Here is a 144179-nt window from a genome sequence, read left to right as displayed (position 1 = left end):
ATAAATTTCCCAAATTTGTTCATGGCCTTTAACAAAAACTAGACCGAAATACAACAGCTGTGTGTGAAAAATTAAGTACACCCTTACTCCTTCCATAAAAATGAAGACAGTCAGTAGCAGCCATGTGCTGCTGATCAAATGGTCTTAAATTATCTATAAAAGCAGACATTTTGCCAGGTTGCTGGTCTGGGGCATTCAGGCGTGTGTTAACACAATGCCAAGGAGGAAAGTTATCAGCAATGACTGTTGCTACCCATCAATCTGGGAAGGGCCATAAGGCCTTTTCCAAACGATTTGAAGTCCATCATTTTACAGTGAGAAAGATTATTCACAAGAACAACACATTCATGACAGCTGACAATCTTCCCATGAGTGGAGGTCCCAGCAAATTCACCCCAAGATCAGTGCAATGCTCAGAGGAACTACATCAAAGACTCTTTATGCCTCAGTTAGCTTTTTAAAAGTTTGTTTATGAAAGTGCAATGAGAATAAGACTGAACAAATGTCTTGTTCCGAGGGGTTACCAGGATATAGCCTCTTCTTTCTAGAAAGAACATGGCAGCCCAGCTTTATGAACACCTCACACCAGATTTTTTTTCAATACCTTATAATGTAATCCGCCTTTAGCAGATGCCATTGTGCTATTTGTTTTTTAACTGGCCACCCTGTTGTGCCACAATGCCCCCCGCTCTGTTCTGGTGCCTAATAAGCTAATCGGTAGCAAAGGTACAGGGAGGAAGAGACCTCTGCTCTCCTCAGTGGGCATCTTCTCCCTGTCTGTGACACTTTCCAAGCACTGCGGACCACTTCACTGCAAGGGACAAGATGAGCTGTTCTTGCCAGATTTGGAAAATCTCTTGAGAACAGGATGTATGTAAGCAAGTACTTATATAGTACCTCATGAGAACAGCTCATCTTCTCCCTGGCTGCGATGCGGTATGCAGCAATTGGACAGTGTCACAGACAGGTAGAGGAAGACACCCATTGAGGAGAGCAGATGTTTTCTCCTCCCTTTACCTTTGCTACTGATTAACATATTAGGCACCAGAACAGAGTAGGTGGCATTGTGGAGCAATGGAGGGACCAATTAAAAAATAAAATAAATATATACAGTATATATAATACTACAAGAAAATTTTGACTAGCACATTCATATACATAGTCACAGGTGCATATCCATCAAGCAAACATACACATACAAACAATAGAGCTGAGAAATGGGGATCATTCTAAATTAAAGTGGTATTATACCTACTATAAATGGAAAAATGGAAGCTCTTAGCGCACATTTTTGATCAAACGTGTGTCGGGCCCATCTACCAGGCGTCAAGGTGGCTTCCGCAGATGGGTACCTAACACTAATATACCGCCTCACTTACCTAAGCCTACATTTTCAGGGTGGTGGAGGAACCAGCTACATTTGTACTTTGCTCAGAAGCACCAGGCAGATGGGCGTTGCTCAGTCTAAAAGAGGTGCTACCCTCAATATATACTACAAAAAATTTAGCACAATATATAATATATATATATATATATATATATAAAAAAGAAAAAAAGAGATGGCAGCACCGTCACAATAGAAGAAATGGATGAAGGGTGCACAGGCCCAGTATGGATATAAGCCAATCCAGTAAAATATAAGCGATGAAAAAGGGCAGCACTCCAATAGATAAAAATAAAAATAACTTTATTTACCCATAAGGCTGTAGCGACGTTTCGGCTCTTACACAGGAGCCTTCCTCAAGCAGTGTGTATAGATCAAGCTCTATATATATATAGTGTTACAACCAATCATAACCAATTACATATCAAGTGGACATAATTAATAAAAAATCAAAATACATGATACATTATAAATATACAAACAGACAAAACCAACCATGTAGCATTATCGAATCGTGATACACATAATTATAAAATATTTCCGTGAATATGAAGTATAATACATTTTTTATACAGATCAAGCATTAAGAATATTATACGTGCCAGCTGTGGACAATTAAATAAAGTGCTAAGTGCTTACTCATACAGGTGATATGTGTAACAGATGCAGGAGGGAGGACGGCTGTCATCCATGTTGACATGTGCGATCCGGCGTACCTGAATCGCCAATGCGCATGCCCCTATATCCGCGATACTAGCAATTTTTTGCTTAAACGGCAAGAGATTGATCTGGTTGATGTATCTGATGTGATATTAGCATCATTTGATGTGACTTCACTTTATACATCAATAGATCATCAAAAGGGATTAGCGGCGGTCTCTTTAATGATGGAGAAATCCACATTCACTGATGGCTCCCAACACTTTATATTATCTTTGTTGGAAATTATACTCAGACAGAATTATTTCCTATTTCAGGACTCATACTACGTGCAAGAACAGGGTGTGGCGATGGGGTCCAACGTGGCCCCAACTTACGCCAATATTTTTATGCGTCAGTTTGAGGAAGATGTCATCTATGGAAGCCACCACTTCCAACATGTCAGGGCGTGGTGGCGGTACATAGACGACATCTTCCTCATCTGGACAGGCGATGTTCAACAACTCTTTGATTTCCATGGTTTTCTAAATGGAATTGATAAGGCATTGCAATTTACTTTGGTGCACTCCCTTGTGGAAATGCAATTTCTAGACACTCGCGTGATCCTGTCGGCGGGTAAAATGCAGACAGAGTTGTTTGCTAAGCCAACCGACAGGAACACGCTACTGACTTATAACAGTAATCACCCCAGATCCATGGTAAAATCTCTTCCATACTCTCAGTTTCTGAGAGTTAAGCGCATAGTCTTAGATCCCGTGACATCCAATAACACGTTAGATACAATGCTGCACAAATTTGAGCAACGGGGTTACCCAACCAAATTGTTATATGAGAAAAAGAAAATGGTTGGTCAACTCAATAGGGATGATATTCTAAAAAGAAAAGTACAACAAGTGCAAACCACTAGGATTCCCTTCATCTCTACTCATTGTGAGCAGAGCGTCGATATTAACAACATTATTCGACGTCACTGGAGCATACTGGGCGGTTGCCTTAACACTGTTAAGGAATTCCATTCTCCTCCCATCATGTCCTACCGTAGATCTAAGAGTCTCAAGGACCAATTGGTAAGGGCAGACGTAGGAACTTTGAAAACGGCAAGACAACGGACATTGACAGGCGCCAGTGTCGGCTGTTTTCCCTGTTTGTCCTGCGTAAATTGTAAATACATCATTAAAGGCAGGTCCTTTTTACATCCACAAACTGGAGTTTCATATCAGATAAGGCATTATCTGACTTGTGACTCCAACCATGTCGTGTACATGATTGTTTGTCCATGTAATTTGCCATACGTTGGAGAAACAACTGATTTCAAGACACGGTTTAATAACCATCGACTTAGTGTCAGGAAAAAACGACTGGATCTACCAGTATCTAAACACTTTGCCAATCATAAACACACTGAGAAAGACCTGAAGTGTTACATCATTGACCATATACCATAAAATGGATCTACACGCTCAATTCCCTACAACCACACGGTCTCAATGTGGATTACAAGGTTGGGGTTGGCTAGCTGCGTGGTTTGCCCTCTCTTTTTGCATTCTAAATGTCGACTGCCCTACTGTAAATTATGTGACTTGTGTGTATAAAACATAAATTCCTGTTTACTCCGAAAGTTCTTTTTTCAAAAAATGTTTATTTTTGATTTTTTCATTTAACATATTTATTCATTTTTCTTTTACTTTTTAGATGGTTTTTTACCGGGTCTGGGATGAGGAGAAGCGGTGTGGCATTCATGTGGGCTGTGCGATCACGACATCTGGACACCATTGTTCATGCAGAATACGGCTTTTATACTTCTGTATTTCCTTAAATATATGCTTTTGTTCTTTTTTATTGTCCGATACAAGCATGGCGGGGTGTTATGAGGAGAACCCTCAGAGTGAGGTGGTGATAGGTGGATTTTGATCGTTGTAGCGGTGCGACTCTGTATTTACATGCAGATGCGCAGCCGCTCCATGATCACGGCAGACGGCTCCACTTTAATTTGTAGGTGTGGCCTTCTCCCGAGTCCACTTGGCCACTGTGACACTCGGGCATCTTTGTATGTAATTGTCACCCTGAGCCTGCAGTGTACCGGCTGTAATAGTTATTGTGAGCGGTAGCGTAATCTAGTGGGCTCTTTGCCCCTATCCAAAATGGCCGTTTCAGTGTTGCAGCTCAAGAGCGCATGCGTCATGTGACGAGGTTAGTGTAAGACAGAAGCACACATTATGCGTCATAGGGGCATGCGCATTAGCGATTCAGGTACGCCGGATCGCACATGTCAACATGGATGACAGCCGTCCTCCCTCCTGCATCTGTTACACATATAACCTGTATGAGTAAGCACTTAGCACTTTATTTAATTGTCCACAGCTGGCACTTATAATATTATTAATTCTTGATCTGTATAAAAAAATGTATTATACTTCATATTCACAGAAATATTTTATAATTATGTGTATCACGATTCGATAATGCTACATGGTTGGTTTTGTCTGTTTGTATATTTATAATGTATCATGTATTTTGATTTTTTATTAATTATGTCCACTTGATATGTAATTGGTTATGATTGGTTGTAACACTATATATATATAGAGTTTGATCTATACACACTGCTTGAGGAAGGCTCCTGTGTAAGAGCCGAAACGTCGCTACAGCCTTATGGGTAAATAAAGTTATTTTTATTTTTATCTATTGGAGTGCTGCCCTTTTTCATCGCTTATATATATATATATATATATATATATATATATATGGAAAGATGGACAGCACTCCAAAACTATAAAATATAAGAAAATGTATTCACCCATGTGGAACAAAATAGCAGCAGCGACGTTTCGGCTCATCCATAGAGCCCTTCTCAAGCTTTAGGAAGGCTCTATGGATGAGCCGAAACGTCGCTGCTGCTATTTTGTTCCACATGGGTGAATACATTTTCTTATATTTTATAGTTTTGGAGTGCTGTCCATCTTTCCATTTATATATTTTGCCCTAGGACATAGCACCCGTCCAGTTTTCATTTTTTTATTTTTCGATGCTGCCAACTTTTTCTTTATATATATATATATATATATATATACAGTACAGACCAAAAGTTTGGACACACCTTCTCATTCAAAGAGTTTTCTTTATTTTCATGACTATGAAGGCATCAAAACTATGAATTAACACATGTGGAATTATATACACTGCTCAAAAAAATAAAGGGAACACCAAAATAACACATCCTAGATTTGAGTTAATTAAATATTCTACTGAAATACTTTGTTCTTTACATAGTTGAATGTGCTGACAACAAAATCACACAGAAATTAAAAAATGGAAATCAAATTTTTCAACCCATGGAGGTCTGGATTTGGAGTCACACTCAAAATTAAAGTGGAAAAACACACTACAGGCTGATCCAACTTTGATGTAATGTCCTTAAAACAAGTCAAAATGAGGCTCAGTAGTGTGTGTGGCCTCCACGTGCCTGTATGACCTCCCTACAATGCCTGTGCATGCTCCTGATGAGGTGGCGGACGGTCTCCTGAGGGATCTCCTCTCAGACCTGGACTAAAGCATCTGCCAACTCCTGGACAGTCTGTGGTGCAACGTGACGTTGGTGGATAGAGCGAGACATGATGTCCCAGATGTGCTCAATTGGATTCAGGTCTGGGGAACGGGCGGGCCAGTCCATAGCATCAATGCCTTCGTCTTGCAGGAACTGCTGACACACTCCAGCCACATGAGGTCTAGCATTGTCTTGCATTAGGAGGAACCCAGGGCAAACCGCACCAGCATATGGTCTCACAAGGGTTCTGAGGATCTCATCTCGGTACCTAATGGCAGTCAGGCTACCTCTGGCGAGCACATGGAGGGCTGTGCGGCCCTCCAAAGAAATGCCACCCCACATCATTACTGACCCAATGCCAAACCGGTCATGCTGGAGGATGTTGCAGGCAGCAGAACGTTCTCCACGGCGTCTCCAGACTCTGTCACGTCTGTCACATGTGCTCAGTGTGAACCTGCTTTCATCTGTGAAGAGCACAGGGCGCCAGTGGCGAATTTGCCAATCTTGGTGTTCTCTGGCAAATGCCAAACGTCCTGCACGGTGTTGGGCTGTAAGCACAACCCCCACCTGTGGACGTCGGGCCCTCATATCACCCTCATGGAGTCTGTTTCTGACCGTTTGAGCAGACACATGCACATTTGTGGCCTGCTGGAGGTCATTTTGCAGGGCTCTGGCAGTGCTCCTCCTGTTCCTCCTTGCACAAAGGCGGAGGTAGCGGTCCTGCTGCTGGTTTGCTGCCCTCCTACGGCCTCCCCCACGTCTCCTGATGTACTGGCCTGTCTCCTGGTAGCACCTCCATGCTCTGGACACTACGCTGACAGACACAGCAAACCTTCTTGCCACAGCTCGCATTGATATGCCATCCTGGATAAGCTGCACTACCTGAGCCACTTTTGTGGGTTGTAGACTCCGTCTCATGCTACCACTAGAGTGAAAGCACCACCAGCATTCAAAAGTGACCAAAACATCAGCCAGGAAGCATAGGAACTGAGAAGTAATCTGTGGTCACCACCTGCAGAACCACTCCTTTATTGGGAGTGTCTTGCTAATTGCCTATAATTTCCACCTGTTGTCTATCCCATTTTCACAACAGCATGTGAAATTGATTGTCACTCAGTGTTGCTTCCTAAGTGGACAGTTTGATTTCACAGAAGTGTGATTGACTTGGAGTTACATTGTGTTGTTTAAATGTTCCCTTTATTTTTTCGAGCAGTGTACATAACAAACAAGTGTGAAACAACTGAAAATATGTCATATTCTAGGTTCTTCAAAGTATCCACCTTTTGCTTTGATTACTGCTTTGCACACTCTTGGCATTCTCTTGATGAGCTTCAAGAGGTAGTCCCCTGAAATGGTTTTCCAACAGTCTTGAAGGAGTTCCCAGAGATGCTTAGCACTTGTTGGCCCTTTTGCCTTCACTCTGCGGTCCAGCTCACCCCAAACCATCTCGATTGGGTTCAGGTCCGGTGACTGTGGAGGCCAGGTCATCTGGCGCAGCACCCCATCACTCTCCTTCATGGTCAAATAGCCCTTACTTTCAAAGTTTTCCCATTTTTTCGGCTGACTGACTGACCTTCATTTCTTAAAGTAATGATGGCCACTCGTTTTTCTTTACTTAGCTGCTTTTTTCTTGCCATAATACAAATTCTAACAGTCTATTCAGTAGGACTATCAGCTGTGTATCCACCTGACTTCTCCTCAACGCAACTGATGGTCCCAACCCCATTTATAAGGCAAGAAATCCCACTTATTAAACCTGACAGGGCACACCTGTGAAGTGAAAACCATTTCAGAGGACTACCTCTTGAAGCTCATCAAGAGAATGCCAAGAGTGTGCAAAGCAGTAATCAAAGCAAAAGGTGGCTACTTTGAAGAACCTAGAATATGACATATTTTCAGTTGTTTCACACTTGTTTGCTATGCATATAATTCCACATGTGTTAATTCATAGTTTTGATGCCTTCAGTGTGAATCTACAATTTTCATAGTCATGAAAATAAAGAAAACTCTTTGAATGAGAAGGTGTGTCCAAACTTTTGGTCTGTACTGTATATATTATTATTATTATTGTTAATAATTATATATATATATTTATATATAAATATATATATATATATATATATATATATATATATATTACGGTATATATATCACAATGGCATCTACTAAAGGCAGACTAAAGTATTGATTTTAGAAAAAAATAAAATCTGGTGATAGAGCAGTTTGCAAAGTTTTATTTGAACAAACCAAAACACTTCTGGAACAATTTTCTTTGGACAGACAAGAACAAAATGAAGATGTTTGGCCATAATAAACAGATCAAAACACAGCATACCTCTTACCAACTGCCAAACATGGTGGTGGACGGGGTGATGATTTGGGCTTGTTTTGAAGCCACAGAACAAGGGCGCCTTGCATTTAGTTGACCAACTCCTATGTACAGTATATGAAAGTATTCTGAAATAAATGTGAGGCCATCTATCTAACAGCTAAAGCTTGGGTCATGCAACAGGATGAGTCCAAGCACATCAACAAATCTACAACAGAATGGCTGAAAAAGAAAAGAATCAAGGTGTTGCAAGGGCACAAAGTCAAGAACTTAACCCAACTGAAATGCTGAGGCAGGACCTTAAGAGAACTGTGTATAAATGAATGTCCACAGCATCAATGAACTGAAGCAACGTTGTAGAATGTCTAGAATGATGTGAGAGGCTGATTACTTCAGGTTTGTGCTGCTAAAGTTGGTTCTACAAGCTATACAGATTCATGGGGGTTTTTCACACATGGCTTTTCCATTTTTGTTGAATAAATAAATATTGAAATAGTAGAATCTATTGTGCGTTGTTGTTTATCTAATTTTAAGACATTCTAAGGACTAGATGTTATTTTATTATGTCCAGAGATGTAAAACCATAGAATTCAAAGAGGGTGTATTTTGTTTTTCTCATGACTGTATATATTATGTGGACAAAAGTATTGAGACACATACACATTGCACCTAAAGGAACTTTTATCACATCCAGTTTATAAATCCGTAGGCAGTAATATTGGAGTTGATCCCCTGTCCCGGCTACAGCAGTTTCCACTCTTCATGGAAGACTTTCTACAAGCTTTTGGAGTGTGGCTGTGGGACTTTTTGCCCATTCATTCAGAAGGACATTTGTTAGGTCAGACATCAATGTTGTATGAGAGTGAAAGGTCAACTATGGAGGTCACTGTACAGAACCACAGACCACAAACTCAAAACAGTTACTAACCCTCTGGTTAAAAAGAATCTAAGGGCACCAGGGACTCAGGTTACATCTGCAGAGTAAGGCAACAGAAAATGGGTGCGAACTTACTCAGATGACCAAATGGGAAACAGTATAGTATCTGTATGCAAAGTCTCTGTTAATATAGTGTATAAGTTGGAATTAATCCCTTTAGCTTCTTTAATTTGTTAAGAGGAATCCAAACTTTCACTGTAGATGTGTCTTCCACCATGTCAGAACTGGAATTTAAGGAAAGTTGGTCTTTATTATCTGTGCTAGATTTTTGACTTTCAATGGTGTTCATGTTGGATCCGTCATGGAAATATAAGACATAATACAACCGGATCAGTTCATGACAGATGCATGCGGTTGTATTGTTGTAATGGAAGCGTTTTCGCAGATCCATGATGGATCCGCAAAAAATGCTAGTGTGAAAGTAGCCTTAGCTAAAACCTCAAAAACGGTACAGTCCAGTATTTACATGTATTCATCTAGTTAGGATTTAATTTTTAAGATTTATGCTAGTTTCACACCAGCATTACTGGCTTCCCACAGGCTGTTCCAGCAAAGGAAAACCCTGTCAGACCTCTCTAGATCGGGAATGTTGGATGTTACCGCAATGCGTGCCGGCATCATTGACTATATTAGGATCCTGTAGCTATCCAGCAGGATTCGGTTGGACAAGAAACATTGCATGAAATGCAATGCGGAATACAGAGAGCTCCAGTAGGCTGTTCTCAGCCATAACAGGCTGCTGGAGACCAGTAATGGTAATGTGAAAGAACCCTTATAAGTCTCCAACATAGCAATATACCTTGGGTTTTCTGCTTTTAGGCTTTACTTCCCTCAATTCAGGAATTATTAATGTCTCAAAAACTCTCAAGAAAATGTAGAGAAAAAAAAAAAAAAAAAAGAATCACAAACAGGACCAAAGAGTTCCTAATTAGGAATCTAGATGGTTTAGTCTTAACACACAATAGAGCAGTGTAATAGCAAACTATAGTCAGTTATATCTGTAAAGAATAAATCAAGGCAACTGGACTTACTGTAGATTTCTTGAAAACGTTTCACTCGTTCTTCCAACGAGCTTTCTCAATTCTGAGTGACTGTACACATCTATTGTCTGCCACATACAATGCTGTCTTGACACCTTTTTCTGGAAGGTCATTATCACCTACTGACTCCAATTTGGATAATGGAATCAACACCTTTGACCCCATGCTGGGTATAATGACCTCTGACCCCATGCTGGGTATAATTACCAGATGTTGATTCAGTTACATATTTATTCCCAGAGAATTCTTGTACAGTCACTCAGAATTGAGAAAGCTTGTTGGAAGAACGAGTGAAACGTTTTCAAGAAATCTACTGTAAGTCCAGTTGCCTTGATTTATTCTTTACAAGATATACCATGACCTGGATAAATGAGAACCTTCACAGACATATAGTCAGTTATATTGCTGTTTTTCAATGTTACTCAGGTAATACAGCTTTAAGAAATATACAGTTGTATACAGTTAGTACTTCCAGCTTGGATTTCTGCTCCAGTGGTCCGCTTTACCACACTCAAAATCAGGTGAGGTACCCTAAATGGCATACTTACAATAAGAGGGGGAGAGGTATACATTTGTTAACCCTAGATGTCATGCCTTATCAGATTCCACATGGTGTCAAACAGAAAAACCACCTGAGAGTCAGGCCTTCTCAGGGTCATACCAACACCCAAACTGATGGCAGCGACCCAGATGGGAGCCAGGAAGTATCAAGCAGAAGCCTTAGGTGGTCTCTGGCATCTGAGAATACAGGAAATTATGTTCGATGACTCCATCTTCAGAAGGCAGCGGAAGTTTCAAAATGTACCACTGTGCCAGAATAGCAGTCTAAAAAGTCCTTTTCAGCACTGGGCATTAGGTCAGGTATCTAATTAATAGGCAGAGGAGGCTGCACAGTAACAGGACTAAACAGCTAGTGACAGGCAGAACACGTGTGTCAGGTGAGGATGGAGAAGGGGGTGCTCACATCATAGCGCTAGCGTGCGCATCACATGATCTCCGTGTTCATTTTAGCCATTATGACGATACTTTTTGAGATGGGGAAACTTCTTTAAGCCCTTAGTTAAACTCAGAGACTAGTCTGACATTTGTTTACAAATTATCATCCCTGAAAAAAGCAGTCACATTTGTTAGACATTCCCAGAAGATAGCTAGAGCGTGAAACTGCAGTGAAAAAAAAAAAAAAACTTTGGTGGCTAGGAACTAGCTATGAATTAGTGGCATTATTTCTGTGAAATATAACACATAGTCCTATTCTTCACAAATGCCCCATAATATCTGACGAATCAACCAATCTCAGTGTGGGTTTATTTTTTTTCCTATTTTACAATTTTCTATCGTTTTTGATTCGCTCAGAAGTTATTTTTTCCATTTTCTTTTACTGTTCTGTGAAAACAAACCATCAGGTTTCTCAGCATTTGTCTGTTACTAAAGGTTATCTTCAATAAAAACTATGAACTAGTTTAGGGTGATGCTGAGAGGTTGAGAATAATAAGATCAGGAATAGTTCCTTGTAGCTGCTCTTCTGAAAGTTGAAGAAAACCTAAGGGGTTCTTTCAAAAGCCAACAATTAAAAAACACAGAGTAAAACTTTATGATCTGAGAATTTCAGAAACTCTCCTAGCAGTAGTAATGGCAAGCAAGAAAGCCATCTTTAGGCCCCTTGCAGACGACAGTATGGCTTTTTCTGTATTTTGCGGTCTGTTTTTCACGGATCCGTTGTTCCGTTTCCGTAAAAACATCTCCGTGTGCGATCTGTTTATTGCGGATCGTAAACGGAAAGAGGAACTTTGAAATTAACATTTTTGGACACATCCCCTTTTTCACTCACCCTATTTAATAAGTTGGTCATGTGATTGTCGTGACTCCATTTTATGCAGCTTGCTGCAGCATTGAGACCTTAGTTGGAATCCTGTGTTTGGCAGACATTGTTTTCTGGCTATAATTTTCTGTTGTATCATGGCTGACGATTCGGAGGAAATAGTTCTCTTGTGCTGGCTGCTTTCTCGGGAACAGGAACAGCAGCCAACTATGCTAAAAGTGGAACCGAGGAGGAGGAGGCATTGGGTTCACCCAATTCTCTCTTAGCGGCGCAGGAGGGGTCATTTTGACACGCTGTACATGGATCTGCGACAGCATCCTGATAAATTGAATTGATATTTTCGTATGTCTGTGAACAGCTTTGACTTGTTGTTAGCGTCTCTGCGCCCAGGCCTCACATACCAGGACACAAATATGAGGTGCTGCGTTTCTCCTGAGGAACGGCTCATCGTAACGTTGAGGTTGGTATTTTATACATTATTTTATATTTGTAGAATGTGCAAAGTATTATTATTTTGTCTATTTGTAATATGTGCCATAATGTAGCTAAAATGTGATAATGTGTATATGTATATTTGGTGTATTTATTGGGTGTGATAGTATATCTGTGTTGCATTATTTTTTTTTCTATTTGTTTTCCAGATTTTTGGCAACTGGGAATTCATTTTCTTCTCTGCATTTTGAGTTCCTGCTGGGAGTCTCAACGATTTCTCAGATCGTTCGTCAAACCTGTGACTTGATTTGGCAGCGACTCTGGGACACGGTGATGCCAGAGCCCAAGGCTGAGTATTGGATCCGAATTGCTGAGGGTTTTTATGCTGATGCGCAGTTTCCAAACTGCATTGGGGCACTGGATGGCAAACACACACGTGTTTAGAAGCAGCCTCACTCAGGGTCCCGGTACTTCAATTATAAACAATATTTTTCTGTAGTGCTTTTGGCCTTCGCTGACAGTACGTACAAGTTTATAATTGTGGATATCGAGGCCTATGGGAGCACTGCAGATGCGCACATTTTCAGTTCTTCTAGAATGTGTGAAAGACTTCGAGCCAACCAGTTAGGCCTCCCAGAAGACTGCCAGGTTCTGCGGGACCACCGGCTCAATTTGTAATTGTGGCTAATGAAGGGTTTGCTTTGGCACCACATGTCATGCGCCCCTTCCCCAGATGCAACCTGGATGACAGAAGACGTATCTTCAACTATCGGCTGAGTAGAGCCCGTCGGTATGTTGAGTGTGCATTTGGAATACTCAAACACAAGTGGAGAGTATTACTGACATCCTTACAGATGGCACTGGAGAATACCACCCAGGTTATTCAAGCACATGTGATCCTGCATAACTTCGTCAAGATTCATGATGCTCCCTCAGAAATTGATTTATTAGAACCTGCTCCATCTGGAGGATTGGACCAGATCCTTCATGGATGACCTGGAACTGCAGGGCTTGCAGTTCGGGCGCTCTATGAACAATATTTTTCAAGTCCTGAGGGTGCAGTTCATGGCAGACTATGAAGTGATCTGGACTCTGGTCATCATAGTTTTTTGTTTTCTAGTTCGTTTTTTTATTTTGGTGGGGGGGTTATATGTAGATAGTGTAGGGACTCACAAGACAAAGAGGACCTTTGACGTGGGCTTGTGTTAAACTGTAGCCAAAAATTTAAAAAAATCTGTCTGTTTTAATTCATGTTTATTGTTGAAATGTGCAGGAGTATTTTTATTCTTTTGTCTACATAAACCCTCTAATACCTCTTTATAATTGTCTTTAAAGTATATGCACAGCCCTAGTTGTAATTAAGACAATAAATTAAGCTACCCTATGTGTATAATGTTTGTACGATTTGCATTTCAATAAAAAAAAGTAAATTATGTTATTTTTGTAATGTTATAACATATTGAATAAAAGGCCAGACATTTTCGTAACCATATTTCTTTATATGATAAAATAAAAGTAACACATAAAAGAATGGCTTTAAATTCAGGCTATATAAAAAAACAACACAACATAACTTAAACATTATATGTCCATAAGGTCTCTTAAGAAAAGTCCCGGCGCACGTGCACAAGGCTTAGCAACTTTACTTTGTGGTTGTGATGGCATTCTGGGCCCTTCATAATGAGCACGGGGGCCATGTTCATGCTCCTGGGAAAAGAGGGGCGGTGAATAATGAGAGCTGGACCCAGCATGTTGTGACCCCGAGCTGTACCCAGCATGTTGTGACCCCATGCTGGGCACATGATGTGCTTCTGTGGATAACCTTAAAGCGCGGTGCTTCAAGTTATTCACAGTCTGCACCAGCTCCAGTATATCCATGGGGCTATCCATTATGGTGGTCACAGAAACCATAATGGATAAAACTATGTCTTTTTTTCCCTCAGAATATTTTTGGATAAGGGGAGCCTCCCTTCACTCTTTCTCTGCCTCAAATAATCAAGCACCTAAGTATCAATCAGGGCTCGATTAGTTGTGGCAGAATCGAGAAGGTCTCTGGCCTCCCTTCTCCGTCGAGGCTGTCTCCTGTGTAGTTTGGGGCTTGATGGCCCTGCAGCACCTCCCTCTAAAGCAGATTCGTCCTCTCCTCTCTCCGGACACCCCTTCTGTGCCACATTTTTGGCCTCTTCAGCCACAGGACGAGGGGATTCCAAGGGACCAGCAGCTTGCACAGGGCGCAGAAACTGAAGCTGCCTTGTATAGAGATAGGGCTTCTTTCGAGGGCCCCCATCACCACTGTGTCCCTTTGCAATGACCAGTTCCCGCCGAAACTGATCTCGACATGATTGCCAGCGGGTCTTCACTCGCTGCACTGTAGAAATATAACATAACAACCATTCTAAATGTATATGTAAAAACACACGTATAAATGCACATGTGTAAAAATGTTAAACCAAAATGTATACATGGGAATACATTTATGTTGATACCATATACAGTAACCTGTATTTTACAAACATTGTGTTACTGCAGTACACATGTAAATTCAAAATGATTTCACCCCTATACATTACATGGGCCACTAAACACACATTTCTGTCTATTTGGATCAGATGGGGTTGTTTCACCTCTACAGATAGCATTTATTATTATGTTTTACACTTTCATAAAAACCAGTTTATAATCTACTTTTATTTAACAAATTTGTTACTACGCTGCCTGGCTATTTTTTTAAACAGTTCTTACACTTCTTGCTTTTAAATGGTTATGAACTCCATAAAATCCAGCTGCAGTGACCACGCTTGCACAGTACACGAAAAAAAAAAAAAGGACTATCCTAGCTTTAGTGGTCCCAGCCAACAGAGAAGGTGCCACTTTTTCCTATACTATGCAAGCATGGCCGCTGCTGCTGGATAGCAGGGTTGTTGTAACCAGGGAAATGTGCGACTGCTCAAACATTTGCCAAATGTCATATATTTCAAATACAGTTATACCCAATATGCGGCTCTACAGCTGTTAACTAACTACTACTCCAAACATGTGCAGTTTTATTAAAGAGATCAGCCTACAGCAGGCCATGTTGGGAATTGTAGTTTCAGTACAGCTGGAGATCCACGGGTGGCCATGGCTGATATAATATATCAATGTATAGTGCGGCGAAAGGTGACAAGCAATATAACTAGTTTGTAACATCCCCCTTTTTCACTACTTCCACCATATATAGGCCACTGCATCAAAGGTAGACATAAACAATAAACATTTTTAGAACTAAAAACATCCTCATGGGTTGGCTTACCTAATTTTCAACGTTTGGATGCTTTGGCCTTCTCCCACTCTCTGGCCAGAATCTCACCTGTGACCTCGTCCCATGACCTCTCCTTGGTCAGGCGGTCATGGTAGGGGTCGCAGCGGGTGTCCCAAAGCTGGGGACGCTCTTGGACAAGTAGGATCAGCTTCTCCACATCCATTTTCTGTGTGCTGTGGCTTGGCAGACACGCTGGGGCCTGTTTCAGCACCTTGCACATGTGCTCAGTTAATGTTTATAAACACCAAACACATGGGCAAAGTGGGATGGACCTAGTATTTGTAAATCACGGATCCGCAAAAAACGGATGACATACGAATGTGTTCCGTATGCGTTCCATATTTTTTGCGGACCCATTGACTTGAATGGAGCGACAGAACGTTATTTGCGGGCAATAATAGGTCAAGTTCTATCTTTCAGCAGAACGGATATATGGAAATACGGAAACGGAATGCATACTGAGTGCATTCCGTTTTTTTTGCGGAACCATTGAAATTAATGGTTCCGTATACGGACCGCAAACGAAATCCTCAAAAACGGAACGGAAACAAAAAACGTTTGCGTGCAAGAGGCCTATTAGTGTGAGAATTTTAATAGAGACCTCTTGAATAGGTTCAAAAAGGGACTGAGATAAGGCTGAGAGGAGAGTATTTAAATCCCAGGGGGGAGTTAATGGCCTCAAGGAAGGATGCAACCTGGAGGCAGCTGACAAACATTCTAACCCAAGCATGCTCAGCCAACATGGTGTCATAAAAGGAATTAAAGTCCACAATCTATACTTTCAAATTGGCTGATTTAAAGGAGTCGTGCAGGCAGTATGTATTAATAACCTAAGCTCAGGATAGGTCATCAATATCTGATCAGCGGAGGTCCAACATCCAGCACCCCGCAGATCAGCTGTTTTAAGAGGAGACAGCGCTCCATGCGAGTGCCACTTCCTCTACATTACACTCGCTTGAATGGATCGAGTACCTGTAATAACACTGCTCTGTAGCTACAAGGGAGAAGACGCACAGTGTAATCAAGAGGAAACAGGGCTCGCATGGAGCACTGCCTCCTTTTCAAACAGTTGATCGGCAGGGGTGCCGGGTGTTGGACCCCCACTGATTACATATTAATGACCTATCTGAAGACCCTACCCCTATCCACTCACAGTGATGAGCGAACTTGTTTGTCTTGCTTTGGACAAACCTGGTTTGTTCGTCTACATAACTCATATTCATAACAAATCCCTGGCTCCGTACATGCTCAAAATGTATTAACTCTGATGAGGCTCTTTCAAGATGTGGTGGTTAATGCGAGACTTAAGGAGTCTTGTGCATGCGCCATTATTTTAAGTAGAGGCGCATGCATTAATGTACTACATTACGAATTCGAACCCAGATTTGTTAATGAATGTGGTGCACATCTACAAATCCGGGTTCGGATTTGTAATGTAACACATTAATGTATGCGCCGCTACTTATAGTAATGGCACGAGACTACTGAAGTCTGGCTTTAATTGCTACCATCTTGAAAGAGCCTCATCAGGGGCAATACATTTTAGGTATGTATGGAGCTGGGGATCAAGCGTGAATGTAAGGTATATAGATGAACGAACTGGGTGCGTCAAAAGCAGGACGAACCGGTTACTCATAACTAGTCATCAATACATGCTGCCTGCAAAACCCTTTTAAGATCATGGTCTAATACAGCCTGCAGAAAATCTAGTCTCTGGAATAGAAGGTTCTTTCAATGGATCAGGGTCTCTACCTCCGTAAAAAAAAAAAAAAAGCTTTCCAAACTTTAAGATATTTCTTAGATGTTACTACTAACTCTCTCAGATCACCCTCTCAGCATTCAAACTGAAAGATGAGGATAAACAGGCCTGGGATGCAGCAAAGGCTCCTGAAACAGGAGATCCTCTCTCAATGGTAATACCCAGAGAGGCTCCCCCACTAAACTCTCCAGCCTTGTGTACCAGGATCTCTTCGGCCACTTTGGGTCCACTAGAATTACAGAAGCTTTCTTCTTTATCCTCTTCAGAACCCTGGGGAGGAGACAAATTAGGGAGGAAGGCATAACCTGACTTCAATTCTGCGCTACGACATCTATCTCTAGGGAAACATATTCAGGGAAAATTAATGCCCATCTTTCTGTTTGCTCTTGTGGCGAATAGATCTATAAAAAAGGTTGACCCCACATAGTCTCCTAAAAAATGGTCTTATTCAGGCACCATTCCCTTGGCCTGATCTTTGTTCTGCTGAGGAAAATCGCCTGCTATGTTGTCTTTCCATCTCAAGTGAGCAGCCGATAGCACCAACCTCCTCTCCGACTATCTGAAAAATCTCTCTGGTTAGCTGTATTAGAGAGTAGACTGGTTCTGCTCAGATGTTTCAAATAAGAAACTACTGTTGTGCTGTCTCAATAAAAAAAGTACACTTCTGTCCTTCTAAAGAGGACCTTTCACCGGTGCTGACATTATCATATAAATAGCTGGCTGTGTAGGGCATACTGAAGGCATGTTATATCGTTTACTATTTTCCCTATGTGCTGCTCTGTTTCCCTATTCTGGTTTCCCGCCTGGTATGTAAATTCATACCATCGGTACAGGGAGGAGGAGACGGCCCTGTTTCTCATGGGGCGTCTCCTTCTCCCTGGCTGTGAGCTGCCCAATCACAGCAGAGAGTGTCACAGCCAGGGAGAAGGTGAGTTTTTGTTGGCGATACTACCTACCCAAAGGGCAAATTTTATTGCATTTAGTTCTTTAAAATTGAAAAAAGCACTTCTTGTTGTCATATCTTAATATCCCTGACAAAACTTGGCCCACCCCCAGGTGATTGCATCTATCGTGATCACTAGAGGATACGGAGGTGACCAAAGGGGATCCTAAAGATAGTGACACAGTAAAATAGTTTATAAAGCTGAAAAAAAAAAAACTGTCTGATAAAGATTGGGGGTCTGAACTGAGGTCTGATTTTGATTGGGTGGTCTGATCTGAGGTCTAAAAAAGATTGAGGGTCTGATATGAGGTCTGATGAAAACAGTGTTTTTTTTTATTTTCCTCCTCTAAAACCTAGGTGCATCTTAGGATCAGGTGCATCTTGTAAAGCAGAAAATATGATCTGTCTATCCAATTCAGCCTACAAGGTTATCCTACAAAGTTGATCCAGAGGGAAAACAAAAAAATATATAAAATCTGAGGTAGAAGCTAATTTCCCTATTTTTTTTTTTATGGGGGGAAAGGGTTCCTTCCCGACTCCAATTAGGCAATCAGAATAACTCCCTGGATCAATAACCCTTCCCCAGAGTTCTAGTAACTTTAACCTATAATATTATTACACTCCAGAAATGCATTCAAGCCCCTCTTCAACTTTTTTAGCAAGTTCACCATCACCGTATCTTCTGGCAGAGTGTTCCATAGTCTCACTTCTCTTATAGTAAAATATCTCCTAAGTTTGTGTAGAGACTTTCTTTCCTCTAGATCAGCGGTGCTCAACCGGCGGCCCTCCAGCTGTTGGAAAACTACAACTCCCACCATACCCTGCAGTAGGCAGACAGCTGTAGGCTGTCTGGGCATGCTGGGAGTTGTAGTTTTTCAACAGCTGGAGGACCACAGGTTGGGCATCCCTGCTCTAGATGCAGAGGATGTCCTCTTGGCCCAGTCTTTGATATAAATAGATCATGGGAGAGATCTCTGTACTGACCCCCGATATATTTATACATGGCTATTAGGTCTCCCTTCAGTTGTCATTTTTCTAAACAAAGTAACCCTAATTTTGATAATCTTTCTCGGTACTGCAGTCCACCCATTCTAGTTACTACTTTAGTTGCCCTCTTCTGAACCCTCTGTAGCTCTGCTATGTCTTTTTTGTGCAGAGGAGCCCAGAACTGTACACAATTCTCCATGCTCCATGTGCAGTCTCACTAACGATTTGTGAAGTGGCAGAACTATGTTCATGCCATGTGCATCTGTGCCCTTTTTGATGCAACCCATAATCTTATTGTCCTTGACAAGGCCCACATGAAACTAGTTGATACAGTTAAGTTTACTGCCAAATAAAATTCCTAAGTTCTATTCCATGTCAGTGTCACCCAGGGTAGTCCTGTTTAATATGCATTGGTGATGAGTATTTTCCCTTCCCATGTATTAAACCTTAGTTTGCCACTTCTCTGCCTAAGCCTCCAATCTATCCAGATCCATCTGTAGCAGTATACTGTTGTTCTCTTTTGTGTTAATTACTTTACACAGTTTAATGTCATCTACAAAAATATCCCAAGACGTCATGGAGGATTTATGAAAAGGAAATTACTGGCAAGTGTAGTCCAGTTTTTAAATGTCATCCTCTATAATGACATTACCATGAGATATACCAGTATATATAAGTATTAGGGTGGGACTATAGCCTACAGCACCTTTCTGCCAAATGCTAGGTCCTGTCTGGCATTGACCTCCACTCTAATGAACGTGAGGCTACTTTACAGATTTCAGCCCAGGATGTTGAAACTGACCCGGTACAGTGAGCTTTAAGTAAATTGGGAGGTTCCTTCCCCAATACTCTACAGGCCTCAGAAATTGAAATTTATATCCATCTTGCCAGCTAGCTTTTCTTTGCCTTTAGACCCTTATTGGTTCCTTAAAATTGCACAAACAAATAGTATGATTTTCTAAAGGAGCTAGTGGCTTATAGATATTTAAGGATACAGCTCCTTATATCTAACTTGTGGAGTTTCTCTTCGCCTTCAGATTTTGGATTTTCACAGAAGGAAGGTATGACAATCTCTTCCTGTCTATAAAAAGTCTGACACCATTATCCTGAATCCAGCTGAACCCTGCCCTCACATTTAGTTGGCCTTTTAAACGGACTGTTGAGTGTTCTCAAATGATCCTCCACCCATTTTTTTTTTCCTGCCACTTTATTTAAAGACACACTTTGTGCCTCCCCGACGGTTCAGATATGCCACCACTGTTGTATTGTCTGACCTTAATTGGATGTATTTCCCCTCTATATGCGGAGAAAGGGCTCTGAATGTTTCCAAGACTGCCAGTTATTTCCTCAGATTCAAGGAGAACTTGGCTTGTACTGCTGACCCCTGTCCTTGGAAAGAGAGCTACGAGCAATGCGCTTCCCAGACCCATTGCCTTGCGTCCATAGTGACTATATTTCGATCCCTGAAGCCCCAGGGAACCCCTCTCTGAAGGGGATTCAGATTTTGCCACCAGTGTAGGAACTGAATTACTGACGGGGTAATGATTATTTTGTTCTCCAGCGTATTCCGATCTCTGTTCCAGTTCTCTAGTAACCACTGGTGAGTCACTCGAGAATAAAACTGGGCCTACCTGACTGCTGGGATACAGGCAGTCAGGGTACTTAAAAGCATCACAGCCTCCCGAACAGAACAAAAGGGATAGGCCAGAAAATCTGACACTTTGCTCGACACTTTAAAAAAAAAAAAAGAAATTGTGGGTAGAGAGGTTTTCTTCAGAATCGAGCCTAGAAGCACTCCTAGAAATGTTATTCTTTGGGAGGGCAAGGGGTTTGATTTTTCCCAGTTTATTACCCATACCACCCGATAAAGAATCTAACAAGTTCGAAAAATGAAGATTACTCTTACCGGTAATTGGATTTTCCTGAACCCACGACAGCACCACAAGAGAGAGAGGCTCCACCCCCATAGACAGGAAACCTGAAGTACAAAAAGGCGGAGGATCTCCTGCCACTTCAGTATGTCTTTCCAAGGATGAGAGGAACTCTGGCCACAGTTATTAGAAGCAAATCTTCAAATCCAGAATATATATTTTCCCTTTTTTTAATGCAACACCCGTGAAATGTGCACCAACCACCAACACAACAGGGATTTGAAAAAAGTGTGCTGTCGTGGGTTCAGGAAAATCCAATTACCGGTATCAGTAATCTTCATTTTTCCCCTCACCCACGACAGCACCACGAGAGTGAATAACCAAGGAGACACTTAGGGTGGGTTGACAGCCGAAAGCATCTTAGTAGCAAAGGTTAAATCAGAAGAAGAGTCTAACTGTAAACGGTAATGTTTGAAAAAGTAGCCGGAGAAGACCAGACTGCCGCCTAACAGATATCCTCAATAGAGACAGAAGCCCTCTCAACCCAAGAGGTGGAAATAGCCCTAGTAGAGTGGGCCTTAAGGCCTTCTGGAGGAGACTTCCCTGAAGATGAATAAGCCAACGACACTGCTGACGTAATCCATCTGGCCAAAGTATTTTTTGATGCTGCATGGCCCTTTCTTTTTCCCTGAAAGACAACAAACATAGAGGAAGATTTCCTCCAGTCTATGGTTCTGGACAAGTATTGTATCAAACACCTCCTAACATCAAGGCAATGATAAGACTCTTCCTCCTCCGTAGATGGTGACTCATAAAAGGTTGGAAGCACAATCACCTGAGACCTGTGAAACTTTGAAGCTACCTTAGGAAGGAAAGCTGGGTCAGGTTGGATGATCACCCTATCCTCTAATATGGTAGTATAAGGGGGATTAATAGAAATACAGTGGAGTTCACTAATCCTACAGGCCGAAGTTAGGGCTACCAATAAGCATAGCTTAAAGGGAACCTGTCACTGGGATTTTGTGTATAGAGCTGAGGACATGGGTTGCTAGATGGCCGCTAGCACATCCGCAATACCCAGTCCCCATAGCTCTGTGTGCTTTTATTGTGTAAATAAAAAAAAGATTTGATACATATGCAAATTAACCTGAGATGAGTCCTGTCCCTGACTCATCTCAGGGACAGGACTCATCTCAGGTTAATTTGCATACGTATCAAATCGTTTTTTTACACAATAAAAGCACAGAGCGCTATGGGGACTGGGTATTGCGGATGTGCAAGCGGCCATCTAGCCACCCATGTCCTAAGCTCTATACACAAAATCCTGGTGACAGGTTCCCTTTAAAAGATAAACATCTGATAGAAACCTCTTCAATAGGCTCAAAGGGAGGTTTTGTTAAAGCGTTCATTACCAAATTCCAATCCCAAGGAGCTACCCTGGGAGAAGAATTCAGGGAGGATCTGGAAATCAATATAAAAAATCTAGAAACCCATGGATCTGAAGACAGATTCTTATTAAACAGGGCTGAGAGCGCCAAAATCTGAACTTTCAAAGTGCTAGGTGACAATCCTAATTGTAAACCCTTCTGAAGAAATTCCAGAATCTGGCAGACCGGAGCCTGAGAGAGGATGTTCCTAAAATCCAAATCAGAAAAACTCAGGAATTTCTTCCAGACCCTGGCATAAATAGAAATCTGAACTTTCTTCTTACATTTTAAGAGGGTATTACCAAGTCTGAAGAAAACCCTTTCTTGGTTAGCAGGAACCTTTCGAATTCCATGCCGTCAGATGGAGGCCCTTTAACTGTGTATGAAAAATCGGCCCCTGAGACAGAAGGTCTTGGACTTCCGGAAGGACCCACTGATATCTTTCTTAGCCATGTGAACCACGTCCTTCTGGGCCAAAAGGGAGCTATCAGAATCACTCTTGCAAGATCCTCCCTTATTTTCTGCAACACCCTGGGAATCAAGGGAAATGGAGGGAAGGCATATCCCAGAGGAAAATTCCAACTGTGGAGGAAAGCATCCAGTCCACAGGGGAATCCCTCTGGGGATAGAGAAAAGAAATTCCTTACTTTCCTGTTTTGACTTGTTGCAAAAAGGTCTATTGAAGGGTCCCCCCAACTGTCTGTAATCCTTCTGAAAATGTTCTGGTTTAGACTCATAATAAGATGACGACTTAGAAAATCCGCCTGAATATTTTCTGTGCCTTTGATGTGAACCGCCGAAATGGAGCTGCAATTCTGTTCAGCTAACTGAAGAATCTCACCCGCCATCAGCATCAAACTCCTGCTCCTAGTACCTCCCTGTTTGTTTATGTAAGAAACTACAGTCCTGTTGTCTGACATGACTCTGAGATGTCTGTTTGATAGTAACGGGAGAATTTCTTACATTGCAAATTTCACCACCTTAAGTTCTTTCATATTTGAGGAGGCTGACTTCAGACTGCCCCTCCATAAACCCTAAATTGACTGGTCCAGAATATGAGCCCCCCCAACCCCAAGGGCTTGCATCTGTGGTCAAGCATAAAAGCTCCTTCTTTCTCCAAGGCGCCCCCTGGGTGGGGTTGTCCCTTATCAACCACCACCCTAGATCCTCTAGGGTCCGATATATTACCAAGCTTGTTTCTAAGGGTTTTTTAACCCCTTCCCAAGCTGTCAACAAGTCCCACTGCAGAAACCTGGAATGGAACTGGGCCCATACAATGGCGGGAATACAAGATGTTAGGCTTCCCAGAATCGACATACCCTTTCTCAAAGATATCCCTGGGTTTTAGGTGAAGTCCTGTATTTTTCTTCTTACTTTCCAAATCTTCTCTTCCATCAGAAAACACTTCTGTACCTCTGAATCCAGGAGTAACCCCAAAAAATGATGGCTCTGAGGGTTCTGGTCTCGATTTTTCTCTGTTCAGGATCAATCCCATCTTCTCCAGGATCTGAGACATTTCCTGTACTGCTTTCCTGCAGGACTCCCGTGTTTCTCCTACTATCAAAAAGTCGTCCAGATAAAAGATAAAAAGAATGTCCTTCTCTCTGATATGAGCCCCCCATTTCTGAAATCACCTTTGTGAATACTCTCGGTGCCATTGAAATCCCAAAGGGGAGGGCCTGAAACTGCAGATGTCTGACAATTCCCCCTACTTCTACCGCCACTCGGAGAAACTTTTGATAATCCTGATGAATAGGGACATAAAAATAGGCATCTTTTAAGTCCAGTACCGCCATGAAGCAATTTGGAAAGAGTAGATTTATAGCTGATTTTATTGTTTCCATTTTGAATTTTTTTAAGAGCAAGAAACCATTTAACTTTTTAAAATGTATAGTTGTTCTGTAGGAACCGTCTGTTTTTTTCACCAGAAAGAGAGGAGAATAAAAACCTTCTCCCTCTTGTCCCCCTGGAACTGGAATCAGAACTATTTTTAACAATTTCAAGACTTCCTGCTGTATAGCGCCGCTTCCTTCTCCAGTAGTCTTTGTGACCACAAACCTTACCGGAGGAAGAGAACGAAACTCTAGCTTCAAACCCTGACCTATAGTGTCTAAAATCCAGGAACTGTTGGAAACTTGTTGCCATGCAGGAAGAAAATTGGCTAGTCTTCCTCCTACACGCAACCTGGCTTCATTTTTGGTCGCTAGACTTTTTTTTATCACCCAAGGATTGACTGAAGAAAAAACCTCTTCCGCTTCTCCTTTGTAAGCTAAACCTAAATTCTCTGTCTTTTTTTTATCTCCTTCTCTACTACCCTGAAAGGAACAAAAGGAATTGTCAGCTCTCCCCCTAGCAGAAAACTTTTGGACTGGAAATGTTTTCTTTTTATCTGCCGCTTTTTCTAAAAGCTCATCTAGTCTTGAACCGAAAAGATACTCTCCCTCGCAGGGAATGGCACACAACCTTTTCTTAGAAAGCAAATCTCCACTCCAGCCCTTTAGCCATAAAGCCCTACGTGCAGAGTTAGCGAGAGCAGAAGATCTAGCCGCCAGCCTAACAGAATCTACCGAAGCATCTGCTAAAAATTCTGATGCCTTCTTAATGGTGGGAAGCCCTGCCTGGATTTCCTCCCTAGAGCATTTTTTTTTTTTAATCTGATCTTCTAGCTCAGATAGCCAAACAATTAAGGAACAGGCTGTACAAGTGGAGGCTCTAAAGGAGGATGTAGAAGCTTCCTAGGCACCTTTCAAAAAACCATCTGCTTTTTTTATCTAAGGGGTCCCTAAGAGAGCCCATCTCCTCAAATGGAAGACACGATCTCTTAGTCACTTTTGAAATAGCTACAGTGGGATGCGAAAGTTTGGGCAACCTTGTTAATCGTCATGATTTTCCTGTATAAATCGTTGGTTGTTACGATAAAAAATGTCAGTTAAATATATCATATAGGAGACACACACAGTGATATTTGAGAAGTGAAATGAAGTTTATTGGATTTACAGAAGGTGTGCTATAATTGTTTAAACAAAATTAGGCAGGTGCATACATTTGGGCACTGTTGTAATTTTATTGATTCCAAAACCTTTAGAACTAATTATTGGAACTCAAATTAGCTTGGTAAGCTTAGCGACCCCTGACCTACATACACAGGTGAATCCAATTATGAGAAAGAGTATTTAAGGGGGTCAATTGTAAGTTTCCCTCCTCTTTTAATTTTCTCTGCAGAGTAGCAACATGGGGGTCTCAAAACAACTCTCAAATGACCTGAAGACAAAGATTGTTCACCATCATGGTTTAGGGGAAGGATACAGAAAGCTGTCTTAGAGATTTCAGCTGTCTGTTTCCACAGTTAGGAACATATTGAGGAAATGGAAGACCACAGGCTCAGTTCAAGTTAAGGTTCGAAGTGGCAGACCAAGAAAAATCTCGGATAGACAGAAGCGACGAATGGTGAGAACAGTCAGAGTCAACCCACAGACCAGCAACAAAGACCTACAACATCATCTTGCTGCAGATGGAGTCACTGTGCATTGTTCAACCATTCGGCACACTTTACACAAGGAGATGCTGTATGCGAGAGTGATGCAGAGGAAGCCTTTTCTCCGCCCACAGCACAAAAAGTGCCACTTGAGGTGGGCTAAAGCACATTTGGACAAGCCAGCTTCATTTTGGAATAAGGTGCTGTGGACTGATTAAACTAAAATTGAGTTATTTGGCCATAACAAGGGGCGTTATGCATGGGGGAAAAAGAACACAGCATTCCAAGAAAAACACCTGCTATCTACAGTAAAATATGGTGGTGGTTCCATCATGCTGTGGGGCTGTGTGGCCAGTGCAGGGACTGGGAATCTTGTCAAAGTTGAGGGACGCATGGATTCCACTCAGTATCAGCAGATTCTGGAGACCAATGTCCAGGAATCAGTGACAAAGCTGAAGCTGCGCCGGGGCTGAATCTTTCAACAAGACAACGACCCTAAACACTGCTCAAAATCCACTAAGGCATTTGTGCAGAGGAACAAGTACAACGTTCTGGAATGGCCATCTCAGTCCCCAGACCTGAATATAATTAAAAATCTGTGGTGTGACTTAAAGAGAGCTGTCCATGCTCGGAAGCCATCAAACCTGAATGAACTAAAGATGTTTTGTAAGGAGAAATGGTCCAAAATACCTTCAACCAGAATCCAGACTCTCATTGGAACCTACAGGAAGCGTTTAGAGGCTGTAATTTCTGCAAAAGGAGGATCTACTAAATATTGATTTCATTTCTTTTTTGTGGTGCCCAAATTTATGCACCTGCCTAATTTTGTTTAACCCCTTAAGGACGCAGGGCGTACCGGTACGCCCTATTTCCCGAGTCCTTAAGGACTCAGGGCGTACCGGTACGTCCTAACTTTAAATCGTGATTCCGGCGCCGCGGGGGTTAATCGGAACGGGATGCCGGCCGAACGGGATGAAATCATTCAGCCGGAATCCTGTCACAACGCCAGGGGGGTCATGTGACCCCCCCGTATCGGCGATCGCCGCAAACCGCAGGTCAATTCCCATGGCAACAGGACGCCGTCTCAGGCATCCTGCTGTCCATGGTGCTGAACAGATCTGTGCTAAAGGCAGAGATCTGTTCAGACAAAGTGTAAGTAAAATACAGTACACAACACTATATAGTGTACTGTACTGTATTATACAGACATCAGGCCCACTGGATCTTCAAGAACCAAGTGGGTCTGGGTAAAAAAAAAAGTAAAAAAAAGTGAAAAAAAAGTAAAAATCAAAAAACACATTTATCACAGATTAAAAATGAAAAAAAGAAATTCCCTACACATATTTGATATTGCCGCGTCCGTAACGACCGGATCTATAAAACGGTCATGTTACTTTCCTCGCACGGTGAACGCCATAAAAATAAAAAAATAAAAACTATTAGGAAATTGAAATTTTGCACACCTTACTTCCCAAAAAAGGTAATAAAAGTGATCAAAAAAGTCACATGTACGCCAAAATAGTACCAATCAAACCATCATCTCATCCCGCAAAAATCATACCCTACCCAAGATCATCGCCCAAAAACTGAAAAAACTATGGCTCTTAGACTATGGAAACACTAAAACATGTTTTTTTTTTGTTTCAAAAATGAAATCATTGTGTAAAACTTAAAAAAAAAAAAAAAGTATACATATTAGGTATCGCCGCGTCCATATCGACCGGCTCTATAAAAATATCACATGACCTAACCCCTCAGGTGACCACCGTAAAATTTTTGAAATAAAAAGGGTGTAAAAAAAGACATTTTTTGTCATCTTACGTCACAAAAAGTGTAATAGCAAGCGATCAAAAAGTCATATGCACCCCAAAATAGTGTCAATCAAACCATAATCTCATCCCGCAAAAAATGAGACCCTACTTAAGATAATCGCCCAAAAACTGAAAAAACTATGGCTCTTAGACTATGGAGACACTAAAACATTTTTTTTGTTTTAAAAATGAAATCATTGTGTAAAACTTACATAAATAAAAAAAATTGTATACTTATTAGGTATCGCCGCGTCTGTGACAACCTGCTCTATAAAATTACCACATGATCTAACCTGTCAGATGAATGTTGTAAATAACAAAAAAAAAACGTGCCAAAAAATCTATTTCTTGTTACCTTGCCGCCCAAAAAAGTGTAATATAGAGCAACCAAAAATCATATGTACCCTAAACTAGTACCAAAAAAACTGCCACCCTATCCTGTAGTTTCTAAAATGGGGTCACTTTTTTGGAGTTTCTACTTTAGGGGTGCATCAGGGGGGCTTCCTTCGGCGCCCTGCCGTGTGCCCGTACAGCAGTTTACGACCACATATGGGGTGTTTCTGTAAACTACAGAATCAGGGCCATAAATAATGAGTTTTGTTTGGCTGTTAACCCTTGCTTTGTAACTGAAAAAAAAAATATTAAAATGGAAAATCTGCCAAAAAAGTGAAATTTTGAAATTGTATCTCTATTTTCCATTAAATCTTGTGCAACACCTAAAGGGTTAACAAAGTTTGTAAAAATCAGTTTTGAATACCTTGAGGGGTTTTGTTTGTTAGATGGGGTCACTTTTATGGAGTTTCTACTCTAGGGGTGCATCAGGGGGGCTTCAAATGGGACATGGTGTCAAAAAACCAGTCCAGCAAAATCTGGCTTCCAAAAACCAAACGGCGCACCTTTCCCTCTACGCCCTACTGTGTGCTCGTACAGTAGTTTACGGCCACATATGGGGTGTTTCTGTAAACGGCAGAGTCAGGGCAATAAAGATACAGTCTTGTTTGGCTGTTAACCCTTGTTAGTGGAAAAAATGGGTTAAAATGGACAATTAGGCAAAAAAATGAAATTCTCAAATTTCATCCCCATTTGCAAATAACTCTTGTGCAACACCTAAAGGGTTAACAAAGTTTGTAAAATCAGTTTTGAATACCTTGAGGGGTGTAGTTTATAGAATGGGGTCATTTTTGGGCGGTTTCTATTATGTAAGCCTCGCAAAGTGACATCAGACCTGTAGTGGTCCCTAAAAATTGGGTTTTTGGGAATTTCAGAAACATTTCAAGATTTGTTTCTAAACTTCTAAGCCTTGTAACATCCCCAAAAAATAAAATATCATTCCCAAAATGCTACAAACATGAAGTAGACATATGGGGAATGTAAAGTCATCACAATTTTTGGGGGTATTACTATGTATTACAGAAGTAGAGAAACTGAAACTTTGAAATTTGCAAATTTTTCTAATTTTTTGGTAATTATGGTATTTTTTAATGCAAAAAAAAATTACTTTTTTGACCCAATTTTAGCAATGTCATGAAGTACAATATGTGACGAAAAAATAATCTCAGAACGGCCTGGGTAAGTCAAAGCGTTTTAAAGTTATCAGCACTTAAAGTGACACTGGTCAGATTTGCAAGAAATGGCCAAGTCCTTAAGGTGAAATAGGGCTGAGTCCTTAAGGGGTTAAACAATTATAGCACACTTTCTGTAAATCCAATAAACTTCATTTCACTTCTCAAATATCACTGTGTGTGCCTCCTATATGATATATTAAACTGACATTTTTTATCGTAACAACCAACGATTTATACAGTAAAATCATGACGATTAACAAGGTTGCCCAAACTTTCGCATCCCACTGTATGTCTATTTTAGGTGCTTTGTTCCAGGGGGCACAATCTGCTTCCGAAAATGGGTGTTTTCTCTTTAAATTTTTGGAAATATAAACTCTCTTTTTGGGCTTATTCCACTCTCCCTTAATTAAAGACATTACATTCTCATGGACAGGATAACATCTCTGCTGCCTAATTTCAAGCCCACCAAACATCATATCCTGCACTGATTTAGGCTCCTTAGATTCCTCAATACCCATGGTTGATTTCACTGCTTTTAATAAACAGTCAATATCTTCTACTGGAAAAAAGGGCCTTCCTATTTATTTTTCTTCTTCTCCAGAAGAATAAGACGAGACGTCAGAACATGGGTCTGGAGTGGAAGGAGGATCGTCAGATCTATTACTAGATCCGGCGCTTGCATTCCAAGCCTCGCTTACAGATGCCTCTGCTCCTCCCCTGGGCCGCATCACAGATTGCCTAAGGTGCGCATCTACTCTACCAAGCAAACATGCCCCCCCCCCCCCAGCACTCCAGAGCCCTCCACAAGGCTACGGCACCTCTGCCAGCCCACCGGCGCATAAGGACATGCAGCCAATTCACAGTAACCGCAGGTAAAAGAGTGGGCACCCAAGGGAGAATCTGCATGGTACTCCAGGCTTCCCTCCAGAGACAGGAAACCATACTGAAGTGGGAGGAGAGCCTCCGCCGTTTTGTACTTCAGGTTTCCTGTCTATGGGGGCAGAGCCTCTCTCTTTCGTGGTGCTGTCGTAGGTGAGGGGAAAAACACTGTTCTCCAGGGATGACACTGAGCTTCCCACTACTATCAGGTCATCTAGATAGGGGATCATGATTATATTTATTTTCCTCAAATAAGCAACCACTTCTACCATGACCTTTGTAAAAACTCAATGCAGAAGTGACCCCAAAGAGGAGAACATGAAAACATGAACTGGAATTGGTGCAGGAGTCCTTTTAGATATACAGTACAACTATGCAAAGGTATTTCTAATTCCCATACCCCAGTGACCAGCGGCACAGAAACAGCAGCAAAAATTAAAGGGATTGTCCCAAGATCAACACTATTTACCTATCCATACTTGACCCAGGGAACACTAGAACATGGTAACCAAGGTGGGGCCCCCAGCGATCATGTACATGAAGGGGACATGTCTGTTTTAGTAACGACTTGCATTTCCCATGCAATAACAATTCTAGGGAGTCAATTGTTGTGACTCTATATTGTACCTTTCCTCTATTATTCCTTCTAGAACTTATGAACGAATTGCTAGTAGTCTGCAATAAAGGTCTAGCTGGGTGTTACCAGTTGACAGCACTGATTGAATAATGTCAGGCTGTGCAGGTAACACCCCCATCTGGACCTTCACTGCAAACTGCTAGCAAGTCATTCATAACTAACAGGAATAACAGAGGAATGGTGCAACATAAGGTCATAAGAATAGATGCTCCAGGATTGTTATTACACGGGGGGTGCAAGTAGTTACCAAAACAGACAAATCAGGAGAGGTGAGGGGTCCTCTTTAACGACAGGTGATAATATCAATCTTAGGACAAACCCTTTAAACCTCATAAAATCACTGCAACGGTGTCCTCAGTGTTACCGACCCCCTCAGAGCAACAGTGACCTCAGCTAAATTTAAAAATTGTCTAAATTTGCTATTTATGCATGGAAGACAGTTCTAGAGTACTAGTAATGATTCCCTGCATAAATAGAAACCCCTTAATGTTATGTAGGCCTTCGTATTAACTATTTGAATGACTGTAACTTTCGTACTCCTCATTGGCTAAAAATACTCCTCAAAAATGGTAAGAGGAATATTTTTAGTCCTCCTGCACACGAACGTGTGCTTCCCATGGCTGTATTGCGGACCACAATACACGGCGCCGTTCTGTCGCCATTCTGCATCACGGATGCGGACCCATTCACTTCAATGGGTCTGCAAATCCGGAGATGCGGAATGGTGCGGAACGGAAGCACGAAATGGAACCCTACAGGAGCACTACGGAGTGCTTCCGTGGGGTTTCGTCCCGTACTTCCGTTCCACAAAAAGATAGAACATGTCCTATCCTTTTGCGGAACGGCAGGATCGCGGACCCATCAAAGTGAATAGGTCCGCGATCCGCTTCGGCTGCCCCACGGACGGGGTCCGTGCATTGCGGCCCGCAGTTTGCGACCGCAGCACGACCACGGGGCGCACACGTTCCTGTGCAGGAGGTCTTACTCCTCCAGAAAAAATGTAGCGCGACCTCTGGTCCTCAGAGTACAAAGTTCTAAAATGCCTTCTTCCATTGTCTCGGCAGAAATTGGGATTTTTGAATGGGAGTACTCTTGAATACATTCGTGTGAGGGGGGTAGAGTCTTTTAAACCTTTTTTAAATTTGCAAAAGGGAAATTTTATTTTTCCTGTTCCACCTGGAAAGCACTTCTTGGAGTTGGAAGCCTTTTCCAGGATTTTTTCTTGGTCTTGTCCGAAAAATAAACCTCCATGAAAGGGAAGACTACACAATTTCATTTTAGAACTGACGTCACCAGTCCAAGACTTCAACCACAGCCTGACAGAGAAGGAGAAAGGAAGCTCAAAGTACCAAAAAAATAAATATTTTATTAAGTTATATCAAAACATAATTAAAAATACAAGTGATGCCATGGACAAGGTAGGTAGGAGCAGGGAAAAGGAGAGAACAGGCGCCACCCTGGGAGAACACACAGGTCACAAAGTACATAATACAAGTTAGTAAAGGTCATAGAGAAGTGCTAGATACAATGACCAGCCCATGGACCAAATATATCAAGGAGATGTAGAATAATATAGGATGAGGGGAAGGTCAGCTGGAATAACAACCACGCGCAATAATGCATAGTGTGCTGAACAAAAAAGTAAAGAATGGTGATGATAACCAGCAACTAGAGTAAAGAGCCAGGTGTGGGGTCTCAACACCGGCAACAATAAGCCATGGAGGTATGACTATGACCTAAGCTCACCTGAAATGACAATGTGTGGAAAACAACCCAGGATGGCGCTACCCCAACGCGCGTTTCGGCGTGCCTTCGTCACTGAATATGACTATTTTAGTCTTTTTTTCAGTGACCACTTTGTGAATCTGATGGGTGAAGCAAATGAACTTGTACGCCAACAGTTCATTGCTCAACACCCGGGCTCCTTTTTGGCTAGGTCGGTGGCTGGACTCAGGTCAGTGCAGCCGAGATGAGGACGTTTTGATGCTCGTGCTGCACATGGGCCTAGTCAAAAACAAACAGTGTCAGGCATTACTGGAGTGGGGCCGTTCCTCTACCAGACTCACTTTACATGTACAACCCCAATGACACATACCCGGTTAGAGGCCATTTGGAAATGCCTGTATTATGCAGATAATGCAGCATGTTCCCCCGAGGTGATCCTGCCTATGACCGCCAAATTTTGGAGGCCTACTGTACCTGGAATGGAGGTCGTGGTTGATGAATCTCTCATTGCTTTCAAGGGGAGACTTATTTTCCTCCAGTATGTTCCCTCTAAGCGGGCGAGGTATGGCGTTAAGCTGTACAAACTTTGTGAGAGTACCTCAGGGGACACTTACAAGTTTCGTGTGTACGAGGGCGAGATTCCCGTATTGAACCCCCAGAATGTCCCCCACTCTGGGTGTTTAGCGGGAAACTTGTGTGGGACCTTATGCACCCACTGCTAGATAAAGGTTACCACCTGTACGTGGATAACTTTTATACTAGTATCCCTTTGTTCCAGTCCGTCACCGCCAGATCCACGTCCGCTTGTGGGACCGTGTGGAAAAATCAACGCGGCCTCCCTATCCCCAGGGGTGAGACCCATACCCTTACCAGTGGAAACCTGTTGCTGGTCAGATATAAGGACAAGAGGGATGTCCTTGTACTGTCCACAATTCAAGGTAACGGCATCACCCCTGTCCCTGTGCGAGGTACCGCGGCAACAGTCCTCAAGCCCGATTGTATTGTCGACTACAATCGGTATATGGGAGGAGTTGATCTCTCTGATCAAGTCCTCAAGCCATATAACGCCATGCTCAAAACCCGGGCATGGTACAAAAAAGTTGCGGTCTACTTGGTACAGGTTGCCTTGAACCACTCTTTTGTGCTGTCCAGGAGCGCTGGCAACACAGGGAAATTCCTCCAGTTCTATGAGGCAGTACTCAAGGCCCTGATCTTTTCTGACCGGGAAAGAGCAGGTCAGAGAACCTCGGGAGCTGAAGACGCCCGGATCGTCCCTGGCCAACACTTTCCAGGTGTGGTCCCCCATACTGAAAAGAAGGGACGGTTCCAAAAAAAGTGCAGAGTGTGTCACAGGAGGGGGATACGGAAGAACACCGCCACTCAGTGTGACACGTGCCCCGATCATCCGGGCCTCTGCATTGACGGTTTGCTTCAGGGAAGTACCACACTTCCATGGGAGTACTAAATTTATAATCCCTTTTCCCCAATTTTTTTTTTCCATTTAGCCACTGACAATTGAAAAAAACTACGGTTCTCAGACTTGAGACACTAAAACAAACAAAAAAATTCTAAAATATTATTTTAGAAAAACTAAACTAATAAAAAAAATTGACATATTAGGTATCGCCGCGTCCGTAAGAATCTGCTCTATAAAAAATACCCCATGACCTAACCCCTCCGATGAACACGGTCAAAAAAATTAAATAAAAACGGTGCAAAAAAGGTATTTTTTTGTCACCTTACATTACAAAAAGTTATAATAGCAAGCGATCATAAAGTCATATGCCCCCCCAAAAATAGTGCCAATAAAACGTCCTCTCATCTGCAAAAATGGGCCCCTAAGATAATCGGCTAAAAAAAAAAAAAAACAGACTCTTAGACTATGGAGATACTAAAATGTTTTTTTTTTTTGTTTATAAAAGAATAATATAGTGTAAAAGCTAAATAAATAAAAAAAAGTAGACATACTAGGTATCGCCGCGTCCGTAAGAATCTGATCTATAAAAATACCCCATGACCTAAGTAGAAACTCCATAAAAGTGACCCCATCTAAGAAACTACACCCCTCAAGTTATTCAAAACTGATTTTACAAACTTTATTAACCCTTTTGGTGTTCCTCAACAGTTTATGGCAAATGGAGATGAAATTTTAGAATTTCTATTTTTGGTAACCATGCCTCACTAAAATGTAATATAGAGCAACCAAAAATCATATGTACCCTAAATAGTCCCAATGTAACGGGGGTGCGAAGGCGCACTCGGTCTCCCATCAGTCGCAGACCCTGCTGCTTAGCTAGGAGCGAGGATCTGTGTTTGACCTCGTTCCTAGGGCGGCTTTGCTAGCTGGGAGGCTCCCTGCTCCTAGGTCTGCCTTGAGCACCGAGCTGATCACTCGGTAAGACCTTCATCCTTAAAGGCCTTACAACGGTTCTTAGGTTTCGCCAATGACTATCGTAAAATTATTATGAATTTTTCTGTAATTGCTAAAACCGTTGACCGACCTACTAAGAAAGGAGCAGATTTGGAGAATCAGTCTACTGAGGCCATTTCTTCATTTGAAAAATAAAAAATGCATTCAGTAGCGCTCCCATTCTGATCCGGCCTGATCAGGGAGAGACCTTTTATTGTCCTTTCACAAGGTCCTGCTAGCCTCACTAACCTGAGACCATGTGCCTTCTTCTCCAGGAAATCTCTCCCATGGAGAGAAACTACGACATAGGGAATAGGGAGCTGCTGGCCATTAAATGGGCATTTGAGGACGTGGAGGCATTTTCTGGAGGGGGCAAGTCATTGTGTAAACTGTTGTCACTGACCATAAAAACCTTATGTTTCTCGAGTCTGCTAAGAGGTTGAATCCCCGTCAAGCCATATGGGCTCTGTTTTTTACTCGTTTAGATTTTCCATTATGTTCAGGCCGGAAGTAAAAATGTGAAGGCTGACTCATTATCTCGGAGCTTCCATGCTTTTCAACCTACTGAGGTACCACCTAAATCCATCCTACCAGCAAAAATCTTCATAGCAGCTCTAACCCAGGATATCTTGGCTCGCATTAGGTCTGAACAACATCTGGCACCGGTATCCACCCCAACAGATAAGTTGTTTGTTCCGTAAATTTCGTCCAGCAGTTGGGTGAGTGTCACGATTCTGCCTTTTGTGGACATCCGGGTGTTGAGGGCACTAAGGATCTGGTTTCTAGATCTTATTGGTGGCCCACTCTAACTAGGGATGTCAAGTACTACGTGTCAGCCTGTGAGGTTTGTGCCAGGTCCAAGACACCTAGGACTCACCCTGCTGGTAAACCTACGAGCCCTACCCATTCCCAGTAGACCCTGGTCCTATATCTCGATGGACTTTATAACTGACCTACCGCCGGCGGAGGGTAAGACTGTGAGTTTGGGTATAGGGTCGATAGGTTTAGCAGATGGTCCATTTCATTCCCCTGTCTAAACTCCCGAATGTCAAAAACCCTGGCGTCTATTTTGTGAAAGAAATTGTTTGATTGCATGGTATCCCGGAAAATATTGTTTCTGACACGGGTGTGCAGTTTGTGTCCAAATTCTGGAGGGCCTTCTGTCAAAAATGTAAAATTTCATTGTCTTTTTCCTCTGCCTACCACCTGAGAGTAATGGGCAGACTGAATGCCTTAATCAGTCTGTGGAACAATTCTTGAGGTTGTATGTTGCTGATGACAGCAATTATGGTTAAATTTCTTCCATTGGCTGAATTTGCTTTTAAATAACCGAGTCAATTCTTCTGCTGGGGTTTCACCTTTCTTTTGTAACCATGGTTTCCATCCCCGTTTTCATTCTGGGTCATCCGTCTGCTCCTCTAACCCTGAGGCGGATAGGCTCTCCTCTGAACTGTGCACAGTTTGGGCCCGGTTCATCGAACTTAGAAAAGTCTCAAAGTTTCAGAAACTCAAGGCCGATAGGAGACGTTCAAGGGGGGTGAATTTTCAGGTTGGGATAAGGTATGGTTGTCCTCCAAGAATCTCTCTTTTAAGGTAGATCCTAAAAGTTTGCTCCTCGTTTTATTGGACCATATAGATCACGGAGGTGATTAACCGGTATTATTTAGGTTTGGAGTTGCCCGAGTCATTCCACATTCATAAAGTGTTCCATAAATCTCTACTTAAAAAATATTTTGACCGAGTTACCATCGGAAAAGCCTCGCCTCTGCCGGTTCTTGTTAATGATGCTGTCGAGTATGTGGTGTCTAAAAGAGTGGATGTCAGGAGGTGCGTAATTCCTTGCAGTACCTGATTCACTGGAAGGGTATGGACCTGAAGAGAGATCTTGGGTACCTGCCAGGGAGGTTCATGCTCCTAGACTTGTTCGAAAATTTCATTTAGAACACCCCTGAAAGGCCATCGCCTAAAGTCTTGGGTCCGGTGGCCCCTCGTAAAAGGGGGGGTACTGTAACGGGGTGCCTGTAACGCACTCGGTCTCCCATCAGCCGCCAGACCTGCTGCTTAGCTTCGGGAGCGAGGATCTGTGTTTGACCTCGTTCCCAGGGCGGCTTTTGCTAGCTGGGAGGCTCCCTGATCCTAGGTCTGCCTTTGAGCGCCGAGCTGATCACTCGATGCTCGACTGTCAGTCTGTCGGTCATGTGATGCTGGCCACGTCACTTGACCCTCACTCCCCACTATAAATACAGCAGCCTGCTGGCCACAGGTTGCCTGTTAATTTAGGGTCCTGCCATTTGTTGGATACCTGTATACTTACCTGATCCTGTTCCCTGACGATCCTTTGCCTGCTCCTCCTGTACTGCGCATCCCTCCTGGTATTTTTACCTCGGCTTCCAACTGACTATTCTTTGCGGACTCCTTTGGTACTTCTCGACTCTCCTGGTATTTATGACGCCGGCTTCTCTGACCATTCTTTGCTTATCCCTCTGTACTGCGTTGTCCTCTAGGTTTGACCCGGTCCGTTCACTATCCGTTATTTGTCTTGTCTGTCCTTCCCGCACGTATCCTAAGTTAGGGGACTGCCATCCAGTTGTCCCCTGTTATCAGGACTCGTGAAGCAAGTAGGCAGGGCCAGAGCGCAATGGTCACTATCCTCCCCCCGTGTGTGTACGTGACCGTTACACCCAACAAAACTTGCACCTTATCCCGTAGTTTCCAAAATGGGGTGCATTAGGGGGGCTACAAATGGGACATGGTGTAAATAAACCAGTCCAGCAAAATCTGCTTTCCAAAAATCACACGGCGCTCCTTTCCCTCTACGCCCTACTGTGTGCCTGTACAGTAGTTTACGACCACATATGGGGTGTTTTTGCAAACTACAGAATCAGGGCAATAAATATTGAGTTTTATTTGGCTGTTAACCCTTGCTTTGTTACTGGAAAAAATGGATTAAAATTGAAAATTTGCCCAAAAATCTAAATTCTGAAATTTTATCTCCATTTGCCATTAACTCTTGTTGAACACCTAAAGTGTTAACAACATTTGTAAAATCAGTTTTGAATACCTTGAGGGGTGTAGTTTCTAGAATGGGGTCATTTTTGGGTGGTTTCAATTTATGTAAGCTCACAAAGTGACTTCAAACCTGAACTGGTCCTTAAAAAGTGGCTTTTTTGATTGCTTCTAAACTTCTAAGCCTTGTAACGTCCCCAAAAATAAAATGTCATTCCCAAAATGATGCAAACATGAAGTATAGTAGTATTATAGAAGTAGAAATTAAAACTTGGAAATTTGCTAATATTTCCAATTTTTGGTAAATTTTGTAATTTTTTTTCTACATGAAAATGATAATTTTTTTTACTCCATTTTACCAGTGTCATGAAGTACAATATGTTATGAAAAAAACAATCTCAGAATGGCTTGGATAAGTCCAAAGCGTTTTAAAGTTATAACTACATAAGTGACACTGGTCAGATCTGCAAAAAATGCCTGGTCCTAAGGTAAAATGAGCCTGGTCATAAGGGGTTAAACCAGCACCAGGATCTGAATAATTTTGTAATTGTATGTAATAAAAAAATTTGTTTAGCCAGTGAGCTATTCAATAAAATGTATCTGTATAGCGCCATCTGCATTTTTTTATTTTATTTCTTAGACCTGCTCACTGAGAAGGCCGCACATGCTCATTTTCATCCTTGAACTGCCTCCTGAGCTGTGATAGAGAGAGCATGAACACGCCCCCTTAGCTGCAGCAGAAAAGACACTCCCCTGAGATGTCAGCTTGATATAAATCTAGCAGAGCAATTAATGAGGAGATCTCTGGATCCATGTGAGGTGCAGAGCTGGTTCCAGCTTTGTTAGAAAGAGATTGTCATGTACTATATGATGTCTGATTTTCATTTTTTACATTAGTCATTGGATAATCCCTTTAAGTAAAGAGGAAGAATCTTTCAGAGCATAAGAGGTGTTCTCTTTTAGGAGAGATTTCAACTGCCCCAGTTATATCTTAAGGTTTGGCTTAAACAATGTTGCTGCATCCCCAAAAAATTTAAGGGATTTGCCTACCTTTTTTGTCCATGGGATCCTTTAAGGAGCCCATGTCCTCAAAAGAAAGTGCATTGGAGTTTTTAACAAGCTTGGCCAAGGATACAGTACATCTACTTTGGGGCATTCAGTTAACACTGTCTCATCCTCTCATTAAATGAAAGTCTAGTTTATTGTTCTAGGAATGAACAGTTCCCTATCTGGAACCTTCCATTCCCTTTTTATTAATGCATGTAAATTTTTATGAACAGGAAACTCTTCTTCTCTGTTCAACACACTGAATATTTCATCTCTGAACTCTGATCTCTGGACCTTCTCATCAGAAATATTCATAGTTGCTCTAACTACTTTTATTAACTCCTTAGTGTCCACTGATAATATCTTTTAAACTCAGGGTCCTGGAAAAATCAATTGAATCCCATGTTTCCACATCACAGTCTGAATCAGAGGAGGAAACATCCGAGCTGACAACTCTGGTTCCTCTACGTTTAAGGGAAGACGGACCAGGTTCAGACACAGAACCTTCCTGCAAAGTCGAATGCAACTCCTGTTTGATAACATCTCTTAGTTCTTCTTTTAGGCTCAATTCACACGTCCGCAAAATGGGTCCGCATCCGTTCCGCAATTTTGCGGAACGGGTGCGGACCCATTCATTCTCCATGGGGACGGAATGGATGCGGACAGCACACAGCCCCAATCTTTGGGTCCGCAGCTCCGCAAAAAGATAGAGCATGTCCTATTCTCGTCCGCAGCTTCCGGACAAGAATAGGCATTTCTATGGGGGTGCCGGGCGGGTGTGTTGCGGACCCGCAATTTGCGGGTCCGCAACACACCACGGACGTGTGAATGCAGCCCTAGGGTACTTTCACACTTGCGTTTTTCTTTTCCGGCATAGAGTTCCGTCCTAGGGGCTCTATACCGGAAAAGAACTGATCAGTTTTATCCCCATGCATTCTGAATAGAGAGCATTCCGTTCAGGATGCATCAGGATGTCTTCAGTTCAGTCTTTTTGACTGATCAGGAAAAAGAAAACAGCAGCATGCTACGGTTTTATCTCCGGCCAAAAAAACTGAAGACTTGCCTGAATGCCGGATCCGGCATTTTTTTCCATAGGAATGTATTAGTGCCGGATCCAGCATTAAAAATACTGGAATGCCGGAGCGTGCGCAGACCGAAAAAATTGTGATAAAAATAAATGTCGGACCCGGCATTTCAATGCATTTTTCTGACTGATCAGGCATTTTTCATACTGATCAGGATCCTGATTAGTCTTACAAATGCCATCAGTTGGCATACGTTTTGCCGGATTCAGCAGGCAGTTCCGGCGACGGAAATGCTTGCCGGATATCACTCTGCCGCAAGTGTGAAAGTAGCCTTTGAGTAGGAACTATGGGGGTAGACACGGAGTGCTGTCCGCATATTTTGCGGCCCCATTGAAGTGAATGGGTCCGCATCCGAGCCGCCAAAACTGTGGCTTGGATGCAGACCAAAACAACGGCTGTGTGCATGAGGTCTTACACTGACATAATGCTGTGGTGTAATACAATAGATTCTAGGGCTCTCAGGGTGACATATTAGAACGCTGTGTAAATACTGTCAGAGGAGCGGAGGTCAGAACTAGTGATAGGTCATTCACGACTGATCCGGTACAAAGAGCAGGCTCCTTTATCTAAATGAAGGGAGCCCGACTCCAAAGCGGAGAGTGAGACGAAAACACAGACAGTGCAGGCACAATGACAGTGTGCAGAGAATAATGAGCAGGAAAGGAAGGGTTTCGGGAGGCATCAGTGGTCCAGCCCTACTAGTCTTGTAATAATTAAAGGCAAAAAACATTAGACTACATTATACAAGAACTGGGGCATACCTCCCAACTTTTGAAAAACAGAAACAGGAACTGTGTGTGGCATCCATAGCGCGCCACACCATTTCTTTTTCAAACTAGGCCACGCCTCTAACTCCATCAAACATAACTATACACACCCAAATACCTTAATGCCCCCAAATAGCAATTATTCCCCATTTGTGCCAGCACACAGCAGTATTGCCCACACTGTGCCCCTCACAGAAGTTATGGCCAGATATGTGCCTCCTTCACAGGAAGTTAAAAAAACAAAACAAAAAAAAACTGTAAATACTTACCTGGTTCCTCTGATGATCACAGCTCAGCTGCCGGCGCTTCCCAACTACAGCAGGAAGGATGCACATCATGCTTGATATGTAGAAGGAGCAGAGGCCGGCCAGCCCTGCTACTCCTGCACAGAACAGCAGCGCCATATGTGGATATCGTGCTGCTTGCTACTGAGCACCGGCAGCTAAAATAGTGGAGTGGATGGCTCCCTGCTTCACATTACAATCAGCTTTCTCTGCGTCTTATGGATGCAGAGACAGCTAACCGCAGGAAATACCTCAGCTGTTTGTGGGACAGCCAATTGAAATCTGGGAGTGTCCCGTCTGATCCGAAACAGTTAGGAAGTATGCTGGAGGTGTGGACTATGATGTCATTATGGAGTCCTCCTCCTCCTCAGTCTTTCAAAGAGAATCTTAAAGGGGTTGTCCGGGTTCAGAGCTGAAACTCGGACATACCCATAATTTCACCACGGCAGTGCACCTGACTTGAGCATCAGAGCAGTTGTCCACATCCTTAGTTCCGTTGTGCGCCCCGCAAAAAGACAGAGCATGTCCTTGTCACGATCAGTGTGGGGGGGGAAACTCCACACTGAACACAGGAGGGAAGGGGACCAGCAACTGGGCCTGGAAAACTAGGGAAGAAACAAGGTCACCTCCTAGACAACCTAATTCGGGCCCTGACTATCTATCAATATGAATAGACCTTGAAGGTATGAATATTCATATGCAGGATACCTAGGCCCTGATTTCCCTATAAGGCCCTGGAATAGGTTTAGGACCAGAAACAACCCATTCCTCCCCAGATGGACGAAAAGAAGTCTCTGTCTCATGCCCAGATACAACAGGGAATATAACAAATACAAAACGCGACACTTAACTTCTGTAGAGATAGAAGAAACAGGAACACCAAAGACGACCTCACACCAGCTCAGTCAAACCAAATGAAGCTATCTACCACATAGGCAGAAGGGTGGGGTCAGACTATAAAGGGTAGAAGATGATGACCACTGAACAACAGCTGAGAAAAGGGAAGTTGTCATTAACCCTGTCAACACTGAATCGACAGAAATCAAGGAGGCCGTTAGATTCCTCCACGCTCAGCCAATCTCCTTGATTTCCTGACATCCGTCACTGAGGGACCGTGACAGTACCCCCCTTCTACGGGTGACCTCTGGGCACCCAGGACCGACCTTATCAGGATGGGCTTCTGTGAAAGGCCTTCACCAGACCATTTCACATTAACATTGGCCGCGGGAACCCACATCCTCTCTCTGGTCCGTAACCCATCCAGTGGACGAGATACTGGAGGATCTATGGAGAACTCGGGAGTCCACAATCCTGCTGAGTTGAAATTCTAAATTACCATCCACCATGTCAGGAGAGGGAGGCAGGAGGACGGCTCAACAGGTTCGACACATTTCTTCAACAATGACTTATGAAATACGTTATGAATTTTCAAAGCCTGAGAAAGTTCATGACGGAAAGCTACAGGGTTAACAATGGCAGTAATCTATATGACAATAAATCTTGGGTCTAACTTCCAAGAAGGTACCTTAAGCTTAATGTTTCTTGTGGACAGCCACACAGAATCACCCACTCTTAGGGCCGACCAGTCATACGTCTCCTATCACATGCTTATACCTGTTGCCCATCTTTTTCAGGTTATTTTTGAATTTTCCGCTAAATCGAAGACAAAGAAGAGGAAAAACGTTCCTCCTCAGGAATACCGGAAGTTTGAGAACCAGAAAATGTGCCAACATGGAATCCATATGCCCCCAAAAAAGTCGACTTATCAGTGGACTCCTGTCTACGGTTAATAATGGCAAACTCAGCTAACGACAAGAATGAAGAACACTCCTCCTGGTTCTCCGAAACAAAACATCTCAAGTAAGTCTCCAAATTCTGATTGGTGCGCTTCGTTTGTCCGTTCGACTGAGGATGAAAAGCCGAAGAAAAGGACAATTGTACCCCCAGTCGAGTACAGAACGCATTCCAGAATCTGGAAACAAAATGAGTCCCCCGATCACACACTACATTAGAGGGAATGCCATGTAGTTTCACGATGTTATCGACAAACACCTGTGCAAGAGTCTTGGCATTAGGTAGAGCATGCAATGCTATAAAATGCGCCATTTTGCTAAACTACCACCAGGATCTCGTTTTTTACAGAAGAATTCAGTAAGTCCGTTATAAAGTCCATGGACAAATGCGTCCAAAGTCTGGACGGGATGGGTAACGGAAGAAGAGATCCAGAAGGCAGAGTATGTGTCACTTTAGCACGAGCACAGGTACAACACATAGTCCTCAACACACTTACGTAGCCCCAGCCACCAAAATCTGCCCGAGATGAGATCGACAGTAGATCTACTCCCAGGGTGTCCAGCCAAGACAGTACAGTGATGTTCCTCAAATACCTTATGACGTACGTTTGAAGAAACAAACAATTTCCCTGGAGGGCAAGTGTAACAGGGTTCCGAAGGTGCACTCGGTCCCCCTTTGCCCGCAGAACTGTTGCTTAGCTTTGGGAATGAGGATCTGTGTTTGACCTCATTCCCAGGGCGGTTTTACTAGCTGGGTGGCTCCCTGCTCCTAGTCTGCCTTGAGCGCCGAGCTGATCACTCGGTGCTCGACTGGTTGCTCTGTCGGTCATTTGACGCTGGGCACGTCACATGACCCTCACTCCCCACTATAAATACAGGCAGCCTGCTGGCCACAGGTTGCCTGTTAATTTGGGTTCCACCTGTGATTTGGTCTTTCCTGGCGTACTTACCTCCTGCTGAATTCCTGACGATCCTCTGCCTGCTCCTTGTGCCAGGTCCAAGACACCTAGGATTCGCCCTGCTGGTAACCTACGACCCCTACCCATTCCCAGTAGACCCTGGTCCCATATCTCAATGGACTTTATAACTGACCTACCGCCGGCGGAGGGTAAGACTGTAGTTTGGGTAGTGGTCTATAGGTTTAGCAAGATGGTCCATTTCATTCCCCTGTCTAAACTCCCGAATGCCAAAACCCTGGCGTCTATTTTTGTGAAAGAAATTGTTCGATTGCATGGTATCCCGGAAAATATTGTTTCTGACAGGGGTTACCTTTCTTTTGTAACCATGGTTTCCATCCCCGTTTTCATTCTGGGTCATCCGTCTGCTCCTCTAACCCTGAGGCGGATAGGCTCTCCTCTGAACTGTGCACAGTTTGGGCCCGGGTTTAATCGAACTTAGAAAAGGCTCAAAGTTCTCAGAAACTCAAGGCCGATAGGAGACGTTCAAGGGGGGTGAATTTTCAGGTTGGGGATAAGGTATGGTTGTCCTCCAAGAATCTCTCTCTTAAGGTAGATTCTAAAAAGTTTGCTCCTCGTTTTATTGGACCATATAAGATCACGGAGGTGATTAACCCGGTATCTTTTAGGTTGGAGCTGCCCGAGTCATTCCACATTCATAATGTGTTCCATAAGTCTCTACTTAAAAAATATTTTGAACCGGTAGTACCATCAAAAGCCTCGCCTCTGCCGGTTCTTGTTAATGATGCTGTCGAGTATGTGGTGTCTAAAATAGTGGATGTCAGGAAGGTGCGTAATTCCTTGCAGTACCTGATTCACTGGAAAGGGTATGGACCTGAAGAGAGATCTTGGGTACCTGCCAGGGAGGTTCATGCTCCTAGACTTGTTCGAAAATTTCATTTAGAACACCCTGAAAAGCCATCGCCTGAAGTCTTGGGTCCGGTGGCCCCTCGTAAAAGGGGGGGTACTGTAACGAGGTTCCGAAGGTGCACTCGGTCCCCCATTGCCCGCAGAACTGTTGCTTAGCTTTGAGAATGAGGATCTGTGTTTGACCTCATTCCCAGGGCGGTTTTACTAGCTGGGTGGCTCCCTGCTCCTAGTCTGCCTTGAGCGCCGAGCTGATCACTCGGTGCTCGACTGGTTGGTCTGTCGGTCATGTGACGCTGGCCACGTCACACGACCCTCACTCCCCACTATAAATACAGGCAGCCTGCTGGCCACAGGTTGCCTGTTAATTTAGGTTCCACCTGTGATTTGGTCTTTCCTGGCGTACTTACCTCCTGCTGAATTCCTGACGATCCTCTGCCTGCTCCTTGTGTACTTTGCTGCTCTCCTGGTATTTGACCCCGGCCTCCTCCTGACGATCCTCTGCTGACTCCTTTGGTACTTCACGTCTCTCCTAGTATTTATGACCCCGGCTTCTTCTGACAATTCTCTGCTTGCTCCATTTGTACTTTGTAGCTTTCCTGGTATTGACTCGGTCCGTTCACGTCCTGTTGTTTGTCTGTCTGTCATCCCTGCACTTATTCCAAGTTAGGGATTGCCGTCCAGTTGTCCCCTGTCATTAGGACTCGCGAGGCAAGTAGGCAGGGCCAGGGGTAAGGGTGGAGCGCAGTGGTCACTTCCCTCCCCCCTGTGTGTGTGTGTACGCGACCGCTACAGCAAGAGTCCAGTGCATCCTCTTGGGCCTCCAACACCTTAGCCCTAAAGGGATTCTGTCATCTCTTTTTACCCTATAGAGATGCGGACATGCATGGCTAGATCGCCGCTAGCATGTCCGTAATATACCTGTCCCATATCTCTGAGTGGTTTTATTGAGTGTAAAAAATGATTTATATATATATATATATATATATATATATATGTAAATCAGCCTGGTAAGGAGCCCAAGGGGCTGCACTAACCGTTCTGGAGCCCAGCACCGCCTGTATCCAGGAATCTCCTCCTTGCTCACGAAGTCAGATCGTCGTAATCTTGCGGTGCGCGAGCTCGCAGTTCCTTCCCTGAGGCTGTGTTACGGTGGGGAGTGGGGGAAACCCCCCACCGTACAATGTAAAAGGGATAGGGGTAGCAGCTAGACCAGGCTGCCAAGAAAAGGGAGCTGGTCACCTCCTATAGCGTCCCTAAATCTGGCCCTGTTCTCCTAACTGTGTTAGCCGACCCTTAAGGTAGGAGGGCCCATACACTGGAACCTCAGAACCCTGAAATCCCTGAGGTTAGGAGACAGGGAATAGAGACAATCAGGTTCATCCAAGACACGGATGAACCAGAGTCTCCACAGGCCTAGCTGCAGGGAAACGTGGACAACTGAATACAGCAACAGAGTCGGCAGGTAAGAACACCAGAAACACACTTACCTGCCGCACCCACGACTGGAACCCGTGCAAAAGTACAGGTGCCCACACACCAAATAGGACACCATACAAACAACACCAAACACAGGTATCCAGCAAACCTGATACTGCCTGGACCCCATACAGTAAGGTGCACGGCAGCCCCAGGCAGCACTGCATCCAGACTTATGGTTCACCCCTCCGGGAAACCAGCCCCCTTCCGGAGGTATCGGGTGACGTATAGCATACATGCAGGGACCAACACCAACAACAGCCCAGACATGTAACAACCAACAAAACGCTTCACACACCCAGAACGTAAACCCACACCACACATACAAGTGAGGGTAAAGGTACATGGAGGGTACATAAGGGAGGACAATTTATGTTCCATAAGGAGGCCCTCAAGGACTGGGCAGAAACACCCAGGCAAGGAGCAAAGCTCCAACACCAAGCAAGGCTGTAGTACAACTGCACCCATCCAGCAAGCCACAGGTATTTATCAAGCCTGCGGCAACACCCAGGAAACACCTTAATCCTCACTAGCTAGAAGATTAACCCCTTGGTCACCAAACAGCAGGAAGGCAAACCTTAAAGGGGAAGTGCACATGCAAACTGCCAACACGTTGCCAACGGCAACCAGTCTGCATGGCAACTGCGTCACGGTCAAACACCAATATGACCGTGACAGGCTGATGCCAGCACAGGAGAGGAACACTGTGCTGGCACTGCGCATGCGCGAGCTCGCGCATTGCCAAATTACAGCGATCTGACTTTGTGAGCAAGAAGGAGATTCCTAGATACAGGCGGTGCTGGGCTCCTTCACAGGGGGGCGTGGCTGGGCTCCAGAACGGTTAGTGCAGCCCCTTGGGCTCCTTACCAGGCTGATTTACTTATATATTAAATAATTTTTTACAAGCAATAAAACCACTCAGAGATATGGGACAGGTATATTGCGGACATGCTAGCTGCAATCTAGCCGTGCATGTCCGCATTTCTATAGGGTAAAAAGAGGTGACAGAATCCCTTTAAGATCAGGATATAGAGCATATATGACTACCCCTTCAGACAAAATAGGACTAGGATCCTTAGAATCACCCCCCCCCCCCCCGCCAGGAAAGCTGCGCAACAAAGCATCCATCTTGACGTTCTTAACCCCAGGGTGGTAGGTGACAATGAAGTTAAATCTGGTGAAAGACAGCGACCATCTGGCCTGCCTTGGATTTAGTCGTTTAGCCGACTCAAGGTAAGCCAGATTTTTGTGATCAGTAATTACCGTAATAGGATGAGTTGCTCCTTCCAACCAATAGCGCCATACTTCAAAAGCCAACTTAATGGCCAGCAATTCCCTATTACCCACGTCATAATTTCTTTCAGCAGTCGAGAGTTTTTTTGAGAAAAAAAGCACATGGGCGCCATTTACTAGGTGAAGGACCTTGCGACAAAACTGCTCCCACCCCTACCTCGGATGCGTCAACCTCTACAATGAATAGCTGAGACACATCCGGTTGCACCAGAATAGGGGCTGAAGCAAAACATTCCTCACAGCAGAAAAGGCTTGTAATGCCGTCTCAGACCAAACAGAGAAATCGACCCCCTTCCTAGTCATGTCTGTTAAAGGTTTAACCACAGTTGAATAGTTCAAGATGAATTTACGGTAGTAGTTGGCGAATCCCAAAAACCGCATAAGCGCTTTCAGATTTTCGGGTCCATACCAGTCCATACGAAAACCTGAGGATGAGAGTAGGTAACCCAGGAAGTTCACTTCCTGAACAGCAAAAACACATTTTTCCATCTTCGCATACAATTTATTCTCTCTTAGGATCTGTAACACCTGTCTCACATGATCCTTATGAGTCTCCATGTCTGGAGAATAAATTAGTATGTCATCCAGATATACAACCACAAATCTCCCCACCAGATGATAAAATATGTAATTGATAAAGTGTTGAAAAACGCTGGAGCGTTGTTTAACCCAAAGGGCATGACCAGGTTTTCAAAATGACCCTCAGGGGTATTAAATGCGGTCTTCCACTCATCCCCCTCCCTGACCCTTACAAGATTATATACCCCCCTCAGATCCAATTTAGAGAACACCTTGGCACCGACAATCTGATTAAACTAATTCGGAATCAAAGGACGGGGGTAAGTATCACGGACGGAAATACGGTTGAGCTCCCGGAAGTCCAGACATGGTCTAAGGGTACCACTGGGGATTTGGATGGTCAGATATGACCCTTCGCCAAGCTCTCGGTGATATATAGTCTCGCACAGCCTTTTTTTTGGGCTCCGAAAGATTATACAACCGAGATTTGGACAGTTTAGCTCCAGGAATAAGATTGACAGGACATACTCCCGATGCGGGGGTAACTCCTGGTTATCACTCTCAGAAAACACATCAGAAAATTCGGAAATGAACAAGGGAAAAGTTTTAGTGGTGACCACAGAGAAAGACGCATTAAGACAGTTGTCCATGCAAAAAATCACTCCAATCGAGAATCTGCCTCGCTTGCCAGTCGATGGTAGGGTTATGTCCGCTAAACCATGGTAAGCCCAAAACCATCGGAGCAGGCAGACCCTCCAACACATAACAAGAGACAGATTCCTGATTGAAATCACCCACTCTTAAATGGCTGTTATTTACCACCTGTGACAGGCATTTTTGGGTAAGAGATGCAAAGACAGAAATGCTTCTCTCTAGTGCACTAGTAGTCAACCCATGAATACAAACAAACTGTCCATCAATCAGGTTAATCCCAGCCCCACTGTCGATAAATACCTCAATTTCCACAGTTTTGGACTCTATCGCCACCTCGGCAAACCGGAGAAATCGGGTACTACCAGTAAATGACAAAAGTAAGTTTTCTTGCTCCCCACCCACACCACCAATAGTAATTTGGGGATTAAGCGTTTTTTTTTTTTTTGTTTATACCTTGATGCTGAATGTACAGACAAATATTCACGAAATGTCCCTTCTTTCTACAACAAAAACAGACTCCCTTATTATAACCAGAGCTCTTACCAGCAGTAGCTCCCCCCAACTGCATAGGCTCCTTACAAGGCGTAACCACAGGTGTCTCTTTACCTTAAGTGTCAAAGGAAGCCGCCAACCTTATTTGACAGTGCGTCCTGAGGATGAGGACCCTTAGATCTCCCCCTTAGGCGTCTATCAAGACATACAGCAAGGGACATAGCTGCTTCCAATGACTCAGGTTTTTTATGAAAGGCCAATGCGTCCTGCAGCCTCTCAGATAGACCCTGACAGAACTGGCTACAGAGAGCAGGATCATTTCACTCCGTATCCGTAGCCCATCTCATAAATTCAGAGCAATAGATCTCAGTGGAGCGTTCTCCCTGCCGTAAACTACGTAACTTGGTCTCAGCCTGAGAGATACGATCCGGGTCATCGTAAATAAGACCCAAGGCTCTAAAAAATTCATCTATGACTGGAGGGATGGTGATCCGGTTGGCAAAGAAAAAGCCCAAGACTGTGCATTATCCTTAAGCAAAGAAATGATCATACCCACACGTTGACACTCATCCCCAGAAGAGTATGGACGCAGCTTAAAGTACAACTTACACGATTCCCTGAACCAAATGAAATTGCCACTACCTCCAGAAAATCTGTCCGGGAGGGCAACCTTAGGTTCAGGGCAGGCCTGGTACCCACCATTGGAACCAGCAGCCTGTAATAATAAAGCATGTGTCCCTCTTTGACAGTCCAAAAAGTTGGGAGGTATGTGTTTGTGTGCATGAGCCCTATATATGAGAGGTATATGTCAGCAGTATTCCCTAACACAGAGCACACAGGGCCATACATACCTCCCAACTGTCCCGGATTCCAGTGGCTGTCCCGGTACGGGGGAGCTATGTCCCGCTTTCTGGCAGCTGTCTCTGCTTCCATAGGACAGCTGCCTGTGTACCATGATTAGGGATGAGCGGATCGGCTTTGGATGAAACATCTGAAGTCGATTCGCATAAAACTTTGTTTCAATACTGTATGGAGCCAGCTCTCTGTACAGTATTAGAATGTATTGGCTCCGATGGTAAAAAAAAACATTTCCTGAACTCAGGTTCGGTTCCAAGGTAGCACTTGGAACCGAACCCGAGTTTGGGAAATAGTTTTTTACAGTAGAAATCAATTTATGAAGTTATTATTCAAAGTCTCATCGGAGCCAATAAATTCTAATACTGTATGAAGCGCTCGCTCTGTACAGTTTTGAAACAAAGTTTTATGCGAATCGACTTTGGATGTTCCATCCAAGGTTGATTCGCTCCTCCCTAATTATGACGAAGCAGAGAGCCGGCATTTGCTCCCTGCTTTATCATTCCTCCCCCTGCCGACTCTCCACACCTCTTGTCTGTGCGGGGGGCATGGCCGGCAGTCAGCCTTGGCTCCACCTCCTCCACAGACCAGAGCAGCTGATGTCCTGCTGCTAGGAACAAGGTAAGGCCACATGCACACGACAGTTTATTTTTGCGGTCCGCAAAATAGGGTTCTGCAAAAAAAAGGAATGTAAAAAAAAAAAAAAGGGAGATTTAAATATCCACACCAAGGATTTGGGTTCATCCGATTGTTTCCCAACGCTACCGGAAAGGACACTTTCATACCCTCTACCAAGATCTTCGGCAGCATCCTGAGACGTTTTTGGCGTTCTGTCGGATGTCAGTGTCTACATTTGATTGCTTGCTGTTGTCTCTACGTACTGTCCTTACCTTCATGGACACAAATATGAGGCGCAGCATTACTCCTGAGGAAAGGCTCATCATGACGTTGAGGTAAGCTATATCTTTTATTCATAGTTCAAACAGTAATGTGCATGGCTTATGTCATCAGTAACATGTTTCTGCAAATGGCTGGTGTTAGAAGTTTTCTTTCTTTTTCCATAATATGTTTGCCCAATTGTCAAATATATTTTTGGGGTTAAATCACTGACACATAACATGGCCAGATTAAAGGTAGTCATATAAAATGGTTAACTATTTGTGTTTGTTTGCCTGTTATCATCATGCAGAGTGTTCACATCATCCTTTAAGTCGCCCATACATTCTGCATGGAAATGGCGTAAACACAGTTGCTGTAGCATAGCTGGTTTGAGTAGTGCCCACACCCCAATTTCTGAAAGTATTTTGTTCAGTTGTACCCATATGTCTCATATCAAACATTAGACGAATGATGTATTGTTTGTTAACTTTTTTTAGGCTGCTTACTGATATTTTTTTTTTCTCTATTTTTCCAGATTCCTTGCAACTGGGAACCCATTTGCATCCCTGCATTTTGAGTTTCTTTTGGGAACCTCAACCATTGCTCGGATTGTGCGTCAAACATGCCATGTCATCTGGCACCAACTCCGAGAGACGCTGATGCCACTGCCCAAGACGGACAATTGGGTTCGTATCGCTGAGGGCTTCAATCTTTCAGCGCAGTTTCCCAACTGCATCGGGGCACTGGATGGCAAGCACATCCATGTGAAGAAGCCTCCTCACTCAGGGTCCCGATTCTTCAATTATAAGCAATATTTTTCGATACTGCTTATGGCTTTTGCTGACAGTAACTACCGGTTTATAATGGTTGATATGAAGCCTATGGAAGACAAGCAGATGCTCGCATCTTTAGTGCTTCTAGAATGGGTGTGCGGCTTCGTGCCAACCAGCTTGCCCTGCCCGAGTCCAGAAGACCTCCAGGATCTGCTGGTCCGCCGGCTCCATTTGTCATTGTAGCGGATGAAGGGTTTGCATTGACTCACCATGTTATGCGGCCCTTCCCAAAGCGTGGTTTGGATGTCAGGAGGCATATTTTCAAGTACCGGTTGACTCGTGCCCGTCGGTATGTTGAGTGCGCTTTTGGGATACTCTCTAGCAAGTGGAGGGTGTTTTTGTCATCTATACAGATGGATCCGGAGAATGCTACCCTGGTGATTCAAGCTTGTGTTGTTCTACACAACTTCACCAGGATTCACGAGGCTTCCTCTTCTGTTGACACAGAAGATTTTCCAACGTCACCAGGTTTGGGTAGGACCCTGCATAGACGACCTGGGACTGCAGACATTGCAGTTTGGGAACTCTATGCAGACTACTTTTTCAGCCCAGAGGGGTCCTTGCCATGGCAGAGGGATGCTATTTGTGGCAGTTTAATTTCTTCTGTGCTCGATAGTTTTTTTTTTTGTTTTCTAGATAGCTTGTGTAATTTATGTCATAGTTGAGTGTAGGGACTCGCAAGAGAATGAGAATCCTTGACGTGGGCTTGTGGGCTGAGGTTTTTGGAGCCTAAAATTATGAATAGTCAATATAATGAATAAAGATGCTTATGTTCGTCTACTTTTATAAACATCATGATTATATTTGCTATATGGTTCCAAAAACCTTCTAATACCTCAGTTAAAGATTATTCATTAACTAATTATGTGGAAAATAAAGTGATAGTACTTGAAGTATTGTGTATGTCTCTGTTATGTTAAAATGTGTAGTAGTGTTATAATTTGCCGCACAAGAAAGAACATAAGACAATTGACATTTTCAAGTAAACTTTTACTGTAACCAAAGGCCTCCCCCAAAAAAATAAACACAATTCCACAATATATGAAAAATGCTGATAAATTAACAAAAATTTAAAGAAAAATATAAAACATTTAGAGTTCAAATAACTCTCGAGTGAACGGGCCAGGGGTATACGAAGATACTGGGTGTACCTGTGCCAGATCTGGTGCCCCAGTAGAATAAATGCCCACATTACTGGACTGGGCAAGGGGGGGGGGGAGGTTGGGGTCTTGGGACCCGCGGAAAGTTTGTCCGGGCAAAGGTGGACCATGGGGTGGGTGTGTAGGCTGCTGGTAGCTGGTGGGCTGCTGAGAGGCAGACATCATGATTTGCTCTAGTAAATTATCAATTTGCAAATATATGTCTCCCTGGTAAGGTGTGGCATACATTTTTAATACTAGAGCAAGGGAGGCAACACAAAGATGATGCCTCTCGCTCGGGACATGCCTCATTAGTGGCGCAAGCCCCCTCAACATTGGTTTTTCTTGCCCATCAGTCCTCCTCTGAGCTAGGAACTCTATAACTCGGGCATCTATCATTTACCGAGTTACTAGCTCAGAGGAAGACTGGCGGACATTCCTCCTTCTGGGCTGCTTGAGCCCTCTCTTCGGCAACGACGCTAGTTGCCATGGCCGGTTCTGCGTAATCCACTGCTGGTGTTGGTTGTGGACTGGATTCTGGCAAAAATATGGCAGGAGTTTCTTCTCAACCCAAATCAGATTCCGCCGTGTCTTCAAGATTGTCCACAGTACTGCATTGCAAAAAGACATGATAACATATATTAATGTATTCCAAAATAACAAAACCAACAAACAGAATTATAATATAAAAAAAAGAGATGTCTACTATATAAGGTGAGGCAGCATATATCCCAAAAGGGTTCAAAATGTTTAAGTGTGAAACACAAAAATTAAGGACACACAGCATAAAATAACCATTGAAGGACTGTTGCTTTTTTACTGTGTGCAAATAGCATAACTTAAAAAAAAAAAAATGTCAGGGTGTTTGTAGCTATCCTGCACAAAAACATGTAGACACATTCAGGAGCTAACCAAGTGTTGATATTCTGTCCTTCTATATCTGGCCTGCTCAACCAACGGCCCTCCAGCTGTTGGAAAACTACAACTCCCAGCATGCCCTAATAGCTGTAAGCTATCCAGGCATGCTGAGAGTTGTAGTTCTCCAGCAGCTGGAGGGCCGCAGTTTGGACAGCTGGAGCAATGCAGGTTGAGCATCCCTGGTTTAGTTAAAAAAAAGGGAGATTGGCATTGTTTGCGAACAATTAAAAACAGACAATTAGTGTTTTTTTTTTTTACTTTGGTGGGTGTGAAGCAAACATTGAACATATGTAAAAGGGCAAAACAGTAATGGAATATATCCAAACCCCATAAATTGACAAAAACAATTAAAATCACATAAAAACACATGTCCAATTGAACTGTAGAAAATGGAAAGGTGTATTCCCATCTTATTAGACAATGGGGGCATATCGCTAGGATATGCCCCCATTGTCTGATAGGACCCGCACCTATATCGAGAACGGAGCAGGGAGTGCTGTGGCTGGAGGACCCCAGATTTCCCGGGGTCTATCCACCACCAAGCGATAATCCCCACCTCTCACATAGAAGTGAATGGGAGGGTGCCACGCATGCGTGGCCCATGCTCCCATTCATTTATATGGGGCAGACGGCAATAGCCAAGCCAGCGCTCAGCTATTTTATGCGGCCCCTTAGAAATGAATGGAGGGAGGCTGCACATGCGCACTCCTTCACTTTCAGGGCTACGTTTGCGATATAGGTGCGGGTCCCAGCGGTGGGACATGCACCTGTAAGACAATGGGGGCATATCCTAGCGATATGCCCCCATTGTCTGAGATGAGAAAACCCCTTTAACACAATTTGAAATGAACTACCAACAATGTCTCAGCACGATTATGTGCCTAAATAAAAAAAGGAGTTACAACAATGGTGCAGCCATATTATGAAATATTGCCCGCAAAAATGGGTCGTAAAAGCAACCAAAAACAATCTGAAATACGCCACCAACATCATAGATAGCATACCAAACCTGGAAGAAAGGTCTGCTATATATATATTCTCATTGTGGACAATGACATATACAGTTCCATACATTTAAGTTTAAATAAACAATACTTACAGCCTCAACTCCATCACAGGGCGTAGAAAACGAAGTTGCTCCGTATACAAATATGGACGCTTTTTGGAAGATCCATCCCCACTGCTGCTCCTCATTCAGCTCCCGACGAAACTGGTCCCTGCAGCTGTTCCACCTCGTCTTGGTGTTCTTCACTGTGAAAGCAACAAACAATAAAAATTATGAAAAAAACAAAGTAAGCTAACATCCACAAATGAAAAGCCAAATAAATTGCTTAAAAAAAGTGGCAAATGGGGAGCTTGCACAGCTCATCGTACAGTGGGGCAGGTGTGGGTATCCTAATGTTCAATAAGACTACTTTATAATATGGGAATTAGACAGATGTTTGCTTATCAATTCCAACAAGGCCACATGTGTCCAAAACTCTAAAGACCACATGCTGGGTAGACATTACGACTGTGGCCAGTAGGTAAGGTCGGAACAGCCATTAAAACATAGTGGTGTCTGGTAAAAAGTGCATGACAAAAACTAAAAAACATGTATACAGTGGCATAGCTAGAAATGACTGGGCCCGACAGCAAATTTGAGAATGGGGCCCCCCTCCCCCAGTAATTTGTTCGCTACACCTTCCTTTCATGCCGCCCCCATTCCTGTAGCTAGTAAAGATCACTCTCTCAGACCAGGCCCGGCAGCTGTTCCATCCGTTTTATACACTGTCTATACTGTCACTGTATATAATTTCATTGTGTAATACTGTTGAGGGGGCCCTGACACAATCTTTTAGTCCTCCTCCTCCTGGCTTGGCCACTTCTGGGTCAGGGCCGCAAAGCAGCCGCTTCCCCTATATAGCTACACCCCTACATAGACATACCACTACAGAATTAAGCCTGACCACAAAAGGGACATGATTCTGAACTCATGGAAGTACTAGCAAAATCATTAGGGACAACACAGGGGCAGAACACCAAAACTACATGGCTTGCACTTACCTAATTCAGCACGACCTCGGAGATCAGCCTTATCCCATTCGCCAGGCCTCAAGGGCCGGGCCACTTTCTCCCAGAACACGATCCTGATAGACAGGGGACCAGTCGTCCCACAGCTCGGGCCTTTCCTGTACCAGATTTATTAATTTTTCCACATTCCACCGTGGCATTTTTGGTTTGAACAGATAACAAGCAATGACTGCCAAAAAGAAGACTCTGCAAAATGTGCAATCACCACACAAGGCTTGCCAATCTGGTCGTTTGAACTTCCTGTACAATTTATTTATTTATTTTATTGCCAAAAGGTCTTGGAGAAAGGTTGCCAGGCAACTGATCCGCAAAAAATGCGGATGCGGATGACATACGGATGGTTTCCGTTGTGCATCCATATTTTTTGCAGACCCATTGACTTAAATGGGTCCGCAAACAGTTGTTTGCAGACAATAGGACAGGTTATATTTTTTCCGCGGAAGGGAACCACGGACGCGGATACAAAACGGTTGGCTATTTGCAATTTCTAAGGCTCCATAGAAATGAATGGGTCCGCATCAGAACGTCAAAATTTGCGGAACGGATGCGGAATCAAACAACGGTCGTGTGCATGAGGCCTAAGTACGTGGCGTTTATTTTTTTTTTACTTTCTGTGAAGGGCACATAACTGGGCATATTCCTGTGGGGCACACAGCTGGGCATATTCCTGTGGGGCACACAGCTGGGCATATTCCTGTGGGGCACACAGCTGGGCATATTACTAGGTAGGACACAGCTGGGCATATTACTGGGGGGCACACAGCTGGGCATATTACTGGGGGGCACAGCTGGGCATATTACTGGGGGGCACACAGCTGGCTGGGCATATTACTGGGGGGCACACAGCTGGGCATATTACTGGGGGCACACAGCTGGGCATATTACTGGGGGGGGGGGCACACAGCTGGGCATATTACTGGGGGGGCACACAGCTGGGCATATTACTGGGGGGCACACAGCTGGGCATATTACTGGGGGGCACACAGCTGGGCATATTACTGGGGGGCACACAGCTGGGCATATTACTTGGGGCACATAGCTGGGCATATTACTGGGGGAACAGCTGGGCATAATTCTGTGAGGGGGCACAATGTGGGCATAAATACTGTTAGGTGGCATGAAGGGGAAATAATTACTATGTGGGGGCATTAAAGGGTTTCTGCCACCTGAAAAATGGATATTAGGCTGGCTGACATTAGCTACTTCTATAATACACTGCACAAAAAAAATAAAGGGAACACAAAAATAACACATCCTAGATCTGAATTAATTAAATATTCTTCTGAAATACTTTGTTCTTTACATAGTTGAATGTGCTGACAACAAAATCACACAAAAACAAAAGATGGAAATCTAATTTTTCAACCCATGGAGGTCTGGATTTGGAGTCACACTCAAAATTAAAGTGGAAAAATACACTACAGGCTGATCCAACTTTGATGTAATGTCCTTAAAACAAGTCATAATGAGGCTCAGTAGTGTGTGTGGCCTCCACGTGCCTGTATGACCTCCCTACAACGCCTGTGCATGCTCCTGATGAGGTGGCGGACGGTCTCCTGAGGGATCTCCTCCCAGACCTGGACTAAAGCATCTGCCAACTCCTGGACAGTCTGTGGTGCAACGTGACGTTGGTGGATAGAGCGAGACATGATGTCCCAGATGTGCTCAATTGGATTCAGGTCTGGGGAACGGACGGGCCAGTCCATAGCATCAATGCCTTCGTCTTGCAGGAACTGCTGACACACTCCAGCCACATGAGGTCTAGCATTGTCTTGCATTAGGAGGAACCCAGGGCCAACCGCACCAGCATATGGTCTCACAAGGGGTTTAAGGATCTAATCTCAGTACCTAATGGCAGTCAAGCTACCTCTGGCGAGCACATGGAGGGCTGTGCGGCCCTCCAAAGAAATGCCACCCCACACCATTACTGACCCAATGCCAAACCGGTCATGCTGGAGGATGTTGCAGGCAGCAGAACGTTCTCCACGGCGTCTCCAGACTCTGTCACGTCTGTCACATGTGCTCAGTGTGAACCTGCTTTCATCTGTGAAGAGCACAGGGCACCAGTGACGAATTTGCCAATCTTGGTGTTCTCTGGCAAATGCCAAACGTCCTGCACGGTGTTGGGCTGTAAGCACAACCCCCACCTGTGGACGTCGGGCCCTCATATCACCCTCATGGAGTCTGTTTCTGACCGTTTGAGCAGACACATGCACATTTGTGGCCTGCTGGAGGTCATTTTGCAGGGCTCTGGCAGTGCTCCTCCTTGCACAAAGGCGGAGGTAGCGGTCCTGCTGCTGGGTTGTTGCCCTCCTACGGCCTCCTCCACGTCTCCTGATGTACTGGCCTGTCTCCTGGTAGCGCCTCCATGCTCTGGACACTACGCTGACAGACACAGCAAACCTTCTTGCCACAGCTCGCATTGATGTGCCATCCTGGATAAGCTGCACTACCTGAGCCACTTGTGTGGGTTGTAGACTCCGTCTCATGCTACCACTAGAGTGAAAGCACCGGCAGCATTCAAAAGTGACCAAAACATCAGCCAGGAAGCATAGGAACTGAGAAGTGGTCTGTGATCACCACCTGCAGAACCACTTCTTTATTGGGGGTGTCTTGCTAATTGCCTATAATTTCCACCTGTTGTCTATCCCATTTGCACAACAGCATGTGAAATTGATTGTCACTCAATGTTGCTTCCTAAGTGGACAGTTTGATTTCACAGAAGTGTGATTGACTTGGAGTTACATTGTGTTGTTTAAGTGTTCCCTTTATTTTTTTGAGCAGTGTACATAGTAATACCTAAAAAAATTAGTTATTACTTTACATTCCCATATGTCTACTTCATGTTTGGATCATTTTGGCAATGATATTTTATTTTTTGGGGGATGTTACAAGGCTTAGAAGTTTAGAAGCAAATCTTGAAATTTTTCAGACATTTTCAAAAACCCACTTTTTAAGGACCAGTTCAGGTCTGAAGTCACTTTGTGAGGCTTACATAATAGAAACCACCCAAAAATGACCCCATTCTAGAAACTACACCCCTCAAAGTATTTAACCACCTCAGCCCCTATGGCTTAAACACCCTGAAAGACCAGGCCACTTTTTACAATTCTGCACTACACTACTTTCACAGTTTATTGCTCGGTCATGCAACTTACCACCCAAATGAATTTTACCTCCTTTTCTTCTCACTAATAGAGCTTTCATTTGGTGGTATTTCATTGCTGCTGACATTTTAACTTTTTTTGTTATTAATCGAAATTTAACGATTTTTTTGCAAAAAAATGACATTTTTCACTTTCAGTTGTAAAATTTTGCAAAAAAAACGACATCCATATATAAATTTTGCTCTAAATTTATTGTTCTACATGTCTTTGATAAAAAAAAAAAAATGGTTTGGGTAAAAGTTATAGCGTTTACAAACTATGGTACAAAAATGTGAATATTCGCTTTTTGAAGCAGCTCTGACTTTCTGAGCACCTGTCATGTTTCCTGAGGTTCTACAATGCCCAGACAGTACAAACACCCCACAAATGACCCCATTTCGGAAAGTAGACACCCTAAGGTATTCGCTGATGGGCATAGTGAGTTCATAGAACTTTTTATTTTTTGTCACAAGTTAGCGGAAAATGATGATTTTTTTTTTCTTACAAAGTCTCATATTCCACTAACTTGTGACAAAAAAGAAAAACTTCCATGAACTCACTATGCCCATCAGCGAATACCTTGGGGTGTCTTCTTTCCAAAATGGGGTCACTTGTGGGGTAGTTATACTGCCCTGGCATTCTAGGGGCCCAAATGTGTGGTAAGGAGTTTGAAATCAAATTCTGTAAAAAATGCCCTGTGAAATCCGAAAGGTGCTCTTTAGAATTTGGGCCCCTTTGCCCACCTAGGCTGCAAAAAAGTGTCACACATGTGGTATCTCCGTACTCAGGAGAAGTTGGGGAATGTGTTTTGGGGTGTCATTTTACATATACCCATGCTGGGTGAGAGAAATATCTTGGCAAAAGACAACTTTGTATAAAAAAATGAGAAAATAAAAAAATAAAAAAAATCATCATTTTCCGCTAACTTGTGACAAAAAATATAAAATTCTAGGAACTCGCCATGCCCCTCACGGAATACCTTGGGGTGTCTTCTTTCCAAAATGGGGTCACTTGTGGGGTAGTTATACTGCCCTGGCATTTTCCAGGGGCCCTAATGTGTGGTAAGTAGGTAAATGACCTGTGAAATCCGAAAGGTGCTCTTTGGAATGTGGGCCCCTTTGCCCATCTAGGCTGCAAAAAAGTGTCACACATGTGGTATCGCCGTATTCAGGAGAAGTTGGGCAATGTGTTTTGGGGTGTCTTTTTACATATACTCATGCTGGGTGAGAGAAATATCTCGGCAAAAGACAACTTTTCCCATTTTTTTATACAAAGTTGGCATTTGACCAAGATATTTATCTCACCCAGCATGGGTATATGTAAAATGACACCCCAAAACACATTGCCCAACTTCTCCTGAGTACGGCGATACCAGATGTGTGACACTTTTTTGCAGCCTAGATGCGCAAAGGGGCCCACATTCCTTTTATGAGGGCATTTTTAGACATTTGGATCCCAGACTTCTTCTCACGCTTTAGGGCCCCTAGAATGCCAGGGCAGTATAAATGCCCCACATGTGACCCCATTTTGGAAAGAAGACAGCCCAAGGTATTCAATGAGGGGCATGGCGAGTTCATAGAATTTTTTTTTTTTTGGCACAAGCTAGCGGAAATTGATTTTATTTATTTTTTTCTCACAAAGTCTCCCTTTCCGCTAACTTGGGACAAAAATTTAAATCTTTCATGGACTCAATATGCCCCTCACGGAATACCTTGGGGTGTCTGCTTTCCGAAATGGGGTCACATATGGGGTATTTATACTGCCCTGGCATTCTAGGGGCCCTAAAGCGTGAGAAGAAGTCTGGAATATAAATCTCTAAAAAAATTTTACGCATTTGGATTCCGTGAGGGGTATGGTGAGTTCATGTGAGATTTTATTTTTTGACACAAGTTAGTGGAATATGAGACTTTGTAAGAAAAAAAAAATAATTTCCGCTAACTTGGGCCAAAAAAATGTCTGAATGGAGCCTTACAGGGGGAGTGATCAATGACAGGGGGGTGATCAATGACAGGGGGGTGATCAATGACAGGGGGGTGATCAGGGAGTCTATATGGGGTGATCACCCCCCTGTCATTGATCACCCCCCTATAAGGCTCCATTCAGATGTCCGTATGTGTTTTGCAGATCCGATCCATGTATCCGTGGATCCGTAAAAATCATACGGACATCTGAATGCAGCCTGACAGGGGGGTGATCAATGACAGGGGGGGTGATCAATGACAGGGGGGGTCATCAATGACAGGGGGGGTGATCAATGACAGGGGGGTGATCAGGGAGTCTATATGGGGTGATCACCCCCCCCTGGAAGGCTCCAGGGAGACGCCTGTATGTGTTTTGCGGATCCGATCCATCTATCAGTGGATCCGTAAAAATCATGCGGACGTCTGAATGGAGCTTTACAGGGGGGTGATCAATGACAGGGGGGTAATCAATGACAGGGGGGTAATCAATGACAGGGGGGTAATCAATGACAGGGGGGTGATCAGGGAGTCTATATGGGGTGATCACCACAGTAATTGATCACGCCCCTGTAAGGCTTCATTCAGACGTCCGTATGCGTTTTGCGGATCCGATCCATCTATCAGTGGATCCGTAAAAATCATGCGGACGTCTGAATGGAGCTTTACAGGGGGGTGATCAATGACAGGGGGGTGATCAGGGAGTCTATATGGGGTGATCACCACAGTCATTGATCACGCCCCTGTAAGGCTCCATTCAGACGTCCATATGCGTTTTGCGGATCCGATCCATCTATCAGTGGATCCGTAAAAATCATGCGGACGTCTGAATGGAGCTTTACAGGGGGGTGATTAATGACAGGGGGGTAATCAATGACAGGGGGGTGATCAGGGAGTCTATATGGGGTGATCACCACAGTCATTGATCACGCCCCTGTAAGGCTCCATTCAGACGTCCGTATGCGTTTTGCGGATCCAATCCATCTATCAGTGGATCCGTAAAAATCATGCGGACGTCTGAATGGAGCTTTACAGGGGGGTGATCAATGACAGGGGGGTAATCAATGACAGGGGGGTAATCAATGACAGGGGGGTAATCAATGACAGGGGGGTAATCAGGGAGTCTATATGGGGTGATCACCACAGTCATTGATCACGCCCCTGTAAGGCTCCATTCAGACGTCCGTATGCGTTTTGCGGATCCGATCCATCTATCAGTGGATCCGTAAAAATCATGCGGACGTCTGAATGGAGCTTTACAGGGGGGTGATCAATGACAGGGGGGTGATCAGGGAGTCTATATGGGGTGATCACCACAGTCATTGATCACGCCCCTGTAAGGCTCCATTCAGACGTCCATATACGTTTTGCGGATCCGATCCATCTATCAGTGGATCTGTAAAAATCATGCGGACGTCTGAATGGAGCTTTACAGGGGGGTGATCAATGACAGGGGGGTAATCAATGACAGGGGGGTAATCAGGGAGTCTATATGGGGTGATCACCACAGTCATTGATCACGCCCCTGTAAGGCTCCATTCAGACGTCCGTATGCGTTTTGCGGATCCGATCCATCTATCAGTGGATCCGTAAAAATCATGCGGACGTCTGAATAGAGCTTTACAGGGGGGTAATCAATGACAGGGGGGTAATGAGGGAGTCTAGATGGGGTGATCAGGGGTGAATAAGGCAGGGCTTGACAAATTTCCTTGGAATCTAGGAGCCAGCTAAAAAAGTTAGGAGCCAGGCGGAGCCGCGTCATAAAGCCCCCAGTAGGTGCCCGCATAGTGCCCCCCCCACTTCTCCATAGAGCCCCCCCAATAATGCTGTATACCATGTTACATATACCTCCGCTCCGTCCCCGGACCCTATTGACTATAATGGGGACGGGGGTGGAGCCCCGGCGCAGCATGGCAGTTCGCGGTGAGAGGCCGCCGGACTAAAAAGTTGGACATGCAGTACTTTTACCATGCACTGCCGTGCTGCGCCAGAGCTTTGCCCCCATTATAGTCAATAGGGACAGAGCTGCGGTCCGGCGAAACAGCGGAAGGACGAATCCGACAGGGTGAACCGCCTGCCAGATCCATCCTGCCGCAAGTGTGAAAGTAGCCTTAGTTCTATAGCTACTGAATGAGACAGAAGAAGGGATGCCTTTAACATATAGATCTCCTTGAGAAGTCAATTTGATCCTAAAGGGTTAATTCACACTGTAATCTGAACTGTGTCCTGTCACTGTCACATCACTGCTGCAAAAGCATCAGCACAGCCTCAGTGTAAACTGTTCTAGAGTCTGACTGACTGTTCTTTTAACTCAATGAATCGAATGAGTCTCTATAAGTCGGATCTTTAGATTCTTTTAACTTGTGACTCATTCGATTCATTTCTATTCTAACTCCCTGTACAGACGGCTCAGAGCTGCTGGTGCTTGCCTTGCCTCAGCTCTGATTGGTTGGTGGGCGGGGAGGGGCTGGCAGAAGCAGCTTCCACTCTAGGATCAGATTACACTCCTCCCGAGCCCCTCCCCTTCCTGCTGCCAGCGTCTCTGCTATTGTGTGCTGTGACGGAGCTGTTTCAAACGGTGCTGCCTCCGGACAGAACGGCAGCTCCGCACCCATCGCCCGGGCACCTTTGAAAACGGGCTGACAAATACCCAAGCGCCAGGACTAAATTCCTGGTCGCCATGGCGACCTGGCGCCTGGGATTTGTCGAGCCCTGGAATAAGGGGTTAATAAGTGACAGGGGGGGGGGGTGTAGTGTAGTGGTGCTTGGTGCAACATATTACTGAGCTACCTGTGTCCTCTGGTGGTCGATCCAAACAAAGGGGACCACCAGAGGACCAGGTAGCAGGTATATTAGACGCTGTTATCAAAACAGCGTCTAATATACCTGTTAGGGGTTAAAAAAAATCACATCTCCAGCCTGCCAGCGAACGATCGCCGCTGGCAGGCTGGAGATCCACTCTCTTACCTTCCGCGCCTGTGTGCGCGCGTTCACAGGAAATCTCGTGTCTCGCGAGAGGACGCGCCGGCGCGTCCAGGAGGAATGAATCAACCACCTCCAGGACGCGTCTGTGCGTACAAGCGGTCCGGAGGTGGTTAAAACTGATTTTACTAACTTTGTTAGGTGTTCCACAAGAATTAATGGAAAATAGAGATACAATTTCAAAATTTCACTTTTTTGGCAGATTTTCCATTTTAATAATTTTTTTTCCAGTCACAAAGCAAGGGTTAACAGCCAAACCAAACTCAATATTTATGGCCCTTTCTGTAGTTTACAGAAATACCCCATATGTGGTCGTAAACCGCTGTACGGGCACACGGCAGGGCGCAGAAGGAAAGGAATGCCATACGGTTTTTGGAAGGCAGATTTTGATGGACTGGTTTTTTGACACCATGTCCCATTTGAAGCCCCCCTGATGCACCCCTAGAGTAGAAACTCCAAAAAAGTGACCCCATTTTAGAAACTACGGGATAGGGTGGCAGTATTGTTGGTACTAGTTTAGGGTACATATGATTTTTGGTTGCTCTAGATTACACTTTTTGCGAGGCAAGGTAACAAGAAATAGCTGTTTTGGCAGCGTTTTTTTTTTGTTATTTACAACATTCATCTGACAAGTTAGATCATGTGATATTTTTATAGAGCAGGTTGTCATGGACGCGGCAATATCTAATATGTATACTATTTTGTTTATTTATGTAAGTTTTACACAAGGATTTCATTTTTTAAACAAAAAAAAAATCATGTTTTAGGGTCTCCATATTCTGAGTCATAGTTTTTTTCCGTTTTTGGGCGATTATCTTGGGTAGGGTATGATTTTTGCGGGATGAGATGACGGTTTGATTGGCACTATTTTGGGGTGCGTGTGACTTTTTGATCGCTTGCTATTACACTTTTTGTGATGTAAGGTGACAAAGAAAATTGCTTTTTTTACACTTTTTTTTTACGGTATTCACCTGAGGGGTTAGGTCATGTGATATTTTTATAGAGCATGTTATTACGGACGCGGCGATACATAATATGTATACTTTTTTTATTTGTGTAAGTTTTACACAATAATATAATTTTTGAACCAAAAAAATAATCATGTTTTAGTGTCTCCATATTCTGAGAGCCATAGTTTTTGGGTAATTATCTTAGGTAGGGTCTCATTTTTTGCGGGATGAGGTGACGGTTAGATTGGTACTATTTTGGTGGGCATACGCCTTTTTGATCGCTTGCTGTTGGCTGTATGAGTAATACTGTGTGTATTACTCATACAGCTTCCTGTCTGTGAGATCACGGGGGCTGGATCTCATAGGCTATTCACTGGAAGGCAGCGGCGATGCCTAAGGAATGCATCGCGTTGCCTTCCATGCCATCGGGTCCCCATTACAGCCGCACGGGGACCCGATGGCACCTCCGACCGCCCGCCGCAACTGAAGTACCAGGACTTCATGGCGTACCTGTACGTCCTGGGTCCTTAAAGGAAACCTGTCACCATGATTTTGCGCATAGAGCTGGGGACATGGGCTGCTAGATGGCCACTAGCTCATCTGCAGTACCCAGGTCCCACAGCTCTCTGCGCTTTTATTGTGTTAAAAAACCGTTTTGAGTGATATGCAAATTACCTGATATGAGTCCTGTAGCCGGAGATGAGTCAAGCGGAAAGGAGCCCAGCACCGCCCCGCGTCCTCCGAATCTCCTCCTTGCCGGCTGACGTCACAGAGCTGGAGCGCCGAAATCTCGAGATGCGCGAGCTAGCGCATGCGTAGTTCGTTCCCTGTGCTGATGCCAGCACAGGGAATGAACATGATGCCGACACTGCGCATGCGCTAGCTCGCGCATCGCGAGATTTCGGCGCTCCAGCTCTGTGACGTCAGCCGGCAAGGAGGAGATTCGGAGGACGCGGGGCGGTGCTGGGCTCCTTTCCGCTTGACTCATCTCCGGCTACAGGACTCATATCAGGTAATTTGCATATCACTCAAAACGGTTTTTTAACACAATAAAAGTGCGGAGAGCTGTGGGACCTGGGGCCATCTAGCAGCCCATGTCCCCAGCTCTATGCGCAAAATCATGGTGACAGGTTTCCTTTAAGAGGTTAAAGGGAGTTTTTCACCTAATCTGAGCGTTTTAGACCGCTCCGATTAGGTTATAGACACTTTGACCCTCATTACAATGTTACCTTTGTTTTCTGTGTCCCTCGTCCAGATATTGAAATTTTTTTTTTTTTAAACGTATGCAAATGAACTTCTGAAGGTGCCCAGGGGCGGCGTTACTGGGCGATGTAATAATACGACAGAAGGGCGGGCCAGAGGGCTGTAAGAGGAGTGTTTTTCTGGGCACATCGCCCAGTAACACTGCCCCTGGGCACCTTCAGAAGTTGATTTGCATACATTTAAAAAGTGTTTTTCAATATCTGGACGAGGGACACAGAAAACAAAGGTAACATTGTAATGAGGGTCAAAGATATCTGTAAAGAATAAATCAAGGAAACTGGACTTACTGATCGGAGCCGTCTAAATCACTCAGATTAGGTGAAAGACTCCCTTTAAGAGGACTGGTTGGGATTAGGTGCAGTTATGTTTTGGGCGGAGCTAGAGGCGTGGCCTAGTGCAGGAAAAAAAAAGTGCCACGTTGTGCGCTGCACATTGTTTCCCTCTTTGGTCCGTCATACACCCGATTAGAACAGTCCTATACTGTGGCGGCAGAAAGTACAGCCGACTCCTATACAAAAAAAAAAATCTGTTTTTCCCTACATGCTGATACAACAGCACATGTCTGTCGCCGCCTTCTCCATATCTGTCCCTCTCACTGAGTGTTTCCCGCTCATTCTCCTGTCACCGCCGTCAGTTCCAGCGAGGGAAGCGCGCGCCTCCTCCTCCTCACAGCCCCTCCCTCCACATAGGCGCACGCGCAGTAAGCCCCGCCCTTCTAGAGCGCGTGACCGAGCCCGTCCTTTCGTGTTCCTGTTGAGGTGAAGGCGGCGGGATGTGTGAGGGCGTGTTCAGTCAGTGCCCGCTGCTCCTACCCCAGGACCTGCGCGGGAGAGTGTACGATGGCTTCATCAGGGCGCAGGTAGATGGCTGTGTACCGGGAACTGCTGGCCGTCAGTGTGCGTGCTACAGAGGGATAGCGCTGAGAATGCAGATGAGCCCTGACGTGTCCATAGGCCACGCCCATAGCGGCTGACCACTCCCCCAGGCTGTCCACCTGCCTGGTGCCAATAGTCTAGAACTTTCTGTATGGTCTGTATCAATGGGCAACTTTTTCCCCATGTCCGTGATTTTTATTGAGGCCAGTGGTACTTGACTAAATTGTCTTGGTGGTAATTATTATTTTACAGCGTTCTTATCAGTAATGATGGCAGTGATGCCGATCGCGGTCAATAAAGCCTTTACACGCCGTGATCTCGGCATCTAACCTTGAAAAACCCTTAAAACGGTGGAGGGATTTTAAATTTTTTTTTTCCAGTTCCACCCCATTTGGAATACTTTGTATGTCATATTAAATGGTGGCATGATAAAGTGCAACTTGTCCTGCAAAAAACAAGCCGTCGTATGGATATGTGAACGGAAAAAATAAAAAAGTTATGGCTCCAGGAAGATCGGGAAGAAAAATAAAAACAGACTGTGGTATCCTAAGGGTTAGGGCTCGTTCACACGAACGTAATGCACGTGCATCGTCCGTGGGGCAGGCGCATGGGGATCGCAGACCCATTCACTTGATCGGTCCACGATCCTTCCGTTCCGCAAAAAGATAGAGCAAGTTCTATCTTTTTGCGGTGCGGAAGCGCGGAACGGAACTCCAGAAGGCATTCTGTAGTGTTCCGTTCTTTAGTTCCGCATCTCCGGATTTGTGGACCCATTAAAATGAATGGATTCGCATCCGTAATGCGGAATGGGCACGGAACGGTGCCCGTGTAGTGCGGATCCACAAATGCAGTCTGCAATACGAAAATGGGCATCACACGTTCGTGTGAACGAGCCCTTAAGGGCATGATCAGATGGAGGATTTTGGGTGCAGATTCTGTGGGGAAAACTGTGCCGGATCTGCGCTGAAACCGCCTCCCATTGTTTTCAACGGGAGGCCATGCTGCAGCTCATGTGGCCCAGGGTTTTTGTCGTGCAATTTTTAAGACCGCATCCAGAAATTCGGGGTCCGTTCTTGGCGTGGTTACCGTGCGAACCCAAAGCTGCAACTGAAGCCTGCTCGCGGCTAAGCCTAGAGCGGGTCCTTATGGAAACTGATGGTAGAAACCACAGGGCAGCGGTTTCTGCCATGGGATGCGTGGTCATAATCCTCAATCTGAACATTCCTAAGGTTACCTGCGCCCAGTGCAGTTTTTGGTGCGGATTTTCGTCGGTTTTCACCCTTGCAACTGATAAGTTGCAGATGTTAAACTCCATACGGCAGGTCAACATCCGCTAAGTGTACATGAGATTTGTCTAATCCCATTCACTTTGCTTGGACTTTATTACGACACAACAATCCACACGGAAAAACCGTGTGTAATCTACAACGTTTACACGCGCCCTAACAGCGCTAAACCCCCCCCCCTGTAATAAGCATTTCCCACACTTAGCACGCAGTGCCAGTAGGTTCCTCTTGTAAAGTGTGCCAATTAGAATACACAGCCTCACCTATAATCAGTGCCCGAGAGCCCGTCTTTATAAGAGTGCATGCCGCAGGGGACTGAAACGATGAGGATTTGCTGTGCGGTAAGTGCGCAGCATTTTACAGTAACGGCAAAGGGGATGGGGTTTTAAGTTCAATTTAAATCATGTGCTGCAAAATAAATCCACGGTGTAGATTGATCTGCAGTGTGGATCCGTGGCAAAAAGCGTAACAAAACCCTGTGTAAGGCTACTTTCACACTTGCGGCAGGAGGGATCCGACAGGCTGTTCACTCTGTCGGATCCGTCCTTCCGCTATTTCGCTGGACCGCCGCTCCGTCCCCATTGACTATAATGAGGGCGGAGCTCTGGCGCAGCACGGCGAAAGCCGCCGGACTAAAAAGTCCTGCATGTCCGACTTTTTAGTCCGGCGGCTTTCGCCGTGCTGCGCCGGAGCTCCGCCTCCATCCCCATTATAGTCAATGGGGACGGAGCGGCGGCACGGCGAAATAGCGGAAGGACGGATCCGACATGGTGAACAGCCTGTCGGATCCGTCCTGCCGCAAGTGTGAAAGTACCCTAAAAGTACCCTTCGAGGTACCAATCAGTGCACTCCATCAGGATCGGACACCGTGACAGGGGCTGCTGTCACAAATGTGACCATAACATTACATCCAGAAAACCTGCACAGAGGTTAAAGGGGTTATCCATCTTTGTTGTGCTTTTTACAGACCACTCCCCAGCGTGGCATGTGATCCAGTGACCTGACACGTGTCCACCATGGCCAGCCGTTGGCTGTGGCAGTCATGTGATTTGCGTCAAATATCCTAGGACCAGTACGCACCTGTTCTGTTGGATTCATATAGAACAGGCATGCTCAACCTGCGGCCCTCCAGCTGTTGCAAAACTACAACTCCCATCATGCCCTGCTGTAGGCTGATAGCTGTAAGCTGTCCGGGCATGCTGGGAGTTGTAGTTTTGCAACAGCTGGAGGGCCACAGGTTGAGCCTTCCTGATATAGAATATAATATCTGAGCCATATAGAGGTACAGTAACATGTGTACCACCCAGAGGTAATACAGCTGTGTGCACACAGATGAGCAGAGGCCCTTTAAGAGGCAGTGATTTTCAAGTTTAGGTCCTAGGTATTTTTTTTACTCTCGTTATTGTAGCAACTGTTTTATACAAAAGTAAGAGCCTCTTCTTTTCAGCTCCACAATGAAATGAATCTTCTCTGAATAGAGCGCATACATGTAATATTGAACGGAGAGCTTGCCCATGACATGACACTGTTCTTTAATACAGGCACATTTATATTTAGCGGTATTATGTTTTCTTCATCTTTTGTGCTAGCCTGTGATGAAGTGATGCACATTGTGCGCACATTGCTGATCCTCTTGTTAGAAGTGCTTTTTGTTTTTTGTTTTTTTTAATGTGTTTTTCTTATTTGATTAGCTTGTTTTTTTCCCCCTCTAATAGGAAAAGGACTTTCGACTCAGGATCATTTTGCCGACAGATTTAAAACTACAAAATGCCAGGTACACCGCTCAGTGTTTCAGAGTGCATTTTTCCATAATGTAAAAAGTATAGCTACGAAGGGTATAAGTATACAATCCAGACTTGGATGGCAAATAGCTGTTATGGTTTTGCCAACCCTTTACAGATGATGGGTTTGCCTTCATTGTCTTATCGCCGGGGCCGAACACCCGTACCCCCCGCCAGTCAGCTGCTCTACAGTAGTGGGAGTTGGCACCGGAACGGCACAGCTTTTTCCGTTGTGCAGTGGGTGGAGCCGGTTGCTGCATTTCTGCTCCCATTTACTGCAGTACTGAAGCTCCAACAGCCGCACAAAGTACGGAGCCGTGTAGTTCTGGGAGAACAGCTGATCAGTGTGGGTGCAGGGTGCGGATCTCTCCCAATCAGATAGTGATCGCCTATCCTAAGGTTTGGACAACCGCTACACCCTCCAATCAGCTTAGTGATTTTTTTTTTTCGGTCTGTGGCCAGGCACTAAACAGTGGACGAACCCGGAAGCAGAAAGCTTCATACACTGAGGGGGCAGATTCCTCATAGAGCGGCGGCGTACGCCGGTGTATCATAACCAGGCGTGCTGCCAGATGCTGAGCCAAATTTATGACGAGGCTTACGCAGCATCCGGCATTCTGTTCGCCTATGCTGGTCATCTACACCAGCATAGGTGAAAAAGTCGCAAACTTTTTCATGCTACAAAGGTGGCGAATCTGCCCCTGCGTGTTTCCGACACTGGTGTTTTCTGCAGCTTAGCTCCCGTTCACTTGAATAGGATCTGTCAGCCTTTACACACTAGACAGGGCTTTCCTTTATAGTTATATTATAATTCTGCTCACACATAGATGTTCTCCTAAGAAAGCCCAAACCTCACTTTTACTTTCTCAAATATTCAAGTTTTAGGTTTATTAACATTTTGGTTTCACCGAGAGCACTGTATTTGTTCAATAATAACACACATTTTCATCAATTACAATTTGCCTAATAATTGTGCACACAGTGTATGCCCATCCATAGGGGGCTCAATGGTGATGTGATCAGAGCCTTTCTATGTCACTTAGGCCTCTTGCCCATGATCGTATGCCCTCCGAGATACACGGTCCGTGAGCGGGCCATATGTCCCGGAGCTGCATTGATCGTGCGCACAGGAGCACACAGCATCATAGATTACAAAGATGCCGTGGACTTCGGGCCGCCCGCAGGGCTATTGTCCCGCACTCATAAGATCACATGAGCCCTGCGGGCGGCCCGACGTGCACAGCATCATTGTAATCTATGATGATGTGCGCTCCCGTGCGCACGATCAATGCCGCTTCGGGACATATGGCCGGCTCACTGACCGTATATCTCAGAGGGCATATGGTCGTGAGCAAGAGGCCTTAGGGCAGTTTCACTTGAATGTGTTGGATCTGGGAAACACTTTGTGTGATGGCTACATTTTCCGAACCGAACTCGCACATAATGTGATGCCGGCTCCTCTGACCGAGCTTCATAATGATCTACAGTATGATGGTGTCAGTCCTTGCCTGACCACGGGTCTAGAATACTGTACTCACAGAATGATTCAAGTACAGTAGACCCGCGGTCATGAGTTTGGAGGGAGGAGCAGTGTTGGACCCACAAAGAGCAGGTTTTCCTCCAGAACACTCATGTGGAAATGGCCTTCCTGTTCTTTAATTCATCTGATTTCCTACGTCCCCACAGGTTAGAGTGCAGTTGGCAACTGAAGAACGTTCTGCATGGATATCTGCACCTCCTGAAGCAGGTACACAACAATTGTTTTCTAAAGCTCCGTCTTGTCGAATCCATAAGAAAATGATATTTTGAAGGTACCTATGCAGGTTTAATAGCAGCCTGTGTGCCGTCTGGGAAAGATTGGAATTTCATGAGATTTTATGTGCAAACCATTATTTCTAGTTTTGTTCAACTGTGGCTGGAAGTGAGGCAGAAGCTTGACACGTAGAAGACTTGCCGACACTTCAGAATAACTTGAGAAAGACACCGCAGCTAAAAAGTTACAGATATATATTTCCTTATGTTTCATTTTAGCTCTTGCATACCTTTCATGTTGATCTCAGTTACTGTAAGTCAGGGACCTCTTCCCATTCTCCGTTCCCATTACCCAGATCAGGTGTGCTCTGAATGTCGCCCTCTGGGGAGTAGACATTTATGTATCTGACCTTTCGTCAAGTGCCAAAAAGTGTCTTCTCATTATACTTACCCACACATGGAAGAAAAAGTGCTGCATATGGGAAAGAGGATTTCAGCTCCAAACTTAAAACGAGCTACTTGTATGAGACGATGGAGGAGATAGATGATGACTCTGTGTCACTGTGGTGGAGTCATGATTGGTCAAACTGCACAACCACATTTCTTTTCTGCAAGGGTGGTCTTGTTATTTCTAGGTGTTAAGGGATGTGTTCTTGATTTTGCATGTGTTTTGGGAACCTGTAGATGAGTTGTGGTTTCTCTTCGCCATAAGGATACGTCTACCTGCCGATTTTGGCCGCAACAGCTGTTGTGCAACCAAAGATTGCAGTGTATCTGGGCTGCCATAGGAATGAATGGGTTCCTAACGCTACCTGCACGTTTTCTGCGTATGCAAATAGCAAAACAATCCAACACTATTGGATTTTTTTTGCGTCTCCCGGCAAATATGTGAGTCTCACTGTGACCTCATTCATTCCTATAGCAGTCCTGCTAGACTGCGATACTTGGGCACAGCACATGTCGCGGCCATCCCACTGGTAAAGCAACTGAGCAGCACTTCTCTCAGAAGCATGTAGGGTTGTCTAAGTGACCCTTCTCAATGGTGTCTGTATAGTGAAGGAGATTCATGGACTTCATATCCATCCTGTGACTGGAGTAAGGCAACTTTTACACTTGTGCTAGCAGGGTCCGGCAGAGGAACAGCCTGCCGGATCCGTACTAACGCTAGCCCATGTGTGCCGCCTGCTTGCTGCAGTTTTTGTCCGGCCGCCTCTCGGCATGTTTGCTTTGCCGCAGCCGGACTCCGATCCGTCCCCATTATAGTGAATGGGGCCAGAGCGGACTTTCGGCGGCACACATGGGCTAGCGTTAGTACGGATCTGGTGGGCTGTTCACTTACCGGAACAACCTGCCGGACCCGGCTAGCGCAAGTGTGAAAGTAGACCTCAGTTAGGTCCTCTATAAATTGATGTCTTGTTACAGATGTCTTTTCTTGTTTCATGTTAGGAAAGAAACCTGTTAGTCCTGGGCAGAAGGCAGGGGAGGGCAGGGCAACGAGTCTTATCTGACTTCTCTCTCTTACAGTGCTGACGAGCACTTCTTGGTTCACCCTGTCAGGACTGTAAGGCCTCTTTCACACGGGCGAGAATTCCGTGCGGGTTCAATGCGTGAGGTGAACGCATTGCACCCGCACTGAATCCGGACCCATACACTTCAATGGGGCTGTGCACATGAGCGGTGATTTTCACGCAACGCAGGCCCCATAGAAATGAATGGGTCTGCGTGAAAATTGCAAGCTTCCGCAAGCAAGTGCGGATGCGGTGCGATTTTCACGCATGGTTGCTAGGAGATGATAGGGATGAAAGCAACCCCGGACCCCGTTAAAGTGTATTCACTGTATTATTTTCCCTTATAACATGGTTATAAGGGAAAATAATAGCATTCTTAATACAGAATGCTTACTAAAATGTGGATTAAGGGGTTAAAAAATAAGAAAAATTAACTCGCCTCATCCAATTGATCGCACAGCCGGCATCATCTTCTTGCTTCTTCTTTCAGGACCTGCAAAAGGACCTTTGATGATGTCACCGCGCTCACCACATCAGCGCAGGTTCTGCTGAATGAAGATAGAAGATTTCTATTTTCATTCAGCAGGACCTGCGCTGACGTCACCACGCTCCCCACGTTGGTGAGCGCGATGACGTCATCAAAGGTCCTTTTGCAGGTCCTGAAAGAAGTAGCAAGAAGACTATGCCGGCTGCCTTAATCCACATTTTTAGTAAGCATTCTGTATTAAGAATAATAATAAAATCTACAGAACACCTAACCCAAACACGAACGTCAGTGAAGAAGTCCGGGTTCGGTTCTGGGTACCACATTTAGTTTTTTCTCACGCGCGTGCAAAGCGCATTGCACTCGCGCGAAAAAAAACGGAACATCGGAACGCAGTCAAAACTGACTGCAATTGTGTGCCTACTCGCGCGAGTTTCCCGCAATGCACACGCGACACATCCAGAGCATTGAAGAGCCCATGGAGCTGAGGCCTCTTTCTAAGCGCAGCTCAATCCTATTCAAGTGAATGGGGATGAACTGCAATACCAAGCACAGCCACTATGCAATGGACAGTACTGTGCTTGGTATGCTGTGAGACAGTTTCTACAGAGGACCCTATCTGGGAAGGGTTTTCACTAACCGGCTACTAACCACTCTTGTCCCAGACACTAAAACTTAACTTTTACTTCTTTATTAAAACAAGTGAAAGAATATGACAAGTGAGCTAGCTGAGAGGTTAAAACTGGCTGTACCCCATATATAGATGCTGTTAATGACTGGTATGAAGCGTAAATATACAGGCCGGGGGTGCACTGACCCGCACTGCCCCTGCTGTATTCGCTAGGGTATTGCACTGTGCTTGATATCTAATATCCCCCACAATTGGGGTGTAAATTGTGGAACAGACCTGTTCACACTAAGTGCTATTGCATCAAGCACACAGATTGCAGTCTAACGTCAAAGGAGTACAGCAAATGAAAACCTAAATTCCGCCCCCCAACATGTTTCGCCAGCTAATCTGGCTTCATCAGGGGTAATGGGCAGACTTCTGGTATGCTGTGAGAAGGCTGCGGCCTCTTGAAACAGCTGCTTAGTGGGTGCTGGGTGTTGGAGCCCCGCAGATCAGGTATTAATGACTTATCCTGAGTATAGGTTAAAAAAACGGATCCGCAAAAAATACAGATGACGTCCGTGTGCATTCCGTATTTTGCGGAACAGAACAGCTGGCCCCTGATAGAATATCCTTGTCCGGAATGCGGCTAATAATAGGACATGTTCTATTTTTTTACGGAATGGAAATACGGATATACGGAAACAGAATGCACACAGAGTAACTTCCTTTTTTTTTTTTGCAAGCCCATTGAAATTAATGGTTCCGCATACGGTCCGCAAAAAAAACGGAACGGACACGGAAAGAAAATGCGTTCATGTGCATGAGCCTTTAGACACCTGACAAACCCCTGTAAAGGGTTTGTCTGAAATTAGAAAAACAGCTTCTTTCTTCCAAAAACGGCACCATACCTTCCGTGGGGGGCGTGCGGTTTGCAACGCGGCTCTATTTACTTCAATGCAGCTGAGCTGCAGGACCAGACACAAGCCATGGACAGGTATGTTTTTGGAAGAAAGCAGCCATGTTTTTCTAATCCTGAACATGCCATTAACCCTTTTAGGACCAGACGATTTTCAATCTTTTTGTTCATTTTATTTATATTTTTAAATTTTTTTTTTTTACTCCCAGCCTTCCCAAAGCCATAACTTTTGTATTTTTCCATTCACATAGCCGTAGGACAGACAGTTTTTTTGTGGGACAAGTTGCACTTTCTAATGGCACCATTACCAGTTGCATATAATGTAGTGGGAAGCGGGAATACAATTCCAAATGGGGTGGAATAAAAAAAAAAAAAAAATCCTCCATAGTTTTATGGGTTTTGGTGCGGTAAAACTGACCTGTTACTTTCGTGCTCCGGGTCAGTTTGATTGCACAATTAGAACAATACCACATATGTACGGTATGTTTTTTAGTTTACTTTTTTGCTTTTTATAACTGAAAAAAATAAAAACTTTGGAAAAAAACAAATTTCTCTCTTTGCATTGCCATATTCTGCAGCGGCCCAGCCTCTGTACAAGCCATGTGAGACAACATGCAGCAGCCGCACCATGGCCAAAACTAGCGCCTGAAATTGGATCAAATCTGCATGGTATTGTCATGGAGTCTTTTTGCAGAGCAGCACGGTGGCTCGCTGGTTAGCACTGGTGGCTTGCTGAGGTTGTGGGTTCGAATCTGACCAAGGGACAGTGTCTGCATGGAGTTTGTGTGGGTTTCCTCAGCGTATTCTGGTTTCCAACAAAGACATACAACTTAAATTTGGACATGATCCACAGGTATGTGTCGCCATTCCCCAATACCATTGCATGCCGTTATTGGAGAGGTGTTTTCCCATTACTGGTCTTACAATGAACTGTAGGGACTAAATGAAATAAATATGAACTTTATCAAACTGGTGTGAAGTAGAACTGGCTTAGTTGCCCATAGCAACCAATCAGATTCCTCCTTTCATTTTTGACAGCTCCTTTGGAAAATGAAAGGGGGGAATCTGATTGGTTGCTATGGGCAACTAAGCCAGTTCTACTTTACACCAGTGATTTGTACCCTATTGATGGGACACTGAGATGTGGGCAGAGCAGTTTATGGTGTTTGGGGCAAATACTGGCCACGGGCTCTTAGTAGCAATTATACTTTGTGTGCCTACAGTTATGTACAATGCTTGTTTGTAATGCAAATGCATTTTTACATTTTATTTCCTTATTTTTCCCCCTAAAGAGGTTGCAGCACAGTCCAAATCTAAGCAGCTTTATGATGGAGCTGAAGACTATATTGGTAAGTAGCACTGGTGCATATTGCATAGCGGCAAATATATATATTTAGTATATTGAATAAATGATCGGTAATTAGTTACTGACAGAATAGTCAGTGTTTTCTAGCATAAATGCACTAATTAATATGGTGTTCATGTCAGAGGCCATATGTATGAAGCCTCTCTGTTAAAAAAAAAAAAAGACATCCGTCCATCCAGTTCAGTCTCTTAGGCCTCTTTCACACGGGTGTGTCCGGATTAGGTCCAGATGCGTCCCGATGCATTGCAGCAAACCCGCGCGAGTAGGAACGCATTTGCAGTCAGTTTTGACTGCGATTGCGTTCCGATGTTCAGTTTTTGTCGCGCGGGTGCAATGTGTTTTGCACGCGCGTGATAAAAAACCGACTGTGGTACCCAGACCCGAACTTCTTTACAGAAGTTCAGGTTTGGGTTAGTTGTAGTGTAGATTGTATTATTTTCCCTTATAACATGGTTATAAGGGAAAATAATAGCATTCTGAATACAGAATGAATAGTACAATAGTGCTGGAGGGGTTAAAAAAAATAAAAATAAAAAATTTAACTCATTAATCCACTTGTTCGCGCAGCCGGCATCTCTTCTGTCTTCATCTGTGAGCAATAGGACCTTTGATGACATCACTGCGTTCATCACATGGTCCATCACATGATCCATCACCATGGTGATGGTTAATGTGATAAGCGTAGTGACGTCATCAAAGATAAAGACAGAATAGATGCCGGCTGTGCTAACAAGTGGACTAAGGTGAGTTAAATTTTTTTTTTTTTTTTTTTTTAACCCCTCCAGCCCTATTTTACTATGCATTCTGTATTCAGAATGCTATTATTTTCCCTTATAACCATGTTATAAGGGGAAATAATAATGATCGGGTCCCCATCCCGATCGTCACCTAGCAACCGCGCGTGAAAATCGCACCGCATCCGCACTTGCTTGCGGATGCTTGCGATTTTCACACAACCCTATTTATTTCTATGGGGCCTGCGTTACGTGAAAAACGCACAAAGAGGATCATGCTGCGATTTTCACGCAATGCACAAGTGATGCGTGAAAATCACCGCTCGTGTGCACAGCCCCATAGAAATGAATGGGTCAGGATTCAGTGCGGGTGCAATGCGTTCAACTCACGCATCGCATCCGCGGGGAATACTCGCCCCGTGTGAAAGGGGCCTTATCCTGCAAAGTTGATCCAGAGGTAGAAGCCAATTTTCCTTATTTTAGAGGCAAGAATTCCTTCCCCACTCCAATCAGGCAATCAGAAATAATCAGCATGGATTTATATAATGCCCGCAAATCGAGGCAACACAAGTACTATAATGCTGAGGTATTATGGCCTTGAAGCAATTTTTCCTCACGCAGGCACTATACAGCCTACAGCTCCATGGAAATGACTGCAGTCCGGAGCTGTTTTCACAATTCTGCTGGTTTCACAGCTGAACTCCCAGCGTTTCTTGCATGTCTAATGTCTGCACATCCCAGAATCATGTTCAAGGCGAATTCAGACCATCTGATTGCCCAGACAATGAGACGTGGCCATGTAATCACTGTGGTGAGCCTGAATTCAGGTCTGCTGACTGAAAACATTTGCCTGTAATCTGTTTTGCTGCTTTGGTAGCCTACAACCAGAACCCTGCCCCTATGTATACAATGCGTTTTAGGGCTGCAGCTATCGATTATTTTAGTAATCAAGTATTCTACCAATTAATCCAACGATTAATCGAGTACTCTAATTAGAAAAAGCTAATTAAAAGAACGTTTTCTATAAAAACTCATCAGCTCCCCTGCCATCAGTCCCCCCCCCATTGCCATTAGTTCCTCCCCCAGTGCCACCAGCTCCCCCTAGTGCCATCAGTTCCCCCTCCAATGCCATCAACTCCTCATCTAATGCCACCAGCTTTCCCATGTCATCAGTTGCTCCCCCTCCCAGTGCCATCAGCTCCCCCTCCAATGCCATCAGCTCCCCCAAGTGCGATGAACTTCCCCCAGTGCCACCAGCTGCCCCCACTGCCATCAGTATCCCCACTCCCCACTCTATATATATATATCAGACCCCCAATATCTGACCTCAGATCAGGCCCCCATATCTGACCTCGGATCAGACCCCCATATCTGACCTCGGATCAGACCCCCATATTTGACCTCGGATCAGACCCCCATATCTGACCTCGGATCAGACCCCCATATCTGACCTCGGATCAGACCCCCATATCTGACCTCGGATCAGACCCCCATATCTGACCTCGGATCAGACCCCCATATCTGACCTCGGATCAGACCCCCATATCTGACCTCGGATCAGACCCCCATATCTGACCTCGGATCAGACCCCCATATCTGACCTCGGATCAGACCCCCATATCTGACCTCGGATCAGACCCCCATATCTGACCTCGGATCAGACCCCCATATCTGACCTCGGATCAGACCCCCATATCTGACCTCGGATCAGACCCCCATATCTGACCTCGGATCAGACCCCCATATCTGACCTCGGATCAGACCCCCATATCAGACCAAAAATTACAAAATAAACTTACCTCTAATGCTCTGGACAGCACCGCTACTTTGCTCGCCGCGCCTCCTGCATTCTAGTGTGCACTTCCATAATTGAAGCACTCACTAGTATACACTCTCTAGTAGGCGCAATGTCATTTTTCCCTACTTTTGGTCTTATAAAGTTATAAAACGAAAAATACAGTAGTTTTTCCTACATCAAAATCCTATAACAGTGACTCCTATAAACTATGGTACACTTCCCATAATGCAATGTCTGTACGAATCACTGTTAACTCCACAACCCTTCCCAATAACAAAGAGTGGCCTTGAATCGTCACTAAATATACCGGTTACTCAGCTTTTTATCTCGCTCCTGTATAAGTTGTGAAATGGTAGTCATATAAATATGGGTATATTTAATATGGTATTTACAGTATTGAAGAACTAAACGGGCTCTTTTTCCTGAAGACCAGTATTCCTAGCCTTACAGTTATCTATTTTCTGAACACACGTAAATGTTATATTTCAGGATTCTGCTCTGAAGAACACAAATTCAATAGAAGCATCTCCTGCTCCACAGTATTATTCTTGCCTGGTTACGGACATAGAGAATTTAGGATGGGATAAGTATGTTTGGATCTTCTGTGACTTCTCTTTGTAGTTCTCTTTTGTTAGCTATATCACAAATCTTGCCCCTCTGGTAGCTCTGACATGTACAAATAGTGTTGACAAGTACAAATGAAAAACAATCGTACTAACCCCCCAATACCCATATATTTTTTTGAAAGTAAATTAAAGTAAATAAAAGTTGATATTATTGGATAAAAGTGTGACCCAAGTAGAAAGTTATGTGCACCACTCCTAAAAATAACATTTCAACATGTGCAGAGTTCATTTATGCCACTTGGGCCTAAATTTCCAGGTAGACATCTTCATAAAATCACCAGAACTAGAAAGACCAAAAATCTAGTTTAAAGTTGGAACTTAAAAAAAAGTTAAATCCTATAAAATACAGGGATTACAGTTTCTTTAAAAGTAAGTGAACCCCAAAGCCTATATGTTTCCTGAAAGCAGACAACCTAGTGATTGCAGTTGCTTTGATGGGCTGTTGCCGATTGTGTCCATCTTCATGTAAGGGATCATGCACGTGACTGTATTTTTGTCTAATCCACATTTTTTGTGGATTGCGTACAGACCAATTCATTTCGATGGGTCCACAAAAAATGGACAGCACACGCATGTCATCCATGTGCTGACCGCATCCGTCTGGCCAGGCTGCAAATGATGGAATTTGTCTGTTTTGCGGACAAATGTAGGCTTTGTGACAGTAGGTCCTGCGAAACTTGCGGGATGCGCACGGGCCGCATTGGCATTTTGAAGATTTGTGTGCAGGAGGCCCAACCTTGTGACAAACAGGAATTGTTTTTAAAAAATGCTTAAAAGCAAGCTTTTGCACCTAAAACTCACACTAAAGCTCCTCTTACAGATAGAAACAATGTAAAAATAATATATCGAGGTGTGCAGAGCTTGTGTTCATAAAGGGGTTATCCCTCAAAAAGTATTGCAATGAAAAGGGCATTTCAAATGAAGTATTATTGCAATATGTGGTATAAAATATTGTAATTTTTTTAATGTATATTCTGGTAGCGCACCCCACGTTTAATCCATCTGGTCCACCTTCTCCTGCATTCATAGGTGGACTAACACGCTCAGTAGCTTCCTCTCCCATTAGTGCTGGTGTAGTGATCTTATGGTCATCTTATCTAATGACCATGTTTTCGATGAGAGTAGTTAACTAAATAGTGTGAAATCAGGTTGTTAGGTATATTTGACATTGTGGTTCTGTAATATTTTTCCATTCTGTGTACTTAAAAAAAAAAAAATTGTGCAGATCTTAGTAAAAATCACAGAAAAAAATTGAAAACATCCTGCACAATATGATAACTGAATATGCAGATGTACATGGCAACACTTATAAGGAACAAATCACAGAAGATGGTGCGCTAACACAATAGATGCAAACATTATATATGGACTAAGCCCATAAAATCTGAGACTCGGCCAATATATTTTAATCAAAACACATCTGTGCCCACCTACCCGCGCCAAGATGGGGTCAGTCAGGCAGGTCCTACTCTAAACCTACCTATGCCGTTGGGCATCTATATTCAGGAGAGCAGACCCTACACATATAGTGTGCTGCTCCTAGTTACCTCTGTGTGCACCAAGCAACCAATGAGAGGAGGAGCACGGACACCTATATGTACCACCTAATAAAATTCGCATGTGGGATAGGTGGGGCAAAAAGGGCACAAGAATGCTACTCCCCAGATAATAGGAGCGCATTCACACTTGAAGATGCCACTCCTTCAAGCACATAGATTAAACAAAAATTACAGAAAAACATACAAAACATTTTGCACGATATGATGTTCTGCTCTCCTGAATGTAGATGCCCAACGGCATAGATAGGTTTAGAGTAGGACCTGACTGAGACCACCTTGGCGCGGGTAGGCGGGCACAGATGTGTTTTGATCAAAATATATTGGCTGAGAGTCTCAGATTTTATCATATCAGGGTGAGGGCTTTGTCCTTATATAATGCTTGCATCTATTGTATTAATGCATTATTTCCCGTGATTTGTGCAGATCTTAGTACCCCCAAAGGAAACCCACAAAAACATGGGGAGAAATACAAACTCCATGCACATGTTATCCTTGGTCGGATTTGCACCCAGGACCCCAGTGCTGTCCATATTTTAGTCCCTATTGGCTGTTACTGTAATTTAGATTGGCCGCAAATATTCAGTGACACCGAGCAAAGGATGAACAATCTTTCAGAGAACGTTCTTTTAACAAAAAGTCAGCCCAACTCATTCTAGGTAATGACTGTGTTATTGGTCACCTTAAATTATCAGTTGCTAAGTTGTACTCAACAAATGTTCATTTGGTTGAAATCTTCCATTTTCCTCATCACCTTTAGTCCAGCTGTAGTACACCTTAAAGGGGATGTGATGTCTCATCTGGGGCATGTATGGAATATCGCTAGAATACGCCATAAAGGTCAGATAGTTGCGGGTCCCACCTGTGGTCAAGCGCTGTCTCATCATAGTGGAGGTGTGCCCATGCTTGCAAGGCTTGTTCTGCCATCACTTTGAGGTCCATTTCTGGAGATAGGACCAGTCCCAGAGATGGTACCCGCACCTGTCTGACAATTATGGCATATCATACCATTATAGCCCCATAGCAGTTATGCGTGGTATTCTCTCCGTTCATTTTGGGAGCCCCTATCTGGAGATAGGTGCAGGTCCCATCTCTGCGACCTACTCCTATCTGACATGGCCTAGCCTAGCAATATGCTATAAATTTCTAGAGAGGGCAACCCCTTTACCCCTAACATATCCAGTATTCTGAACACCCCATCATTGATTTAGGGAACAATAAAACCCTAATAAACATTATATGGTTTGCATAAAAAAAAAAAAGCATGAGAATGCATTGTATAATAATTTATACTTTTAAGTGTTTATTGGAAATGGCAAACACTCCTTCACATTTACAATGCAAATATGTCTGTCAAAGTTTAATCTCATTTAAATTACCTCATCTGAAACTTAATTACATTGTTCAGACTTGGGCAAACAGCAATGAAATCTCTTGATACAGGGCATTTAGAGCAGCTGCATCCAGGCGAAATATGAAGATACCAGTAGACTTAACCGTGTGGTTATTTGTTTACACCTGCTATATTACCATCCCATATCCAGTCCGAAAACCATCATCAAATGTGTTTTGTGGGGTTTTATTCATCATATGAGAATTCATTTCTGTTCCGTATGTTCATCTCCAAAATCTCTTTGAAGAAATAATGGAACACCATTTACAGTTTATTGATGACCGTTCTGGGTGTCAGAGGCCGACATGGTTGTCCAATATTAATGTCCACTACCCTGGGTCTACCATCAGGTGAAGATCCATTTATGGCAATATCAGATATGTGTAATTTATTTTAATGTTTTGCTACTTTTGTACACTAAATAAAAAAGATCCTTCGTTTATACAGGATGAGATGGAGTTTTCATTTGGTATTGTTTTACGTTACATGTGAATTAATGAGTGGCAATTATTATTATTTTCTCTTGGGGAATGAGAAAAAAAAAGTGATTCTGACAATGGCCCAGATTTACTAATGTGCTAGTGCCAAAAATATGTCTAAAAAGTGCAATTTGGCACATCTACGGTTTCTACACTATTTTCCAACTTGTGTAGAAAGCGCGTGGAGTTTCACAGGAAAGGGGGAGAACTTAAGATGCGCCATTTTGCACCAAACCTTTGAGACAATTTTTTACAACACAATTGCGTCAAAGTATGGCTCATGCACATGACTATGTATTTTGCGGTCCGCAAAAAACGGATCCGCAAAAAATACGGATAACATCTGTGTGCATTCTGTTTTTTGCGGAACGGAACAGCTGGCCCTTCATAGAACAGTACTATCCTTGTCCGTAATGCGGACAATAACAGGACATGTTCTATTTTTTTGCGGACATACGGAAACGGAATGCACACGGAGTAACTTCAGTTTTTTTGGCGGACCCATTGAAGTGAATGGTTCCGCATACAGTCCGCAAAAAAAACGGAACGGAAACCGAAAGAAATGAGCCCTAAGTGCATGTGTGCATGAGCCCTAAGTGTCAGAGAAAAGTGTATTTTTCAACAGCACAAGTATCACCCATTCTGAGCCCCTGTAATAAATGTGGTGCAGGTCTAGACAGCTGGTCTAAGCTTACGCCATCTTTGCTATTAGTAAATCTGGGCCAATGTTTTTTGTGTGCGTCTGGGATGAGGCCAAAAACTGTACCGACAGAGAAGAGATCAGGGCAATCTCAACTGACTGCAGCTTAAGGCCTCATGCACACGACCGTTGTTGGGTTCCGTGTCCGTTGTTCCGTTTTCCATGATATTCTGCGGACCCATTGACTTTCAATGGGTCCGTTGAAAACTCGGAAAATGCACCGTTTGTCATCCGCGTCCGTGATCCGTGTTTCCAGTCCGTCAAAAAAATATGACCTGTCCTATTTTTTTCACGGACAACGGTTCGCGGACCCATTCAAGTCAATGGGTCCGTGAAAAAACACGGAGGCACACAAGATTGTCATCCGCGTCCGTGTCCGTTTTTTTCCTATCATTTTCAAGGCAAACTTGACTTAGATTTTTTTTTCACTTTTCCTGTCTGGTGATCCTCCAAAAATCAAGGAAGACACACGGAAAAGAAAACGGAAACGGATCACGGAACAACGGAACCCCGTCTTGCGGACCGTGAAAAAATACTGTCGTGTGCATGAGGCCTAAAGACATCCTTAGGCCTTATGCACACGACCGTTATGTGTTTTGCGGTCGTAAATCGCGGTTCCACAAAACATGGATGGCGTCCGTGTGCGTTCCACAATTTGCAGAACGGCGCTGTGACAAACTGCCATTTGCCACTGGGCATTGTAGAGGACTTAGGGCTAGCCTCCTGCCCTACGACTATGGCCCCGGGACATATTACCCTTCAAGAACAGAACTATGCCGCATGTCTGGACTGTTCTTAGGACCGAACGCGGTCAGCGGTGTATACTAAAGAATCTATGGAACTGTTTTGGGCAGGAAATTGTGCTTGCGGTCGGTCATAAAGGACTTCACTTAACTTTTGATCCGCTGGAGGGATTTGTGTGATTTTTGGAAGTGTTTGTTTGATGTATGCTGAGTTTAAATATGTAATTTTTATGGAGATGGAATGTATGGTTTTAAAGTTACAGTGTATGTTTAAAAACTGTATTTTTACTGTCTGTGATAGTTATGTTAATCCATAATTATATCACAGACAGAAGAGAGGATTTTGTGTATTCGGGTGGTGATTCCTCTCCTATTGTTCCCACATGTGTATTGGTGATCTCCCTTTGTCCTGGGAGATAATTGAATTGCACTTTGGGTGTCTCCAGGGCAGAGAGGAGGAGACCATGATGCATTGTGGGGACCTGCATAAATATGGGCGGGTTGCCCTCAATAAAGAGTTCAGCTCAGTTCATGTTTTTCGAACCCTTCAAAACGCAGCCTTGTCTCGTTATTGGAGGGAATTGCTGTATCACGCTGGGGATTGCTATGCTCTGCATATTCCCTGGAGGAGAGATCTTTCCCACACTGTCCTGAATGCTGGAGGTTCATTCAGGGTGGAAGGAAGACGGCGCAGCTCCAGTTAAGCTACGGCGGTTGTGGAGTCTGCGGTGGTTGTGGTGTCCAGTGCGGTGCTTGTGGTCCTCGGCGCAAGCTAGGAAGCGTCCATTAACGGAAGCGGATCCGTTACAGGCGCGGACAGCCTTTAATATAACTGCCTATTCTTGTCCGCAAAGTTAGCAATATCATGCTTATCCCATCTAAAATCATGCTTATTTTCTTTTTTATATGTAATTTAACTTTTCTAAAATGCCCTAGCAGGGGCAGGCAAAGATTAGAACATGCTACTGGCAGGCAGTCTTTGCCCGCAGTGCCGCATTCCCATTGTACGCTGTCTCTACCTCCTGTTCCTCCTTCCTGTCTCCTTCCATCCCTTCCCTGGCTCTTATTTGTTTAATTGGTGGCATTGTTCACTGTTCCTCCTGTCTCAATCACCTGTTGTGAATGGTGGATCCTGTCTTATCTATACACAGAGGTGATATCATTACAGGCAGGATTAGAATAATAGATTAGCAGGTAACTGTAGTAAAGTGGTCTGTACAGACCAAGAAGTGGTGCCTATTATTAGGCTTAGTGGCCAGTGCGAAAACTGCTGAATTTTTTTATATTTTTATATTGACATGGAAAATTAAAAATATAAGTTTTTAAAAACATAATAACGGGAGTTAAACAATAGGTTATTTTCTGATGGCACATTCCCTGTAAAGCTAATTGATGTGCTTCCGCAGCAGAGGAGGGAGCATCGTGTTGCTGTTGGCCTTTTGTCAGAATGAAACTGCCCTCCATTTCGAATAGGAAGGGGTCCGGACAGCTGGTCTGCAGTCCAGAATTGGACCGTGGTCCGGATGTTAAATATTGCTGACCGAGCAGGTGTCTGTGTATTTTACCTGTCATCATGTCATTTTCCAATATATTATGTTGAAATGTATAATTTTTCTTTTTAAATAAAAAAATGAAAGACTATAACATAAAAAAAAAAACATGCAAACCTAGATGTGCACCCTGGAGAGTCACATGTACGCATTCTTGCCCCACACACAAGTCTAGCATGCCTGTTTTCAAAACTCCTGCAATATTACCATTCGAAATCCAGTCTGAAAACTATCATTTCCTGGGGGTCAAGACATTTAAAATTTATTTTTCTTTTTTTCTTTCTATTTTTAGATTATTATTTGTAGATGATGAGTTTCGTACAATCAAATTAAAAATTAAAGATTCTTCAGGACGTGAACACGTAATTGTTGTGAGCCTAAGTGCAAAGGTAAGTGTCCATGTTTTCCTGCTTTAGTTCATATGAAAAAAATCCTGTGATAATTTCTTCAGTCAGTGGAATCTGAGGGGTGCTAGAATATCAAATATACAGGATTATCAGGCATTTAAAATTATATAAGGCTATTAATCCCATAATAAAATGTCAGGATAGTTATCCTAGGGAGAAATTAAGGATAGACCTGCCAATCATATGTGGGTAGGGGAAGCTCAGGTACAGTGACTCCTCTCCGGCAGCGTATGACTCTTCTTAGGCACACACTGCCAGCATTAGCGTGCATTAGGGGTGAGTGATAAAAACGATATGAACGATATAAATTCGGGCAACAATATAGATTTTGTCTGTATCGCGGTAGATGACCACGGAGCGGTAGTGAATTGAAGAAGCTTCTCACTCACCGCCCCGTGGCCTCCCGACTCTGTACCGCGCTGCACTGGCCAGGGCCTTGCGTGCACACATCGTCAGCGCGCTGGCTGATGCTGTGTGTGACATCAGGTCCCTCCCAGTGCATGCTGGGAAGAAGATGCGGTCCGTCTCCTGCGGACTCCATCAGCCAGCCGCGCACCATGCAGGAAAGGTAAGTATATTAGCAGGGGAAATAATTGTAAAATGCGGACTGGCACTCTGTATGTGTGGCTACAAATATAATATACAATGTATAAAGTGATCACGCTGAATTTAATAAATGAACAAATATCAATACAACACTATAAAACTATTGTAAAAATATCATAAAACATCAAACTAACACGTGCATGCTGACACACATTAAATATTGAATGTGGGGAAAGCAAGCAATGTATATGAAAAATGCAAAGAATTCCTTGAATAGGTAGGTGAGGATTTCTTCTTAATGAGACTAACTGAGTCTTTATATTAATTCAATAGTCCGCATAAAGGGCATTCAACAGTGCTATTTAATCATATGGTTATGGCTTGCGGCTTGTATGCCAAAGCGTCCTTAATAGGAACGAAAAAGTCCTGGATATAATTGCGGTTTACTTGCGGTTTAAATGTCCGGACACAGTTGTTGCCGATAATAATAAATCGAGTGCCAATTCACACTATGATAACAGCATATACAGGTCTTACCTGCTTCTAGGTGGGTTGAAGTTTAATGTCCCAAAGTACGGCATTACATATCCAGTATAGAGGTTGCTGCTGTATGTGCTTTTCCACGCTATTCAGGCAGATGCCGGCATATAACGTGGTCTGTACCAGGAATCAAGCTTGTATCGCGGGAACTTGTGCCGAAAATAGGATCCGAAGATTTTTTTCTTATTTGGAGCGCTCCAATTATTCGTAAGTTTTTTGAGTAATTTTGGTAGATCATCTGTGTAGAGGCCTCTTATCAGTCCGGTGGGAGTTCTCAGCTGTTTACGCCAGACGCGTTTCGGGGACCTCTTACCCCTTCCTCAGTGGCAGCTGATCTCCCATTTTTGGACTGGCTATTTATAGGCCGCCCAAAACAGCCCAAACTATGGGGCGGATTTGGCAACCAAAGATTCAGGTTTGTTGCGTTTTTTTCGCTACTTATGCAGTTTTTTGTTATAATGTGTATTATGATAGGATCTATCTATCCAATGAAAAATAAATGTTGCAACACTATTGTTATAATTTAAAAATTTGATAAAATATTACATGTAATCATATGATACATAAAAACATGATAAAATAGTAATAAAATGCCATAATGGAACACAGATACAACGGTGTATATACATATATACGAAATCATGATAAATTCCTAATATGATATGTATGTTCATATATACAACAAACTTGCTTGATTTAAATTGCATGATGATGTAGGGGTGCATATTAGCAGGGGCCCAAATCTAACGGGGGTGGGGATGGGTGGATGTTTATGGCATGGGGCTGATGGCGCTGGCTGGGGGACATGGATGATTGCAAATAACAATGGCAGCATGAGGCTAATGGCACTGGCTGGGGGACATGATGAGGGTGGCAATGGCATGGGGCTGATGACGCTGGCTGGGGGAGATGGATGATGGCAATGGCATGGGGCTGATGGCGCTGGCTGGGGGACATGCATGATTGCAAATAGCAATAGCATAGGGCTGATGGCGGTGGATGGGCGACATGGATGATGGCAATGGCATGGGGCTGATGGCGCTGGCTGGGGTACGTGGCTGATGGCAATGGCATGGGGCTGATGGCGCTGGCTGGGGGACATGGATGATTGCAAATAGCAATGGCATGGGGCTGATGGCGCTGACTGGGGGACATGGATGATTGCAAATAGCAATGGCATAGGGCTGATGGCGGTGGATGGGCGACATGGATGATGGCAATGGCATGGGGCCGATGGCGCTGGCTGGGGTACATGGATGATGGCAATGGCATGGGGCTGATGGCGCTGGCTGGGGGACATGGATGATTGCAAATAGCAATGGCATGGGGCTGATGACGCTGGCTGGGGGAGATGGATGATGGCAATGGCATGGGGCTGATGGCGCTGGCTGGGGGACATGCATGATTGCAAATAGCAATGGCATAGGGCTGATGGCGGTGGATGGGCGACATGGATGATGGCAATGGCATGGGGCTGATGGCTCTGGCTGGGGTACATGGATGATGGCAATGGCATGGGGCTGATGGCGCTGGCTGGGGGACATGGATGATTGCAAATAGCAATGGCATGGGGCTGATGGCGCTGACTGGGGGACATGGATGATTGCAAATAGCAATGGCATAGGGCTGATGGCGCTGGATGGGCGACATGGATGATGATGTTGGCAATGGCATAGGGCTGATGGCGCTGGCTGGGGTACATGGATGATGGCAATGGCATGGGGCTGATGGCGCTGGCTGGGGGACATCGCACATGCTTAAAATTATTGCCCAGCCCTAGCGTGCATTCACACGACCGTATGTATTTTGCAGTCTGCAAAACGTGGATCCGAAAAAATACACATGATGTCCGTGTTGCGACCGCTTTTTGTGGACCTATTGCAACAATGCTTATTCTTGATGTCAAAATAGACAAGAATAGGACATGTTTTTTGTTTTTTTCGCGGGACCTTCGGAATGGACTTACAGATACAGACAGCATTTTTTGCAGCCCCTTTGACATAAATGGGTATGCATCCAGTCTGCAAAAAATGCATATCAGATGCAGACCAAAAATACGGTCGAGTGAATGGGGCCTTAAGCTGTCAATTCTTGGCAACCGCTGTACATTAGCAGTTGCGTGACAGCATAAAGGAGTATTCTGCCCTCTTCTTCAGACCGCACAAGCCCTTTCCATCACCTGCCGTCTCCAACTCAAAAATATCTCCCTCATCTGCACATTCCTCAACCATGTGTCTGCAAAAATGCTTGTACATGCCCTCATCATCTCCCGCCTAGACTACTGCAACATCCTCCTCTAGCACTCTTGCACCCCTCCAATCTATCCTCAACTCTGCTGCCCGCCTAATCCACCTCTCACCCCGTTACTCCTCTGCCTCCCCCTCTGCCAGTCTCTTGCTCCCCTTTGCCCATCGAACTCAGTTCAAAACGTATAAAGCTGTCCACAACCTGTCCCCTCCATACATCTCTGAGCTACTTTCCCAATAACATCCCCACACATAATCTCCGATCCTCACAAGACCTCCTTCTCTCCTCTCCTCTCCTCTTATCACCTCTTCCCACAATCGCCTCCAAGATTTCTCCTGTGCATCCCCCACACTCTGGACCTCGCTATCCCAACATATCAGACTCTCACCTACAGTGGAATCCTTAAAAAGAAACCTGAAAACCCACCTCTTCAGACAAGCCTACAACCAGTGACCAGCTTCACCCGCACCTACTGTGTCCTTCTCCCATACCATGTAGATTGTAAGCCCTCACGGGCAGGGCCCTCTCTCCTTCTCTGTACCAGTCTGTAACTCGTCTTGTTTATGATTAGTGCAATTGTCTGTATAATGTATGTGCACCGCTTATCATATGTACAGCGCTATGGAATGAATGGCGCTTTAATAATAAATAATAATAATGTGACAGGTTTCCTTTACCAGGCAGCATCTCACTAACTTTTACCCTTCTATAAATCCCCTTCTATAATCCCTTGCTTGTCGCTTTAACATGGATAAGAGCAGAGGAATAAAAGAATCCGAATGGCACACGTCCCGCGCCATAGGCTTGTTTTTGTCTTTTATTAATAACCTTCTTTCTGCTCTTTGCCAGCCGCAGACATACACCATATTCTTTAGCAGTGCATTCTGCTTAAATTATAAAAAAATTCTATCCAATTAATACTTTTTTCATTTTTAATAAACTGGATTCTATTTTGCCCGTTTCAGCCCAACAAAGCAGGTCTTCTAGTTGTGCATATACTCACCACCAAATAATTAAAAATCCCCCTGCCGAAAGTATTAATCTCTTCTACACGAATTTCACGGAAGCATTAAGAGCCTCCACAAATGTTCTGCCTATTTTCATACATATATAAGTGGATATTTTAATGAATTTGTACTGTCGTTAGTAAGGACTACTGTTACTTCTGAGAGCTTAAGTTATTAAGTAAATTGTCTGAAGAATTGTTTTCTTTTAAAGCTATTTCACAGTTGGCGAAATTACTGTTTCACTTACTAGTCTGTTAAGCAATGCGATAAAGGTGATTACTATGTGCCTTCTTCCTCGGAAGGTATCTCTCTAATTTTACCCTACATCATTAAGTTAGTGAAACAGAGCAGCCTTCCCCCGCAATAGACAATGGCGTCTTTTTTTTTCTTTTCTTTTTTTTAATCCTCTCAGTAATCTAATATTGCTTGTTTTTACTGTTAAAGGCAGCATTGCCATCAGCGTGAAGATTCAGGTATAAAAAGAGCGGTATTTTTACTGCTTATTTTGTGTTCTAAAGAAGCAGCTGGTACATTAAATGAAGAAGTGGACGTGCCCGCATTAAAACCGAGGCGCTCATTATTTAAACCTAGGTTTTCTGAACTGTTTGTGACTGTTCAATAATACCCTCTCTTGCCTCGAGACACTCAGACTTCCCTAAGCTCACAAAGCTAAGTAGTTCAATTTTTCAGCTTTTATCTTTGCCCAGGAGAAGATAAATGAAACGGGGGCAAAGAATATTTGTGATGGTGTGAGTGTAATCCTGCATTCAGTGTGAAGGGATAAGAACGTGCAGAAACAACCCTCTGTATGGGGAGATCCTGCAACAAACCTACAGATGAGACGCATCTCATTTACTGGCGTCCAGCATGAACAGTAAGAATGTTAAGGGCACAAGGAGCATTTCATTTCTGCTGAAGTTTTTTTTGTGGTTTATGTAAAATAATAATAATAATAATATTTTTTTTTTTGGGGGGGGGGGGGGGGGGCAAGAAGTTAACCTTTCCCTGGGACTTGGGCCCAGCCATTCTTTATGCGTGATGTATATTTACCTTTCCAATACTCGCATTTCATCAGAACGTCTGGAATGGAAATATTTGGTGTCGTCACTTGCCCCAGGCTCTGTTGCTCTTAGTTGTGATGATTAAAGGGCTTCTGTCACCCCACTAAACTCCTTTTTTTTTTTTTTGTGTACTTATAATCCCTATCCTGCGATATATCTATACATTATGTTATTAATCAATTTCGTTCAGTAGATATGTCAAAAAACGTACTTTTATAATATGCTAATTACCTGTCTACCAGCAAGTAGGGCGTCTACTTGCTGGTAGCAGCCGCAAAAAACCGCCCCCTCCTCCTGTTGATTGACAGGGCCAGCCGCGATCTCCTTCTCCGACTGTCCCTGTCAACATTTAAAAAATCGCGCGCCTGTGTTGATTCGGCGCAGGCTCTCTGAGAGAAGGAGGCTCGCCTCCTCAGCACTCCCTCAGTGCGCCTGCGCCAATGACGTCTTCTCTTTCGGTGATGTCATCGGCGCAGGTGCCCTTTAAAATTCATGGTGTTCTCTAGGAAAGTTTATGATCTTGATGACTTCCTCAGTGGATGCCATTCTAGCACAGTATTTCTCTGTATATAAGGTTTGAGCGAAATGAAGAGACTGAAGCCTACCACCCTTCACCCCCTCTACATCGCCGGAAATAGGTGAGGGAACTACACAGCTCCATCCATTCACTTCAACGGGAGAATTGCTGCAGAAACCAGCTCTGTCCATGACACAGTTATTGAGCACCACCAGAGATGAACAGCCCGGTATTGGATCCCTTAAAATGAGATATTGATGACCTATCCTGAAGATAGACCTTCAGTATAAAATTATTGGACAACCCCTTTTAATCCTTAGGTCCAGAAATTCTGTCAGTTGTTACACATAGAATGTCTAGCCTTGAAGAACTGTAAAGAGATGAGAAAAAAAAAACATTTTAAGTATTTTTATTTTTGGGACTCATTTGCTAAAAGGTTTTTTTTCTTTACGGAGCTGGATGTGGGTCTTCTGTGCCACTGAGCAGATTTAACAGTCAAGTGCAGAGCCCCCAGAGATCAGACAAAACTGCAGGCAAGGCAAGCAGCATTCATGCTATTCAGTAAACAGTCCAAAGGTCAGGGCAGGCAGCACAGTGTCAATCCAAGAGATAGGCAGAGGTCAGATCAGGCAGCAAAAGGATCAAATCTGGATAAAAGGCAAGAGTCAGTATATGGAAGATCAAATAGGACAAAGTGTACCTTCGCTCCGCATCCCAGGACGGAAAGCAAACTACAACATGTTGCGGTTTGCTCTCCGGTATGAGAACACAACGGAACGGAATGCATTTTAAAGCATTCCGTTCTGTTCAGTTCAGTTGTGTCCCCATTGACAATGAATGGGGACAAAACTGAAGCGTTTTTTCCCGGTATTGAGATCCTATGACGGATCTCAATAGCGGAAAACTAAAACGCTAGTGTGAAAGTAGCCTTATCCTAATCAAGTTATTGATGGGTGTTGAGGTCTCAATTTAATTATTCATTTTCTTAATTCTATTCAATAGAATGAATTAATTGTAATTAAATGTTACTTGGTTAAGGCATCATGGTAGAGTCACCTGTGACTAGTGGTTAAATTGGGAGCATAATGGCTAATGGTCAATTAAAGAAAGGTCAACATTTGTTAAAAGGAAAACTCCAAGTTTCTTTCACTGTGGAGTCCTAGCGTTTGTTTCAAAAGGCAAAGGACCAGTAGCAGGAGACAGATCAGTAAGCACCAGTCAAGAATGTTCTCTGATTACAAAATAAACTGATAGTAGCAGATTTACACTTTATATTGGGCTCCAGAATGGTTACCGATATGTATCGGACTATAAGACGCACTCCAGGTTTAGACAACAGAAGATTAGGAAAAAATATTTTCTACTTCTTAAACCGTCCCTGGTAATTTAATGAAGTGGAGGGGTCAAGGTCACTAACTTTGGAGTCTAGCGTTTAGGGGGTTAATAGATTTGGTCAGCTCTTGTTAACCTTAGTGTGTCATTTCTTGACCATTGTAACAAACAGCAATATCACGTGTGGTCACCTCATTAAATGTACCTATCCAAATAAATGTGTCTCCTGTCATTTCTCTGTAATGTTCTGCTAGTTTTTCTTTCTTTATTTTGTTTCTTACTCTCTGTGATCATGGCATTATACAAAAACACACACAGTGCTACAGTATGCACATTATACACGCACACAGATCTGCAATACACACATAATACACACAGCAGTGCAGAATGCACATTATACACATACCGTATTTTTCACCCTATAAGATGCACCGGCCCATAAGACGCACCTAGGTTTTTGAGGAGGAAAATAAGAAAAAAAAATATTTTTAACCAAAAGGTGTGCTTTTGGTGGGTTTTGAACTAATGGTGGTCTGTGGATGACACTATTATGGGGGATCTGTGGATGACGCACTGTTATGGAGGTCTGTGGATGGCGCACTGTTATGGGGGATCTGTGGGTGACACTAATGGGGGATCTGTGGGTGACACTGTAATGGGGGATCTGTGGGTGACACTTATGGGGGATCTGTGGGGGACACTTTTATGGGGGATCTGTGGGGGACACTTTTATGGGGGATCTGTGGGTGACACTGTTATGGGGGATCTGTGGGTGACACTGTTATGGGGGATCTCTGGGTGACACTGTTATGGGGATCTGTGTATGGCTCTTATTGGGGTCTCTGGATGGCACTGTTATGGGGATCTGTGGATGACACTGTTATGGGGGGATCTGTGGATGACACATATATAGCATCTTATGCTATGTGTCATCCACAGATCCCCTCCAAAACAGTGTCCCTGTAGTGTGAATGACCCCCAATACCGGGGTTGGGGGTCGCATCTGCTTTTATAATGACAGCGGGGCCCGTGCAGTGACTGTATTCTACTACACGGGCCCCGCTCACTGTATATAATCGTATCTGTAATTGTTATGTATATAATCGGGTAATCAGCGCCTGTTTACTTACAAGCGCTCGGTAGGAGGGAAGAGGCAGGCCGGGAGGACGGGCGCTGGCAGCGTGAGTCACTACGTCATGCGCCCACGCCGCCTGCTTCATTCATAAACTGGGCGGGTCAGACGCATGACGTAATGCCAGCGCCCGTCCTCCCGGCCTGCCTCCTCCCTCCTCCCGAGCGCTTGTAGTTGTAAGTATACAGGCGCTAATTACCCGATTATATATATAACAATTACAGATACGATTATATACAGTGAGCGGGGCCCGTGCAGTAGAATACAGTCACTGCACGGGCCTCGCTGTCATTATAAAAGCAGATGCCGGCCCCCAGCCCCTCCTCCCTCTCTGCTGATACACCCGCCGCGCGGCATCGCGGTGCGGTGTATCATTGAAAATTCGGCAAAATGCAGCATTCGCCCCATAAGACGCACTGCTATTTTCCCCCTACTTTTGGGGGGGGGGGGGGAAAGTGTGTCTTATAGGGCGAAAAATACGGTAACTTTGCAGGAAACACTTTATACACACATACACTCACCTAAAGAATTATTAGGAACACTTGTTCTATTTCTCATTAATGCAATTATCTAGTCAACCAATCACATGGCAGTTGCTTCAATGCATTTAGGGGTGTGGTCCTGGTCAAGACAATCTCCTGAACTCCAAACTGAATGTCAGAATGGGAAAGAAAGGTGATTTAAGCAATTTTGAGCGTGGCATGGTTGTTGGTGCCAGACGGGCCGCTCTGAGTATTTCACGATCTGCTCAGTTACTGGGATTTTCACGCACAACCATTTCTAGGGTTTACAAAGAATGGTGTGAAAAGGGAAAAACATCCAGTATGCGGCAGTCCTGTGGGCAAAAATGCCTTGTGGATGCTAGAGGTCAGAGGAGAATGGGCCGACTGATTCAAGCTGATAGAAGAGCAACGTTGACTGAAATAACCACTCGTTACAACCGAGGTATGCAGCAAAGCATTTGTGAAGCCACAACACGCACAACCTTGAGGCGGATGGGCTACAACAGCAGAAGACCCCACCGGGTACCACTCATCTCCACTACAAATAGGAAAAAGAGGCTACAATTTGCACGAGCTCACCAAAATTGGACTGTTGAAGACTGGAAAAATGTTGCCTGGTCTGATGAGTCTCGATTTCTGTTGAGACATTCAAATGGTAGAGTCCGAATTTGGCGTAAACAGAATGAGAACATGTATCCATCCTCTGATGGCTACTTCCAGCAGGATAATGCACCATGTCACAAAGCTCGAATCATTTCAAATTGGTTTCTTGAATATGACAATGAGTTCACTGTACTAAAATGGCCCCCACAGTCACCAGATCTCAACCCAATAGACAATCTTTGGGATATGGTGGAACGGGAGCTTCGTGCCCTGGATGTGCATCCCTCAAATCTCCATCAACTGCAAGATGCTATCCTATCAATATGGGCCAACATTTCTAAAGAATGCTATCAGCACCTTGTTGAATCAATGCCACGTAGAATTAAGGCAGTTCTGAAGGCAAAAGGGGGTCCAACGCCGTATTAGTATGGTGTTCCTAATAATTCTTTAGGTGAGTGTATATGTAAAATATACACACAGCTCTGCTGCATACACATCTGACAAAACACAGCTTTGCTACACAGATAAAATATATACACACACAGCCCTGCTGCATACACAGCACTGCAACACAGCTGACATATACATACATACAGTGGGGGAAATAATTATTTGACCCCTCACTGATTTTGTAAGTTTGTCCAATGACAAAGAAATGAAAAGTCTCAGAACAGTATCATTTCAATGGTAGGTTTATTGTAACAGTGGCAGATAGCACATCAAAAGGAAAATCGAAAAAATAACTTTAAATAAAAGATAGCAACTGATTTGCATTTCATTGAGTGAAATAAGTATTTGAACCCTCTAACAAAAAAAGACTTAATACTTGGTGGAAAAACCCTTGTTTGCAAGCACAGATGTCAAACGTTTCTTGTAATTGATGACCAAGTTTGCGCACATTTTAGGAGGAATGTGGGTCCACTCCTCTTTGCAGATCATCTCTAAATCCCTAAGGTTTCGAGGCTGTCTCTGTGCAACTCTGAGCTTGAGCTCCCTCCATAGGTTTTCGATTGGATTAAGGTCCGGAGACTGACTAGGCCACTCCATGACCTTAATGTGCTTCTTCTTGAGCCACTCCTTTGTTGCCTTTGCTGTATGTTTTGGGTCATTGGCGTGCTGGAACACCCATCCACGACCCATTTTCAGTTTCCTGGCAGAGGGAAGGAGGTTGTCGCTCAGGATTTCACGATACATGGCTCCGTCCATTTTCCCGTTTATGCGAATAAGTTGTCCTGTGCCCTTAGCAGAAAAACACCCCCAAAGCAAAATGTTTCCACCCCCATGCTTGACGGTGGGGACGGTGTTTTGGGGGTCATAGACAGCATTTTTCTTCCTCTAAACACAGCGAGTTGAGTTAATGCCAAAGAGCTCTATTTTGGTCTCATCAGACCACAGCACCTTCTCCCAGTCACTCTCTGAATCATTCAGGTGTTCATTGGCAAACTTCAGACGGGCCTGCACATGTGCCTTCCTGAGCAGGGGGACCTTGCGAGCCCTGCAGGATTTTAATCCATTGCGGTGTAATGTGTTTCCAATGGTTTTCTTGGTGACTGTGGTCCCTGCTAATTTGAGGTCATTAACTAACTCCTCCCGTGTAGTTCTAGGATGCTTTTTCACCTTTCTCAGAACCATTGACACCCCACGAGGTGAGATCTTGCGTGGAGCCCCAGAGCGAGGTCGATTGATGGTCATTTTGTGCTCCTTCCATTTTCGAACAATCGCACCAACAGTTGTCACCTTCTCTCCCAGCTTCTTGCTAATGGTTTTGTAGCCCATTCCAGCCTTGTGCAGGTCTACAATTTTGTCTCTGACATCCTTGGACAGCTCTTTGGTCTTTCCCATGTTGGAGAGTTTGGAGTCTGCTTGATTGATTGATTCTGTGGACAGGTGTCTTTTATACAGGTGACTAGTTAAGACAGGTGTCCTTAATGAGGGTGACTAATTGAGTAGAAGTGTCTAACCACTCTGTGGGAGCCAGAACTCTTAATGGTTGGTAGGGGTTCAAATACTTATTTCACTCAATGAAATGCAAATCAGTTGCTATCTTTTATTTAAAGTTATTTTTTCGATTTTCCTTTTGATGTGCTATCTGCCACTGTTACAATAAACCTACCAATGAAATGATACTGTTCTGAGACTTTTCATTTCTTTGTCATTGGACAAACTTACAAAATCAGTGAGGGGTCAAATAATTATTTCCCCCACTGTAACTATGCTACACATATAATATATATACACACATTCTTCTGCTGCATACCCACCTGAGCAACACAGCTCTGCTATACTTTGACTGTGAAAAATAAGGCACAGGCATCTTTTAGCAAGATTTTTTTCTTGCTAAAACCTGCATCATATAGTCTAAAAATACTGTATATTAAGGAGAATAATAGTATTTACTAAAATTGAAGAATGGTGACATGTGTGGAGTGAATTTGTCTACTGCGCGTTAAGAATTTTTTATGTAATGTAGTGTATTTTTCGCCCTATAAAACCCACCGACCCATAAGACGCACATAGGTTTTAGAAGAGAACAATAAGAAAAAAATACTTTTCATTAGACCTCAGGTCTGACCAGCAATCAGACCTCAGCTGACAGCCCCAGTCAGACCCCCCAATCACACCTCAGCTCAGACCCCACAGCCACAGCATAGCCGACAGCGGAGGACCAGGAAGCGTTGAGTACAGAGTCTTCACCGCTTTCCGGTCCTCTGGTACTAATGAGCGCTTCCATAATGGAAGCGCTCATTAGTATTCACCGCATAAGACGCAAGGACATTTTCCCCCCATTTTGGGGGGGAAAATGCATCTTTTGGGGCGAAAAATACGGTATACAGATATATAGAAAAGCCCTTTTTAATGCTGGTAATCTGCAGCATCCTACCAGGCATTCATTTGTCACTAGGACAGCATTTTGGCACAAGTTGCCCATTAAGATCAGGGACACATTTGAAATATGCGTTTGGAGATTTTCTTAGTAAATATGTCATCAAGATGTGGTGTGACTTTAGCTTTTAAAGAGGTTGTCCTGTTTGGAGGCGACAACCTTAATGGTTGGAACCTGTACCCAATTAAAAAAAAAAAACTGGCGGCAATCCTACCTTTCTTTTGCCCTTGTCCTGCTCACAGACGCGACTGGTCCCCACAAAACCGAAAGTGGCTTGATCATAGGCCAGTAATTAGCCATGAGGGGTCACATATGCTAGAATGGCATGTCAATGCCCCTTTCCTGGAATCAGCCGAAGTGCAGACAGGTGAGAGTTTTTTTTATATTGAGCACAGGTTCCAACCAATAGTGCTTTTGGCTCCTCGGCTGGACAACTTTGTCTGTCCTGATGTTATGTTAATTTGCTGCTTCTTTATAGCATTTGTTTGGCTTAACTTGTTATATTTTACATTTTCTCTGCTTTAGTACCCATATAAAGCTCCAGATTGTTGCGTAGACTTACCAGTAGCATTTTCCGTCTCATGGACACCACAGGTAAGCAATGTAATACTATATGCATGTCACATTTTCTACTTTGTTTTATTAGGTGGGTGGTTTTCAGCTGTATGATAGGACTGCTATTATTTGTAGCCACCATGTGTTGAGGAATCAAGTATTGGCTGGTAAATTTTGCAGATTGTGCATCTAAAATGTAATATAATGTGCTGTTTTTTTGAATAACGGTAACATACCGTTTTGTGTATACAGCTCATGTGCAGACCTATGTGTCCATCATTGCAGATTATAAAACAAACCTCCTATGTAGTCCGATGCTGGAGTCGTGTCTTACTCCCTCCTGTCTGTCTCCCCTCCTACTTTATGTAGGGCTTACAAGATACGTTTTGGCAAATGGAGCAGTGGGTGTAGGTTTTAAATGTACATGTTTTTATTATGTTTTCCATTTTGCTGTCATGCGTTTATCAACCGAGAGTTGGAGTGAAGCCTAAAAAAAACTACCGTAAATATCAGAAGACTTTTAACCCCTTAAAGGGGTTGTCTTGGTTCAGACCTGAACCCGGACACAACCCCCACAATTTTGACAAGGTTTTTTGAGTTTTGATATTACGGCGTTCACTGTGGGCTTAAAATGACATAATGTCCTTATTCTGTGGCTCAATTACTGCATTACCAAATTTTGTATATTTTTTTGTTTTTGTTTTAACTAATCAAAATTTTCTTTGCATCGCTTTCTATATTACTGTCTACAGAGCTTTATGAGGGCTTGTTTTTGCAGGACCAACTTTGTATTGGTACCATTTTTGGGGTACATTCAACTTTTTAATCACTGTTATAAAAAAATTTGGGAGGATAAGGTGACCAAAAATGGCAAATTGCATGTTTTAATTTTTTTCCGCATTCACCGTGCAGGAAAAATATTTTTATATTAATATGCTTATTTTTTTGTTTGTTAATTCTTATATCTAAAATTTAGGTGGGTGCTCAACTGGTCATATTCTATAACTGCGTTGTGAATGCATGTTTGTTAATGTAGTAACTGCATGCAGTAAACCGCACACCGTTTTATCTGCATCACAACTGTATTGCGTGGAAGCACCCTAGGGCCCCTTTCACACGGGCGAGTATTCCGCGCGGGTGCAATGAGTGACGTGAATGCATTGCACCCGCACTGAATCCTGACCCATTCATTTCAATGGGGCTGTGCACAGGAGCAATGTTTTTTACGCATCACTTGTGCTTTGCGTGAAAATCGCAGCATGTTCTATATTCTGCGTTTTTCACGCAGCCATGGCCCCATAGAAATGAATGGGGCTGCGTGCAGATCGCATCCACTAGCAAGTGCGGATTCGGTGCGATTTTCACGCATGGTTGCTAATGAGATGAGGGATGTATGACCCGGGACCCCATTTACTTTATTATTTTCCATTATAACATGGTTATAATAGAAAATAATAGCATTCTTTAATACAGAATGCTAAGTATAATGTCAATTGAGGGTTAAAAAATAATAAAAACATAACTCACCTCATCCACTTGATCGCGCAGCTGGGATCCTCTTTGTTCTTCTTGAAGGACCTGCAAAAGAACCTTCGCTGACGTCATCGCGCTCACCGCGTGGTGAGCGCGGTGACGTCAGCGCAGGTCCTGCTGAATGAAGATCTATCTTCATTCAGCAGGAAGGACAAAGAGGATCCCGGCTGCGCAAACAAGTGGATGAGGTGAGTTTTATTATTTTTTTAACCCTCAATTAACATTATACTTAGCATTCTGTATTAAAGAATGCTATTATTTTCCATTATAACCATATTATAATGGAAAATAATAAAATCTACAGAACACCAAACCCGAACTTCAGTGAAGAAGTCCGGGTTCGGGTCTGGGTACCACATTCAGTTTTTTCTCATGCGCGTGCAAACGCATTGTACTTGCGCGGAAAAAAATGCAGCCAAAACTGACTGAAATTGAGTGCCTACTCGCACGAATTTCCTTGAATGCACCTGCATCGCATCCAACCCTCACCCGTGACGCCTGTGTGAAGGGGGCCTAAGGGTACAATGGATTTGCCGCAGATTTCAGCCTCTGCAGGAAGATAGATTAGATTAGATATTGGATAGATTAGATAGATTAGATATTGGATAGATAGATTATAGATAGATAGATAGATTATAAATAGATAGAACAGATATTGGATAGATAGATTATAGATAGATTATAAATAGATAGATAGATACCTGAAGAGGGGAGGAGTGGCGAGTATAATGTGAGACCACATGCTTGCAGAAAGAGGGACTGATTTACAGTCTGCTGTGGATTTGCCGCAGATTTCGGCCTCTGCAGGAAGATAGATTAGATTAGAGATTAGATATTAGATAGATTAGATATTGGATAGATTATAGATAGATAGATTAGATATTGGAGAGATAGATAGCTGAAGAGGGGAGGAGTGGCGAGTATAATGTGAGACCGCTTGCTTGCAGAAAGAAGGACTGATTTACGTTCTGCTGTGACGCTGTATTTATAACAAGGGAGTTTTTGTCTCAGTTTTCCCACAATTGCTGATGTGCTTTCTCTTAAAGAAGCAGTTCTATGATTTTTTTTTCCAAGAATTGATTAAATGGAAAACTCCCCTGCAGAACTGTAACCAAAGCCGCTAGTGAAATTGCATTTCCTCATTGAAATTAAAACCACATCGCTTTCTAAAAAGGTGCATTTTACAACCACATTGTGTGAATGAGATTTCTTAACGTACCGTTAGCAGCAGTTTTCCATCTAGCTGGTATTGGGCTCTACTTGCACATGAACGATGCCTAGACAGTATTTTAGGTGACTGATACTACTACAATATATACTGGACAAATATGGGACAAAATAAATGACATCTTGCATCTGCGACATGTTCTCCTACATTGAACGCTCGGCCTGACTTGGGGTTGTCTTCTGAAGTATGAAGTGTCACATATTTCATTAATCGCGTGCTGCTCCACCTGAAACCTGTAGGCCCAAAGAGGGCGTTGGAAATGGCAGCTGGGTGCTTATTTAATTTGATGTACTTTACTCCATTTTTAGATCCAGATCTTCGCTCGGCATTCAAGCCAATTGTGCTTCTAGCTGTACAATAACATCTCTACAAGTCTAGAATGGAATATTAAGATTTACAGAAATTGCAGGAAAAATATCAGATGAAAAGTGTCCAGTTACCTTCCTTTTCTTTACATCTCATTTCTGACGTACGTTTGCAGATACAGTTCGGCATAGTCCTGTCCTAAGTAATGAAATCCGTTTGTAACAAGTTATAAACCAGGGATCGCGCCTGGTATTTGTGGGAAACATGTCCATTCTTTTGATCTCTCAAGTTCATATAACCTGCCCGCTACCATTCAATAAATTATTTATATGAAAACATGAGGGTTTCCTTAATGTTAGATACTACCTTTTTGATCAAAGCGGTATTCATATATCTGAGTATTCTGCCTGTCACACTGCACAACATATGGAAGTCATTCAGAATATGTGTCGATAATAAGGCCATGGGGGAGATTTATCAAACTGGTATAAAGTAGAACTGGCTTAGTTGCCCCCAACAACCAATCAGATTCCACCTTTCATTTTCCAAAGGCGCTCTGAAAAGTGAAAGGATGAATCTGATTGGTCACTATGGGCAATTAAGCCAGTTTTCCTTTGCACCAGTTTTGATAAATCTCCCCCATAATGTATGTGGCGATGTAGACATGCGGATTATAGCGTAGCGTGTGATGCATAGCAAAAATGCGGAATTTTCACCATAAAGGGTCCATTCACACGTCCGCAATTTCGTTTCGCATTTTGCGGAACGGAATTGCGGACCCATTCATTTCTATGTGGCAGACACGGAATTGCGGACCCGCACTTCCGGGTCCGCAATTCCGTTCCCGAAAAAAAATAGAACATGTGCTATTCTTGTCCGCAATTGCGGACAAGAATAGGCATATTCTATTAGTGCCGGCAATGTGCGGTCCGCAAAATGCGGAACGCACATTGCCGCTGTCCGTGTTTTGCGGATCCACGAATCCGCAAAACACGTTGCGGATCCACGGATCCGCAAAACACGTTGCGGACGTGTGAATGGACCCTAACTGTGTATTGAACTTCAATTTTGTGATAATTTTGCATGAAGGGGTTTTCAGACAACACTCTTGTCCTTTAGGTCTGTATTACACCAACAGATTTTCTGACCAATCATTGGTCAGATGGCCGTTTACACACACAGATGTTTTATCATACACACCAACTATTGGTCTGATTGGACAGAAATTGGTCAGATAATCTGTTGGTGTAATAAAGTCCTTACTTACAGGGACACTGGTCCTCCAGCAAAGCACCCACATGTTACCAGTCATCCTCCATTAAAGGGGCTGGGTATTTTAACATATTTTTCCCAGCACCCAGCACTTTCCCAACATGCCTATTCCCTATTGAAATCAGGGGAAGACCTGCATGCATTTTTGTCGCCAAAAATCCATCTTGTGAGCATATCCTGAACGCACTCTTAGGGCTCATGCACACAAACGTATTTTCTTTCCGTGTCTGTTCCATTTTTTTTTTTGCGGACTGTATGCGGAACCATTTACTTCAACGGGTCTGCAAAACAAACGGAAGTTATTCCGTGTGCATTCAGTTTCCGTATGTCCGTATTTCCGTTCCGCAAAAAAATAGAACATGTCCTATTATTGTCCGCATTACGTACAAAGATAGTATAGGTTTTATGAAGGGCCAGCTGTTCCGTTCCGCAAAATACGGAATGCACACAGATGTCATCCGTATTTTTTGCGGATCGCAAAATTCATGCGGTCGTGTGCATGAGCCCTTAGGGTATGTTCACACGACCGATTTTGAAAACCTGCCTACAAAATTCAGTGTGTTTTTTGTGCTTTTTTTGATGTGGGTTTTCAACACTTTTTTCTTAACCAAAGAGTGTTTACGTCAGTGCAAAACTAAATTTTCAGCTCCTGGTTTTGGCGTGGATCTGCTCCAAAAACCATGCAAAAAACAAGCGGACACATAGGAGTGCTTTTTTGACCCTTCACATTAATTTCAATGGGAGATGATTCGCCCTCAAGTTACAGCATGCTGCTTCGTTTTTCCACGCAGAAAAAAAAAGCAAGTGCTGCTTCCCGTTAAAAAGAATGGAAGGCTGTTTTGAGGCACTTTTAGTGCTGATTTTGAGGCGGAAACGTGGCAAAACCAGCACAAAAAAAAAAACTCGGTGTGAACTGGCCTTTAGACTAAGGCCTCTTTCACACGGGCGGCATGTTTTTTGCCCGGATAAGACGCGGGTGCGTTGCGGGAAAATGCGCGATTTGTAATGCGTTTTGCACGCGCGTGAGAAAGATCTGCATGTTTGGTACCCAAACCCGAACTTCTCAGAAGTTCGGGTTTTGGTTAGGTGTTCTGTAGATTGTATTATTTTCCCTTATAGCATGGTTTTAAGGGAAAATAATAGCATTCTTAATACAGAATGCTTAGTAAAATAGGGCTGGAGGGGTTAAAAAAAAAAAAAAAAAAAAATAATTAACTCACCTTAATTCACTTGATTGCGCAGCCGGCATCTCTTCTGTCTTCTTCTTTGCTGTGCACAGGAATAGGGCCTTTGATGACATCACTGTGCTCATCACATGGTCCAATCACATGGTTCATCACCGTCGTGAGGGACCATGTGATTGGATCATGTGATGTGACGTCACCACAGGTCCTTAGCCGGCAGCTCAACATTACAGAAGAAGACAGAGATCCGCAACTACGCGATCAAGTGGACTCGGTGAGTTAATATATATATTTTTTTAACCCCTCTATCACTATTTTACTTTGCATTCTGTATTCAGAATGCTATTATTTTCCCTTATAACCATGTTATAAGGGAAAATAATACAGATCGGGTCCCCAGCCCGATCGTCACCTAGCAAACATGCGTGAAAATCTCACCGCATCCGCACTTGCTTGCGGATGCTTGCGATTTTCACGCGGCCCCATTCACTTCTATGGGGCCTGCGTTGCGTGAAAAACGCTGAATATAGAGCTTGCTGCGATTTTCACGCAACGCACAAGTGATGCGTGAAAATCACCGCTCATGTGCACAGCCCCATAGAAATGAATGGGTCAGGATTCAGTGCGGGTGCAATGCGTTCAACTCACGCATTGCACCCGCGCGGAATACTCGCCCCGTGTGAAATTGGCCTAACACCGCACAGCAGCGCACATACTCTGGTTTTCCGTGCTGCACGCACTATGGTTCACTCGCCCCTTCATCAGTAGCCTTGTTGAGCCTGGAGCACAGCAAAGGATAGTTTTTTAAATAACAATGGCTGTCCCAGTACAAAGTATTACTGTGTTCTTCCTTTTTGTCGGTACAAAGACTAATATAAAGAGACGGTAAACTTGATGCCAACCTGGTAATGTGCTGTAAAGTCCATGACTCCATGGAGAGACCGACTGTGGTGAGATTAATGGAAAATGTCTGCCCAATCCATGCTCACTATCCATTTCTCAGAAATTCACATATCCATACTTCAGTCCTTATTATACACTGTCATTTATAACCTGTGCACTTTAGTTAGTGCTCCTTTGGAATTGCCAGTGAAGATGTATTTATGTCACCACCTTGCATATATGTAGAATGCAGAAATGTACCAGGTTTGGAGTTTGAGATCAAAGGCAAACGTCACACTGTCACTTCAGAATGCCGCCTACTATCCTTTTTGAAATACCACCTTAATTAGTTTCAGGATTTCATTTTTTATTTTTTTCCCTCTTACAGCGCTGCTCTTTGGAGTCTTACTTTTGACTTAAATATCTCATGATAGTAAGAGCATAGGGCTCTCCATAAGTCAGATTTCCAAATTTTACAGTTTTATAATATTTTTTGCCATCTTTGAATGTTCATATAAAAAGTAGGCCTCGATGAGCACTAAACTTTTCGCAGTCACCCAGGAACCAAACGGACACTAAACCATATCCACTGACTGTTTTCTTCCTGTGTAAACGGCCATTTTAGGCCAGCTGTCCTTCTTTTGACCACTTTTGATAGATATTAACCCCGCATCTCACAAGACCTGACATCTTGGAGGCACTCTGGCACAGCCATCTAGCCATCGCAGTGTACGGAGTATGTCATATTGGCAGACCTTCTGTCCATGCATCAACCAGGCAGCCCTATAATTTTGGTGGAAGCTTGTAATGCAGCTCCCCTCAGAGCCATGGCTCCAGAATTCAGCTAAGGTGTTCACGAATGAACAAAAATAGTTAGTAGCGAGTATCAATATAGCTGCGCTTGCCATGGTCTAGAGCAGGGATCGGTAACCTCCGGGACTCTTCATTCACTTCTATGGGAGTTAGAAGAGCAGCTGAGCATGCTGGGAGTTGTAGTTTCACAGCAGCTGGAGTGCCAAAGGTTGCTGATCCCTGGTCTAGTCTATACGATGAAGTCGGCCAGTCCAGACACAAATATGGCAAACGCTTTCTTTATTCAAGTAATAAGAATAAATATAGTTTTTTGTACTTACCCTGTACCCCTGCTCCTTCAGCTCTGTGGTGGGGTAAATGAACACTGGCCTCTGGGTTCCTTTACCTATAATAGCTAATTATGAGAGGTACAAATCAGCACAAGGTAGAACGAGGAAATGTGCGTCATTAGAAAACGACATAATCCTCAGGATTGGTCATCAACGAGGTTCTGACTCCTGGCATTCCTGCCGATCAGTTGTTGAAGGAAGCTATGGCATTCAACAGAGCTCCGGTGAGGGCCGGAGCCTCCTCACAGCTTACCAAGCACAGCGCCGTCCATTGGATAGTGGCTCTGATTGATATTGCAGCTCAGCCCCATTCACTTCAATGGGAATGAGCTGTGCCTAGATCATGTGAGCAGTGAACATGACGTCACATGGCCTACGAAGAGGCCTAAGTGCTCACAAAGTGCTGTGGCCTCATACAGCCGATTCTCAGGATGTCAAGATCTGACATTGATATCCTGAGGATAGACTATAAATATCAAAATCCTGGAGAAACCCTGCAAATCGAATTTTTAGGTCAAAGGAAATCTGTCATCACTTACCAGTAGGGGAAACCATGGGCCACGGTATATCGGGGCTTGTCTGCAGTGTCTGATGATATCGTCTGGTATCGCCGGCATGTAGCCTAAGTTCCATTTTGTGAAAACTCGCAAAGCAGCCATTGTGAGTAGAGATGTTCTTCTGTAAAAGAACGCTGTGCTGCCGTCCTCCCCATCACCACGTATGTGTGTCCCCAGCGCCTGACAACCGGCTTATCACATATTTGCGAAATAATCTTTATTCAGCGTTCTATTAGGCTACTTTCACACTTGCGGCAGAGTGATCCGGCAAGCAGTTCCGTCGCCGGAACTGCCTGCCAGATCCGGCAAAACGTATGCCAACTGATGGCATTTGTAAGACTGATCAGGATCCTGATCAGTCAGAAAAATGCATTGAAATGCCGGATCTGTCTTTCCGGTGTCATCCGGCAAAACGGATCCCGCATTTATTTTTTTCACCCTTTTTTTTTCCGTATGCGCAGAATGGAAGGACGGATCCTGCACTAATACATTCCTATGGAAAGAAATGCCGGCATTCAGGCAAGTCTTCAGTTTTTTTTGGCCGGAGATAAAACCGTAGCATGCTGCGGTTTTCTCTTTTGCCTGATCAGTCAAAAAGACTGAACTGAAGACCTCCTGATGCATCCTGAACGGATTGCTCTCCATTCAGAATGCATGGGGATATGCCTGATCAGTTCTTTTCCGGTATTGAGCCCCTAGGACGGAACTCTATGCCGGAAAAGAAAAACGCAAGTGTGAAAGTACCCTAAGATTCAGCCTTCTCCAGCGTTACTACAGAGAAATCCTCTAAAAGTCAGAAGACGGCGATTGTGTTCTATTTCTGTCCACTGCTTTGTCTATAGCAAGGTCTGGTTAATGCTACCAGACTTCAAAACTTGGAAGAATTTTATTTTATTTTTTTTTTGTAAAAAAATAAAAATAATAATAGATGCCGTTTCTGGCATCCATATTAAAAATGGGTAATTTTCCTTATGGCCCCTGTCTTCCTGCTGAGTTGATAATGTTTTGATGTATTTTTCTTTTGCTCTGATGAGAGGTCTGCCGCTGGTGCAGTGACATATTCATTTGGATGAATAATTATAACTTGCACAATGTCAAGCTGAAGATGGTAGGGTTTTGTGCGTCATGACAAGTCTACTAGCCAGTGCAGGTGTCTCACAGCATGATCAGAAACAGCTAGTGTATTCTGGCTCAGAGGAGACATTTAGAGTGGTAAGAAATCAGCACCAAGGGCGATGCTGCCGCTGCTTCTGTTCCTGTGCAAGTCAAATAAATGCAAAGTGCTTCTCAATGACAAGTGTTCAAGCCTTCATTTCTGTGAGTTGTAGATTTTCTTTTAATTAACGGGATAATTTGTTATTCATTAAAGGTTTTCGCAGCCTCGTCACGAAAGCAGAACGCAGACAATATTACTGCCCCATAAGAGTAATTGCCCAAACACTCTGACCATGCATCACTGTGATACATAGGTGGACTGAAAATGACTAATGGGGCCGCGCAACCCAAGATGCCCTAAAGTACGAAGGCCTGAAAAGAGGATCGTTGTAAATGACACTATCCTTTTGCCATCATTAATGCGAAATTGTACCAGCTATGATTATTCATTGAAATGAATGTGTCAAAGGATGGCTTTGCTTAAAGGAGTGTCATTTCAGCTTTTTACGTTTTATTTTGCTGCGAAAAAAAAAGAGAAAAGGAAAAGAAAATCACCTTTTTGTGCTGGTGCTTGAATTGGAAAAAAGAGAGAGAGAGAGAGAGAGAGAGAGCTCTACTCACACATTGGAAATTAAGTTATAGATCAGAAATGGCACATCTGGCACAATGTCGTTTATTTTACACCGGAACTTCATATGACCCCATTAGGTACAATGGAGTCTAAAACTGAATGTCCACCTTTGTTTTGTTAATATACAAAACTCTGTGCTAATTAATCCCAATGTTTCGGAAGTGCATTTTTCTGATACAGAGCTCCAAATCCCCTGCATAGAAATAAGGTTAAAATGGTACAATTCGGGCTGCCCTCTGCCACCACTAGAGGGAGCTTCGATGTTAAAGGGGTTCTCTAGGCTTTTACTATTGATGACCTATTTTTGGTTTTTTTGCCATACTTTTTACTCGGCTGTTGTGGTGTGGCTTTGAGCTGCACCACTCTGCTAGGTGAGAACATGGACTAAAATATATGACTGACTCTCCTATACTGTGATAATCATAAAACAAATCTCAAAATATTCTTACAATCAAATTGCATAGGAACAAGAGTAATCCGATAATCTAACAGGTCAGAGACTAGGAAATGTAATCCCTTTGGCTTTTCTGCTGCCATTAAATAGAAGCTTTTCTTATATGACAGTTCCACAGGCAGAATTCAGGCTGTTATAAAAAGCATCCTGTATTCTGCCGAGAGACCACCACTTATTATCCTGAGCAGTGCCTTGGATCAGATTCAAAGAAGTACTCAGAGATTAGGAACCCATGGTAAGGGGCCAGGGATGGCACCAAAGTAAAAAAATAAAATAATTACAATTGTTCCAGGTCCAGCGCTGAGCTCCAGTGTCATCCGCTTCCAGTCACCATTGGATCGGAAGAAAGTGTGAAGTGCTGTCTATTTGCACATCACCACAGCCGGCCAATTTGGTGGCCTCAGTGGTGACCTATGCGGGAATAGCACATGACCAAGGTCAGCACTGAGGCCTGGCAACGGTGATTTTCGTGTAGAAGGCATGTTGCACCTCTGGTCCAGCAGGGATCAGAAGAGGCGGAGATGGGAGCCCAGCACAGTCCGTGGCCCCTGACTAAGGGTTTCCAGCCTTGGAGAACCTCTTTAAAGGGAACTTGTCACGTTGAACATTGTGTCTGAGCTGTAGGCAGCATGTTATAGAGCAGGAGGAGCTGAGCAGATTGATATATAGCTTCACGTGAAAAGGTTCAGTATAACTTGTACAAACCGGATTCCAAAAAAGTTGGGACACTAAACAAATTGTGAATAAAAACTGAATGCAATGATGTGGAGATGGCAAATGTCAATATTTTATTTGTAATAGAACGTAGATGACAGATTAAACGTTTAATCCGAGTAAATGTATCATTTTAAAGGAAAAATACGTTGATTCCAATCTTCACGGTGTCAACAAATCCCCAAAAAGTTGGGACAAGTAGCAATAAGAGGCTGGAAAAAGTAAATGTGAGCATAACGAAGAGCTGGAAGACCAATTAACACTAATTAGGTCAATTGGCAACATGATTGGGTATAAAAAGAGCTTCTCAGAGTGGCAGTGTCTCTCAGAAGCCAAGATGGGTAGAGGATCACCAATTCCCACAATGTTGCGCAGAAAGATAGTGGAGCAATATCAGAAAGGTGTTACCCAGCGAAAAATTGCAAAGACTTTGCATCTATCATCATCAACTGTGCATAACATCATCCGAATATTCAGAGAATCTGGAACAATCTCTGTGCGTAAGGGTCAAGGCCATAAAACCATACTGGATGCCCGTGATCTCCGGGCCCTTAAACGACACTGCACCACAAACAGGAATGCTACTATAAAGGAAATCACAGAATGGGCTCAGGAATACTTCCAGAAACCATTGTCAGTGAACACAATCCACCGTGCCATCCGCCATTGCCAGCTGAAACTCTACAGTGCAAAGAAGAAGCCATTTCTAAGCAAGATCCACAAGCTCAGGCGTTTTCACTGAGCCAGGGATCATTTAAAATGGAGTGTGGCAAAATGGAAGACTGTTCTGTGGTCAGACGAGTCACGATTCAAAGTTCTTTTTGGAAATCTGGGACGCCATGTCATCCGGACCAAAGAGGACAAGGACAACCCAAGTTGTTATCAACGCTCAGTTCAGAAGCCTGCATCTCTGATGGTATGGGGTTGCATGAGTGCGTGTGGCATGGGCAGCTTGCATGTCTGGAAAGGCACCATCAATGCAGAAAAATATATTCAGGTTCTAGAACAACATATGCTCCCATCCAGACGTCATCTCTTTCAGGGAAGACCCTGCATTTTTCAAAAAGATAATGCCAGACCACATTCTGCATCAATCACAACATCATGGCTGCGTAGGAGAAGGATCCGGGTACTGAAATGGCCAGTCTGCAGTCCAGATCTTTCACCTATAGAGAACATTTGGCGCATCATAAAGAGGAAGGTGCAACAAAGAAGGCCCAAGACGATTGAACAGTTAGAGGCCTGTATTAGACAAGAATGGGAGAGCATTCCTATTTCTAAACTTGAGAAACTGGTCTCCTCGGTCCCCAGACGTCTGTTGAGTGTTGTAAGAAGAAGGGGAGATGCCACACAGTGGTGAAAATGGCCTTGTCCCAACTTTTTGGGGATTTGTTGACACCATGAAATTCTGATTCAACATATTTTTCCCTTAAAATGGTACATTTTCTCAGTTTAAACTTTTGTTCCGTGATTTATGTTCTATTCTGAATAAAATATTAGAAGTTGGCACCTCCACATCATTGCATTCAGTTTTTATTCACGATTTGTATAGTGTCCCAACTTTTTTGGAATCCGGTTTGTATTTCATGCATTTAAATTCCTGTTTATTCTGGATTTTGACATCAAGGAGGCGGTCCTATCAGTGATTGACAGCCTTCCCTCTATGACTGTATATACAGATAGCTGTCAATCACTGATAAGACCGCCTTTTTGATGTCAACACCCAGGATGATCAGGAATTTAAATGTAGGAAATACAGGTTATATTGAATCTTTTCCTATGAAACTATATATAGATTTGCTCAGCTCCTCCTGCTCTATAACATGCTGCCTGCAGATTACATCGTATTTTCATGGAGACAGGTTCCTTTTAAACAAATCTCATCCAGGGAGGGGGGGGGGGGGGGGGGGGGGGTTTCAGCTGTGGCCATCCACTGCGGATTTCACCCTTTGCAATGCAAATACATTTTTGTGTGAAAGTCTGCATCTAGCTCACAGATTTTGCTGCAGCAATTTACATCCCATGTGGACATGCCCTGCGACACATTGCTAATTACTGTGTCTTGCGTTTACTCCGTTTCCATTTGTCTTATACATTATTTTAAAGTGGTTACTCCACAAATTTAAAACCTTTTTGTTTCTGCGATTACCTGGAAGACTTGCTTGCCTTTCTGTGGGTGGGCAGCAGTCCATCAAGTACCTGCGTCTCCCAGGATGCATTGCAATTAGCTCTTGTGAACCCTTTCTTCCCTCACATATAGCCCCAGAGATACAGTTGAAACCAGCAGTTTACATACTCTATATAAAAAGACACATAGGCATGTTTTTCTCAATATCTGACATGAAATCAGAATAAACCTTTCCTGTTTTTGGACAATTAGGATTATCATAATTATTAATATTTTTCCAAATGCCAGAATAATGAGAGAGATAATTTGTTAAGACATTTTTATTACTTTATGCAAAGTCAAAAGTTTACATACATTTTATTAATATTTGGTACCATTGCCCTTAAACTGTATGACTTCAAATGTTTTGGATATCCTTCCACAAGCTTCTCACAATAGTGGTCGGAATTTCTGTCATTCCTCCTGACAGAACTGGTGTAACTGAGGCTACTTTCACATTAGCGTATTTTGCGGGTCCATCATGGATCTTCAAAAACGCTTCAGTTACAATAATACAACCACGTGCAGCCGTCGCGAACGGATCCAGTTGTATTATGTCTTCTATAGCCATGACGTCCTGACACACAATGTAAGTCAATGGGGACGGATCCGTTTTCGATGCTTGCAGCGTTTTTCTGTCCGCGATGGGGACAGAACCAAACGGAACACAATGCATTTTGGTGCATTCCGTATCGTTCAGTTCAGTTTTGTCCCCATTGACAATGAATGGGAACAAAACTAAAACGTTTTCTTCCACTATTGAGATCCTATGACAGATGTTGAAACAATTGAAAACGCTAGTGTGAAAGTAGCCTGAGCCATGTTTGTTGGTCGCCTTGCTCGCACCTGCCTTTTCAGCTTTGTCCATAAATTTTCAATAGGATTGAGATCAGGGCTTTGTGATGGCCACTCCAAAACATTGACTTTATCATTAAACCACTTTGTAATCAGTTTGGCAGTATGTTTCGGGTCATTGTCCATTTGGAAGACCCATTTCCGCCCAAGCTTTGACTTCCTGGCTGATGTCTTGAGATGTTGCTTCAGTATTTCCACATAATCTTCTTTACCCATGATGCCATTTATTTTGTGAAGTCCACCAGTCCCTCCTGCAGCAAATCAACCCCACCACATGATGCTGCCACCCCCCCGTTTCACAGTTGGGATGTTGTTCTTAGGCTTCCAAGCTTCTCCCTTTTTCCTCCAAACGTAATGATGGTCATTATGGCCAAAAAGTTCAATTTTAGTTTTGTCAGACCACAGGACGTGTCTCCAAAAATGTAGGTCTTTGTTCCTGTGTGCATTTGCAGACATTAATCTGGCTTTTTTATGTTTCTTTTGGAGTAATGGCTTCTTCCTGCCAGAGTGGCCTTCAGTACTCGTTGCACTGTGGATATTGACACAATCTTACTAGCTTCAGCCATCATCTTCACAAGGTCATTGCTTTTGTTCTTGGGTTGATATGCACATGTCGGACCAAAGCACGTTCATCTCTGGGACACAGAACCCGTCTCTTTCCTGAGCGGTATGATGGCTGGACAATACCATTTTGTTTATACCCGGGTATAATTGCTTGTAGGTATCTTGAAATTGCACCCAAGGTTGAGCGCCAGATTTGTACAAATCCACAATTCTCTTCCTGATATCTTGGCTGAGCTCTTTATGATGCTACCCAAAGAAGCGGTGTGTTTCAGGTGTGCAATTAAATACATCCACAGGTGTGTTTCTAATCAACAAACCTAACAGAAGCTTCCAAACACATGACATCATCATATGGGCTAGGGTTGTACCGGGTATCAAATTATCGATATCCAATTGATACTTTTGTACCGGTATCAATTCGATAACGGGATTTGCCTTTTGACCGATACTAGGCTGCGCTACTGCGCAGCCTAGTATCACAGAGCATGGCACGTGCTGCTCTCAGCGTGCGCCATGTTCCCTCAGCAGCACAGGGGAGAAGGAAGCAGTCTCTCCCTCCCCCCTTGTGCTGCTGCTGCCGCCGCTGCCGCCAATGAGGAGAGAGGGGAGGAGGAGGGAAGGGACCGTGGCCACTGCGCCACCAATGAAGATAATTAACATTTAATACAGATACAGGAGTTGCCGCTGATCGCAGCTCCCGGTCATAGAGGTGGGGTGCCGGCTATGTGATTCTGCCACCGACACCCGCATCCTGTATCTGTATTAAACGTTAATTATCTTCATTGGTGCGCAGTTGTGATCGGAGCCCCAGCAGTATAATTTCAGAGCTCCGATCGGTTACCATGGCAGGCAGGATGCTACTATAGCCCTGGCTGCCATGGTAAGCTCCCTGCTGCTGTGTGCACAATGCACAGGGTAGCAGGGAGAGTGTTAAGTCCTATTCACCCTAATAGATCTCTATTAAGGTGAATAAGACAAGGGATTAAAAGATACCAGGTTCTAGCCCCTAAGGGGGAAATGGTTTTTAAATAAAAAGTAAAAAAAAAAAAAAAAACATATGAAGTATAAATCACCCCCTTTCCCAATTTTACATATAAAATATATAAACAATAAATAAATAAACATATTACATATCGCCAAGTCCGAAAAGTCCAAACTATTAAAATATAAAAAAAATATCTCCAATGCAGTGAACGCCGTAACAGAAGAATAAAAAACGGCGCAAATCGCCATTTTTTTTTTTTTGTCACTCCCCCCCAAAAAAATAGGATAGAACTGTTCAATTATGGGCCGGACGTTCCATAAAATGCGGAATGCTCGCAGCTTTTTTTGTGTTTTTATTTTTATTTTATTGCAATATCGAAATCTAATAAAAATTTGGGTATCGTGACAACCCTAATATGGGCAGTCCAGAATTGTTTAAAGGCATAGTAATCTTAGTGTATGTAAACTTTTGACATTGCAGAAAGTGATAAAAATGCCTTAAAACATTCTCTCTCTCTCTCTCTCTCTCTCTCTCTCTCATTATTCTGGCATTTGGCAAATAATAATAGTTAGGGGTGCACCGAAATTCCGGCAGCCGAAAATATCGGCCGAAAATGTACCTAATCCATTTCGGCCGATATTGTTACATATCGGCCGAAAATAAGGGGTGTGGGATTTGTCGCTCACCATCTGCGGGCGGGCGGTTTACTTTAAGTCACTGCATCTTTATTTTACCTTACAATCGTGACGCTCCAGTAACAACTCTGCAGACAGAGCGGAGGGCGGCGTAACGTCACTTACTCACGTGACGCGCCTGCTCCGCCTCCTTCATTCATAAAGTGGGCGAAGCAGGTGCGTCACGTGAGTAAGTGACGTTACGCCGCCCTCCGCTCTGCCTGCACAGTTGTTACTGGAGCGTCACGATTGTAAGGTAAAATAAAGATGCAGAGAGTGATTAGTCTGCTGTGAGCAGCAGGGCCGGGGCTGTTATGGGTAGGGGGATCGGTCTATGGCACTGCTATGGGGAGGGGGGATCTGTGCACTGTTATGCCCATAACAGTGCACATATCCCCCCCTCCATAACAACGCCACCCACAGATCCCCCTCTCCATAACAGTGCCACCCACAGATCCCCCCCTCCATAACAGAGCCACCCACAGATCCCCCCCTCCATAACAGAGCCACCCACAGATCCCCCCCTCCATAACAGAGCCACCCACAGATCCCCCCCTCCATAACAGAGCCACCCACAGATCCCCCCCTCCATAACAGAGCCACCCACAGATCCCCCCCTCCATAACAGAGCCACCCACAGATCCCCCCCTCCATAACAGCGCCACCCACAGATCCCCCTCTCCATAACAGCGCCACCCACAGATCCCCCTCTCCATAACAGAGCCACCCACAGATCCCCCTCTCCATATATAATATGATTTATTAAATTCATGAAAAAGAATTATTAATAAAATCATTAAAAAAAAAGTATTTTAAAAGTATTTGGGCAAAAAGGCAGTTTCGGTTTTCGGTCAAGGGCATCCAGAATTTTCGGTTTCGGACCAGAATTTTCATTTCGGTGCACCCCTAATAATAGTTATAATAATCCTAATTGACCAAAAACAGTAAAGGTCTATTCTGATTTCATATCAGATATTGAGAAAAACATGCCTATGTGTCTTTTTCTATAGTGTATGTAAACTGCTGGTTTCAACTGTACATATTATTTAATTTCATTTTTACGGCGATCAGCTGCAATCAGCGGCAGTTAACCCCTCAGGTGCATACATATTATTTATTTTACTCACTTATATGGCGTGGCGGCATCATCTCAGCCATGGTGCAGCCCTGCAGTGGCACATATGTGAGATGGCAGCCTGAGGGTAAGGTCACATGCAGCAGCCGGGATGATCCCTTTAAGACCACCGACCAGTCACTGTGGCAAAAAAATTTAAGAAGCCACCTGGAGGGGGCAAATACTTGTTCAATGTATTTTATTAGTATATCAAAGCCATAACCAAAGCTTACCTTTTAATCTAGGTTCAAATAAAAGCGACTGCAAATGGATTTTTTTTCTCCTTTTGTCTCTTTAATGTATTCAATAGAATGGGAATAAAAGTGATTATAAGCAAATTTATGTCAGTCGTAAAGAAAAGGTAAAGAAATGAAAAAGCAACTTTTGCAAGGCGTATGAAAATTACACTATTAATTTAAGTGTCCTCAAGCACGTGAAATCACATTCCTGGGAATGTGTGAAAATTATAAAAAAATGGAAATCCTGGTACTTATGATGAGGGCTTTTATGGCGGTTAAGTGACTGGCATTATCATATCTTTTCAGGTATTAAGTTAAAAAAGGCCTCTTCAAAGTAATAACTGTTGCGTGTTTTACACAGGTACTTGTTCCGAATTTGTTACAAGTGCTTCTTCTATTAATGTAGTTCTGTGACACCAGAGCAAATCTGAAGTTTCCTTTAGTGTTTACCTTCATTGATGAGACTTGCTTGAAGCAATGGTAATGTCAGCCACAGAACTAAAAAAAACAGGAGGTCACCGTGATAATTGGTTCATACCGTAGCAAGAAAAGGTCCCTGACAATATTTTTCCATTTTGACGAAAATGTTGTGCTTATGCTCCATATTTACTTTAGTTGTGCCAAAATAGCCCTTCATGTAAATGGTTAAAAAGGAATATTGTAACTTTACAGCAAGGCAATGTTTTACATACTACTTTGTCCATTATTGTTATTTGATTAAAGGGCTCTAAACCTAGAAATGTACGATTAAGAGGAGATGCATCCTTCCCCAGTGTTTCAGTCTGCAGGACTTTCTGTGTGTTCCCGCTCTTACAGAGCAGAAGTGTTTAATCCCTTCATGACCGGGCAATTTTTCATTTTTTCATCCCATCCTTTCCAAAGCCGTAACTTTTTTATTTTTCCATTCACATAGCCATATGAGGGCTTGCACTTTGTGGGGCAAGTTGTACTTTTTAATGACACCATTTATGGTTGCATACAATGTAGTGGGAAGCAGGAAAAAAATTCCAAATGGGGTGGAATTATAAAAAAAACTTCCACAATTCCGTCTCAGTTTTATAGGTTATATCCTATGCGGTAAAACTGACCTGTTACTTTTATTCTCCAGGTCAGTATGCCACAGATGTTATAGTTTTTCTAGTATTTTAATACTGAAAAAATAAACTTAGAAAAAACTAAATTTTTGCTTTTCATCGTCATATTATGACCCCATAACTTTTTTCTTTTTATGTGCACAGAGCAATGTGAGGACTATAAAAAAATGGCGTGGTGTCAAAAGCCAGGAAGTGCTCAACCCCATGTGCAGTGGTGCACCTATACCCAGGGGAGCAGATCCTGCACTTGTGGCCCAATGCTAATGGCGATCCCCAGCAAAAATGCATACAGTGGTGGATGCCCGCAGCGGACCACAAGTACCACAAAAAGACATCATACACAAGATAGAAAAATGTGTGGCTCCTGGTATTGCCCATACGGCACAGGTAGGTTAGCGTTAGGTCCCGAGCTACTTGAGATACCTTGGCGAGGTGCTTGGGCTCAGATATGTCCTTCATATAAGGATATATTGGCTAAATTCTCAATTTTAACACCAGTTTGAGGGTTTAGTCAGACTTGTTTGTTTGCATCCACAGTAGTGCACCTTCCTTATTAATGTTTATTTCACAGAGCTACGTGAGGACTTATTTTTTGCAGGGCGATCTGTACTTTTTCATTGGAGTGTGAATGACTTTTTGATCACTTTTTATTTAATTTTTGTGGGAGGTGAAGCGACCAAAAAATAGTGAATCAGCCATTTTGACTTTTATTTTCCCGCTTCTCAGTATGGGATAAATATTTTAATAGTACGGACGCAGCGTTGCCGCTGATATTTATTTTTTAATTGTTTATGTATTTTTATTTTGGGCAAAGGGGTGCTGATTTAAAAAAAATATATAATTTATATATATATATATATATATATATATATATATATATATATATAAAATTATTTTTTTATATATTTTTTTTACACTTTTTAATAATTCCCCTAGGGAGCTTGATAAAGCAATCATCAGATTGCTTCTCTCATATACTCCATCGTGTACTCCACAGGCAGGGGCTCTATAGGAACTTACAGTTGCAAGAAAAAGTATGTGAACCCTTTGGAATTATATGGATTTCTGCACAAATTGGTCATAAAATGTGATCTGATCTTCATCTAAGTCACAACAATAGACAATCACAGTCTGCTTAAACTAATAACACACAAAGAACTAAATGTTACCATGTTTTTATTGAACACACCATGTAAACACTGTGCAGTTGGAAAAAGTATGTGAACCCTTGGATTTAATAACTGGTTGAACCTCCTTTGGCAGCAATAACTTCAATCAAACGTTTCCTGTAGTTGCAGATCAGACGTGCACAACGGTCAGGAGCAATTCTTGACCATTCCTCTTTACAGAACTGTTTCAGTTCAGCAATATTCTTGGGATGTCTGGTGTGAATCACTTTCTTGAGGTCATGTCACAGCATCTCAATCGGGTTGAGGTCAGGACTCTGACGGGGCCACTCCAGAAGGGGTATTTTCTTCTGTTTTAAGCTATTCTGTTGTTGATTTACTTCTATGCTTTGGGTCGTTGTCCTGTTGCAACACCCATCTTCTGTTGAGCTTCAGCTGGTGGACAGATGGCCTTAAGTTCTCCTGCAAAATGTCTTGATAAGCTTGGGAATTCATTTTTCCTTCGACGATAGCAATCCGTCCAAGCCCTGAAGCAGCAAAGCAGCCCAAAACCATGATGCCCCCACCACCATACTTCACAGTTGGGATGAGGTTTTGATGTTGGTGTTCTGTGCCTCTTTTTCTCCACACATAGTGTTGTGTGTTTCTTCCAAACAACTCCACTTTGGTTTCATCTGTCCACAGAATATTTTGCCAGTACTGCTGTGGAACATCCAGGTGCTCTTGTGCAAACTGTAAACGTGAAACAATGTTTTTTTTTGGACAGCAGTGGCTTCCTCTGTGTTATCCTTCCATGAAATCCATTCTTGTTTAGTGTTTTACATATCCTAGATTCGCTAACAGGAATGTTAGCATATGCCAGAGACTTTTGTAAGTCTTTAGCTGACGCTCTAGGATTCTTCTTCACTTCATTGCGCAGTCTGGGCTGTGCTCTTGCAGTCATCTTTACAGGACGGCCACTCCTAGGGAGAGTAGCAGCAGTGCTGAACTTTCTCCATTTATAGACATTTTGTCTTACCGTGGACTGATGAACAGCAAGGCTTTTAGAGATACTTTTATAACCCTTTCCAGCTTTATGCAAGTCAACAATTCTTAATCGTAGGTCTTCTGAGAGCTCTTTTGTGCAAGGCATCATTCACATCAGGCAATGCTTCTTGTGAAAAGCAAACCCAGAACTGGTGTGTGTTTTTTATAGGGCAGGGCAGCTGTAACCAACACCTCTAGTCTTATCTCATTGATTGGACTCCAATTGGCTGAGACCTCACTCCAATTAGCTTTTGGAGATGTCATTAGTCTAGGGGTTCACATACTTTTTCCACCTGCACTGTGCATTTTTACATGGTGTGTTCAATAAAAGCATGGTAACATTTAATTATTTGTGTGTTATTAGTTTAAGCAGACTGTGATTGTCTATTGTTGTGACTTAGATGAAGATCAGATCACATTTTATGACCAATTTGTGCAGAAATCCATATCATTCCAAAGGGTTCACATACTTTTTCTTGCAACTGTATGTGCGGCAGCATTGGATTATTCAGGAGGACCGAGGCTGCCGCACACACCATCTGGCTCCTCTCATCCTCAGTAGGGGAGCCATGCACAGAAGCGTTCGCCCTGTTTTTGACCTCACAGATGCCAATGGGTTAAATGTGTGCGATCAACGTTATTATCCATCACATATAGCCCCAGGTGCCTTCTGTTTAAAACAGCAGGCACCTGCTGGCTAAGGCACCCGCGAGCTGGCGCCGTCTTTAAGTACCCGACTACCGATGTGTATATATATATATATATATATATATACGGTATGTTAGGTGGTCGGGAACGGGTTAAGGGTATTCCCATCTAGACATGTCCTGTGGATACACCATAAATATCTGATGTAGTACACTGTAGCACACTGATGAAGTGTGTGTCCCAGAGATGGGTTTGATCCATGAACTCTCTTCTGATCCCTTTCATTTATGACAAAGGGGGCAGACAGGACATGAGGGGGGTCCATTTCCAGCCAGTGGGAGAAAAGATTGAACTCTTGGGACACACACAGATTCCTTTTTGGATTTTTCAGTGTTATTATCAAAATGTTATCAAAGGCAGGATTAAAGGGGTTCTGCATGTTTTGAGGGGAGAGGGTTTGGCAGTTTACCCCCTCCTGGGCGGACCTGTGAAGAGAAGTTTAGTTACCTGCTTCCCAGCGCTGGCTTCTGCGTTTGGCTTCTGCTGCTCCTCTCTGGTCCCTGGATGTAAACTTCTGGTTTGACTCAGCTTCAGCCAATCGTCATGTCTAATGGTTGGGGATCAGGTCACCACTATGGTCAGTGATTGACTGCAGCAGCGTCAAACTGGACGTTTAACATTCAGAGACCTGAGCGAAGCAGCAGAGGCTGGAGAGGGAAAGAGCCAGGAGACAGCTTCAGGAAGCAGGTATGTTTACCTTTGCAGGTTTGCCACCCCCCTCCCCCAAATCTGCATAACCCCATTAAGAGACAAATTACAGTTTTTTTTTTTTATATTTAAATATCTTTATTGCTTTTCTTAAATAAAAACAATGTAAAAAGGATATCTGGTCACAGAGAATAAGCACGTATAACAAATAAATTTAAACAATGTATCACTTCGATGCTAAGCAACGTACATACATACAAAGGCATCTAAATCAAAAGATACCCTAAATTAACATCAATTCTCTGTCACACATATCAAAACAGTTTGTTTTTTAATTTTCTATGTACAGTACAGACCAAAAGTTTGGACACACCTCATTCAAAGAGTTTTCTTTATTTTCATGACAATGAAAATTGTAGATTCACACTGAAGGCATCAAAACTATGAATTAACACACGTGGAATTATTATATACATAACAAACAAGTGTGAAGCAACTGAAAATATGTCATATTCTAGGTTCTTCAAAGTAGCCACCTTTTGCTTTGATTACTGCTTTGCACACTCTTGGCATTCTCTTGATGAGCTTCAAGAGGTAGTCCCCTGAAATGGTTTTCACTTCACAGGTGTGCCCTGTCAGGTTTAATAAGTGGGATTTCTTGCCTTATAAATGGGGTTGGGACCATCAGTTGCGTTGAGGAGAAGTGAGGTGTATACACAGCTGATAGTCCTACTGAATAGACTGTTAGAATTTGTATTATGGCAAGAAAATAGCAGCTAAGTAAAGAAAAACGAGTGGCCATCATTACTTTAAGAAATGAAGGTCAGTCAGTCAGCCGAAAAATTGGGAAAACTTTGAAAGTAAGGGCTATTTGTCCATGAAGGAGAGTGATGGGGTGCTGCGCCAGATGACCTGGCCTCCACAGTCACCGGACCTGAACCCAATCGAGATGGTTTGGGGTGAGCTGGACCGCAGAGTGAAGGCAAAAGGGCCAACAAGTGCTAAGCATCTCTGTGAACTCCTTCAAGACTGTTGGAAGACCATTTCAGGGGACTACCTCTTGAAGCTCATCAAGAGAATGCCAAGCGTGTGCAAAGCAGTAATCAAAGCAAAAGGTGGCTACTTTGAAGAACCTAGAATATGACATATTTTCAGTTGTTTCACACTTGTTTGTTATGTATATAATTCCACATGTGTTAATTCATAGTTTTAATGCCTTCATAGTCATGAAAATAAAGAAAACTCTTTGAGTGAGAAGGTGTGTCCAAACTTTTGGTCTGTACTGTATATATTTTTTTTGTTTTCTTTGTTTAGTGTTTAAATTGAAGTGGTCGCCTATAATAGTATGAATAGTTCAGTATAGATACATGAAAGAAAGTTATTAACCAGCTCGCTCATCACTTTTTTTACCTTACAGTCCAGATCTCCAACAGTGCAAATAACTCATGGAGAAAAACACATTGGCCACAGGCAGTTTGCCTGTGCACGGAAGTCTGCAGCTTACTATGTACTGTGATGCATAGAATCTGCAGAAGCCAAATGTTTAATAAAACCTTATTGTCAACATGTTTTTTAGCCAAATAATAAGTGTCCTCAAAGGTGTCAAGCTTTTGTTTGCTTTTCATGTGGTTACTGCTCTATGGAGTCTGTGAGGGACATTTACTAAGCCCCACTATTGTGGCGTAAAAAAGTCACACATTATAGCGCACGCTATATATTCACCATAATTTGCAACTTTTTTGCGGCTTCTCACTGCTTTTCTGAAGTGTTGGGGAAAAAGGTGGGGCTTAGTGAAAGAAGAGAGGCTTCGTGGCCCGGCAGATTCTAACCGAAACCGGCATAAATTATAGATGATGTCTACGCCAGCCTAGGCTTTATTTCAGGTGCACAGCAGGCCAAATACGCACCTAATTTATTAAAAGGCATCTGCCTCTTAATAAATTAGGTGCATCTCACGCCAGACTGACATGTGGGTACTCCAGTCTTGATAAATCTGCTCTCCTGAATGTAGATGCCCAACAGCATAGGTAGGTTTAGCGTAGGACCTGCCTGACTGAGACCACCTTGCCGCAGGTAGGCGGGCACAGATGTGCTTTCTGAATGCACTCCTATTATCTGGGTAGTAGCATTCTTGTGCACTTTTTGCCCCACCTATCCCACATGCGACCTGGATTAGATGGTACATATAGGTGTGCGTGCTCCTCCTCTCATTGGTTGCTTGATGCACACAGAGGTAACTAGGAGCAGCACACTATATGTGCAGGGTCTGTTCTCCTGAACATAGATGCCCAACGGCATAGGTAGGTTTAGCGTAGGACATGCCTGACTGAGACCACCTTGGCGTGGTTAGGCGGGCACAGATGTGTTTTGATCAAAATATATTTGCTGAGAGTCTTGGATTTTATCATATCAGAGTGAGGGCTAAGGGTACTTTCACACTTGCGTTTTTCTTTTCCGGCATAATGTTCCGTCCTAGGGGCTCAATACCGGAAAATAACTGATCAGTTTTATCCCCATGCATTCTGAATGGAGAGCATTCCGTTCAGGATGCCTCAGGATGTCTTCAGTTCAGTCTTTTTGACTGATCAGGAAAAAGATAAAAATGCAGCATGCTACAGTTTTATCTCCGGACAAAAAAACGGAAGACTTGCCTTAGGCCTCATGCACACGACCGTATTTTTTTGCGGTCCGCAAAAACGGGTTCCGTTTTTCCGTGATCCGTGACCGTTTTTTCGTCCGTGGGTCTTCCTTGATTTTTGGAGGATCCACGGACATAGAAAAAAAGTCGTTTTGGTGTCCGCCTGGCCGTGCGGAGCCAAACGGATCCGTCCTGAATTACAATGCAAGTCAATGGGGACGGATCCGTTTGACGTTGACACAATATGGTGCAATTTCAAACGGATCCGTCCCCCATTGACTTTCAATGTAAAGTCAGGAGTTAATATACCATAGGATCGGAGTTTTCTCCAATCCGATGGTATATTTTAACTTGAAGCGTCCCCATCACCATGGGAACGCCTCTATGTTAGAATATACCGTCGGATTTGAGTTACATCGTGAAACTCAAATCCGACAGTATATTCTAACACAGAGGCGTTCCCATGGTGATGGGGACGCTTCAGGTTAGAATATACTAAAAGAACTGTGTACATGACTGCCCCCTGCTGCCTGGCAGGTGCTGCCAGGCAGCAGGGGGCATCCCCCCCCCTGTAGTTAACACATTGGTGGCCAGTGCGGCCGGCCCCCCCCCTCCCCTGTAGTTAACTCATTGGTGGCCAGTGGGCCCCCCTCCCTCCCCTGTAGTTAACTCGTTGGTGGCCAGTGCGGCCGGCCCCCCTCCCTCCCCTGTAGTTAACTCGTTGGTGGCCAGTGGGCCCTCTCCCCTCCCTCCCCCTCCTAATTAAAATCTCCCCCCCTATCATTGGTGGCAGCGGAGAGTACCGATCGGAGTCCCAGTTTAATCACTGGGGCTCCGATCGGTAACCATGGCAACCAGGACGCTACTGCTGTCCCGGTTGCCATGGTTACTTAGCAATTTGTAGCAGCATTATACTTACCTGCGAGGCTGCGATGTCTGCGTCCGGCCGGGAGCTCCTCCTACTGGTAAGTGACAGGTCTGTGCGGCGCAATGCTTAATGACCTGTCACTTACCAGTAGGAGGAGCTCCCGGCCGGACGCAGACATCGCAGCCTGGCAGGTAAGTATAATGCTGCTACAAATTGCTAAGTAACCATGGCAACCGGGACAACAGTAGCGTCCTGGTTGCCATGGTTACCGATCGGAGCCCCAGCGATTAAACTGGGACTCCGATCGGTACTCTGCGCTGCCACCAATGATAGGGGGGGGGGGATTTTAATTAGGAGGGGGAGGGAGGGGAGAGGGCCCACTGGCCACCAACGAGTTAACTACAGGGGAGGGAGGGGGGGCCCACTGGCCACCAACGATTTAACTACAGGGGAGGGAGGGGGGGGGGCCCACTGGCCACCAACGAGTTAACTACAGGGGAGGGAGGGGGGCCAGCCACACTGGCCACCAACGAGTTAACTACAGGGGAGGGAGGGGGGCCGGCCGCACTGGCCACCAATGTGTTAACTACAGCAGGGGGCAGTCATGTACTCAGTTCTTTTAGTATATTCTAACCTGAAGCGTCCCCATCACTATGGGAACGCCTCTGTGTTAGAATATACTGTCGGATCTGAGTTTTCACGAAGTGAAAACTCAGCTCTGAAAAAGCTTTTATGCAGACGGATCTTCGGATCCGTCTGTATTAAAGTAACCTACGGCCACGGATCACGGACACGGATGCCAATCTTGTGTGCATCCGTGTTCTTTCACAGACCCATTGACTTGAATGGGTCCGTGAACCGTTGTCCGTCAAAAAAATAGGATTTTCCAGATGACACCGGAAAGACGGATCCTACATTTCAATGCATTTTTCTGACTGATCAGGCATTTTTCAGACTGATCAGTCTTACAAATGCCATCAGTTGGCATACGTTTTGCCGGATCCGGCAGGCAGTTCCGGCGACGGAAATGCTTGCCGGATATCACTCTGCCGAAAGTGTGAAAGTAGCCTTAGTCCATATATAATGCTTACATCTGTTGTGTTACTGCATTATGTTCTGTGATTTTCTTTTTATAAATGTTGCCATGTACATCTGCATATTTAGTTATTATATCATGCAGGATGTTTTGTATCTCTTTTGTAATTTTTGATAAATCTCCCCCTTTGTTTTTTATAGTTAGATGTTTCTTGTCATATGTTTCCGATGCATTTCCACATTATGTGTCGAATTAAATAGTTGTTTCTTAACAGAGTAATATACAGGACATATACAACCAAGTTTTGTCTACCTTGGAGTCACTAAAAAGTTTTTGGGATACATTAGATGAAATTGACACAAAAACATGGGTACTCGAACCAGAAAAGCCAACGCGTAGTGCTACAATGAGAAGAATTGCAATTGGTGAGTCATTATTGATAACGCTTTAATGGGAATAATCTAGGAATAGCATAACATAAAGTTATAAGAATAGATGATCCAGAATAGTCATGAATGAATGAATACAATTTTTTACTGAAACAGGCACGCCAGCAGTGGTGATAGATCCTCTTTCCAAGATCAGATTATTGATGGAACAGACTCTGGATAGGCCATCACTCTCTGATCGGTAGAGGTCTGACCCTCAGCACCCCTGGTGATCGAAGTTTGAAGGGGCCCTGCGGCCTTGTCATTGTTTACATGAGGCCATCAACTTTTTTTTTCATTGTATTTTGTTTTTGCACATATAATTTATTGATTATCATTCATAAAAAAATATATTTAATAAAAAAAAAATAATAATATTGAATAAATTATGTATATATGTTTTTGGGGCAGCTTATTTTTTTTATTAAACTTAAATTTACTTTCCCCCCCCCTAATGGACCTGAAGCAGTGATCTCCTGGTCGCTTACATAATACTTTTGAAGGCACAGCATCGCAAAGCGATATTACTTGTCAGTGCGCCATTTGTACCCACCAATCGTGCTGGTGGGTACCGTTGGGCTGAAAGAGGGAGACCTCCTCCCTATATGAAACACCTTAAATTCCGTGGACGCTGTTGACTCAAGCATTTGAGACGGAGGTCCCCAACCTTTTGTATGTTGTGAGCCACATTCAACCTTCAATGATGGTTGAAAGCAACAGGCAGTTCAAATATAGAGGAGACAAATTTTGAATGGGGAGAAATAAAAAGCATCAAATTTCTAACATTTGCTGGTAAATACTTTAGTGTGAACTTTAACACCAGTATTTTACCATCCAAATTGGCACTGTCTGGTGGTAAATCTAGGATAGGTCTGCAACAATGTCAATTGTACTTATGGTTATAACTCAGGACTCCCATGGCGAGCCACTAGTTTGGGGACCACTCAGGTTTCACTCGGCATGGCGTGCCAAGGGGGTTACATACAGTTTATGATATAAATAATATGCAGGATTGCAGTATTATGTTACATATAGTCTATTATTAAGGCTGTTTTCCACTTGCAGGTAACAATGTGTCCATTACAATTGACCTGGATCCAAGACATCCGACCATGCTTCCAGAATGTTATTTCCTTGGAGCAGAGCATGGTTGGTATTTGACATACTGTATTAGTAAGAATGCATTTTGAGTTGTCTTTAGTAAAATGAAACGCTGCTTAAATGACTTATTATTACTTTCAGTGGTACAGCCCTTAAAAGACAAGCTGAACAGCAAAGTACATCTATGGTAAGTATTATTTGCCCAATGTAGGCTACAGAACTTGTCAGTTCATACTTTGACTACACATCTTCATATTTGTAATACTTCTAGACCCCTGTTAAAATAAAGGGAGGAAATAAGAATATCTTTAATTAAGGCTTTATTCACATATCATTTTCAGTTTGTGTGTTTTTGGTGGTAAAACCAGCAGGTGTTTTTTAACAGTTTTGTTTTTTCAAATTGCTTTGCTGCCTTTTTTAGTGTGTTTTTTTTTTATGTATACTTACAGGTGTTTTTTCTGGCAATTTTCAACTCCCATACAGGGCCCCAGACAAAAAAAATATATCAAGGAACCATTGGCTACTAACCTAAAAAATTTAGTCTCCAAATTTAAAATACATATAATTACGTTATAATAAAAAAAAAGACATGTCTTACCTAGGGTTGTCACGATACCAAAATTTTGACTCGATTTCGATACCATAAAAAAGTATTGCGATACTCGATACCACGTGAACAAAATAAAACACCCAAAAAGCCGCGTGCATTCCACATTTTATGGAACATCTGGACCATAATAGAACAGTCCGATCCAAATTTTTGTCGGGGACAAGGCGACTAAAAAATGGCAAATTGGAAGTTTTTTTTTTTCTGTTTCGGCGTTCACCGCATAGGAGATATTTTTAAATATTTTAATAGTTCGCACTTTTTGGGGTGTGGCGATATGTATTATTAATTTATTTTTTATATATTATGTAAAATTGGGAAAAAAGGTGATTTAAACTTAATATTTTGGTGTTTTGTTTTTTTTTACTTTGTTTTTTTTTACTTTTAACTTTTTATTTAATTTTATTTAAAACTATTTCCCCCCTTAGGGGCTAGAACCTGGGATATTTTCATCCCTTGTCCTATTCCCCCTAATAGAGCTCTGTCAGGGTGAATAGGACTTTACACTCTCCCTGCTGCTCTGTGATCTGTGCACAGAGCAGCAGGGAGCTGACTATGGCAGCCAGTGCTTCAAGAGCTTCCTGGCTGCCATGGTAACCGATCGGAGCCCCAGGCTTACACTGCTGGAGCTCCGATCAGAAGCTGCCACTGCACCACCAATGAGGAGGGGAGGACCCTGTGGCCACTGCCACCAATGATTATACTTTATAATACTGGGGTTGGGGGGGGGGGGGGGCAGTCATAGAGGCCGGGTATGGAATATGGCCGGCACCCGCAGCCTGCGTTCGTATTCAGGCATAAACCATATTCATTGGTGGCGCAGTGGCCACAGACTCTCCCCTCCTCCTCCCTGCTATCAGTCTATTGGTGGCAGCAGCAGTACAGGGGGGAGGGACTACCTCCTTCTCCCCTGTGCTGCTGAGGAGAACATGGCACGCGCTGACAGCAGCACGTACCATATCAGTTTAACTCGTGTGTGAGAGCAGTGGAGGGTCTAGGCGCAAATGGCTTTGTAGTCTTGTCGCCATTTTGCAATTCTAAGTCTCATTGGCAACCATTTTGGTTGCCATTTGGAGCCCTGCCATAGAGATTCCCATGGGAAAAATACCCCAAAAAAACAACATACTTGAAGCACACTGTGCTGTCAAAAACGCAAAAAGTGTACCTGTCTCATGTAATTTTTCAGAATAAGCTGTCCTATGTATGCCTGAGTAATAACACTATTTATGGCCATTATATGGCCTGTCTGCCATTTTTAGCAGTTTTCTCTCTGCAGTCATATCTGCCCATACACTACACATAAAGACACAGTTGAATTTGCTTCCTCTCTGTAGCACAACCTCGAATATTTTCAGGATTTCCTTAGTATTGAGCAGGTGATACAATTAGTGTCCATGCATCAGGACTTGCCACAGGTATTCATTCTGTGGGATATTCTCAAATCCTGACCGGTAGGTGGGTCCCGAGGACCAGAGTTGAGAAACCCTGTACTAGAAGTTATGAATGAAATGCTAGCAGTCTGCAGTAAGGGTACAGAGAAGGGTTAACCAGTTGGGGGGGGGGGGGGGGTACAGTCTTAGAATGGAAGCACTGACTGGATAAAGTGAGACTGTGCAGGACCCCCCCACCCCACCCCAACCCCAACTGGTTACCACCCCTCTGTACCCTTATTGCAGACTGCTAGCATTTCATTCATAACTTCTAGTAGAAATAATAAAGGAATGGCACAACATAGAGCCATAAGAATAGATGCTCCAGGATTGTTATCACAGGGGAAATGCATGTAGCTATTAAAATTGGCAGGAGTGGTGACAGGTCCTCTTTAATCGAGGACATTACACAGCACTCTGAGCGGTTTAGATGTAAATCAACTGTGAAGTTAGACAGTAAATTACTTATAAACAGCAGCAGTCTCGGTTTCAGCTTCTCTGCCTGTACCTGTCTCTAGCAGCCCCTTTCTTCTCCTTTGACTTGTATGTAATCTGATCCTCTAGTGAGCAGTCAGCTTGTCTTCACTGAACACGGATTTGAGCAGTGAATTGAGTGTTCGTGACAGAGGAGGGAATTCTGATGCGAGGAGAAGAACTGATCTTTGATGACATATATTACAGACTTTCTTCTAACCAAACTTCTAACACCATAGTTAGTTTTATTAGACTGTATGGGGTCCTGGTGATATTAGACATACAGATATGCATGGGTACAATATCATCATGTGAATGAGGCCTAAGGTTGGTGTGTGTTACATGGGCATTTTTTCTGTATGTTGGGCAGTGGGAGAAAACATGTTCTGATCTTGCATCACATTTCAAGGTATTGAAGGGTTTTCCAAGGGTCTATAAAACTTGGCTCACGTCTCATTCCTGTTTATAGGTCTGTGCAATGTTGGCTATAGTGATGTCACGACAGTAGGCTGTGCTTAGCTGGCCTTACTTGACTTCTTGCTCCACTGGACCACAAGTCATTACACAGACTTGTAAATAATTATGCAGTCAGGGAATCAAACAGCAACTTTGGGCCAACTAAATGTTTTTAGTTTTTTTTCAGTTGAAGTTTTGTTCTTTTATTACAAGTACTTTTTCTTCACCAAAAACAGATTACTCCGACAATACTATGGGGACACTTTGTAACTGCAGTGATCCATTATTGGTTAATGTTTACCCTACTGCTTGATTTTAAAGGGAATGTGTCATCAGATTATGGTCTATTGTTTAAATCACATTTTTATGTTTAACATATTTTTTAAGATTTTTTGATATTTTTAATTTTCCATGTCCATATCTATATTTAAACACAAACCATAAATTCCTGCAGTTTTCGCACTGTCCACTAAGCCTAATAATAGACGCCACTTCTTGGTCTATACAGATCACCTTACTGCAGTTATATTATTCTAAACCTGCCTGTAATGATATCACCTCTGTGTATGGATAAGACAGGATCCACCATTCACAATAGGTAAATGTCAAATGACCTCTGCACAGCTCCCATAGAAGTTAATGAGGTCCCCTCCTGACCATTGTGTCTATGGACCATGGGGCTGCTCTAAAGCAATTTTTTTTTATTCTTTGTAAATGCTGTTAAAAACAGTTCAGCCAAGATGGCATCCCACATAATCATGTGCAGGAAATTGAATAAATACATTAATAATTAGAAAATCAGATTAGAAAAAAAGATGTGTTGCTATCAGGTTTTAACTGGCAGATAAAATTTTTGATGATACGTTTCCTTTAAGAAATCAAAAACGCTAGTAATTGAGTACCCACCTTCTGAAGTCTCTTGAATTTAGCACTGGAAAGCTCATAGTACTTCTCCCATTGAGGGGTATAGTTAACACGTAGGTTTAAGCCGTTACATTTGATCTGTCTGTAACGTGTATTTTGTTCTTAATTTTAGGGATCCTGAGGTTGATGTCCTGCAAAACTTGAAGGCTATTTTAGAAACTGATTTCCCATCAAAATCTGATTTTGAGAAATCCGTAAGTTATCCAGTTGTGGCTCATTTTAGATATACTATTTGTGATTGTCTTATTAGCCATATGTTTCTGCCTTGTAGTCCAGAATCATATACAAAGCCATGGGGCATGGCTATAGCTGTTTTGCGCTCCTATGTGAATTGTGCAGTTTTGGGTGGTTGGAGTGCGGCAAAACAGAGTTGCAGTCCTTCATATGAATGGAGCAGCAGACATGCATGCGTACTTCTGCTCCATTTGACTCTATGGGACTGACAGAGATAGCCAAGGACAATAGCTTGACTATCTCCCATAAAGTTGAATGTCAAGGTGCATGTGTCCGCTGCTCCATTCAAGAGGGGGAATGCAGGATCCCATTCTAGTGATCGGCAGGGGCTCCAGCGGTCAGACACCCTGCTAGATACTTATTACATATCCTGTGGATAGAGAGAAGTTATTGAAATGGGATAATCCCCTTAAAGGGACATTTGGCTCCAATTATCAGGAAAAGTGATAAAAGTCTGAATGCTGAGTGCCCCGCAGATCACTAGAAAGGGGTTTCTGAGGCCCATTGTTTCTCCACATTGCACCACTGCAGTTAGAAGCTTTAATAGGGCAGTGGTCACATCCAGACTACTACCTCCTCACTGAAGTCATGCATTCAGAAATAATGGAGGCTCAGGACCCCCTTTCTAGTGTTCTGTGGTGTCCCAGGGGTTGAACCACCAGTGATATGACAAACATTTGAAATGCGTTTTCTCAGGCACTCAACCCCAGCACCCAGTAGTGTCAGTTTCCTAGGAAGCCAATTTTCCTATTGAGAAAACTCCTTAAACCATTGACCTTATTTTTCATACTATAAGACACACTTTTCCCCCCAACAGTGGCAGTGCGTCTTATAGTCTGTATGCTAATGACCGTTTCCGCTATGAAAGCATTCGGAAGGCGCAGGGAGCGGTGAGGGAAGCACTGCATGGCTGTGCTCACCCTCCCTGTTCTTCTTCCAGGCCCCGCTCTGCATTGCATCCTGACAGTGTACAGTGTCAAGACGTAGTTCATGTAGGTGTGCACTATGATCTGACGCTGTGTGACGACAGGTTACAGTGCAGCTCAGGCTGGAAGAAGACCAGGGAGCAGTGTGAGGTAAGTTCATTTTATTTTTATTTATTTAATATCTGATCTGAGGTCTGATGGAGCTTGGGGGTCTGATGAAGAATGGGGGTCTGATGAAAAATGTATATATTTTTTTTCTCCTCCAAATCCTAGGTGAGTCTTATAGTACGTTGCATCTTATAGCCTGAAAAATACGGTACACGGAATCACTCTGTTTACTTAGAGCCTACCTTAGTTGTCCAACTGTTCAAACCAGCTGTACCTAGCTGGCCAAGGACAATTGCTGGTCCATCTTACCTTTTTCCATAAATCCTAGACAGCCTATTTCCCCACACTACAGGTGGTGCTGCTGTACTAACCTTTGTTCATCCTTCCCCGGCAGTCCTCCATTGGGTAAAGTGAACTTGGCCTCTTTATACCCCATTACAATTATGTCAACATTCAGCTCATTCCGTCCCCTAATTTTCCTTCCATTGCTTTCCAGTCACCAACCAACTCCTCATGGCCATTAGGTACAGGGCCCCCACTTTGTCTGGCTTGCCCCCTTCCAGCTCCTTGTGTGTAATCCTCCACAACTGTTACCCATTATAGTGATTATTGGTTGAATTTGCAACTATATGTTGCATATACAGTGACTGGTATATACTACAGTGTACACCATATGGTATAGGAAATATTGTATCTGCAATATTCACCATCCAGTTCTTACCACAGTGGTACCCTGGGTCCATATGACACAAGTAAAGATACTGGATATAACCCCCCACTTTGCTTTAGTTTATACTTATATTTGGCGTCTACGGCATAATATTCAGCAGTTGCAGGCCACGTTCCTCCTCCTGTACAGTAGCTTTATCTGGAGCACGCTGTCACCACATATCCATAAAAACAATAGGGTGTGCTAATGTATGTACTTTACTGCAAGCAGCAGGGGGAACGGTGCAAAGACAGTAGTAAGTACACTAATAATTACCTGCACACAGTAAACCATTCCCCCTATGTGCTCAATATTTACTTAATCTATCAAACTTGAAAATCTTTTCTGAAATCTCCTCATATAAATCAGGAGCCGGGAAACCTGCAATTTCCATGGCACTCTTCATTTTAAAGCACTTAGATCCTGGATCACAAAGTGCTGGTGAATGCAGAGGAGGAAATAGTTCTCTACTTTCAGCATTAAATACCCATCATTTGGGTGAAAAACTATACACACATGAACATTGAAATGGCCTTAACCCACAAAATGCCGGCACCATATGGTAGTGAAATGTCTGTTCTTTTTTTGAAGTGTACTATACAAAATCCGTTATATTAAAGGGGCTGTGGCGAGTTATCCCTAAGGGGGCATTCACACGACCGTAGTTATCGGTCCGCATCCGATCCGCATTTCTTCCAGATTGAATGCAGATCCATTCTTTTCAGTGGGGCCGCATCCGTATGCCCGTTCCACAGCCCCCCCCCCAAAAAAAAAATAGAGCATGTCCTATTCTTGTCTGTAGGCATTTCTAACAAAGGGCGGGAGATGGTGATGTGCAAAATCCGGAATGCACGCGGCCGGTATCTGTGTTTTGCAGATCCGCAATTTGCGATAGCCACTGTTCCAGAGAATGGACGTCCCGATGGAGTGGCAGGTTGCGCATGCTATTCATTCTCTATAGGACTGCTGGAAATAGCTGAGCGCTGTAGTAAAGTGTGAAGAGGCAGAGCGCATGCTTGGCTTTACACTCTCTCGTTCTCAGGATCGTCGGGGTCCCAGCAGTCAGTAACCCCAGAGATCAGTTAATTATCCCCTATCCTACCCCTTAAGGGTACATTCATATATTATACTATTATTAAAGGGATATTCTCATATCAGTAATTGCATTTAATATAGCCACTGATGCCAAGATTATTACAATGTTTATATTGCACTGGTCTTGAGATAGTCTACTTCTGCTCCTTTCTTGCTTACTACCGGTTATGACCACCACCTTGCTGCCACAGCAGTGGTCGCACTTGCACAGGTTACGTTTTGTTGATGACCCAGCCACCTGTATAGAGCAGAAAGGCTCCTGTGCATTAGAATTTCCATTTTGCTGCAGAGCTGAATATAGCGTAGTGCACAAAGCGGCTGCCACTGTGAAGTGTGTGACGGCGTCCTGCTCAGTCTCCAAAGCTCCTGTACGTGCCCTGGGAGTCTTGGAGACAGAGCAGGACGCCGTCTTTCATGCTTCAAAGTTACTGGGTCTCGTACTGGGGATGGGATAGAGCAGAATGCTCCTGCTGCACATCAGTATAGGCAAAGTAAAAGGATTGCTTTAATCATTTTACTGCCCGGAAAGAGACACTGGTTGAAGTTCCTGATGCTGCTCACTTATCGTTTGGAGCAGCTGGAAATGAAGAAGATTGGAAGATGGGAAATTATTTCTTTGATGAGTTATATGTGGGTGGAGATTTGCATCCTCACAATATTTTTATTATACAAAGCACTGGGGGGAATATATCAAACTCTGTACGAAAACTGGCATACACAATTTTTGGCACAAGTCTTAGGCTAGTTACTACTAGCAATTTTAGATCTGGCAGGGAACAAGCCTGGGGATATATTTGCATTCCGGCACTGCCGGAAGCTTCAGCATCACCGTCCAGTCCTATTCACCATAATGAGGACTGGCAAAGATCCGGCCGCAACCCGGCAAATATGCAGAGAATCAGCAGGACGAAAACCGGCATGTTTGCTGGGTTGCTGCTGGATCTCTGCCGGTCCCCGTTATGGTGACTAGGCCCAGCGTGTGTCAGGTAGCGCCCCGCAGTGCCGGATCGAAACATCTCTGGTAGGCTGCTCCCTGCCGAAACAGCCCGCCGGAGATGTCTGACGCAAATGTGAAACTAACCTTAATAAACTGCCCCAATTGTTCTCGAGTTTCAAGGTTTATTTACTGGATTTCTTTTATTTACCTGCAGGATTTTACTATGGACTGTGGGATATGCTATGCTTATAGGCTTGAGTCCGCCATTCCAGACCAAGTTTGTGATGATCCACACTGTGCACAGCCCTTTCACCAAGCCTGTTTATATGAGGTAATTTTGTGCCACTGCACCACTACTACACTGGTAGGGATTCTTGAAATAGCCTCATATTAATGCAGGACCATTTCTTTTAGACTAAGTTCACATTGGCGGTAATGGATTTCCGCTATTATTAACCCTTTCCTGATGTGATTTTCCGTTTTTCACTTATTATTGTATACAATGTAGTGAAAAGTGGGGAATTTTTTTTTCAAATAATATGGAATTTAAAAAAAAAAAAAAAACTATTCTGCCACACTTTTACAGGTTTTATTTTTACATATTTTTTTAAGGCTCTTTCACACTTGCGTTGTCCGGATCCGGCGTGCACTCCATTTGCCGGAGGTGCCCGCCGGATCCGGAAAAACGCAAGTGAACTGAAAGCATTTGAAGACGGATCCGTCTTCAAAATGCGTTCAGTGTTACTATGGCACCCAGGACGCTATTAAAGTCCTGGCTGCCATAGTAGTAGTGGGGAGCGGGGGAGCAGTATACTTACAGTCCGTGCGGCTCCCCGGGCGCTCCAGAATGACGTCAGAGCGCCCCATGCGCATGGATCACGTCATCCATGCGCATGGGGCGCTCTGACGTCACTCTGGAGCGCCCGGGGAGCCGCACGGACGGTAAGTATACTGCTCCCCACTACACTTTACCATGGCTGCCAGGACTTTAGCGTCTTGGCAGCCATGGTAACCATTCAGAAAAAGCTAAACGTCGGATCCGGCAATGCGCCGAAACGACGTTTAGCTTAAGGCCGGATCCAGATTAATGCCTTTCAATAGGCATTAATTCCGGATCCGGCCTTGCGGCAAGTGTTTGAATTTTTGGCCGGAGCAAAAAGCGCAGCATGCTGCGGTATTTTCTCCGGCAAAAAAACGTTCCGTTCCGGAACTGAAGACATCCTGATGCATCCTGAACGGATTTCTCTCCATTCAGAATGCATTAGGATAAAACTGATCAGGATTCTTCCGGCATAGAGCCCCGACGACGGAACTCTATGCCGGAAGAAAAGAACGCAGGGGTAAAAGGGCCCTTGAATATATTTTTTAAAAACCTTTTTGCCTTTTTTTTTTATTATTTAGGTCCCCAAGTGGACCACAATCTTCAATTATCAGATTAAAACTTGTATAGAATAATGTAATTTGCTACGTTATTCTATACAGAAGTCGCTATATCACAGTTCAAGTGCTGCAACCTGCTGGCATGAACTGTGATACATAAATAATGAGTCTGTAAGCCGAGTACAGGCTCAGGCTCATTACTAGCATAGGATGCTGTTCCTGATCTAGAAGTGCGTGTTTCTGGGTTTTTGCCCTCTCGGACACCGTGGTTACATTTGAATTATGGACAGAAACAGAAGGTGTTCAGTTTGTATCAGTTTTTCAGTCCATTTAATAGATCCGTTTTTTCCCTGTTTTTCTCGGCCTCTGACTAAAAAGAATAACAGAAAAATCAACATAGATGTGAATTGAGCCTTACTTAGGGTACTTTCACACTTGCGGCAGAGGATTCCGGCAGGCAGTTCCATCGCTGGAACTGCCTGCCAGATCCGGCAATCCAGACGCAAACGGATGCATTTGTGAGACGGATCCGGATGCGGATCCTTTTGACAAATGCATTGCAATACCGGATCCGTCTTTCCGGTTGTCATCCGGTAAAACGTATCCGGTATTTATTTTTTTCTCATTTTTAAAGGTCTGCACATGCGCAGATCGGGAAACCGGATCTGGTTTTCTGGAAAACTTAGTATCGGATCTGGCATTAATACATTTCAATGGAAATTAATGCCGGATCCGGCATTTCGGCAAGTGTTCAGGATTTTTGGCCGGAGAGAAAACTGCAGCATGCTGCGGTATTTTCTCCGGCCAAAAAAACTGAACGGAATGCTCTCCATTCAGAATGCATTAGGATAAAACTTTTTTTTCCGGTATTCTGCCCCTGTGACAGAACTCAATACCGGAAAAGAAAAACGCTAGTGTCAAAGTCCCCCTTGCAGGATGCAGAATAAGCCTGATTTGTAGTTGCTTGAGAGGTATTCAAACGTTGTTTATGGTATTGCAGTTTATTCCCATTCACTTTATTTAAAGGGGTCCTTCAGGAATGATTTAAAATGGCCACCAGCAACCTGTCCTAGAATGTGAGCAGAACTGGCTGCTTCCGCGTGCACTGCTGCTTCGCGGGGCCACACTACACTGTAACATTACTACTCTGCAATAGATGGCAATGATGTGATCCTGCCTATATGCCTTTATGGCTGAGCTGCCTGACAGGAAAACTCCCCAATATGTAGTATATGCAAGTGCCAGAGTGTATTGGATAGTGAGGCCTCGCCCCCTCACCCCCTAGGCTGCTTTGCAAGTGGTGGCAACAAGTCCTGCTCACATGCTGCTAGTTATTTTAAACCATTCCAGGAGAACCCCATTGAGCTAAACTTTAGTACCAGACGAGAGTGGTCATGTTTTTGTAATCCTGTACAAGCCCATTATTTCCCTTCACTTACATAGGGCCGAAATATTCCACAGCACTGTACATACTGTAAATTGTAATTTCTAACATCAGTCCCTGGCCCCTGTCACGTTCAGTAGGTCACATACTAGTCACTAGTCCCCCAGCCATACACTGCCTTTAGTAGTGGGTTATGTGATGCACAATACTGCAGCTATACCTTAGAGGCTATGGGTATATGGAGGAAAGGGGAGAGAAGAGGATACTGGGACTTGTAGTCTTACAGTGCATGCTGAAAGACTGTGTCCTACCTAAGAGTAGGCGCAGGTCGGTCGTCAGATTGGCAGTTGGTATGTTCAGAAAGAAAAAATATATATACTTGAGAGGATAGCCCTTTGAATTGCTGTTTGGTCAGTTGTACATAAAATTTCCTATACCAGGCGCACACTCAACAACAACAAAAAATAAAAAATCATAAAGCTTAACATCCTGGCTCATAATTACCAGGAGGAACAAATCATGGCCAGCGTGGGTCACATAGGAGCATATCAACTTGGTATTGTTGAAACACCATACCCCTTGTCCACAGCCAGGTTTCAAAACTCTTACTATACAGTACAACGTTCCTTAGCAGCACTGTACATATATTATAATGAGTGTGTTTTCTGTTTTCCCCATTTCAGTGGTTAAATGGGCTCCCCTCGAGTAGACAGAGCTTTAACATCATATATGGGGAATGCCCTTACTGCACCAAGGTAAGGATAATGCATATTTTCTTTTATATATATATAGAATATTTTATAAATCTAAACATTTCCTCTCCCTGAGCTCTCCTGTGTCAATGAGTTGAATAGACTAATTATTCATCCCCCTTGAACTTTTCAAAAAAATTTCCCGTTACACCCACAAATGTATGTATTAAATGTATTTTATTGAGATTTTATGTGATAGACCAACACAAAGTAGCAAGTAGTAATGTGTGAAGTCAAAAGAAAAAGATTTTTGAGAAACATGGAAAATGTGGTGTGCATTTGCATTCAGCCCCCCGAGTCAATACTTTGTAGGACCACCTTTCGCTGCAAGTCTTTTGGGGTATGTTTGCCATAGCTCTGCACATGTAGAGGCGGAAATTTTTACAAAATAGCTCAAGTTCAGTCAGATTGGATGGAGAGCGTCTGTGAACAGCAATTTTCAAGTCTTGCCAGAGATTCTCAATGGGATTTAGGTTTGGACTTTGACTGGTCCATTCTAACACATGAAATGGCTTTGATCTAAACCATTCCATTGTATCCCTGGTGGTATGTTTAGGGTCATTGTCTTCCTGGAAGGTGAACCTACGCCCCAGTCTCAAGTGTTTTGCAGCCTCTACCAGGTTTTTTTCCAGGATTGTCCTGTATTTAGCCCCATCCACCTTCCCATCAATTCTGACCAGCTTCCCTGTCCCTGCAGAAGAGAAGCATCCTCAAAGTCTGATGCAGCCATTCCCATGTTTCACGGTTGGGATGGTGTGTTCAGGGTGATGTGCAGCGTTCGTTTTCCACCACACATAGCGTTGTGTATTTAGGCCAAAAAGTTCAACTTTGGTCTCATCTGACCACAGCACCTTCTTCCACATGTTTGCTGTGTTCCCTACATGGCTTGTGGCAAACTGAAAACTGGACGACTTATGTCTTGCTTTCAAATATGTCTTCTTGCCTCTCTTCCATAAAAGGCCAGAATTGTGGAGTACATGACTAATAGTTGCACATGGTGCGGAATATGTGCAGTTTTTCCACGCGGATTCCCATGTAGAAAAACCAGCAAAGTGTATGAGATTACACAAATCCCCTGTACACTTTGTGGATTTTTTTCTGTGCAGAAAATGACCTGCCACACGGATTCGAAAATAAATAGCATGTCAATTATGTTTGCGGTTTTAGCTGCGGATTTCACCCTTTTCAATGGAAGGGTGAGATCTGTGGCAAAACCACATCAAATCCGCACCAAAATCTGCAAGCGCTGCAGAAACACACAAAACCACGCAGAAATTTGTGCGCCTTTTAAGTGTGATCACCCACACCTGTGTACAGGTGGCCTTCATTTCAATAGGTTTATGCACATGGGTGTTTCTCACACAAGATTGCTCTTCTTAAAAAAAAAAAGTAACCAAACGTTTATTCTATTTTTCATACAAGACTTGTCCATTCACATCATTGATAAAAAAAAAATTTAAAAAACGGAGCCACACTGAAAGATGGTCTTTTTTTTTTTTTTTTTTGTGATGGTTGCAAGGAGGTGGTGTGTGTTATTCTTCAGATTTATTTTGTACGTATGAAAAATGAATGAAAGTTGATGAAACCCACCAGAAGAAGTGCAAGAATTGCAGAAACAAGCTGAAGGAAAACATAAATTTTTCTGACTTTTGCAACAAAGGAGAGAAAAAAAAGAATGCGGCACTCACCAAAAAATACTATTTGCAGCTATATTCACATAAAAAGGGCAGCGTCATGCGGGCCAAACACAGCTAGAAGGCAACAGCCATTTTGCGCTTGTTGCGCCTTTTCAAGCCATCAGTGACTGAATCGCCGATTCAGTCACTGATTGCTTGAAAAAGCGCAACCAGCGCGAAACGGCTGTTGCCTTCTAGCTGTGTTTGGCCCGCATGACGCTGCCCTTTTTATGTGAATATAGCTGCAAATAGTATTTTTTTGGCGAGTGCCGCATTCTTTTTTTTCTCTCCTTTGTTGCAAATACTACTTGTTTTTTATGTTGAGCGCCACCAATACTCACATTCGATCAGTGCAGCACCAAATTAAATCCCACACCTACAGCAGTGCCGACCGTATCCTCTACATATTCCTACATTTTTCTCACATGACTTGCACTATGTTGTCACTCCTCTGTATAAGACTTAGGCTAGGTCTACACGACGACATTTGTCGCGCAACAGATAGGGCACAACTACACTGCAACATTAGTGCAACAAAATCTCGCGCAACAATTTTTATAATAGTAGTCTATGGTGTCGCACTGCAACATGCGACATACTGCGACGCGACGGTCGCTGAAAAATCCATCTCGAATGGATTTTTTGCGACCGTCGCGTTGCAGTCGCAGCATATCGCATGTTGCAGTGCGACACCATAGACTACCATTATAAAAATTGTCGCGCGACAAATGTCGTCGTGTAGACCTAGCCTTAAGGGTTTTCCAACAAGTGGTTTCCAGAACTCCCAGCAGGTAGATCGATGCCTGCTCCCTTATTGAAGATGGATTTTAAAGAGGACCTTTCATGGGTCCAGACATTATAAACTAAGTATCAGGATACGTAGGGCCCCCGTTGTATTCTTCCGCCTGGTATGCTAATTTTAGCATCAGTGCAGGGAGGAGGAGACTGAGTCTTTCTCCGTGGGCGTCTCCTTCTCCCTGGCTGTAGTGCTGTCCAATCGCAGTGGAGAGCGTCACAGCCAGGGAGAAGGCAAGTTTTTTTTTTTTCCCTGGCTGTGACGCTCTCCGCTGCGATTGGACAGCTCTACAGCCAGGGAGAAGGAGACGCCCACGGAGAAAGACTCAGTCTCCTGTTCATTTAGATAATTCCTTTCCCGTTCAGACAATGGATTTTCCTTCAAAGTGCAAAATAGTATGTTTTATTGACAAAGTTAATATTTTTACATAGAAAAACACAAGCACGTAAACCCTTGTCTGAGCAATTAAGGGTAAGAGAACAATCTCCAATCTCCTTGTCTGTTGTGTATGCTACAGTATATCCTGTAGCCCAAGTGTAAATCCCCTTTATGTAACTATCTATGGTTGTATATCCCAATGATATTAAATATCGGTCTATACTAAATACTTCATTTTCAGCCAATCACCCTGAAGCTGCTTAATAAGCCATTTTGAAGCTCTCGGAAATATAGTGGATCTCAGGCACCTGAGGAAGATGGAGTGGAGTTCATCACAGTACATATATTAGATAATAGATCATCAGCAAAAGTATTGGAACTGTTAAACTGTATTTATATATATCTTGACGATTGTGAAGATGGTCCGGTTCAGTTGAAGACATCTGCGTTCTTTTCAAGTAGTTATTAGGATCTTTATACAATACTTTGTAATCTTGAGTAACATGCACATTTTGTGGTCTCTGTAAGGAAACATTTAAAAAAAAAAGCCTGTTGAATTGTAATATAGAGTATGTGATACAATAAAGCAACTTTGCAAATAGTCTGAAATAAAAATCTCCTACTATTTATTGTGTACAGAAGGGGTGCACGACACAGTTTGGTCCGGATTTTCATACTGTTCTAATTCAAGGGGCCACAGTAAAACTTTCACCTCAGCTCCTGTGGCCATTTCATAACTATGAAGTACATTTATTGTGCTGGTTTTTAACCCCTTCCCGACATGTGACGTACTACGCATTTTGACGTCATGGTGATCGGGCGGGTTCCGGAGCAGTGCGCGCCCGATCACTGCAGGGGGTCCGGCAGTCCCTGATAGCCGGGCCCCTGCTGTATCTTCCGGCATTGCTGTTTACAGTGATGCTGGCGGATTAACCCCTTCTATGCCATGGTCAGCGCTGACCGTGATATAGAAGGGGTTTGCTACGAGTGAGGGAGCCCATCGAGTCTTTGCGCTACTGTGGTGGGGACCCGATGGGTGACAAGGCAGCCCGATGCGGTGCAGAGGCTGCCCAATGCCTTGCACGGCATCGGAACCTGCCTTGTACGGGTGCCGAGGAGATCCAGCCTCAGGCTGGGTCTCCTAGGCAACCTGTTAGCATATTACACAGAGTAATATACTAACAGGCAATGCATTACAATACAGATGTATTGTAATGCATTGCAGAGGGGATCACAGCCCCAAAAGTTGAAGTCCCAGAGTGGGACAGAAATAAAGTTTAAAAAGAAAAGTAAAAACAGTGTTTAATAAAAAAAAAAGTTTCAAGTAAAAAAAAAAAAAAAATGCCCCTTTCCCCAGATTTCATAATAAAAAAAAAGGAAAATCACACATATTAGGTATCACCGCGTCCCTAATGACCGGCTCTATAAATATATCACATGATCCACCCCGTCCGATAAACACCATAAAAAAATAAATTAAAAAAAACTGTCAAAAAAAAGCCATTTTTGTCACCTTATATCACAAAAAGTGCAACACCAAGCGATCAAAAAAGCGTTTGTCCCCCAAAAGGTTACCAATAAAACAGTCACCTTATCCCGCAAAAAATTAGACCCTACGTAAGACAATCGGTCAAAAAATAAAAAAGCTATGGCTCTTAGACTATGGAGACACTAAAACATAATTTTTTTGTTTTAAAAATGCTATTGTGTAAAACTTAAAAAAATAAGTAAAGGTATACATATTAGGTATTGCCACGTCCGTAACGATCTGCTCTATAAAAATGTCACATGACCTAACCCCTCAGGTGAACGCTGTAAAAATAAATAAATAAATGAAAACTGTGCCAAAATTAACAATTTTTTGGTCACCTTGCCCCATAAAGTGTAATAATGAATGATCAAAAAAATCATATGTA

At 43.5% G+C, this 144179-nt stretch overlaps 1 protein-coding gene across 1 annotated transcript; it reads left to right on the top strand.

The window, feature by feature from the left end:
- The first annotated feature begins 66892 nt into the window (after positions 1-66892).
- Positions 66893-142810, top strand: FANCL (FA complementation group L). The gene is made up of 14 exons (XM_040429717.1): positions 66893-67032; positions 70050-70108; positions 71802-71862; positions 76681-76737; positions 79776-79873; positions 86626-86722; positions 99638-99706; positions 126743-126893; positions 127962-128045; positions 128139-128184; positions 132001-132082; positions 136112-136228; positions 139345-139416; positions 142505-142810. Exons 1-14 carry the CDS (start codon positions 66946-66948, stop codon positions 142538-142540), a joined length of 1116 nt encoding a protein of 371 aa, XP_040285651.1. The 5' UTR covers positions 66893-66945; the 3' UTR covers positions 142541-142810.
- The last annotated feature ends 1369 nt before the right edge of the window (positions 142811-144179 follow it).

The sequence above is a fragment of the Bufo bufo genome, chromosome 4, assembly GCF_905171765.1.
Source record: "Bufo bufo chromosome 4, aBufBuf1.1, whole genome shotgun sequence".
Taxonomy (NCBI): domain Eukaryota; kingdom Metazoa; phylum Chordata; class Amphibia; order Anura; family Bufonidae; genus Bufo; species Bufo bufo.
The sequence above is the reverse complement of the archived record's forward strand: the minus strand, read 5'-3'. Positions and strand labels throughout refer to the sequence as shown.

Coding starts and splice junctions, on each gene's coding strand:
- FANCL (XM_040429717.1), top strand. CDS start 66,946: ATGTGTGAGGGCGTGTTCAGTCAGTGCCCGCTGCTCCTACCCCAGGAC. Junction 128,046..128,138: donor TTTCCTTGGAGCAGAGCATG/GTTGGTATTTGA, acceptor TATTACTTTCAG/TGGTACAGCCCTTAAAAGAC. Junction 132,083..136,111: donor AATCTGATTTTGAGAAATCC/GTAAGTTATCCA, acceptor ATTTACCTGCAG/GATTTTACTATGGACTGTGG.